At 38.5% G+C, this 118,334-nt stretch overlaps 11 protein-coding genes and 1 long non-coding RNA gene across 13 annotated transcripts in view; 4 read left to right on the top strand and 8 right to left on the bottom strand.

Annotated features, from left to right (window-relative positions):
* The first annotated feature begins 7,596 nt into the window (after positions 1–7,596).
* Positions 7,597–10,559, top strand: LOC140922594 (uncharacterized). The gene is made up of 4 exons (XM_073372567.1): positions 7,597–7,907; positions 8,025–8,096; positions 9,564–9,698; positions 10,389–10,559. The coding sequence occupies exons 1-4, from the start codon at positions 7,833–7,835 to the stop codon at positions 10,557–10,559; spliced, it is 453 nt and encodes a 150-aa protein (XP_073228668.1). The 5' UTR covers positions 7,597–7,832.
* Positions 10,560–29,617: 19,058 nt separating this feature from the next.
* LOC140922593 (unconventional myosin-If-like) lies at positions 29,618–51,356 on the bottom strand. Its single transcript, XM_073372566.1, has 30 exons — positions 51,318–51,356; positions 49,644–49,769; positions 48,878–49,138; positions 48,273–48,361; positions 47,585–47,675; positions 47,163–47,252; positions 46,451–46,528; positions 46,135–46,219; positions 45,565–45,674; positions 44,632–44,764; positions 44,205–44,268; positions 43,920–43,986; positions 43,265–43,330; positions 42,941–43,021; positions 42,293–42,379; positions 41,344–41,427; positions 39,291–39,377; positions 38,748–38,840; positions 38,375–38,460; positions 37,726–37,816; positions 37,046–37,152; positions 35,776–35,874; positions 35,393–35,537; positions 34,750–34,861; positions 34,130–34,216; positions 33,764–33,852; positions 32,207–32,292; positions 31,822–31,968; positions 31,287–31,402; positions 29,618–30,857 (listed from the first exon to the last, which is right to left on the bottom strand). The coding sequence occupies exons 2-30, from the start codon at positions 49,749–49,751 to the stop codon at positions 29,653–29,655; spliced, it is 4,044 nt and encodes a 1,347-aa protein (XP_073228667.1). The 5' UTR covers positions 49,752–49,769; positions 51,318–51,356; the 3' UTR covers positions 29,618–29,652.
* LOC140923100 (uncharacterized) lies at positions 32,482–33,176 on the bottom strand. The gene is made up of 3 exons (XR_012164126.1): positions 33,062–33,176; positions 32,610–32,665; positions 32,482–32,535 (listed from the first exon to the last, which is right to left on the bottom strand). It is a non-coding gene; the product is annotated as an uncharacterized lncRNA (long non-coding RNA).
* On the top strand, positions 40,070–40,618 carry LOC140922611 (uncharacterized). Its single transcript, XM_073372594.1, has one exon. The coding sequence runs from the start codon at positions 40,070–40,072 to the stop codon at positions 40,616–40,618; it is 549 nt and encodes a 182-aa protein (XP_073228695.1).
* Positions 51,357–54,316: 2,960 nt separating the features above from the next.
* LOC140922592 (E-selectin-like) lies at positions 54,317–61,724 on the top strand. The gene is made up of 5 exons (XM_073372565.1): positions 54,317–54,437; positions 57,655–57,810; positions 58,343–58,531; positions 59,784–59,969; positions 61,637–61,724. Exons 1-5 carry the CDS (start codon positions 54,317–54,319, stop codon positions 61,645–61,647), a joined length of 663 nt encoding a protein of 220 aa, XP_073228666.1. The 3' UTR covers positions 61,648–61,724.
* A 134-nt stretch (positions 61,725–61,858) lies between these two features.
* On the bottom strand, positions 61,859–64,742 carry LOC140923214 (uncharacterized). The gene is made up of 2 exons (XM_073373293.1): positions 64,542–64,742; positions 61,859–63,093 (listed from the first exon to the last, which is right to left on the bottom strand). Exons 1-2 carry the CDS (start codon positions 64,635–64,637, stop codon positions 62,230–62,232), a joined length of 960 nt encoding a protein of 319 aa, XP_073229394.1. The 5' UTR covers positions 64,638–64,742; the 3' UTR covers positions 61,859–62,229.
* A 1,533-nt stretch (positions 64,743–66,275) lies between these two features.
* LOC140923101 (protein rolling stone-like) lies at positions 66,276–69,043 on the bottom strand. Its single transcript, XM_073373165.1, has 2 exons — positions 68,875–69,043; positions 66,276–67,323 (listed from the first exon to the last, which is right to left on the bottom strand). Exons 1-2 carry the CDS (start codon positions 68,947–68,949, stop codon positions 66,565–66,567), a joined length of 834 nt encoding a protein of 277 aa, XP_073229266.1. The 5' UTR covers positions 68,950–69,043; the 3' UTR covers positions 66,276–66,564.
* Positions 69,044–70,725: 1,682 nt separating this feature from the next.
* Positions 70,726–72,466, bottom strand: LOC140922591 (uncharacterized). The gene is made up of 2 exons (XM_073372564.1): positions 72,389–72,466; positions 70,726–71,660 (listed from the first exon to the last, which is right to left on the bottom strand). Exons 1-2 carry the CDS (start codon positions 72,464–72,466, stop codon positions 70,758–70,760), a joined length of 981 nt encoding a protein of 326 aa, XP_073228665.1. The 3' UTR covers positions 70,726–70,757.
* A 1,241-nt stretch (positions 72,467–73,707) lies between these two features.
* On the bottom strand, positions 73,708–79,881 carry LOC140923138 (G/T mismatch-specific thymine DNA glycosylase-like). The gene is made up of 7 exons (XM_073373209.1): positions 79,783–79,881; positions 78,040–78,229; positions 77,480–77,549; positions 76,186–76,321; positions 75,162–75,244; positions 74,600–74,673; positions 73,708–74,340 (listed from the first exon to the last, which is right to left on the bottom strand). The coding sequence occupies exons 1-7, from the start codon at positions 79,827–79,829 to the stop codon at positions 74,170–74,172; spliced, it is 771 nt and encodes a 256-aa protein (XP_073229310.1). The 5' UTR covers positions 79,830–79,881; the 3' UTR covers positions 73,708–74,169.
* A 3,141-nt stretch (positions 79,882–83,022) lies between these two features.
* LOC140923428 (adenosine receptor A2b-like) lies at positions 83,023–84,562 on the top strand. The gene has a single exon (XM_073373525.1). It carries the CDS (start codon positions 83,055–83,057, stop codon positions 84,186–84,188), a length of 1,134 nt encoding a protein of 377 aa, XP_073229626.1. The 5' UTR covers positions 83,023–83,054; the 3' UTR covers positions 84,189–84,562.
* Positions 84,563–99,484: 14,922 nt separating this feature from the next.
* LOC140923242 (C-reactive protein 1.4-like) lies at positions 99,485–104,435 on the bottom strand. The gene is made up of 4 exons (XM_073373328.1): positions 104,196–104,435; positions 102,695–102,885; positions 101,690–101,893; positions 99,485–99,943 (listed from the first exon to the last, which is right to left on the bottom strand). The coding sequence occupies exons 1-4, from the start codon at positions 104,369–104,371 to the stop codon at positions 99,702–99,704; spliced, it is 813 nt and encodes a 270-aa protein (XP_073229429.1). The 5' UTR covers positions 104,372–104,435; the 3' UTR covers positions 99,485–99,701.
* Positions 104,436–111,533: 7,098 nt separating this feature from the next.
* Positions 111,534–118,334, bottom strand: part of LOC140923224 (GATOR1 complex protein NPRL2-like) — a 12,420-nt gene continuing 5,619 nt past the window's right edge. Inside the window, exons 9-13 of one of the 2 annotated variants that reach the window (XM_073373307.1) lie at positions 117,850–117,967; positions 117,518–117,676; positions 116,805–116,851; positions 115,893–115,999; positions 113,236–113,369 (exon numbers count right to left, since the gene is read on the bottom strand). In XM_073373307.1, the coding sequence (XP_073229408.1) occupies positions 115,932–115,999; positions 116,805–116,851; positions 117,518–117,676; positions 117,850–117,967 (392 nt within the window). In that variant the 3' untranslated portion in view covers positions 113,236–113,369; positions 115,893–115,931. Of the gene's footprint in view, positions 113,370–114,524; positions 114,921–115,892; positions 116,000–116,804; positions 116,852–117,517; positions 117,677–117,849; positions 117,968–118,334 lie in introns of those variants that run through there. The other variant, XM_073373308.1, reaches the window with a different exon arrangement.

Raw genomic sequence — 118,334 nt, 5'->3', positions numbered from 1 at the left:
TACTGGTTAAAAAAGGAAACTACATAGTGACCTCGCCATATTCTGCATTCCACTATCTCTTGTCATTGTTTAAAAAAATATTTTCTAAGAAACTTCGGTTAATGAAAGTTCATTCAGCATTCTTGATCTTTACTTAAACCTCGCTTGAATAACAGTGCGCTTACTCGAAAGAGCACCGATACCGGAGGTCTGAGTCCATAGCGTGGTGTCCTCTTCTGTTTAAAGACCCAGCCTTTGCATTCAAATGAACAGGGCGGGTTGACGCCACCCTGACGTGGGCGTGGGTAACGGCACGGTTAAACTTCAAACGCATTCTGACGGCAAAACCATTTAACCTTGGTGGTCAAAAAAAAAAACAAATGATTTATTTTTCATAACTGACAATTGTTATCCGTTCACATTTCAATATCTATCCGTTAACAGTTCCCAGAACAAAGCACTGAGTTAACTAAATGTCACCTCCAAATCCGATTACCTGCCATATTACCTCGTTCCGATCGAGCAGAAGCGTTATTTATACTAAATCGGCAGACATCGCATGACTTCAGCTGTGGCTAAATGCCCAAATCACGTCCACTTATTTCCCTGATACGTACCTTAAGGCTTACGTAATCTTATAAGAATAACTTCTGCAAAAATACTGATTACAGTGTCTTTGAATAATTGGGCTGCACAGTTCAGCAGTAGAGTCCATCAGAAAAGAAAATTACCAAAGTTGTATCTAGAGTGGTCATATATTTTAGTTAAAAGTAAACATTGGTAGAAAAAATTTAAAAAGTGTTGTTTACTGGCGTCTTGTTTCACCACAACACTTAGAGTAACAAAAGTTTGTCCCGATTTGGTCTCCGTTTTGTATAATGATCACACTGTTCTTACGTTATTTATTATTTTACTGGCTTTTGAAGCCTTAGAAAAAGTCATGCACTGTCACTATTTTCTTAACTACTCAGATGAAACTATTTCGTTATTCATCGCCCAACCAACTCAAAAGTAAAGAACTATCATTAATCACTACAACAGCACATTTATCTTTGTTTTATAGGGAAGTTACTTTGAACGATCTATTGGGCAAGACAATTAATTATTATTATTATTATTATTTTACCATTTTAAGGCAAGTCTTCTTAACCACAATAGAAGGAAGAAAAAGGATACGGGGCAATTGAATGGGGGAAGAGAAATAATGTAGAAAAAGTACAAGTTTAAATGGTCATCAGTGGTCCTTTGTCATCTGATTAAAACGCGTTGCAAGAACCAACTCATATTACGAAATGATCTAATTTTTCATAATTAATGTTGTAGCTTTAGCAGTTGTTCTTGTTTTTTTTTATAGTATGATACATATGTATCCGTAGTTAACGACCTGACATGAACTTACCACTCAACCAGTACGAAATGCAGATGCCCTAACTAGCGCATGAGGAATTCTTGATACCAAAAGGATTTCGTTGTGAGGTGTTATGGTGTCGATGTATTATTATTGTACAGTGCAGCTTGCCTTCTGAGATCCTTAAAGCGGATTTCACTGAATTTCGTGTATCTTAATTGTGCTGAACCAAGCCTCAAAGCTAATCTCTGTCTGTCGACAGTTAATTAAGGCTACATTTAAACTCATTATTTAATTCCCAAAGCTCATACTCAACATTTATCATGCATATCAAACAAGGCTTTGATCATGATTCAGGGACTTTGCCCGACAAATTTAGAAGAGACCGTTGAAAAGGTTCTCTATTGGATATTCCGGTCAAATTTATAAAATGCGAAGTACCGTGGGAATAGCTTAAGTCTCTTGCATTTTGTTCTTTTCAATTTTGGGTGGAGTGTTTGACCTATCACTGATCTAATTTGACGCATCACTGACAAAAGAAGTCAGGTACAGTGAAACCCTGTTGAATACTGACGTTGAGGGGGGCACAGAAAGTGTCCATATTAAGAGGGTTGAAATTAGAGGAACTAAGCAAACTGTTCGTAATAACCACTTGTCTGTTAAGCTGGGTTCTACTGTAGTACTGGGTTCTACTGTTTGGTACTGAAATCTTCATGTCGAAGATAAAGTCAATAAAGTTGTTGTTGTTGCTAATAAACTGTTGTTGTATTAAGGTGTATCGGTGTTGTTCTAAATCTTCTTCTACTGGAAGTACTTAAAATAATTTTAAAAAGCTTTGTTTATGCCTGGCTTGCCTCGTTCTCTCTACGAGGCTAGCCGGGCATAAATAAAGCTTTTTAAATCTCTTGAGACAAAATGGTCGCCACGTGACAAAGGGCTATAAGTTGACGTTATTTCTTTATAGCTCGAGTCAAATATTATGGTGTCGGAAGTCAAGGTGAGCGTTTCGGCCATTGCTGGTGTGACATTTTGTCGTCCTAAAGCGTTCACGTAGAAAGACGTCGCCAATTATTATTATTATTTTTTTGCGTTGCAGTCAGACTTGCTTGAGACCTCGTAGGGGAGATTAAGACTGTCTGCGAATACCGCCGCCAAGGAACGTATTGAGATGATGTATCGAGAAAATACAAATGTTCGAAGAAGGTTGGTGTCATTATGTAACTGTTACAGACCTTACAGGCCGGTCGGTTGTGCAGTGTTATGGGAATGGATTGTGTCAAAGAAATGAATTACCGTGCTTCTGTAGCTTTTCTAATTAAATTTCAACGGACATAGGAAGTCCGAGGTACGAGTATAACAGACTATACTTAATCCCGGCGGCAAAAAGATGAAATAATAAACAAAGTTATGTCTGTAATAATTACTATTATTATACATATAACGCTTGAATTCTTTCAAACAAATTTGCCAATACTTCGGTTCGTAAGGCAAACCATCCTCGGGGGCTTATATGACAACAACAAGAACAACAGCTTCAAGCAATATATCATTATATCAAACGTTACAACAACAAAAATGAACTTTGAAATACTGTCAGGCCTAACAAGTTTTCAAAAGCCACAATTCCAATCAGAGTGCGTCCATCGGTGCTTTCTTTTGTATGTGCGGGGATATTCATCCGTTCTTTGTAATTCTTTCTGATGAATTTCGTGACACAGTTTTTTTTACGGGAACATATGAACACACCATTGACCAGCTCCCAATGGCTTCATAGCTTAGTTGGTTAGAGCTTCGCATCGGTATCGCGAGTTCACGGGTTCAAATCTCGTTGAAGTCCTAAATTTTTCTCAGGCTTCTTACGCAATTGCATAAATTGCGTCCAGAACTGCATGCGCAGATCATTTTTCATTTGACAGTTTCGTAAGTAGCCCTACGCCCCACCACCCCCCCCCCCCCCCTTCGTGAGGAGTACTCGACCAACATTTGGGTATAGGCGAGCCGCGGAGGGTTTGAAACTCTGACCCTGTTTAGCACAAAAAATTCCTAAAATAAGTACCCTGTTTAGGACAACACCCTCAATTTTATTGCCCTGTTTAGGACAAAAGACAAAATGCACGCCGTCTTTGTTTTGGCAATTGGAATGAAGCTAATTCACGTTCTTTAATAGTCATGTATACTTGGAGTACAAACAAAATTCTTCTAGCAAAGTCAGTTGATCAATCGTGCAGGCTGGCAGACCGAGACGAAATTATATACCCTGTTTAGGACAAAGAGGTCAAAATCAATACCCTGGATATCGGTACATTCCTGTACAGGCCATATATATAAGGGAGTATCTGCGCTTGGTTCAGGCTTTGTTTTTCCCCTAAAGGAGTGCACCTGTGAGGAAATGCCGAACACTGTTTGCTTCTTTCAATTTACCAACTTCCTGTGCACAGGAGTTATTTTGATTCTGACTACAAAGGAAAATAAACTCCGATCCATTTAAAGAATTTCTTTATCAAAAAGGAGCTTAAGCAAATACGACAACGATGACGACAACTTCAAAACAACAACTCTGCACGTGATAAAATTTCTTTGACGTCGACTGCACGACTACGACGTGAAACTTCCAATAATTTGTCGTTTAATGGAGGACGTGGACATGTGACGACGAATTTTCCTTCCTCTTTTTGAACTTGAATAAAATCCTTACGAATTCAACTCCAGTAAAAATCGCCTGCATTTGACATATTGAGCGGGTCCAAATAGACGCGATTAAGTTTGAAAGAACGCAAATTCGTTTTTTTAGCGACGGTTTCACTGTCGTCGTCGTCGTAACGTAATTAAGGTCCAAATTTATCCATCTCACGACGCCACCACTGGTTTCCCCTCCTGTCGTTCGGCGAGGAAAATTTGCTGAAAGACAGCAAAGAGAGAAGGAAGCTTAAAACCCAAACAATTAGCCCAAGGGTGAGTTAAAAGAGTGAAAGTAGAGGAAACATTGAAAAACCCTAACGGCCGTTGCATATGAAATGTGAAAGATAAAAAATGTGTAAACTTCAAGAAAATCAATTCAAACGGAAGGAAGAAAAGTGTAAAATTGGCCTAAGAACGGAGAGGAATTGGAATTGGGGCGGGTGGGTTAATTTTAGAATAGTACGTTAACGGAACGCCAGAAAAAAAGTCCCTATAGCATCTACCCTGCCTCTTTTGCATTTAGCCGTTATCATTATTACTACTGATGTATAATCGTCAGCTGCTTAGTAAATTGACGTGTTAAGGATGATATAACCACTGGGTATATGTACAACCTGTCCAAAAAGGTCCTTCGCACTTTATCCAGTAGACCTTTTGCCGATACGGCGGCCATATTGAATTAATTAGAGTTAAAGGAGTATTATGGGATGCCCAGGGGGCATGAGCGAAATGCGAACGAGGGTTTACTCGAGGAATTTTTAATCAGCCTATAAATGTCATAATAGCACTAAAACTGCACTTAGGGTCCATAATGATATTTTGAAAACTGGCGATGACATAAAATCTGTTATTAGATTATTGCTTGATTTATTGGCTGCATTAGACAATGTCGATTTTACTCTTTTTTATCGCCTAGATTGGTAAATCATTTTGGCGTAAGGGACAGTGTTCTTTACTGGTTTCGTTCATATCTTCAGTTTTTTTTGTTAATGGTACTGAATCGTCACTGAAGTGTCTGCAAAACGAAGCACCATAGGGATCCGTATTAGGCCCTTTATTGTATTCGCTTTACAAAAGTCCACTGGGCCGGGTGATATAGCCTGGAAAGCATTACATACCATTTCACCTTTATGCAGATGATACACAGCTGTATCTTCCGTTTACTTTTAACTGTCCTAATCATATAATTAGCTCCAAAAAGCCACTACTTGAGCAACGTGTTCAGGATATTGGCAACCAGTTCACGATATCGGTTCACGACCTCCCCCCAATCACATCTAAATCGGAAACGATGTTACCATTCCAAGTCAACTTGCCAGGAATCTAGAATTTGGATTCCATGAGTATTTTAATCTTAGTAAGCACGTTAAGAAGACGTGCCAGAACATGTTTTCGTGCCTTTACATTATAGCTAAAATTAGGCGATATTTATCCCAGAACCTTGCCAAGACTACCGTTCACGCCTACATAACCTCGCATTTAGAGTATTTTAATGTCTTACTGCGATGGTCTCCTTATATATCTCATAAATCTGATAAATAGACTTCAACTAGAAGAGAATTCTGCAGTTCGCCTTGTCACCCCTTCATTGCGGCCTTCTCCTTCCCCTGTGGGATGGGTGTAGGGGGGAACATTACACGAGGGTCTCAATGGGGTGGTGGCATTTACGGTTATCGGCTAAAATTTTGTCTCTTTTACGGCTATCGGCTAATTTTTTTCAGTTACGGTTAACAAAAAAGTTAAAAATTAACTTCTTTTGTTTCAAAAAGTTAAATATTAATTAACCTGTATTTTTTGTATCTTTAAAGCAAAATAAAGGTCTCAGGATCATCTCGGGATATGAAATAAGCTATTCTTTTGAAAAATTTTAACATTTGATAGATCATACTTTTTATAAAGTATTCCACTTCTAATATTATTTTACACATAAAAATGTCAATAGTCATCTTAAAAATAATCTTCGTGAAAAAGCACACACGCGAACGCCTAACTCAAGGCCGGGGCGCGACATTCATCAGAACAGAAATGGCCATTTTCACACTAAAGACGGATTAATTCGTGTGAGACGGGTTATCCGTTTGATGATTCGCGTCAGATAGGTAATACGTGTTAATTTGAAAATGGAATAGTTTTAATTTTAATTGCATGAACAATCTGCCTGACTTTATCCTTCAACTTCGACAGACAGTTTGAAGACGGGATTATCCGTTGCAGATAGCCTGTGTACAACCGCCCCTTCCCCTCAGAAAAAAAATCGGAGAGGGGGTGTCTGTCGGGAAGGGGGCGACTGTACACAGGCTAGTCTCAGACGGATAATCCGTTTCTAGCTTGTGTGAAAACGGCCAATAACAAAATTCCCGTGTCCAGTGTTTTTAATGGTAGCGAAGGACTGTACGGAACCACTGTCAGTCGTTTTGCCTTGTCCGTAGGCCTTATTATTTCGCGCGGCTAATGCGTTTCGGGTCACGTGGTTTGAGCGAGTTCGCCACCGAAATGCCTTGACCGAAATTGCGTGGGAAGACGCCGTACAGGGACTAGGCATGGCAATGTCTACCGTAGCGTCAGAGAAAAACAGGGAAATGTTGTTTATCGGCAACTTGTTTTCCAAAAGTGTGATCTCTTCGTGTTGTTTCACTAGTTTTTGAGGGCACGACCTCCTGAAAATCGCAAATATTAATCCCCAGCAAGAAGCCACACTTTTGCTATAGAAAAAAAAATAAGTTCTCCGAGAGAGCGGCCGAAATGGAAATGGGTCTTGGTCTTCACCTAAAAGGCGCTTTACCTAACGTGCGTACGGAGCCAAACTAGCCGCGAAATAAAAAACGCAACCATAAGTGAGTTCCTTAAAAGTAGCAAATCTAGGGAACAGTTTCTTTTACGGTTAACTTTTTTTTACCCTATTTACGGCTAACGGTTAAAATTTTTCAATTTTTACGGCTATCGACTAAATTTTTGGCCGTTTTACGCCTATCGGTTAACCCCATTAAGACCCTCTTACACCAATACCAAGGCGTTTACATTGGCTCTCTGTACGCTTCAGATCGATTTTTAAAATATTGCTACTGACTTTTAAGGCTCTCAGTGGCCTGGCATCTAGTTTCACCAGAGACCTACTGAGACGCTGGAATATGGCGCTCTTCATTATATGTAAGACCCTGAAGAAGGAAGGCCGTGCCTTCCGAAATATTGGTTAAAATATATATATATATTCAGCCTTGCTTCTTTTGTTTTATATTTTCACTTATTGCTAATTTAGATCTTTTATTAGGATCCAGTCCTTCTTTTTTGTAAGCTGGTCCTTGCTTCAAAAATTGAATTCGCTCTATAAATGCATTTAATTTTTAACATTTGTTTTAATTAATTTTTATCTATTCATTTAAGATCATCCATAGAAATTTGGTCATAGCCTTTCTTTGCTTGAATGTTAAAATGGACTAAGTAACACTGAAGATAAGAAAGACCCTCCCTCAAGGTTTTAAAACTGTAAAGAGCTTTTCTTTTCCGCTTTAAAAGCTGTGGAATTACAAATATTTGCATTTTTGCAGCTTATTTTATCAAAATGCATAGCATCCACTCCAGCTACTAAAGAACATGATATACGAACGAACACCAGAACGAAATTTCTTTTGCCAATAACTCCCAGCTGACGCCACGACTATAAGATGTGTACAGAATAGCTGATGAATAGTACATCGATCGATCATTCAGCAAACCAAGTGATCCTGAAACACGGCACCCACTATACTAGGCTTTTCGTGTGCATACATCAGTGAGTATCACATCAACGAGCTTCGGACACCTACGACGAATACCTACAACCGTAGACATGAAATTGCATCCCGTGTCTGTGCTAATCGTGGTTTTGTTAATAGTCATAGCCACTTGGCTGGCGTTTGAAAAGGTTCGAAATACGTTACGTTTAACACCTCAACGTTGTTAAATTATGACTGTGAACTGGCGAAGACTGAGTCGTTTTTTGGACTGAACAGTTTCGTATATATTTTTTCCTTTTTATCAGAGGTTTGCTGAGTCGAGGAAGGACAAGACATCTCGATTTCATCGCCATGGAGATTCCACTCCAAGGACAGATGTAAGTTACAGTGAGTTTCTATCGCAGTTACCATGAAAAATAAATTTGTGAATGGATAAAAAAATAAATAAGCGTCCCTAAAAACATTTAGTAATCATTTATGACTATCACTATCACCACACGCCAGACTTTTTTTATTTATTAATTTTGCTAATTCGTTTTTTCTTAGTAATTCCGTCATAGTGGAAGCTTTTAAGGGTCATCTGTGTTTGACAGAAATCGGAGTTTTCTATGTTTAGAATCTAAGTTTGGAGTTTGTTTTCGAAAATCGGTGTTCGAAAATTAGAGTTTGTTGTCGAAAATTGGAATTCCGCCATCTGTGTTTGATTGAAATCGGAGTTTGTTATATTAAAATCCAAGCTGGCTTTTTCTTGACAATTGGAGACAGTTTCGAAAATAGGAGTTTGTTTTCGAAAATTAGAGTTTGCCATCTGTGTTTGATTGAAATCGGAGTTTGTTATTTAATAATTATGAATCCAAGTTGTTTTTTTCTTGAAACTTGGAGTCAGTTTCGAAAATCGGTTTTTTTTCCCTTGAAAATTGTAGTTCAGACATCTGTGTTTGATTGAAATCGGAGTTTGACTAAGTTAGACAGAGTGCTTTCTTGTCAAGGAATCAAAGCGTCTTGAAAAGAACTTACCTCTTTTTGCGAATCCTCAACGCTCGCCATTTAGTCTACCGCACATGGCACAAGAGAGCTCACAGTCTGGGACTAAAGCTCAGGGGACCCTCGAAAACAAACTCATATTACTTTTCTTGGTGATAACTTCCTCTGAAGTTTGTGTCGCGAAAAAAAAGTTAGAGAAATGCCTTATATTGTTTATCTTTTGATATTCCAAAGCTTCCGCGCAACACAGTCGAGAATAGCTCGAATAGACCTTTACAAAGATTAGCTACATGTTCAAGCGACTTGCGACTTGCATTGTGTGGTTCCAAGAAATATCCATTCCCTCCGCGGTGGGCATTTTTGCTTTAGACCCCCCCCCCCCCCCCCCATCCCCACCCTCTAGAATTCCCGTCACTTTCCAACATGGTTGGTTTCCCCCTGTGGGAAAAATATTTCCGTCAAAAAATGCTGTTGCTCTATACTATTATGCGAAAAAATATGCCCCTTCCGCACCCCCGGCCTCCGCCCTCGGAATTTCCGTTGCCCTCCTGTGGAGGGAAGATATGGATATTTTTGGAATTAGGGATTCACCATTTTCACAGAGACCATAAGGCACCTTATTTACTCCCAAAATTTTGTATAACTATTATCTTCGATTCCTTTAGGGAAGACCGTAATTCCCAGGAGAATTGAAAACAATGGTTAATATGTAAAAGTTTTAGGGAACAAGGTGCACTATGTATGGTCTCGGTGACTGAAATGGTGAATTAGAAAAAAAGAACAAGAAACAAAATCTCGTCTTGCTTTGCCCCACTTGAAGACAAAAACTGCATATGCTATCCATGTTTTATCATATTTAGGACTTTCGATTCACCAGATGTAAGAGTCAAATGGACTGCAATAGAGGCGAATGCTGTCGGATGACTCCTGGAAATCATATTGGATTCTGCAAGAAAATGCTCTTGTACAAAGAGAGATGTTATCCCTATGCACTGGTATGTATAATGTAGCTTGGGAACAACTTGAAAAATAAACGCATGTGTCTAAGTTTTACTCATTAAAATGCGTTTAGATTATGCTGTTTAAAAATAATAATGTATACCTTGCAGCATTCCAATGTAATACGTATCATAGGAATATTTGTCAGCCTAGGTGACATGAGAAAATTATGATCGCTCGTTGCGCTGATTCTAGCCTGCGTGGCAGGGGTTAAAAGGCGAAGGGGAAGGGGGTATTTGGGCGCGCGAGAGCGCGTGGCATCCCGAACTGATATGATTTCCTTTGGGTTATTGAGACGCACCTTTTTGGCCTCTATAGTATTTTCACTCACGTGGTCAGCATCTATGCAAATTTATTAGAACAAAAGAAAGCGTTTTCATAAGAAAAGAGTTCAACTCCCAGAGAATTGGTTTGGGACACAAACATGGCCGCCTTTTTATTGTTTTGGGACACCAATATGGCCGCCGTAAAGTCATGTGAAAACACTCTATTCTGTCAAATGGCTTTAATTTTTGGACGGTCCGTATCTAAAGCCCAGTACCTATTTCGAATTTTAGCTCTTGGGCAACTAATTATTCTAACTACTTTACTACTTTATTAATTCAATGAGGTAATTGCATGCATTATTTTTGCCAAAATTATGCTTTACTGTTTCCTCAGATAGGTCTTTTGTTTATAAATTTCAGAATGGATTATCAGCGACTTGTCCGTGCAGCCCAGGTCTCACTTGCGCTGTAACTGGGAGCGATCACGGCAACAAAAAGCGCATTTTTCAGTGCATTAGTGTAGGTACTTATCAAGAAACGGAAGGATTGGAAGAAGAACCACCTGAGACGGTCGTAACTGCAAAACCATGAGCGTCTTTACCTTCTTTATCTTTCTTTGGCTCATTATCTCTTGTAATTATTATTATTATTGTTGTTGTTATTATCATAGCATATATTTCTTAATTCATATTCGTATTAAAAGAGATTTCTTAAGACATAAAACGGTAAAAACGAACGATAAAACCCGACGTTTCAAAGTAGTCACGACTCCATAATCAAGGAAAATGTTTTCGATCATGCAAATTACAGCATTTAAAGCGATGTGGCGGGAAAATGAACATAACAGGGTGCGAAGATTATGAAAATACTTTCGCACGAATGGAGTCGGATTGCACGTTGAGATTTGGCATATTTTGTCGTTTAAAAAAATTCGCATTTAAGATAATAAGAAGCTGCAAATGAAAATGTTATTCATGTTCATAATAGCTGCAAACGCTTTACATAACATGGTTGATGAAATGAAAATAAAAATATTTTGTTGAAGTTTAAAATGCTCATTCATGATTTTAAGTGTATTTGAACACTGGACACTCTTTCTTTAACAACAAGGTAATTATCCCAAAAGCAACATTAAACTGATCGACCGACAGTGTACTCGACCTGAACTACAAAACATCAGTACACTTTGAGTGTCCATGTATTTAAACCTTCGTTATCATAGTGCATATGCATAGAATATTTAATAACATCATTTTGAAATAAGGAAGAATCAATATCATACTCACATTTAACAGCATTTGGGAGGGATGAAGGAGACTGTGTATACTTTGCCACGTGCTCCGCCTGTTGAAGCTATTCACTGTATCCGTCTTCTCAAAGCAAATCCCATAGTCGCTGACGTTTCGTAGATATTTTTGGATTCGTGATTAAAACAAACTCTACGTGTGCAGGTAACATGCACCACTACATTTATAGCGCAATAAAGCGGTTCTCACCTCATTCGGAATGCTCGAAACATCTGAACAGGCACCGAGATGACGATTTGGTTATTTCACGTGGTTTTTGCACGTGACCGTAATGCGCGACTGTGACCGCAGGGGGTCATAAATAGGGTGTAGTTTTCGTTTGTGTCATCCTTAAAGGAGCTGTGTCACGAAATTCAGCAAAATTAGGAAATTACAAAATTACAAAATAACCACTTAAAACTTTAAAGGACAGCTAAAATAAAATAACAGAAACAACAGATGCCACGGATGGGCAAAACTGAAGAAGATTAAAACGGATTGAAATTAGGGTTTTTGAAAACTCTTCAGCCTATCAGTTTTTCAACGTTGATCCCTGCTGCTTGCAACTTCAAAAATATGCTCAGGAGACATGTTTGTTTGTCTCGGATCTCTGATTTTGTCATTTACATGTAATTTCTTTGCTTACTTTAAGTTCCATAGCGGTTGAGGGCGAGTAATTGGCAAAATTAAACAAAATGAACTAGACTGTCGTGACATAGCCCTTTTGAATGGGATCAGGGTTTACAGTCAAAACAGGTCAAGCGTACCCCCCAAGATTCTATTAATGAATTGATTATTTGAAAAATGAATCCGTTAGTCGTTCCCGTAACTGGTGTCAAATTCAAATCGGAATTACTGCATGCGTAATGAGCAGTGGATAATTTACGAGAACTTGTCTGTATTTGGTCAGATTGAAAATCTTTGAATGAATTAAAATTCCTAGAAGACATTTACATGAAATTCAGGGAAACTGAGCTGGTAGAAATTTCGTAACTGAATCGCGTGTGAATTCACGGCTCATAACGCATGCAAGAATGTAGACATGAATCTGGAATCTACAACTGCCAACGGACTCAACTTTCGAATAATAAATTTATTAATGGCATTTTGGCGGGTACCCTTGACCTGGCTTGACTGTAAGACCGTTCGCGTTGTACAGCAATCCAAATTTATGGGAGTATCCCCCTCCGCGAGTCTTACGTCACCTTCTTCATTGTGTGCGCTTCATACTTGAAGCTTTCTAAATCTCGACTCCAAAACCACCCAAAAGTGACTACTATGATCATTTAAATATCAAAAGTATTTTCAAATGAATAATGAGGATTAAAATCCCAAATTTTGTTTAAAAGCATTCAACAACAAAAAGCAAAAACGATATTATTATATGCTAATTTCTGTTAATACCCTATTTGTTCTTAAACCACAGACTTAAATTCACTATGTTTAAAATTCTTTATCAAAACATTAAGCAAGGATTCCACTTTAAATCAACTGCAAATTCACATTTCAGTGACTCTATTACATTTTTATTTGCCGCCTTACAGAAAGAAAAAAAAAAGGCAACACTTTGTCGTCAGTCTCTTTCGTCCTCGATTATAGGAACAGGGATACATTTGTACTGAGAATTTTCTTTGTCGTCATCGTCCATCTTTGCGCATGTCAGTCCTGGGGTGCAAGGGCAGGAAAAGTCCAGGCCAGGCTAAAAAGGTGGAAAGCCAATTTAAGAATAGTTTTAACAGAGATATTTTCATCTCAAATATCTTTATTAGCTAGACACGACTGAACATTTTACTGTCAAACTCAGAAAACTGTGAACACCTGAAAAATTTCAGGAACGTTGATTGTGTACCGGTCAATTGCAATAAAGTTCAGGATACGCATGCAAACCTCAAAATCACAAACTAATTACTGTTGCTGTTTGCGGTTTAGATATCTCACGCCTTATTGGCTAATTTCTCGCAACACAATAACATTCCACAAATATTTTTGGTGTTCACGCTTTTGTAAGTTTCACAGTAAATCATCACGTGACAATTTTACAGCGCCTGACATGCGCATAACATTTCCCGGCTCCAGCTAGTATTTGCCTGTTTCTCGGTGCGTGTTCTGTTTTGTTGTATCCTGTTTCTTGTTGTTGTTGTTGTTGTTTCCTTGCAGATATTCCTTTTAGTTTTAGTCAGTTTTTTCGAAAACGAACCCGCGATAAGTTGCAATACTGACCGCGAGCGGTGGCCTTTCTTTCGTAAGAGCCAACGTAACTCAAAGAGAAAAAAAAGACTCAGCTCGCATTCTCGCTCGAAAATCCCCCCTTCAAAAGAATTAGGAAAGGAAAAAAAAGAGCGATTTGGAAAAGGAAGAATAAAAAAAGCAATGGTTGCACTCTTAGTTTTTATATTGGTTGCTTTGAAGACAGTTTATGGCCCCAAAACACTGTATGACACGTGGAAGAGGTCAAAAATTCGTCTAGATATGCCGTACAGCAAAGTTGTGACCAAAATAAGACCAACGCATTTTCGTACCTTCTTCAAACAGTTTCCTGAAACACTGTAGTTATTATACTCACTATTAACACAGGGGTGCAAACATCATCGAGTTCGAGCATAGTTGAGCAATAACGTACACCAGGTCTTTCACGTGATTTAACACAGCACTCAACTTGAGCAGCGCAATCGCCTGGCCGGGAACAGTACTTAAGCTCTTCTGTGGGCTGCAAAAACAAAAACAAAAGGAAAATATAATTTCTTTAATGGGTTTTATGGATGGTCAAATACTGCATTTGAACATGATTACGCCACAAGGCCTTGAACATCAGTCAAAGTTTTTAGTTTTAAGCTTGATATGCAAACTTCAGATAACACGAAAACTAAAATAATAAGAAACGTTTCAAAATGACTGTTATTGCCTTAACAACCAGATCGACACATTTTGCACTGTCAAAGTCCCATGCAATGAAAATTATTTCAAATTACCTGAAAGGGCCGTGACCCAGACACGCACAACAAGAGAACAAAAACGAGTTTCAGTAACTGCTGCATTTCCAAGATTAATGAAGTTTTGATGCAATAGCAAGGAATCCGTTGTCCAAAGAAAACGGGCAAGAAAAATCCGTGTTTCTTGGTGTTTTTATACTAGGTAACGTTTTTTTTTTGGCCAAATAGTAAATGGCACCGGAGACGTTACCAGCTGCTGTCTTTCATGAGTTCAAAGGAAAGCTGTCTATGGATTTTTTCTGAGGCATCTGATTTAATTTGTTATTTGACATGTTTTTGGTACCTAGGCTGTTCTGACATGTCTTTTATTTGATAAAGAAAATAAAGTATAGAATTTCCAAATTTTGGCTCTGAAAGACAGCCGATTTTATTAAGACGCCCTATCTTAAAAGACACGTTTTTTAAATTTTAGAAAGGAGCACTTTTATTAGATCATTAACCCTTGTTCCATTTCTTCCCTGGGTTACCTTCACTATTGCTGTATCTAAACATTCTCAATTTCCTCTGAAGGAATGCACTAGGCTCCGGTACCACAGCTGATCATGAGAGATAAAGAAAAACCGGAAAAAAAGTTAAGATCGTAGATCATGGGAATGCCAAAATGAAAACAACAACTAAGACTAATTAAGTTCATTTCGGTGCCAGTAAATGTTTTTAGCCGAGGAGAAAACATACACTTTAACGACAGTAGTTTACTGGTACAATTGTGAAATGCAGATCACAATGTGCTAGAGCATACTGCTTAGCTCAGAACTGTTATATTTCTGTAGCCCGTATCTTAGATACTAAAAGCCTTTTGCGGCGTCAGTTTAAATCATTTGTACTATTGACGAGTGTCTTAGGAAATAACAACACATTTGATAGGCCAAAACTACTTTGCTGCAGGAAGTGGTCATTAATAGGTTATGGCCTGAGACTACTAGGGAATTGCACCGCCAAAGAAATGATTTAAACTTCAATAGAATGGAAGCTCCAGCTTAACATTATTTTCACACCTAAGAGCTCTCGTGTAGCTTAAATGGATCAGAAATAGTTTTACACAAGCTGTGAAATTGCAAATATTTTCCAAAAATGACTTTATCAGTTTGGCAGTCTTGCACAAGGTCATCGCACCTGTATCGAATGGAAACTTACTCAATAATATTGTGCTCAGTAAATGCACCAACAACTACAATAAATACACCAACAACTACCCCCGTCAGGCAACGGGTACCTTAGCCAGAATTTATCAAGACTCCTTTAGCATCAGGATCCCTTAAAATTCACACTGTAAGGTTTCATTCTTTCAAAGGCCTCTGAAACAGTTGAGCAGGAGCTGATCACGAACGAAAAAAACAAAACAAAAAACAAAGAATAACAAATAAAAGTGATAGTAATCCGGAAGACTACACTAAAAGAAATCTTCAAAACAGTTGTCGTTGCTTGTTTGCACTATTAAACTGCCTTTATCAACTCAAGGCCTTGCGTAACGTCGACGAGAAGCTGTGTATAAGTGAAAAACAAAGAAAAACAAGGTGAAACACCGATTGAAAGTACCGCTTGTGACTTGAGACCTTCGAACTTTATTGAACTGTAAGTGAATGGCACGAGAACAATAGGCATTCTACGCGATGGGCAGACCATGCAAATTCGCTGTCTATCTGTTAATAATTTATATAGCTCTTATTTGGCTGTTTGTTTCTGCACTGTCTCGATCCTTAAGGGGCCAAATAAAGCCTTGAATACGCCCTACTATTCTCCTATTCCTCAAACTGATGTTTGGTAACGAAATAGTTTTCATTCATAATTATAGACTCTTGGCAAGGGGTAATGTGACTTTCCGTAAATCAAAAATGTTACCCTTTTCGGCATGGAAAGCAGAGGTTTCTTTGCAACGTGGTTTTAGTATTTGTGAAATCGTTTGCGTCGCTGATATCCGCGAGTTGGCTTGTTTAGGATGGCTCAACCGTATGTTTTAGAGGCGGGTACTTCTCAAAGTTGAGCATTAACTACGTCACCATTAACAAAGATATCGAAAGGAAAGATATAAATTTGTTATGAACAAATCACAATGTTAAATTTGTTTTCTTATAAGCCGAGTTTTCGATCCTTGCTGCAAATTACGTACCAAGCTTTTTTCCATCGATTTATGCGCGAGAGGGTCATATATCGATCGAAAAAACCCAGGATCCGTAATTTACAGTACGGACCGAAAAACAACGAGGCAAATAAGATGTTTACTATATGGCTTCCAGTTTGGGGGACCGGAAACAAGTGCAGGACAAGCGATTTGAAAGTCATTTGACAGGCGTCAGAATATAAAAGATTTAATTGGCTCACGGAAACAATAACACATTTTCGAAATTCATTGAAAAAGTTGATTTGGTCAAGACTAAGAGCACTGTAAGTATTCGCTCGCCAATGTGTCGCTGGAGTCTTTTGAAAACTGGGCAATGTGACTGGCTCAAGTTCGCTTCCATCATTCATTCGTTAACACTGCAAATGGCAAAGAATCTTGTCAAGGTGATTAGGTGCAGGTATGTTTCTTATCGTATTTGTCGAAGGAATCGCTCTTTTTCTTCTTTAAACTGTCAGTGTACTGCGATAAAATTTCAAGTAACTCACTGGAATCCTCTTCTTCGATATGATTACGATTCAGTTTCTCCATTGGCTTCGTTAACACATAACACAGCTTAAAATGTTGAAGAACGAAGTCAACATCCAAGTCCTCAAGGTTGACAGACGTCTTATAACTTTCTTTAGACCTCTTTTTCGCGAGATAAAGAGATTTCGAGCTGAAATATATGAACATTTGCTTTTGAAATTTTGGTCCGTATACCAAGTTACGGACCGCAAACTGACCAATCGCATGGCGAAAATATACAATACCGTACTTAAACATGCAAACGTAACGACGCCATTATGGTTTTATCTTACTTTTGTATTTCTCGAAATCAAGAGGGTTTTTTTCGGAAATCGCTGAAGGGAGCTTGTATCTTTGGTGGAGCAAATTATATGTGATCGTTTTGCTAAAAATGAACCTATTAATGAAAATTGGGTGGCGTTTTTTATCTTGCTCTTTCTGAATATACCAAACAATCCCAATCATGTCACAAATTAGGATTTTTGTGACGTCACACTTCTTTACTCTTGGACCAGCGGTTATTGAACCTTTATCAGAACAGAAAAACACAGGGATGAAATCAGTATACAAAAGGCAGACCAGCTACACGACTTCCAATTGTAAAACAAGCAACCAAAGTAATTAACAACCCACCCGATAGAAGCCCGTGCATTTTAATGGGTCGTACAAGCCTACCAGAACCTCCCTTTTCACAGCAAGTGTACAAGACAAATTTCACAGTAAAATTCACTCCTCGTTCCTATTCGTTTCCCGTTTCTACAGCCTTTTGGTTCTAGTAAATCCTGGCCTTGCCTCGATTTTCAACATTACGACTGCATTGCATGCTGGGAAATACCCAGATTTTCTGACAGCGTTCGTTTCTTCCTCCACTTTTTTGTTCAGGGCCACTCCGACCTACACCGAAATTTTCGCGATTATTGATTTTCAGTTGTCGCAAATGCCAAAATATGCTGTGGTAGATCAAGAAATTCATCCCCCCTGAGTAGCCGAGTCCCAGGGGTACTTCGTCTCGGAGGGGTCATTTTTTTCAGTTCCACGAGCAACAAGCCAAGGCAAGCAAAGTACATCACCTTACTCGCTTCTTTGAGAAAGTGGGCTCTTAGCTACCGTCACGGTTAATGATGCTCATAAGGCAGCCACTAAAGATGAAAAGTGGCTGTAAACTTGCTTAAAAATCGCATACAAACCAAACTTCAGTTGTTATTATAGCTCAACGAAATTAAATGACTACGTCAGAATGACGTTGCCAGAAAACTCGAGGATTCAATGGGTTTTGAATAGCACCACTTTCCATCTTAACCCGAAACGTGGAGTCACAAAATCCTATGGATTATTTGTATGTAGAAAATAACTCAAAAACGTAAAAAGTCTCGGGCGTCAGTGGGTTAAATCTACCTCAAGCTTAGGTGGCGCAAGCCAAACCGCAGATCGAGCTCTCAAATTTCACTCTGCATCAAGTTTGTGACAGAGAGCCCGTTTGCGTAAGCGCGTATCAACTCCCGCTAACGTCCACCTGTGAATCCACTCACCTGCGGTTCTCCTGTGGATTAAAATCTTTTTGACAATGCTGTCGGGTAATTTCATCATCGATAAGAGAACAGGCAGGTAAAGAAGTGCCTTCAATTTGTTGAATGGATCACAGGCGGCCCAACTCAAGCTGTGAGTCATTAGAGATAATATTGCGAAATAGCGTTCATGGCGAAAGTATAAGAGTTTGTATGGGATATTTACGATATGCTTTAGAAAACATGGTGATAATAAATTTTCTCAAATAAAAATTTTTATACCTTACTTTCATGTATTGCTTGCTATCCAGTGCCCTTACTTTCCCGATTCAAGGCGATTTTGGCTAGTGATACACCATGGGGGTAAGATAAGGTATTTTAATTGAGAATTTTTGTGTTTATGTTTCACTATAACCGCCACCTGATGAGCTCAGTTGGAAGAGCACCGCTCTGCTGAGCGGAAGGTCGCGGGTTCAAACCCCGGCCGACCAAACACTCAGGGTCTTTAAATAACTGATGAGAATTAAAGTGCCATCTTGTAATGACATCTGCAAACGGTTAGACTTTCTAGTCTTCTCAGATAATGATGAAAAACCGTAGGTCCCGTCTCACAGCACTTACAGTTATATGTTTTTTGTGGGAAGTAAAAAACACCAACACCACTCTTCGAAAATAGTAGGGGACGTAGACCACGGTGGTATGACTAATCTCTCTTGGGCTGGGTGGCTTATTTGAAAGAGCACCTGATCGGCGCCATATGATGGAAGTGATTAGATTTACAAGGAATGGTCATGAAAATTACGTTAAAACGAAAACACACTCGGATGCCAGATGGTCTAGAATTTTGCCATGTTTCAAGCCATTTCTTCCAAACCCATGATGGAAGAATTATATTATAATTTCAATTCAGATCAAGCATATGGTTTTTCACATTAATTCTTAAAAAAAATAATTCTCTGTTCATTTAGCTATTTTAGAAGACAAATGAAAAGCGCGCGCTATTATTGGTCTATTGCCCATTTACTCTTTCCCCATGGTGGAATGTTGACGAAACCTCGCGTCACCTTGAACAACGCGACAATTTTTTTCTTCACTTCACATTTTGGAAAGTTTTTTTTGTTTTAATACGAGGGGAAAGTTTACAAAACCTGTTGAATATAATCTAAAAAGTATATACAATCCATATTAAGACGGAGAACTACTTATTCAGCGAAAAGTTTTTTGAACAAAAATATTTTGCAAAGAATGATTTGCAAGAAAAAAAAAAAACTTTCAAGTGCCCATTTATTGTAATAGGCTACATTGCTAGAAATGACTCAGGTCATTCCATCGTTTCATAAATTCATACACTACGTACAAAACAAGTTAAGACTACAACCTTTTTTTTGCTTGGAACTTTATTGTTTACAGTACCGCCGTCTATGAAGATCGTGACGTAAGTGAATGCTGCTGCTTTTTATTGCGCAAATAATACAAACTAACTAACCAAAACTGGGCATGGACTTTTATTCCATCAGAACTTTAGACAGCCAATTTTCCCTGTTAAGCCCGAGTTGTACTGAGGAGTTGTAAAGGGGCAGGGGAAGGGTCGTGGACATAGTCATAAAAGCCAAGTTTATAATTAAAGTACAGCCGTTCCTCTTTGCCTAAAAATCAACGAACAGGTTCTTTAAGTTAAAGAACATACTGTTTTAGTTGGTATCTGGGAGGAATATCTGACCAGCTGACCGTGAAAAGCCGTGTTCTTTGTATAGAGCGTTTTCACATGACGTCATGCCCGCCATATTTGTGTTCCAAAACCATGAAACGGCGGCCTTGTTGGTGTTCCAAGTAAATCCAGATCATTTTACGTTTCTGGGAAACTGCCCACCTACCCCTCCCCTAAACCAACATTAACACTTACTTCTTACCTAGGGCAAAATGTTGGTTTAGGGTAGGGGTAGGTGGGTAGTTTCACAGAAACGTAAAATGATCCGTCAATCCTATGGGAGTTGAACCTTTTTCTTATATAAAATCTTTCTCTTGTTCTTATAATTTGCCAGAGCTGCTGGTCACGTGAGTCAATACGCTCTATTGCTCGTTTGGACGTGACGTCACGGCGGCCATGTTGGTGGTCAAGAACAAAAACATTTCTCTCCTCTGGGAACTAAACACCATTTTTATGTAAATTCTTCGAGAGAAAAATTCTATTGTGCTAACATGGCCGCCTGGCTAACATAGCTGCAAACCAAGAATAGAACACTATTAAACTCATGAATATCTCTCACGGTCAATAGAAACGTGAGCCACTCTCTGGATGACTGCTACCTTTTATGCACTAGAGCTATCGATCTGCCGTTCTCCAGTATCGTAGATGACACTTATGTTTTCACCCGTCTTAATAGCCTGCGTTGCAGCCGGCCCACGCACTCGTCTAAACCATTTGTATAGTCCGTCTGCGAATTAGTGCAAAACAGCTCGTTCTAATATCCTGCAGAGTCGCAAGGACATATGTGAACGTTCCTACAATAAGCTTCGTGTACAAGACTTAAACAAAGAGTATTTCTTTTATCTCGAGAAAGTTTTTTAATAAAAGCAATAGAAAACTTTATTTCCAGTGTTTGCATAGCCTGACATAAACACTCGAGGGGCTGGGAGAGTCCTTGACAGTTATGCAAACCGAGACAACGTCGGGGGTTTGCATAACTGCTTAAATATTGCTTTTTTAGAAAAAATAATGTTACTTTGCCGTTTACAAGCAATTTATTTGTAAACGTTAAGTTTCACAGTGCATAAGCAAATGTACCGAATTTACGCGAATTAGCGCAGCGGCGCTTATTAACTTTTTCTTCAAAAATGCAGCGCTTATTTGAGAGCGGAGCTTAATACCATAGTAATACCTCTTAGTACCGTATTTATCCGAATAAGCGCCGCGGCGCAATAAACGCCCCCCGATGCGGCGCTTATTCGAGTAATAACTGTAATTGGCAACTTACGAGTTTATTACATTTAGGACAAAATGTTATTACATTTAGGACTTTATTACATCAGTAGGGTCGTTCATTACATTTAGGTCTTCTACATACGTGAGCTCAAGTTAACCCAATTTTTTGTTAAGCCCGTGCCTTAGGTCTTAAAGGCAGCTACGCCCCTGAGTTTTCTTCAAATACGAATCATTAGTTTTGAAAACGTTGAATCAAACATTGTGATTTGCATTTTTCTCATTTCCAATCTGAATAATGATTTGTTTCATTTTTAGCTTTTCAGTATCCTTAACACTTTTAAAAAAACTTAACTCTTAAAGAGAAATAAAAAAGGAAAAGGAAAACTGACGTACAGACAAAGATGCTCATGGCTTTGCGTTTTCGATCTTTTCCAAAAGCACTTTCGGCCTTTCTTCATTTTCTTGCTCGAATTGATACGTACGTATACTAATGCACCGAAAAATGCGCCTTTTCTTGCCGTGATCGCTTCCAGTTGCAGCGCAAGTGAGACCTGGGCTGCATGGACAAGTCGCTGATAATCCAGGCTGAAATTTAGAAAAGAAGAAACAGTACATAAGATAACAGTACACAGCTGACAGTAGATGAGAGGTAAGGGAATAGGCCTCTTTGAATTCGATATGTATAAACATATTTACTCATTTTCATTGTTTGTGTCCTCTAAGACCCAATATATATCGAAAGTGGTTTATTTGGGAAGGAGGAACAGCAAAAACCCGCAAATGAGTAACGATCTGTATTTTCCCAACTTAGGCTATACAGGTTCTTACACGTAAATTGGCACAAATTTAGGCTATTTATCTCCTTAAATAGGTTATTGTTTTCTGAAGAAAAGATACACTACTGCTAAGAGTATTTACCGCTATTCAACTATCCTTATACGAAATCTGAATAATCACTTTTCTTTCCTTTTTCAATGCCCTACATACCCTATGATTAGGAATAAATTTTACTATAAAGTCAAGACGCTGATTCCAAATATTACCCAGTTACCTATAAACGGTTTGATCAATGAACTGATGAACTCTTCTAATTACTTTATCAATATACAATTCATAAAGTATATTTCAGCTTGTTTTGATGTTCGTGACAAATTATTATCAAAGTAACGTAATTGCCCTATGTTGTAATTTTGATTCCTAAACATAGCTTTTGCAATACTGTGTGTTTGTATGGTCATGCAAATAAAGCTCGTTGTTGTTGTTGTTGCATACCATTACATTGCGGTTGGAGAGGCATCCATGTCTTCAAAGAGTATGCCGAAAGTTGACTTTTCTTATTTGTCCAAGCGCAGTGACAGATCCAGACCCTCATATAAGGGGGCGGTCTAAAAATAATTTTTTTCGGCCCTTCGGGCTCCTCCCTGGATCCACCACTGAAGTGAACAGCTTTTTTTTTAATGGATTTAAGAAAAGTAAGAATCTGTTTCAAGTTTTAGGCTTAACCGGTTCTTGTATGGAAAGGACCTATCTTGCAAATTTTAGCCGAACAGATTCTTGAAAACCGGGTTGTTACTCGCGGGTTTTTTCTGTAATTTACCTGGAAATGATTTGGAGAAGAAAAGTATATTTTTTCAGTCAAATCCAGAAAAAGATTTACGAAAAAAAAAGAAAAAAGATCACAACGATTGACACCTGGGTTGGCAACAACTGCTAACTAACATTCAGAATTATGTAATATAAATTGAAACTTTTACGTCATATAAATTTGTTCAGCCGGACAAGGACTCAGAACAAAAATGACTAATAACCCTGGTTTTGGTCCTTAGAGACATATGGTAGATTACGCCACTTATTCATACATACAAATAAATTAGGATAGCATCTCTCTTTAGACAAGAGCATCTTTTTGCAGACTCTCCGAATATGATTCCCCCTCCTGGTCAACGCACAGCACTCGTCTCTATTGCAGTCTTTTGCACTTTTGCATCTGGTAAATCCAAAGTTCTGTGATATATTTTAAAAAACTCATGAGCTAGATAATCTTTTCAAAGATTTAAGTTATGTTTAGCGAAAGCTCATTGGAAGACGAAGAAGTTTTTCTTACCTTTTTGGCCGAAACCCACATTACTGCATGTACCAAACAAGTAACCACCAATACAGAAATAACTGCTTTCTTCATATCGATGAAGTCAGCCTTTTGATCAGTCTTCCTGATTATATTGCGGTTTCCTTAAATGTTTTGGAAGACGGAGACGTGAAAAATTTCTGCAACTAGCAAACTAAGAGCTGCTCGGTAAGCTGAACAACCAAAAGTGATGATTAATATTAATGCAAGTTTATTTATCTAATAAAATAGCCAATAGCATTGTAAGATTGAAATCACCTGGTGCATAACGTATTTTTTATCGTAATTATTACAAGGGGTCGGTCTATTACTGAGACTGAGCAGACGCAGTGCAAGGCGCGAAACACATTCACTACAAATGTTAACATATGCAGTATAAATATTAAGACGGAATCCATCAGGAAGTTGAGTAATTTCGATTGTCAGTGGACAAAAGCCTTGTACCAGAATAATTTAAACAATATCGCATTCTTTTTCATATTTTTCAAGGGCTATAGACAAAATTAGTTATCTGCAATAACACCAAAGACTATTTCTCACTGGAGCCCGAGAAAACAAATGTCAAATTCCACAAGAATTGTGAAAACACAGGTAAAATCCTGAAAATTTCATGTTGAAGACGTCATTTTGTGAAATTTGACATTTATTTTCTCGGGCTCTCATAAGAACTTTTCTTTGATGTTATTACAGATAACTAATTACATCCATAGTCCTTGAAAAATAGTGAAATTGTCATGTTTATTTTTGTGGTGGAAGGGAAGCACCCCGGGAGCGCGTGCTTCGCCGTGAATGCATAACAACGTCTAACTTTTGTTGTCAATTTATGTTGGCAAAAACTGCAGAACTATAGCGTTATATATAGGAATTATAGATAATTTGTTTTCTGTCGTACGCCTGTACGCATAAAAAGTGCCTGATGGCTTTGGTTACTTCCAGATGTGATTTAAAAAGTAACGCTTTGGCTATATGCCTGCCCAACAGCCGGGAACGGTGTTAAAAAACTAAATGCCCGGAAGTCAGGAAGAACAAGTGGCGGCACTACGTTATTGACAAAATGACCTAGACAGCCGTGTCACAGCCATTTGAAGGGAAGGCTTTCTAACTTTCCAGCTGACTTTCAGACTGCCGATTCTTTAGCCTTTGTGAAAACGTGCCCGTCACTCATTCTAAGTTTTGAAAGGCCGTCGAGCCTACTCTATGCCCAAGAAACCTCATATCACTCAGCTGCAAAGCCATTCTTGTTGTTCTGATCGCTGGGTAATTCTGAATGAAAATAGACCTCCCTTAAGGTAGAGATATGAAGCTGATAAATCGTAACGTGTAAACATGGAAATCGAAACCATGTTTCGCGAATGGCCAATTAACTATGCGCGGTGGACAGTTTAGAGTCAGTTTTGTTTAGGCAAGAATTTGTTTTCCGAGCCTATTTTCATTCCAGGGCTGTTTGAAGATTATTATTTTGTATCTCCAATATAACCAAGCTAATCCTTCAAAAGTCATATTGTCCTTCCCCAGTAAAGTATAGATTTCGGAATGTCTTTTCAGTGGTTCCAAGTTTATTGTTTAAAACAATGTATACGGTTGTTAACGGAAGCTCCGCTTTTAAGCTTGGCTAAATCTGTAAACAAATGTGAGGAAAAATAAGACACGTGTTACGAGCATACCAGCTGTGTCTTAGAGATGTCGCGTCTTATTTAAGGCTCTTTTTAGAACCATTTATACCAGAAGTTCGCTTCTTATTCAAGAAGCACCCGAGTTCTGTAAGACGCAATCTGTTTTTCCTCGTATAAATAGCCCCAATGTTTGTTAGTTGATTGCTTGCCATACAAACGAGGAAAAACTGTAGAGAATGAAAAAATGATAATAACACCTGTGGAATCCCTTAAGTTGGTCGTTAAACAAGGAAATTATTGACTGTTTGTTGGGGGTAGTGATAATCATCAGATTTTTTAAATCTCATTTCTTTAATGACTCATTTCTTGTTGTCATATCGTATTTCAAATTATTACTATTTTTTACTAGTATTATTAGTCTTGCTTACCATACAAACTAGATGGTCACGTTTATGAGAGTCGATAAGAACAGATAAAATTGTCAATTCTTGTGCTAATTATTGTTAGTTAATCACTAGTCTTAATTTTTATAACTTGTAATTATCAGATGACATGACTGAAAACCAGCTTCCTGAGCCATTTACCGTGTTTAAATAAAGTTGATTGATTGATTGATTGATATCAACCAACTGGTCGCCTTCTGTCACCCGGAAGTGGAATGTTTTCATTCTTGGGGCAGAGAAATGCATGATTTTGCGCAAATTTTAGGTCAAATCGTCCTTGTGAGACTAAAGGCACTCAGTAATACAAATTTGGAAGAGTTATTGCAAGTTAAAAAAGGGAGGGTCCCACCTCCGGTTGAGGTGTGTTGCTGGAAAGTGTCTTTGCTTTAGCTTCCTTTTATGGCCGACATAAGTAATCTAGTTACATCGAATGGTCGGGGGAGGGGGGGGGGGGGGGCGGGGGGTACTTGGGGTAATTTTTGTTGGGTATGTGCCGCTGGCTTCTTAGAGCCCCTGCCTCATTATAGTCTAATCTGTGGCCAATTATAGATCCCATCTTAGCCACCTTTGGGTAAATATGTTATTATCGCAATCCCAACTTAGTCATTTTCTATTTTTATGAATTGTTCCATTTTTTAGATTGAAGAAAGAACACCTTACTTTTCATCTGCAGTACAAACATTCTCGTATGTTTGCTTAACGTAAATATGAAGAACTGTCTTACCCAAAAAAATCCGAAAATGTGCGACCCCATTCTAGTAACTCTATTGAAAATGCGACCCAATCATAGTCAATCCAGTAGTGAAAATGCGACTCCATCCAGCGGCACATCCCTATTAGCCTCTCATAAGAAAATAACCCCCCCGGGCTCAAGAAATATTCACGGCTGATCACCCAACCAGTCTTGGCGCCCGGAACTTGAGTAATTGAGTGCTTGAGAGCTTAACTTGCTCGTAAGCGACCACCTCAGAGATTCAAAAAAGGGTTCGTCACCAGAGCTGGTCGCTTACTAGAAGAGGCTCTCAATCGTAAGCAATTCTCGTAAGCGACTTCTTCAGTAAAACAAGAGAGGGTGGTCGCTTACGAGAGCTTCAGAAGCTCATTAATAATTCATAAAGAAAAAAGAAAGGAAAATAAATCAATCTTTAATGAGTGTCTTAGATTATACCTGATTTAGACACAGCTTAACTTTATGTCCAGGTTTTAAGACCACAATAATCCCAGATCTGAATATTAGTATTGATTAAGACTCTGGGTGGTCGCTTACGAGAGCTTAGAAACAATAAAGGTAAAGCCCAGTTGAGTAATCCCAGAAGTCGTCGCGGTCGCTAAGAGAGCTTTTCATTTCAAAGTTTAAGTCAGTTAAAACGGGGTTTCAGAAATCTGGTCGTGACGTAACAACAGCTGGTCGCTTTCGAGAGTGGTCGCAAGGAGAGCTTCGACTGTATGTATTTCTTGGAGGCGTGATGCTCACGTGATAATACGTTGGAGCTACCAAAAAGAGTTTTAACTTAGCCTTTCAGATCAAAACTGGCTAAAAACTGGGTCAGTATCGAGTCAGTATTAAATAATATAGAGTTCTACTGAGGTATTATTCCCTCTTTTTCGCGCAATAAGATTGAACAGTTCTTCAGAAATCTTTTTTCCGCTTCGGCCTTCCGCTGGTTGCCATCAAACTGAATCACTACCCAGAAAGCTTTTCTTTTTCTTTTTTTCTTGCAGCCTACCAATGGTTTATTACTTCCATTAATCTTGCTGGATAGAAAACGATGGCCGGATTTTGTCACCCAATTTATGTACACGAGATTGAGCGCGTTTACTTTCATTGCTGTGATTTAAGTTTGCTATTTTTTTCAATGAAAACTAAGAACAATCGTCGCTATATTCCAACAATATGTCTACTGTTATGCAATTGAATTTCGTTCAGTATGTAATGTAAGACTCCATAAGTTGTCCCGAATAAAAAAATTATTTCCATACCTTTATTTTCTTGACTATTTATGTTTTCCTCTTTTCCCCCTTGTTTTTCCTTGTTGCCCTGTTTTTGTCTGTTTCCCCTTTTGCCCACTGTTTTTCTTGTGTTTGTCCCTGTTTCCGGTGTTTTCCCCTTGTTTTCCACTGTTTTCACTGTTCTTATCTGTTTTCTCTTGTTATCCCATGTTTTTCCTGTTTTTCTCGCAGTCTGTTTTCCCTTGCTCCACTGTTTTTGATCTGTTTTCTACTGTTTCCCGGTGCTTTTTTTTCTGTTTTCTTTTGTTTTACCCTGTTTCTCTGGATTCTCCTTTCTTTTTCTGTTTTACTGTGTTTTTCCTCTGTTTTGGGGTTAGCCCCCCAAAACAGGGGAAAAACAGGGGAAAACAGAAAACAAGTAGAAAACAGCGGAAAACAGAGAAAAGTAGTGAAGAACTTTAAACAAGAGCAAACAAGGAAAATTTTGTTAAACACTTGTGAATAAAAATAAGCAAAAAAAGTTTAACACAACGTTTCCTTTGTTCTTTATTTTGTCACTGTAAACAGTATGTATTAACTTAGTTTTTAGTTTTATCTCTGTCACTTGATAATAATGTCATGGCGACATCGAAACGTTGTGTTAAACTCTTTTTTCGCTTATTTTTATTCTTAAGTGTTAAACAGAGGAAAACAAGTGGAAACATAAGTAAACAGGATGAAGCAGGAGAAAACACTTAAGCAATAGAAAACGTTTTCCGCGTTTGCATGGCCTGATATAAACACGAGAAGTGTTGGGAGAATTCGAGACAGTTACACATAACTGTCGAGAATTCTCCCAACCCCTCGAGTGTTTATGTCAGGCTATGGAAATACAGGAAAAATCTTTTCTATTGCTTTCATAAAATAACTTTCCCGAGAAAAAATGCAAAACTCTTTGTTTAGGGCAGTGATTAAAAGAGAAATTCTTACCTGTTTCATGCAAAGTCTTGTACACAAAGCTTGTACGCGTAATCAGTGCTTGTTTTGAAACAAAGATGCTTTCCAAAAATACGGGTTTTTCTCGTCTAACATGTCGGCTTAATTTAATCGAAAACAAAAAATTGACACAGCATGTTTCCGAAGATTTTCCAAGTTTCAGCCGACGAGGGAGTGGGTAAATAAAGTAAATGTGAAGAGCTTTCAACTCAAAATTTTTTTCAAATTTGTGCTTGCGTGATCAGCGCGCGAAAAGCAAAACATTTTGACGCCACAATCATGTTTGCATACTCTCATGCAAACACCCCTTTCGGCCAATCAGATCTTAGTTATTTTATAAAGGAAAACATTACAAACCGAGAAAACAGGAGAAAGCAGGAAAAAACATGGGAAAACATAGCAAAAAACAGGGGAAAACAGGTGAAAGATAGGAAAACAGGAGAGACCAGGGAAAACAGACAAAAACAGACAAAAATAGGGAAAAGACAGAAACGCAGGCTAGGCAACGCTCGCCATACCAAGAGAACATAAAATAAAAAGTCATCGGGATCAGCTTACTACATCAATCCCTCGAACCACGATCACAAGTCAGAAGAGTAGATTAAACAGTACTTCGGAGAAAACTGAACAGCCTCGAACCCTGAATTACTCTTAATTAAGTTAAGTGATTTTGGGTAGGGAACTTAATGATTCAACAGTGGAGGTCAAAATTGATGGAACCTTTCCAGTGATATTAGTAAAGGAGGCGACCTCTTCCCCTCCCCCCCCCCCAAAAAAAAAAAAATGTTAAAATGTGTAAAATGTGTTCTACATTTGTAGAAATAATCCCTTTCAAGTTTTTGAGCGCAACGTATACGTATGCGTAGCTAATCACAATAAAAAACAGACCAACAGAACTGCTCGTTCACTGCTTACACATGTTTCTAGTTTAGCATTTTTATTATCATAATTATAATTACACAATTACTCAGCAGTGAAATAATTAACAGGGAGAAAGAAAAAAAAACAGTTATCCTCAAATTTAGTCAAACTACCATTTGTCTATTCGTGCTCAAATTAGTGTTGATTAGTTTCCTCTACAAGAAAGAAACAACAAAATGTTCTTTTCGCTAAAATGCGGAAGTTGTAGTTGTTGTTGTTCTTTCTTAGAAAGATAAAAACGGATCATCATGATTACAGTTTCCAGGACGTTCGTTATTTCACGAAACAATGTTATATTGCCTCTCTGTTCTATCTTTATTTTTTTTTATTTTAGCCGAGAATGTTTGCCTTGCGTGCTTGCAGCATGGCGGCAAAAGAGTTGTCTGTACCAGAAGAAGGAGCAGCTGATGATTCAGGCGGCTGTGAGGATGGAGGAGGAGGAGGTGGAGGAGGGGGAGGTCCTTCAGACGCAGGGCTTGATGTAGGGACATGGGGAGGGGGCAATGAAGAAGAAGTTGCTGGGGCAGCGGAAGGCAGTGGTGGACATATTGTTGACTGGACAGGGGGAAGTGACGATGGACATTCTGTTGTTGGGGCAGTAGGAGGCGATGGTAACTCGGTGGCCTGGGATGGTTTAAAATTATTTTCAGCATCATAATAACGGGATTTTGCTTTAAAAATTGATTGCTTTGTGTTATTATCCTTACTCTTGCTGCTTGTTGTTTTGGACGTGCTTTTCATGACGCTCATTCGCTTTAAAAAGGACCATCCAGGCTTGTGATGAGAACTTGAAGAAGTTAAGTTATTTTGAACCGTTGATCCATGGGCATCAGCTTTGCCAGTGTGTGCACTTTGAAATCGTTGGAGTAAACTTGTATTGTTGCTTTCCTTGTAAGCTTTAATAGCATCGCTGGTGTTTGATTCTTTCCGTGGATGTTCAAGGTTCTGATTCAGGTCACTTGAGACAATACAGAATATACCAAACACTTTGGTGTTTACCTTGGCTTTCTTTTGTCTCAATTCAACAAACGTTTGGTCTTCATCCTTGCCCTGTATTGTGTCCGAGACACGCACATCTCTCCAGTTGGCTTTCTCTCCAGATTGAGTTGGAGTCCAACGGAGAAATCTCTCAAAGCCATCCCATGATACATCATCCAATGGCAAGCAAAGAGCTGCGTGATTTTGCAGAGGTTTGTCACGAGGGCTGAGTTCCACAACCCGACTGATGACAGTTTCGTGTTCACTGAGCGGCACAACTTCTGTCTTGTTTTTGCATAGCTGAATACAGACCTCCTTGGTATAGGAGGTTAGAGATCCCTCTGGAAGGTCTACAAACACTCCTTTACATTGAATACCACCACCAGACGGCCCAAATATGGCTTTGGCTACGGCAGTAAAGCTTCTTGGGTCTGGGACTTGGACGCTATAGGAGCGGCTTAATTTTCGCGCCACTTTGTCTACAAATAGTTCAATACTCACCCGCCTTTCCTCAGTTATACCTGGGACATGGATATCTTCTTCGGGCGGGTGATCCACTAAATAAAAAAGTTCCAAATTACATTTTTTCTTTTGTAAAATCCTAAGAATTTATAATGCCATGCAACCGCTCTGCCAGAAAGGTTTCATCTGGATAGTAAAATCACAAGATTTCGTCGTACAGAGTGACAAATTTAGGTATTTAGGTATTTTATTTATTTGCCACACGATTACGATAATTACAAAAAGATGCCAAAAAAAAAAATGTAGGAAGAGATGGCGAGGAGGCCTAAAAGAAACTATAGAGCTTAAATTGTCCCTCCACACTAATTCCAAGCGAATAGGTTTATTACTATGTGCTTTCAAAGCCTTTTCAATTTTTTCCCAAGTTCACATTTTAAACCCTGTCAAAAGATGACAGAGGAGGCTAATCAGATAACGACAGGCACAGTCCAGATTATTTCACGTTTACGTTGTTTCTAACTTACCTATAGATGCTGCAATAGTAAATGTCTTCTTTGAAGGTGAGGTTTTTAATCTAGAGGTCCCTTTTTCTAAAAAATGAATATGCCGGACACCTCCTCCTTTAATATGACAGTCCACGCTAAAAACAATGAATGAAATAAGATTTTCGGTCAGCTGTGTTAGCTTTAGAATCTCATCTCTTTAATGAATTTTAACTGATACCCTATCCTTTCCACTTCCTACAATTAACCTCTATGAAACTGCAAGATTTCCCCTCTTAAAAATCAAACTGAAATTTCTTGAAGGATTTTGTTTGTAGTTACTTTGAGTGACTTTATCAAATAACAGTTCAGTGGTTTATCTGAAATTTCTTAAAAAAATTGTTCGCCTTGTCTTTGACAATATCGTGGATGACCGCAGAAGGTTGGATAGTTTTTGAAAAATTCATGAATAAGTGAATCTTTGTCTTTTTCTCTGTTCAGGAGAAGCGCAGAGGCAAGGAAAGGTTGAAATCTTATTACGTACATAAATTTTTCTTTCCGAAAACGAAGACCTTACCTTTCTGCTACATTCAGATGTAGCTCACAGTCGTTTTCCAGCTTATATACTACAGCTAATCTGTTTAGAGCCTCGGGCAACATTGGACAATCAAATAGATTGTCATAGTCCTTCGCATGAAGCACAAAGAAGGAGTCATCGTGAGGACTGAAATATTGAAAATACAAGTAAATTAATTCATCGTCGCAGGCCTTGAAGGAGCATTTTGAAAGGTTTATCTTGCGCCTAGGTCGTCTGTAATTTTGTCGATGAATTCAAAAGATATATGCAATCGATTAAAATTTTCTAAATTCACTGTTATGATTAATTAGTTCATTGATTTACTGATTATCACTGTTCTTTCATGAATTACATTTATCATGTTAAGCACTGCGTTTTTCCTTACCTCACTGTGACAGAATTTATATCGGCCATGTGCAGCCTTCGCTTAACCTTGTAAGCCACATCTCCTAATTTATGAGTACTTTTCAGCTGTGAAAAGACAAACGAAAAACGAACTTATTATACGCCTTTGATTGCTTGTAAAAAATAAATATAATATTAATAATAATAATGACAACTGAGAAGGAGTAAAACAAAAGTTATCGATAATAACGATAATGGCAATGGTGATTGTAACAGTGATGTTAGTAAATACTCTCTGGGGTAAGTTCAACTTACTTCACCAATGACGTACAGCCACTTCCCCGTCAACACTAAAACCCGAAATTGCTCCTATGACAGAAAAAAAAAAGGTTAAACCAATGATTTTGTTTTTTTCCTCGACAAGACTCGACAAGTGTCAATACCTTTCCATCGCGAGAGTATTTCCTTACTTCAGCCGCAAACTCCACCCTTTTATCCGCTACGTGAAAAAGAAAGGCACTGTTATAAGCAACTCATGATAGTAGTGGAGGTTAACTAGGTAATTGAACTGGCATCGCCTATTATGTTCATTGTTTGTACTGGGGACGATACGACAAACTTTGATCGTTAATGAATGCTATAAGTAGATGAACGTTATCCCGATACCTGTTTGATTCTATCCACTCTTCTCTGGAAGGGCTTACCTCACTCAGCTCACCACGTAATTCATTTTTGTTTTTTGGACCTCTGCGCTCAAAGGATGGAATCTCTCCCTCCCAAAAGTTTCACTGCTCCCCCCCACTTTCATTAAATCTATAATGAAAGAATTGGAGTTTTGTTGTGCGTAATTTAATTATTTCATGTATAGTTTTAATAACATAAACGTAAGCCTTACGTATTACATTCTGTAAGGGCTTATTGTTCTGGAAGTCCATGTAATCTCCTTTGAAACCCATGTCCCACGAAGCTCGTCTTCTTTTTCTGTCCCCTAGGACATCGACACCTAAAAGATTTAATAAAAACACATTCAATTCGATAGGTTAGTGCTTTTCCTATATATTTACAGATGGCGTACGTATAGCGGAGCTCTCGCGAGAACAACAGCGGAGCACCATGCTAATAAAATTTGGTTATATATGCATCCCAGAAAGCTGTAGTTGTGACAAATCGCACGTAAGTACATCCACCCCTTATGTTGGCGGATGTGAGATGTCACACTTACTAGCAGCCTTGAGGCCGAGGTATAAACAATCAGTGTTAAACTTGATATTCAGGACATCCATGTTATAGTCAATTGACAGCTGCCAAAAAGGTGTATCCGCTAACCGGTGTCACATGGCTGTATAGCGGGCTCAGGTGTACAACTAATTGAGGTGACGTTTTTTTTAAGTTCTCCGTTGACCAGTTAATGGTTTTCAACAATGGGCTCCTGGTTTTCAATTGATCGCGGGCTCAGGTCCATTTTTGAAAGGAGGAATTTAGTTTTCTTCTTGGTTATGGCAAATGTTGAACTACTGGAGTAAGATTTTTCAGAAAATGTCCCACGAGAGCTTCGCTTTTGGCCTTAGCTAAATTTATATATTATGAATCTGCACACACTGGCCTTTAAATCATCACGCCATTCTGATTCAGCTGGGCACAAAAGATTCGATAGGCCAATGACCTTATCTCTAGTATCTTTAAGTGCTAAAATACAACATCGCAGTGTTTTCATGTCCATAACTACGAATAGATCATTAACCTCTTCAACTTTAATGAAAGTCTAAGAAGACAGAGTACGTCACACGGGTCACACTTATTACACACATATACTTTATTTATGCTCGAAATTTACAGAGTAGCTGTAGAGCTAATATCTTCGAGAGAAAATAAGTTAAAATAAAATAAAATATGCTATATTACAATTCCAGTATTATTTATAAGCTAAATACAGTTCATTATTATTATTATTATCATTACACACCTTGAAGGAGCTTTTTAATTGTTATGAGCTTATCAAGAGCACTTCGCTCTCTATATCGTCGATATGCTCTCTGGATCACAGCTACACCTTAAAAGTTAGAAAAAAAAATAAACAAAACGATAAACAAAACTGTCATTTATACGTCTTAGCAGTGTAACTCAAATTTCCTCTTTGGTTTAATTTTTACCTTCTATCGTATCAATTTTGTTATTTCTATACCCAAGAGCAACAGGAAGATGAAATTGAATGATGGATAATTAATTTTGAGCCAAAACATGAACTCTTGGAGGAGACGATCTTGTAGCAAAAGGTAGGCCAATAAACATGACCAAAGGATCGCGGGAGACTTTGCTGAGCTTGCGTTGCTCAGGGGATCATCCCCCACTCATCAATACGGCTCTTTCCTCTCTCCAAACAGCCCCTAGGGTAAAAACATTGGCTTTCCATTCTGAACATCCCAGGGTGATTTTTATCCCTCTCAGCGAAACGAAGAGCATTCTTGTCAACTTCAAACAAGAGTGCCCTCCTTTCCCGGCCTTCCCTCCCCCACCCCCAGGTGTTTATCTTAAAAAGCGTGATCTTGTGTGCAACTTAACCTCAGCAATAAAACATATACAGACCTTTCCGTATATTCTGAAATCTTTTCCGTAATCTGTACGTTCGGTAAGTTCCCTGAATTGTAATGCAATACTTTTCCAAAATCCTGTTTTTGACGTCTTCAAGCTCGTTTAGCTGTCAAAATTTAAGTACAGTAATAGCCAGTTAGAAAACAATAGAAAGTTAATTGAGCTTGACAGTTATATATATCGCATTCCATATGGCCTTAAAACGGAGAACAAACAAACACACCTAGACCTTCCTTGCAATAAATCCTCTAAAAACGGGGGGGAAGGGGGCGGTGGGGGGCATCTCAAAAGTTAGCTATAATTGCGTCTTAAATCCAGTCCCTGACTTGTCGATACTCTTAAATAATAGTGAGTAGCTTTCAGAAGCCTACTAGGTTCCCTATACATGTCGGAGAATCAAGATTTGCCAAAAAGTAACCACGAACCTCGATCCATAAGCAGTAGAGCGATAATGACCAAGCTTAAACTAGACTTTGGTTTCCTTATAAAAGCTGTGAATTTTTAGACGAATTTCTATTAATCTACATTACTCGGCACCTTCCTTTGCCATAAAATTGTAATATAGCGGTGTGGGTCCCTCGGAGAGACTGGTAATTCAAACTATCACGTTTTTTCTAAACATTAATGATTACATTACCGTGCTTGGTTCCTTAAGAAACAACTTTGTCTTTCCTGCCTGCCATTTTGAAGAATCAATTCCAGCATCATTCATTATAATGCGACATCCTTCAGCCGGGTCACCATCCCAGCCCTTGTGAACATGAGGAGAGATGATACCATACCTGCAAAATATACCATAAAAGAAAGAAAAAATATTTAAAGCTCGCTATAAGCCTTGAATATCTCAGCTACCCGAATAGTAATTAAGACGCAACACTAGTATGAATTACCTGACATGTAAATACGCAATTTCACTCGAGGGAGAATAGAATATTCTCTGTGCTACCGTTTTGACGCCAGGGTGGAGTTAACAGTTTTCTCGCGGAGTAGGGGGGCGGTATTTGACAAAGTACTACTAACCTATAAATGATTTGCTGGAACTGGCGACGAAATGCAAACCCAGCTCGTCTAACACGGATGTTCTCCTTCAAACCCAGGTAATTAATTTGATGCAACACTCTGCAAGAAGTTAGAAAAAACATAATAAATAGAGCCTTCAAAGTATGTTCAGTATGATCGTCCGGGTGAACGTAGTCCTGAAGGGGACCGTTGTTGTTGACAGTTTCGGACGTTTCGACAACCTGTGCGGTAGTCATCTTCAGAGTCGAAGTGAGTTGTATCACGACACTCACTCACGTGGCCAGCAGCAATGCAAATCTCTTGGAATTAAAGGAAAGTTTTTACATAAGAAAAGAATTTAATTCCCAACGGATTGGCTTGAATAACCAACATGGCCGCCTTTTAATTGTTTTGGGACAACAACATGGAGAAAGTGACGTCATGTGAAAGCAATCTAATCTTATTGAATTTAAAGTAACCACATAAAAAAGACTAGTGAAAATCTGCTCAAAACATAACAGCAAAACCTTAGTAGCTATGCACTCAATTATATTTACAGAATGCAACGTGGATACTTCTTCACGGCAAAAACCTTTATAAAATATTTTTTTTACTCCTTATTTTTCCACCGGCAAATGGATTATTTTTGTGATTATTCCAAGGTGTTAAATTATTTCTATCATCTATTTTCCTGATTCTCAGTCAGCATTAAGGTTAAAGAAGTTGAGGGGAGACAATTCTTGAGGACATTATGTTCCCTGAATTTTTTGTTCAACTAAAATGGAGTTTAAGCAAAGACGTTTTTGAGCGACGCACGTCAACCGTTAGTAGTCTTTTTTTTTTTGTTTTTTTCATTTTTGGACGGTGGTTTTCCTCAATTTTTGGACAAATCGTCTCTATAATAGTGAAGACACTTAGAAATAAAAAATTGGTAGCATCAAGGTAATTTAAAATGAAAACGAATACACTTCCGGTTGACGTGAGTCGCTCAAAAATTCTTTTGCGTAAGCTCTCTAACAGTAGAGAGGAGAAGTCGTTACGTCACGTTGCCATAGTAGCAAAATTTCTGGATCTCAACAAACCGTGGAGCTGCAAATATGGCGGAAAAACGGATGCTTTGAAAGGTATGACTTTCCTGTGCTTGACTGCACTCAAGAAAAAAACGGTATTCCATACTATTCTTCCATCTTTCGCCTAGGCAAATGCCCTTCTCTTTCAAGAAAGATTGTGGAGATCCAGAAATTTTGCTACCATGGTAACGTGACGTTACACATCTCCACTCCATATTTACCTCTGGTCGTCCCAGTCTAGTGGCTGCTTGGATTCACTTGGTTTGATGCAACGGACATAATGAGGAGTGCAGGTCATTATCTTGTCAATCAGGGCGGCGGCTTGGGACTAAATGACACAAATAGGTGTTGACATAGATTAACAAATAATGTGCTCAATAAGTAGTTCAAGGCCTGGCTCAACAATGTTAGCAAAAAAACTGTAAGAGAACTTGGAAACTATGGAAAGTATGGAGCGTCTTCACTCACGTGTGTAGAAATTAAACTGTGCAAATTATTGGGATAAAAGAAGGAGTTAAACATAAGAAAAAGATTTCTCTCACAGGACTGGCTTGGAACATCAACATGGCCGTCGACTTATTGTTTTGGGACAACAACTGGTACGGCGGACGATAAACGTCATGAGAAAGGCCAATCACGTAGTCAGTAATGATGCAAATTCATTGGGATAGAAGAAATGCCTTTGCATAAGAAAGGAGTTCCACTCCCACAGGATTAGTTTGGGACACGAACATGGCCGCCGTTTCGTTGTGTCAGGACACAAACATGACGGATGTGACGTCATGTGAAAAAGATCTATTGGTGAGAAAGAAGACACTATACTTCTACTTCTTAAGTACTAAGTACTAATGTATTAGAGACTTAAGTCTTGAACTATTGATAAGGAACTAACATGAAATACCTTAATTTTGGCTCCAGCGGTATTGGACTTGGCACGGCGCCCTGTACTCTCATTGCTCGGAGCAGCAGGAAAAAGACCACGAACGAAAGCGCTGGAATTAAAAACAAACAGACAGCAAAGAAACGGTTCCGTGTATTTAGAGTACTAGGATTAATTTTTGAACTGATATGTGAAGATGTAAGCGTCACATCAAGGGACTTCAGCATGGAGTAATAGGACACGTGACCTTGGGCGAAGAAGAAGAATTTTTTAGAGATAAACTTGTCGTGTTTTACATGTAATCTGCGTTATACCGTCGCTAATTGACTTGATCAAAAAAGATTAAACTGCAGCATGTAGTCGTCCATGGGAGAATGAGGTTTAAAAGTTCATGGTGAGAAAAATGGACACTGTTTTAGAGATAAACTTGTCGTGTTTTTACATGTAATCTGCGTTATACCGTCGCTAATTGACTTGATCAAAAAAGATTAAAATGCAGCATGTAGTCGTCCATGGAAGAATGAGGTTTAAAAGTTCATGGTGAGAAAAATGGACACTGCACTGGTACGTACTTAAAACGAGGTACGTAAGATCAACATTACGTGTTTCCATACTAGATAAATAAGTAAGCTTTGAGAAACATTCAGTGAATTAAAGCAAAAGGCCTTACTCTTCACTAGACTGCATCAAAGCAATCATATCATTTGATAGCACGTCTTTGTTCTTCTCGCAGAAGCCTTTTGCCTCGTAATCGACCTAAAGAAAGATTAACAAACTAGCATGAAGCGAACTTTGCAAATTAAATAATCATACATGAAGAAGTTTGTAAGGAATTGTTTGAAGCAGTGTATGTTTAATAATTATGTTGAGTCTTTTTTGGTTTATTCGTTTGCTTCCTAGTCTGCTACACAGCCGTTTTTAGTGTCGTCACGCAACGCTCCTCCCCACGAAGGCGAGGAGCGTTGTGTGACCACTCTAAAAAGGCTGTGTAGCAGACTATTTGCTTCCTAGTATGAGAAATTCACGAGTTACGCGTCACTTACATTTCCCGCGTAGTGTGTAATAGTAAAGTAGTTCGACTGAGCCCTAAAGTAGCGAGAGAAATCTTTATTGGAAGCCACAACCGCTCGGAGTTTCTGATAAAGTAAAAAGAATCAACACAATCAGAAAATATCCACAATGAAATGAGACAGCCATAAACAGGAGAAAAAGTATGGCGTGGATGCATGAATACCTCATTTGAAGATTCAAACGATCTTATAGTATTCACTGATCCAATTGAGTGCAGAGTATTAGACGGCAGTTGCAGGTTTGTTTGCTATTTCTGTTGTTTTTTGTACGGTTACAGACTCGATGTATGCATTTTAAACAGTAAGCATGACTGTTTTTTTTTATCAAGAATATATTAAGCGTTCAAAAACGACTCTTCTATCATCCTTTGAGGAACTGACAAAGATGGAACACTCCATAGAAATGGTTTGTTCTGCAGAGAGGTGACAGAGCTATTCAAACACTCGCATATTATATATAACAGCCTAAAATGATTTTTTCACAAGGAAGTTAATCTGTTAAAATTTATTATATACCTCCATCAGAGTTTTTTCTGAGCCTTCAGACACTGCGTGCATGGTGCTGCAGACATCATCAAGAGTGCACATAATACCAGGGGGACGCTAACAAAGAGATGAAAAAATATCAAAATAAATATGTAACCCACTGCTATTTAGAGTGAACGAGGTTTCATATTCCCAGCATAGAAACGTGTTAGCATACAAAAACGTTCGATTCCGTAAGAATAATAAAAATAATGATAATAATAATAATAATAATAATAATAATAATAATAATAATAATAATAATAATAATAATAATAAATTGGACAAAGAGTGAGCTTGCTGAATTGGATCGTAAGACCAGGAAACTATTAACCATCCATGACGCTCTTCATCCCAGGTCCAATGTAAGCCGCTTGTACCTACCAAGAAGAGAAGGAGGGCGTGGACTAATTAGTGTTGAGGATGCCATTAATATTGAAGAAAGAAATATCAATGTCTACGTTTGCCAGAGCCAGGAACGGTTGTTGAAAGCTGCATGGAAGAGGAAGAATGTCAATGAAATTGAAACGCCAAAGGAATATAAGGAAAAGATGGAAAGGAAAAGAACTGAGGACTGGTGTGGAAAGCAGCTGCATGGGCAGTTCAAGAGAGAGACAGATGACCTATCTGGTGTGTCTTGGGAGTGGATAAGAACTGGTGAACTGAAGAAGGAGACAGAAGGGCTTATTTTTGCTGCGCAAGATCAGGCAGTAAGAACAAACGCCGTAAAAGCCAGAATCGAAAACCAAAATGTATCATCCAAATGCAGAATGTGTGGTAGCCACGATGAAACTGTGCAACATATTTTGTGTAGTTGCCCCAAGCTTGCGCAGACAGAATATAAAAAGAGGCATGGTGTTGTTGGGCGGGTCATTCATTGGGAGGTGTGCAAGGAATATGGAGTTGAGTGCAGTGACAAATGGTATGAGCATTCCCCCAAAAGCGTAGAAGAGAATGAGGAGGTTAAACTGTTGTGGGACTTTACCATCCAAACAGACCGTGAAATCCATCACAGGAGGCCAGACATTGTAATTCAGAAAAAGAAGGCAAAGGAAACAATCACTGTGGACATAGCTGTTCCCGGAGATAGTAATATTCTGCAGAAAGAAACTGAAAAGTGTGAAAAGTACCAAGACCTGGCAAGAGAGATTCAAAGGATCTGGAAATCAAGGACAAAAGTGGTGCCAGTGGTTGTAGGTGCATTGGGTTCAGTGTCAAAGAAGCTGGCAGGCCACTTGGAGCCACTAGGTACAAGAACGATGCAAAAGTCGGCACTCCTCGGATCGGCACATATCCTCAGAAAGGTGCTGGAAGTCTAAGGTCTCGGGATGAGACTTGACTGGGTATTTCTCCCCAAGGAAAATCTCTGTGCTAAATTTTACATAATAATAATAATAATAATAATAATAATAATAATAATAATAATAATAACTTCATTTCAGTGTCAATGTATTTAGCTTAACAGTTAGCTAATTGGGACCACTTTCTTAATCACTGGCACTAATCTATTTCATTACTTTTAAATTAATAATCTTACCTAAAACCTAAAACTATATTTTATCAAGTGAAAGAGTAAGGCGTTTTGTCATGTGCTTTATACTGTGAATCTAGTGCCAAAACGTCTCGGAAGACCGAGTGATTACAGTTTAAAGCACGTCACAAAACGTTTAACTCAATCACTTGATAAGATAAGGTTAAAAAAAACGAAACTCTTTATGTCACGTTAACAGTTCCGTCAATCATTATAATCAAAAATTGTTCGTTTAACTCATCGTAGGGCGTAAATAGAAACTTTCTTTGTGTCCAAGTTATAAACATATAGAGGACCAAGGAATGTTTCATAAAGAACATAAATAAGCTACGTTAGAAAGAATTTTTGTTGCTATTATCATCATCATCATCATAATAATTATTATTATTATTACTATTATTATTGTTATTTCAAATGGTTTGTCTTAAACTTCCTCTTCATCGTCGGAGAGGAGACCTTGGTCCCAATGAGAAACCCAAGTTTGAATCTGTTATGCTGAAAAAATACTGATACCTTACTCTCAATAAGCTCGCAAACCGTCTTGTTGTTAAAATATTTGACTTCTTGCCACGTGATTCCTTCCTGTACATACTCTTCCTACGAGATATTTCAATGGAAGTGGGTCACTTTAAAAAAGGGGCGTGTTTCTTGGTGTTGCTGAAATCATTATTGATTAGCCATTGAACATTTTTAATTAGGCAATGTTTGTGGTGTGGGCATTGTTAGGTGTTCTTTCAATGTTTTATATTACGTGATTCGGCAGGGACACGCAACGTCAATTTTCGGAAAATATTTGTTCGGAAGACTATTTGAGATCTAGAATTTTCGGAACACTTGTTGTAAAATTTCTGGCTTGCCTGCCTCTCCTAGGATTTTCGAACATCTAAAAATGGTATAATTTCCCATTTTTAACGGGTTTTACCCTAAAAAGGTCACCTAGAATTTTCGGGAGCCCTTTTTCTGGCTGAAATTTCCGAAAAGATAAGTTTTGATCCCTATAATTTTCGGATCACTAGACTTTCAGCTAGGAAATCCAAACAGATGAAAAACTTTTAGAGGATAAAAATATGCCTATATCTACCGTTTAAAGTACTAAAATACGTTCAACAATGCTATGTTTAATTGGTTTTGAACTATATTCTCGTTGGGTGCCCCTGATTCGGTGATTGCACTAATCTTCAACTAGAGGAAACTACAAAAGTATAACACACAATGATCTTGCCGTAACAAACTGATATGTCCTGTCATATCTGCTGTTTTATTGTTTCTCGATTTCACTGGTTAATTTACCAGACACAGACTCTTCTTCACGATAATCAAAATTTGTTTTGCTGGTTTAATACTTTTTTGTTACTAATTAGCTTGATTTAATCGAATTTGATAAACTCCTTTTCAGTATTGTAGTCTATAATCCTCCTTTCTAGACTTAAAACCCATAAAGAGTTCTTTATTGTTAACGCACCTGTTCCATTTTCAATGTGAGTTCAATAAAAATTTGCTGCAACTTTTCATTGACAAAGTTAATGGCAAATTGTTCAAACTGATTATGCTGAAACAAAGAGAACGTGAATTAAAAGTGTTAGCGCGCATGCGTCAGACACTCTAACACGAATTTTAGTCTTCTCAGAATTCTGAAGGATTCTGGTGGAAGAAGTAAAATGACGTCATCTTGCTAAAGGCCTCCTCTCTATTTAAGATGCTTTACTACTGAGCTAGAGAAGACTTATAGCAGCTTAACACAGTACACTTAGCTCAAGAAATGGACGTAATTATTGTTTTGGAACTAGAATGCCGATAGGTGGGTAGGATGTTCAAAATTTATCGATGTGACAACAAATTTTAAGCTCAGGAACGAACCTGTGACCTACCTGACATATTGCTGGGTGCGCTAATAACCACTGGAAAAGACTAAACCACATGTGATACCAAGTGGTACACGAAATTTTATCTGCGCCTTGCGTCCATTTATCAGGGGTGGAGGAGGCCAAAGGAGGTAACACTTAAGGTTTTTTTAGTTTTTGTTCTAATCAAGACTGTTCACTTAACGTTTTACAATGTATATCGTATGTTGTTATTAAGAAATTAAAATAAGTTTTCCATCTTAGCTCACCTCAAAAATCTCAAAGCCATAGATATCAAGAACTCCTATAGACATTTCTTCTTTATCTTTCTGCATAGCCTCATTGATGCCCTGTAGAATAAACATTTGCGTTGTTGACAAGGATAATTTACTGTCTCACTGAAATAAGCAGAAATCAAGATGAGGAAAAGACAAAGCAAGAGGAAAATATTAGGAAAATATCACTTATGATTCCGAAGTATTTGTATCTATTACTCAATAAATTAAGCAAAGAAAAAGGGGAAGTTTGACTAAGTGAATTTCTTAAACGGTTGAAGAAGAAAAACTGTTACAGTGATTGCAGTCATACCCTACCTGTACAAGATAATCAAACACCTGTGAGTATAGAGCCTTTGCCAACGCATCACGGGCCTGAAGAGCCTTTTAAAAAAGAAATAAAGCCGTGTATTAGATGAGATATGGATTAATTTTGTAACGTTGCTGTTACGGCTGGGGAACAAAAAATTAATGGTAGAAAAATAAGCTAAAATCGGTGACTTTTGTTGGATCGGAGGCGGAAAGGGAGGAGAAGGATCAGGATTGGTTACTTCTCGAAATATAGCCCATCTGACGGCTGTCTCGACAATGCTGTTGCCGTTTGTACGCCTGTCGTTTTACATATCATCCTATTTTTCTTTACATTTTGTTACTCCATGATTGATAATCAAACAGAAAGATAGTCCGTTTTTATGAAAAGTTCTAGGGTGCTGTCCATTGAACAAAAATTCTGGTCGGAAATTTGGGACTTTTCACGTGCCCAATGCAACGACCAGACCCGACCCAAGCCACCGCACGTTTGGTTATTGTTCTTGTAAGTAGGATACAAAAGAGCGTTACTTGGGGCAACAATTTTGTCGCTGGTCAAATATTCCTGTCTGACCGAACTGAAATGGTCCGTTCCATTTGACTTCTAACAAAAATTTCCAAAATTTTGGGCTGAATGGAAAGCGCCCCCAGTAAATCTACGAACCTGGTCAGCGTTGTTAGTTTTCTTTGTTACTTCTACTTTGCCTCCCCAGCGAGCTTCCATTATCGAGCTTAAAAAAAGAAAATCACTGTATCTCTCATTTGATCGTTATCATAAATACATATAAGGGATCCATTAAAAGGTAGTCTGAAATTTTGCAGGAGCATGTCTTTGCTAAGTACCCATTCCAGTTATAAGCATTTGTGTACTTGAATTCTCGATTGTGCCAACAAATGGCCTTTCTTGAGTAACTCGCTTAGTAAAACGAAGAGCTTGAGCAATGATTACCTGATTAATTTCTCCTTGAGAAGGTCTTTATCCACACTAAGAAGCCTCGCTGGAACAGTTAGCACTGAAAGTGTACAGTATTGTTAATTGGTGACATCAAGTAGCCTGGGAAAACAGCCGGACATTCCGCGACGCCACCAGTGGTTTTCGCCTCGAAATGACGCCTGGGAAACTGATGACCATACTTTTGACTTGTCACTACCCTGTACTTCTGATTATTTGTGTCGCGAGAGAAATTTGCTTCAACTATCTAAGGCACTACCCAGACTTAGATAGTGATATGTCATTTGTGTGGAATTATTTCGCGCGTTTCTTAGACGACATTTCGCGGGGAAATTTTTGATGGTCACGCAAAATGTTTGCTTTTTTCTGAGGCTAGACATCAAGCTAAGACTTCTGTAACTTTTAGGTAACGATTTGTACTTACTGTTGTCGGTGACAGGTACAGCCACGTTGTTCTCCTCTTTAAAATTTATGTTACCAAGATGTAGAATGGCAGAAACCAACTTTAGTATCGTTGTCTGGGTGGTGGAGTTAAACCCAACCACGCTCATCGCTTGCTGTAAGTAGATAGTAAGTAGTATAAAAGGGGCCGAATTCACCTTTTTGGTGGAATAATCGCATTGACATGCAGAGGAATACATTTACACCGATGACGTCACACGCTGGAATCTCATTATTATGGGCTGGAATCTCATTAAGATAAGGTCATGTGCTATTTTTAGGTGGTTTAACCGGTTTAACAGGTTTTAGATGGATGAGGTTATAGCCTTTTATCTTTAACTCGTTATTTAATTGCTGTGGTATCTCATCAAATGAGCCGCTTGGGCTTGCCCAGTATCTTCTAAACCCTGATTGGTTAATGTAGAATCTAGTATGTTTTCAAAATAAAAGCGCGCAAAGTTCGAGCGCAAAAAAAGGTTAATTCGGTCCCTACTATACTACTATTAATAGTAGGTATTTTTAAGGTACGTGTCAACCTCGTGTTTATGTTATTTATCTCAAGACACCCGGTGAGTTGGCAAGCTTACAGAACGACGGAGAGGGTAACTGAAAGGGGTGCGGACAGGGTGGTACTAGATATGTTGCAACTTACATCCATTAAGCACCATATTTATTTCGCAAGGAAGGTTAAAAGTAGGCTCGATATCTTCCGCTGCTCGAGAAAATGAACCTACACTCATCCTCTCGTCTCTTTCCGGGAAGGATAAAAGACCTGTCCCGGTGGACTAACCCAGTTGAGTGGTTTCGAATGTAAACAGTGTATTTGCCTCAACGAAATCGTATTGTATTGATTTATTTGCAAAAGCGTTTTATATCAAAGTAATATTTTAAATATGCGAATAACAATAATTTTTACCCTTAAACAATTGTAGTCCTCAGCATCGTTTGTGCCATCCACTGTGTAGACACCAGTTTGATTTAGATAGAAATAAAATTCAGGTCTGGCAAATTCAAACCCAAAATCGTCTGACATCAAAGAAAAATAAGAAAAAAATGCACTTTATTTGAATGCCAATGTATTAAGCACTAAATATATAATTAAGGGACGCGATTTTTATGTATCCTTGTGCACGCGAAGGCAAATGTGGCACTTCATTTCTCAGTTTTTTTAAGACCCTGAATACTGGTCCGGCCTGAGGAACAGAACCCACGAACTCTTGCTCTACAGCGCTCTACCGACTGACCTTATCCTGTCGGGCTAATGCCCTCAAGGGAGAACTTATAAAATATATGAAAAAAAATTAGACGACAAAGCTCACCATAAGAGTTTTTTCTTTTACATGGAAATTGTCCCGATTGATCTTGAAAATTTGAATTTATCCTCCGAGTTTATTTTCTTCTACTTTAAACTAAAGCAGTCCAAAATGTATAAAGTAATGGGTAAAAGACATTGAAGGTATGGTACATTGATAGTATGTTTACTTACTGTGTTGTTCTTTGGGGCAGCCAGAAAGCAGCTGATAAAACACGTGGTAATTACGTTCATTCTTATTCAGGTGCACCACACGAGACTAGAAAAAACGTAAAAATCAAAGACCAGTTAATGAAGTTTTTGTCATTTACGATCTGATTAATAAATAATCATATAAGTAAAACTGGGAAGTGAATGAGCACATTTGACGTCGATTTGAAAGAGTAGGACTGTAAATTTACCTCCCAAGAACATTCTACGCCCAAGGAGGAATTACATCGATGAATATTAACCTTCTCACGTAAAACTGTCTTTAGTTTGTCTAGCTTACCTTTTCAAGGAGAAAATTAGAAATTTTCCCTCCATCGGGGTGGCCAGAAAAGTTAAACTGAATCTCCATAAATTTTCCCTTTCGGTAAAAGAGATTAAAGGCAAGTAAGTAGATAATACAGATAACTTGCACATTTTCGGGCTCATTTTACGTATCTGGGTAACTGACTACCCACCCCTCCCCTAAACCAACATTAACACTTAGTTCTCACTTAGGGCAAAATGTTGATTTAGGGGATGGGTGGGTGATCAGTTACCCAGAAACGCATAGTGATCCCATTTATGTTTACATTAGGATTCCCAGTAGATTCCAATTTATTGAACATTAAACCTCAATTTGACAAATTTTTGATTTTTGTAGAAATGGTTCCTTGCTTTTGTCCGATACAGCTTGTTTCAGTCTTTTGTTTCAATCAACAGGTAACCTATAATGTGTTCTGGAAGTTATCGAAGACACATTGCCGATGTGTGTGTCTTGTCGCAAGGCGTGCTCGCCCCTCGAGGTGGCTTTTTAGAACCCCTGCCAAAATTGGAAACAAGCCGTACGCACTGATTAACACATGGTGAGCGCCAAATTGGCATGTGCTATACCGTCCCCAAAGTAGCGTACTTAAAACATTCGTTGCAAGGTAAAACTAAAGAAAACGACTTTGTTGGTTTCAACAACTGATTAAAATCAGCTCTAGAGGGAAAAGCAGTCGATCGTTACTTACAAATCTGCTGGAATTGTTGTTTCTCATAGTCTTGGCGTTACCAAAGGCTTCCAATAATGGATTAGACTGAATAATGATATCCTTGATATGCTGGAATAACATTAAACAACATGATTTAACAAGCAGCAAGCGTGTATAGTAAAGGGTGGACTTTAGAAACATTAGTTAAACTATAAAAAAAAGAGTAAACAACTTTCTGTCTAGAGAGTTTGTCAGTAGTTCCTATTAGTTTAACGGAACTTGGCTCTAAAAATCCCATTCTGCGAAGTTTCCAAAAAAAATTGACGAAGGAGAGAATACAGAAGGGCTAAAAGAATATTCCTGATCCCATACAATTTAACTGAATTGCATAACGTTGTCTAAGAATTGACATAAACTGTTTTTTGTGGTATTTACCACAGTATTCAACTAATTTCTCTTACCTCGACTTTTTCCGACCCCTTTCCTGATGCTTTAGCTATAAAGTTCATAATATGCTTGGCAGAAACCGTCTTACCGGCCCCACTCTCCCCGCTAAAGACGATAGAAAAAACAACAACTGTACAACAACAAAACAAAACGAAACGAAACAATAAACAAATAAAAATAGATTGAAAGTGGGATATCATTGTAAGATAAAAATTCTCCAATTAATCAAGTTGAGAAGTACGTCCAGTGCAGGTCTTTTAAAATACCCTGCGTTAAAAGAGAAGCTGTCATGACATCTTTGAACTAAGGGCCTTTTTACATGGAGGTGGGGGACCCCAGGTAGGTGAGGTAACCCGCTTAGATGGGTTAACCCGCCTGTCCACACAATTCCCCATATTAATTTGATCGCGTTTAAATGATAGGTGGGTGACCATATGAGAGATTATATAGACAGACGGGTTTCCCCACCTAAGCTGGTTACCTCACCCGACCTGGGGTCCCCCACCTCCATGTAAACAGACCCTAAATGGTCCAAAAATTTAATTTAAATTGAATTTTTAAATTGCAAGCTACTCGTTTCCAATCGCTTTTTGGGTTCCTTTTTAAATCAGGTCTGTGATCCAACACCTGCTATGCGTCGTTCGAGTTTCTCTCTTGTAATTGAATACTACTTAGACCATAATTAATCTATTTGGTACTAACCTGATGATAACGCATTGGTTTTCATGTTCCATCATCATATTATGGTACATAGTGTTAGTTAGCGCGTACAGGTGAGGAGGCTTTGGACCCTACATATCAATCAGTTTTTTAGAAACATAAAAGAATAATTGGTCACTTTCACAATGTCCAAGTCGCTGAGAACTCTTTCTGTCTCAGTTTCTCGGTTTCAGTTGCTTGTAAACAGCTCCCTTAAACTTTTGTCGAGGCTTTTACTCAATTAATTCGAAAGGAGAGCAGCCCTTGAATAAGAATTCAATTTTCCCCTGCTGCTTTCCCACCATATTTTACCTTTTTTGATCTTAATTTTGCACGGATGGCAAACAGGCATTAAACTTAAACTTAAATTATATTGCAACACTTTTATTCAAAGCCGCCCATCATGTTGGACAAAAGAAAAAAAATAAGTTTACTGTGACGTCCTTTTCGTGTGTACTCTAATAGATCATGGGCAATGACCAATCACAGCGCGTAATATTCACCACATGAAACGTACGAAATATGCTAAATCTATATTGTCTAATATTGTGCAAACTATATATGAAAAAGACCCATGGCTGACAGAGAGTGGATTTTAACGTATTCACCTTGCAATTCTTGAACATGGTCTGTCCGCTTTGACCCATGGTATCACTAGAAACATGAAGGCTTCTTCTTCTGTTCTCCAGTATATCTTGAGGCAACTGTGCTGTTGCACAGCGGGTAGCACGGTCATCATGATCTGGGACATCTATCTCGTCTCCTTGATCTGTCTCCCCACCACCACGGTAGAAATCTACCGCATCCGGGCCATAGATATGAAGTACTTTAAAAGGATTCACTGCTATTAACACGCGGCCTATGTAAGTCTGTCAAAAGAGCACATCCAATTGACTGTCCGTATTAATAGGGCTGTTTACATAGAGGGGGAAGATCGCAGCCCTAGGCGAAACAACTTTGTGTTGGGTTTACATGTAGAACTTTTGTTCCGAGTGGTTAACAGTGAGAGAGAATTAAAGATTAATGATTACTCACTTAACGATCTGCCCTCCATGTGAATGTGGTTTGTCCTTAGTGCTAGGATCTTCCTAGCGAAAGCAGTTTACATGGTGCAAAGATCTTCCTTGTACTTGGATCTTTCTACCTCTCAGCTAGAAAGATCTTAGCGCTAGGGACAAGTACAACTTTTTGCATGTATATTGAATACAGAAAACATGTGACGCTAGGATGATCCGCCTTCTAGGATATTCCTGGTGCTAGGATCTTTCTTCCATTATGTAAACAGCTCCTGATAATGACTGGATAATGGTTTAATCACAGTCATTGACGTTGAATCACGACTTGCTAGGCGTTAAATAAGGTCACGGCACTTACATAAATTGTTTCTTTCTTGAGTCGAACATACAAGTTGGCAGCAATGGCTTTTTCTGAAATTTCCGCCAGCTCAACCATGTCGTCCACTCCTTCTTGATCTGCTTCCATTTTCACAACTCGCGGAAGCTGTACGCAAAGGAAACGAAAATTTTTTCATTATAACTAGTAATAACCAAAGGTTACGGTCGGAGTGCGGGCGAGAACGATCGGAGATCCAAACGCAGTCAAACGCTTTGGCTCAACGCTGTGCTTTCACGTAAGTTTCACTTGACAGATGGTCAAAACACGTGTGATCAGATTACGCGGCCATAAGGTCGCAACGCACGTGATCAAATTGCGTTTTGTGCAGTTCCATTGATTCTTAGAGGAGTTCCAAACGAATGCTGGCTACATGCATGCGAGGCATGCGTAATAACAACCTGGAGATTAGGATTGCGGGCTTCTCTTGTCGCCCGCAATTATCATCATCATCATTATAATAATAATAATAATAATAATAATAATAATAATAATAATCATTATTATTACTATTATTATATGATTATCATTATTGATATATATTATTTTTATAATTACTTAGATTTCGAAAATATAAACACAACATTCGGCAGTGAGCGTTTTTCATTCTTCCCTTGGGATATTTTTCTTTTTTATTTAAAGCATAACCATTAAATTCTTCAGAAAGGGGATTAAATTTATTGAAAAAAGGATAAACCTCCCTTGATTTATTGGAGGAGATTCATCTTTTTTATAATCTCATTATTTTATTTTTGTCGTTTTTTTCTTTTTTCTTTCCCACACACCTTTGCATGAAACACAACCTGAGCACGCGCGATCGAAGTTTAGAATGATCTAGATAGTCTTTGTTGCGTCATATCCACTTTTCCCTATTTCTATTCGTTTTGTCTTTGTTTATTTACTTGTTTTTTAAAGGGAAATAAAATATTAAAAACAATCTTTATGCTTTCAAAGTGAGAATAAAATAGGCTTCAAATGCTGACAAAAATATGGCCAGCTAGCTTTTTTTGCTTCTTGTGTAATGAAGAGGAGACTAACTGCAGGTTCGATGGATACCGCTTAATTTTTGACTGGAACATTAGCAGTCCTTTTGAAATCTAATGTTAACTTTCTTAACCATTTTCTCTTTTAACAATTAAAATTTAAAGATGCCTCTGGTAATGTGTGTTGTTGGTAAACCATCTCAAGATAAGTTGACAAATATTTAAGGGTTAAATTTTGACCGGGCCAATGAAATTTTGTTCTTAGTTTTGGAAACAGATTCAGAATCAAGAAATCAAAAGTTTTCGTCTACTACATAATAAGATAAGTTGACAAATATTTAAGGGTTAAATTTTGACCGGGCCAATGAAATTTTGCTGTAATTTTTGGAAACAGATTCAGAATCAAGAAATCAAAAGTTTTCGTCTACTACATAATAAGGAAAAGGAGTTAAAGGCTAAGAAAGCAAAAACTGAAGAGACTCACGGTGTTTTTTCTGATGTCAAAAGACTCGCTCGATTGAGTTGACTTCAAAAAGTACTCTATCGCTACTTTATCTTGCTAATAAGTGGTAGTAGTAATGCATTAATTTATTCTATAGGCGAAGAGCAGAACTAGTTATATAAGAAAACACCCTGCACGATATACTAGCAGCTAGTATTAAGATTTTCTTACCGAGCTTGAATAGAGTACTCCTTCCTCTAGACTGGCATTCTAATTTTCCTCGAATCGATTTGCTTTTAATGACGCGATTTGATAATGACGTCTCTTTTACGTCGGCACCGCTAAACAACTAGGTCTTTTTGCCCCTTACTTTAATTTTCTTCCTTCTAAATAATAAGCTCAAGAATTCTAGATTGCTTGTTGAAATGTATTTGATCCAGGTTAAAAATCATATAAAAGTAAGCTTACACGAAGCAGTCAACTGTGAATAAACGGAAACTAGTGCATTTAAATAAGTCGGAGACAAGTAGGTCGACACCGACCCTTAGGAATATTTCGTGGCTACTCGAAGGAGCAATGAATTAGATAATTATTAGTATAATTGCGCAGACATCATTCTCTTTGATAAGAACATCTTTTTCCTCTAATATAGCTTGTTCCAGGCTCCAAGACAAGAAGTGTGAACAAACTGTGAAACTGATGCGGAAAACGCGAGGGGGCTGGGGTGAGAGAAAGCTGTTGCTTCGTGACGTCCCAGCTATCCGAGAGCCTCTAACTCTATGAATTAAAACACCGAGTGTCATTCATTTATCTATCTACTTAATTACAATACTTAGTCATTTATTCCTAGTGGAGGGAATTCTATACATACGTCGAACATGGATCGCGTGTGGATCTCTTAAAGTGCTTTGGTGATCAAAAATGCTAGAATAGGCCATTTGTACCATGATATCTTCTTACTACTAAGACCTGAATTCATTTCGTTTTTACTTCCATATATAAATTTTTTTATCCCAGTGAGGCTTAAAGCAAGCAAAACCCTGATGAAGGATTTTGGTAGTAGAAGTAAAATGATGCCATTGTACAAATGGCCCAATTTGAGGGAGGGGGAGGGGGAGCGAGGAAGGAGGGTAGGGCCGGCGACCTTAACTGAGGAGAGAGCGCTTATTTTAAGCCTGGCAAGTATTTCATTCAACAGAATTTCGACCTCAATAAGACACATAAGGGATTGCTTGTGTCTCTCATAATATGATACGTTATTTATCACTTTATATTTCGCAGCAAACATTGGAACTATTGACAGTTTTTCCATTGTTTTAGGTTTCAAATATTTCTCCTATCAGATGACTCCAAAATTCAAAATGGCCACTGTGTTATTGTGAAAACGGCACAGTGCCCATTTTGTACGAACAAGGCGTCTGATTTTATCCGTCTGCTCATGTGTCTTTGATTTTGACGACAAGAATCCGTCTCCGGTGAGTAAAAACGGACACTTCACTCAGCGATATTTTTCCAAGAGCTCAAAGACTAATTAAGCCTATAAGAGATACATTTCTACTCTAAATTATACTTATGTGTTTAATTAGGAATAAAACGTGCACACAAGCACGTTTTATGTGACGATTTTTACTTGTGACAATTGTATTTGCTCTTGTAAATGAGATCATGTGCACATTTTTATGTGGCACGTTAGTTGTACAGGTCAAGATACAAATGCTGCCCAACTGAGGCTGTATGAACGAGTTGTCATACACATGTGAAAAGCTGATCGTGTACTGCTCATGACTCGCTGAACGACTGACGGTTAATAAATTCTTTGAAACACATTGTAGGTTTCAGGTCTGTTTCTATGGGCGCGATCCATTCAACCAAAATTGCAACCGGTCCGACCGGGAAAAGAGGACCACCTCAAAAGGCGGACCCGTTTTTTCGAAACTTTTCCGGTTGGACCGAACCGATCCATTGAGTTTTGGACCGAAATTTCCGGAAAGTTTGGTTGAATGGATCGCGCCCTATGAGTACGGTGTGCCTCAATCATCATTGACATTGACATGCAAATTTATCTATGGCTTTTTTCAACTTTGGCCAATATTTGCACACCTGATAAACTGGAGGTTATTCCTCTTTTTCCTTCTTTTTAGATACACTGTGTTTATTAGTACTCATCTTATGTAACATCAAATGAAAAGTAAAAGGGGACTCCTCTTCTTGGGTTTCGAATCAAAAACGTTTTATCGCTACCTTTACTAAAACTATCGAAAACTCGTACTTTACGCATGCAACAGTCACAATAATACAATTCATGCAGCCTTTTCGTCAAGCTATCAAATGCAGAACTCGACTTGGACAAAAGAGGATTTTTTTTTGGCAGTGGTGTGGTGCTTCAATGAAACGACTTCCGGAGAGCCTTTAAGGAATAAAGTCTCAGACGTTATTGAAAATCTTTCTCAAGAGATGTTTACTTGGTCTATGGTGAATACCGTCATCTCTCCACTCCCCAGGCCGGACACCTTTAGAACCGTCTTAAAGTGGTGTCCGTTAAGAGAGAATCGACTGTATTATTTAATTTAATTTCTTCCTTCCATTATAACACGTATATTTTTGTTACTAACTGTCCTTTCACTTGTAATTGTTATAGGCATTTTCCAGGTTTATCTTTGTTGTAAGTCCTTTCCAGTAAGTTGAAATTTGAAAGCCCCTCAAGGAGATCTCGTTAATGGTAATGTGTTAATTGATTTCTATATTACGCCAATAATATTCTAAGACGTTTTACAAAAGTAGAGAGTAGAAACTGAAAGTTATTACAACGACCGTAAATTGTCTAAATGTAAGAAAACGACCGTAAATTGTCTAAATGTAAGAAAATATCTAGATAATAACTAAACGTTCGTTAGGAGGGTAACTGAACTTTTTAAACTTACTTAACAAAAAAAGTTGAATTAAGTATATTCTATATTTCAGTGGGTAAACGTTTCATCGTTTAGGGGCCCTACATTGACGAGGAAAGGCGTCTCTCCTTAAAAGTGTGTACATAGTTGTATAAACACTCAGTAATAAGGCTTTTAATCACTTTTGTTCATTAAGATTTTTCTTGCCATTTATTCAGCTGCTAACAATTCCATCAATATTTCGTTTATCAGCGAAACAGTTCTGAGTCCGTTAATACTTTTAACGTCTCTCACGGTCACAATCTATATCCACCTGCGAGCAATTACCACACCTTTTCGAAGATGATAGGTGGTGTTCCAATTGTGGTGTTTCTTTTGGTTACCTGTCGGTTTCAATTTGTAAAAAGCGATTCTGGTCAGGAGATCGGGAGGCCATTAGATGAGCTATCAGACATTGGGAAACGTAAGTAAAAGAAATGTTGAACGGAAATCCGCCAAGAGGTGGCTGGAGGACATTCGGCTCAACTTTCCAAGCATACAGTGTATCTGTAATTGTGTGAAAGTGAAATATTTTGAAGCCAGGAAAAGATCATAGTTTGACAAAACAGCCGACATTTCGAGACGTCACCGCTGGTTTCCCCGAAACAAAGTTTGAGAAACGAGCGCACAAATTCCATACGGATGAGGCGACACTAGACTTTCAGCTAGGAAATCCGAACAGATAAAAAACGTTTAGGAGATAAAAATATGCCTATATCTACCGGTTAAATACTAAAATACGTTTAACAACGCTATTATGTTTAAGTGGTTTTGAACTATATTCTCGTTGGGTGCCCCTGGTAGTGACACGTAATCAGTATGGAATTACTGCGCTCGTTTCTCAAACGTCATTTTGCGGGGAAACCAGTGTTGGCATGGCGAAATAACGGTTGTTTTCTCACGCCAGGAGGATCATTCTTGCTTTTGAATTTTTTTCCCTTTCTTGGTCGAGAAAAGTACAAACTCACAAAAATAAAATATAAAAACTTTTACATAGCGACGCAAATTACATGAACATTTCTATATATGCTACAAAGGGAGGTCACTATCAATACCGTAAAAGCTATTTAAAATTGTCCATCAGAGAACTGAAATATGGAAGTGAGATGGAAGAGCGTTGGACCATGTGAGATCGGGATGAAGATTTTCATTGTGGACTGGAATGTACATGAGGCGGCTCTCTAGTCTAAGACGTGAAAGCAATTAGAATGGCACGATGAAAGTTCATTTTCATTAAGAAGTCATTGGTAATATACATTAAGGCTGCTGTTTCCATGCCATTCCATTTTTTTTCGGGGGGGTGGGGGGTTGGGGGTGTGGTAATAAGATCGCAGAAGCGAATCATATTTCTTTATAGCAGCGTCTGAAGACGACATTCTAGTCTAAGATATGAAAGCAAATAGGACAACACGACGAGAGTCCATTTTCATCTAGATGCTGTTTCCATGCCATCTCATTTTCTTTTTTCCTGTACGTCTCTAATAGCATAGCGACCTCCTTCGACCACGCCTTTAAGACTTAGAAGTTAATTGCCGTTCCACGACGTCCAATCATTACTAACAGCACTAGCTATATTAATTTTCCAATGGTGCAGCAAGAGAGCGTCTGTTAAGTAGTTATTTTAGTGTTGTTTCTTCTAGACACATCAAGCACAAGATCGCAGAATGTAGATTCCAAGAAATGCAATAATAAACGCAGTCCAAAAGCATTAAATGAATTCGACTTTTTACGACGGTTTGAAGCTTAAAAAAGCGAGTTAATTCAAACAGTTTTTTGGTCTGCACTGCTATGTAGGTTATACTGAAACGTTTTTTTTTAAATCGGGTTTTAAGCTCTCCCTGGATATAAGCCCCTCGTTTATAAGCCCCGGTAAAACCCCTTACCAAGTTGTATAAGCCCATGTTTTAAAAGCGGAAGTTTACGGTATGATATTCCGGCTGCGGTCCTGAAACGGACTGCTTTTGACAGTGACTTTGCATACGGTATGAGAGGGAGGAGGGAGTCCACGGTATCACAGAAGTAGTTTGATTTGGACCATATTATGCCCAATTTGGGCGCCCAGCGCCAACAATTTCGGCACTCCTTGCTTCGTCAAAACGAGTCAAACAAGGGATACGAACAAAGAAGCAGCGTGGCTGAGAGGTTTGAGCGTTCAAGTCCACACCTAACCGCTAGCTGGATTTGTTTACGGTAGTCCCGAGTTCAAATTTAAACCCTCCGCCATGCTTGTAAAATAGCCAACTGGTTTACTTCCTATCAGTTGGGATTCTTAACCATCTCGCATTCCATTTGAACTATTTGTTCATTATCCCAGTGAAAAGCTCTATAAGGGAAGATGATGACCATTTCCTGTGTCCCTCTTTAAGCTTGCAAAAGCAAGAACATTACAAAACGGAGCGTCGCCCTACGTCAACGTAATACTTATTTTTAACGTCAACGACGTTTATTTAATTTCACAAAAACGTTAAATAAATCGAGACAAAAAGGGCCGAAACATTGCCAATATACTACTAGTGTTGTCCCGTTTTAGTTTAATCCGCCGCGTTTAATAACCGGGAATAAGAATTTATGCAAATGAATCAAGTGTTCTACGTGAAGGAAGAACTTTCAATAGATTTCCAGGCGAATGTTTTCAATTGACCTCAAGTTTGAACAAATGACCAAAATGTATCGAAAAAAACATCTTTCTCTCAAAGCTCGCTTTGTTTAGATCCATTTCTACGCAATAACAAAACGTTTTTTTTTACTGTCACTTTATATGGTTTTAGATACTTTATTGCATATTATTTGCACAGCGATCGAAAAAAAAATATAATAATAAGCGTTAGAGCTAGGTAACGCGATAAAGATAAAGGCTGTTATGTATGTTCAACCTTTGGCCTCATGGGCTATTGACTCACAGTCCATTCGGGCTCGAGGAATCATTGTTTTAGTAAAATCCAACTAGTTGGTAAAAAATATCGAGACAAAACAACATAAGCTAGCAAAACGCGATTCAGCCGCTACTGTTTTGGTTTTCAAAGGGGGCGCTTTTCGCTAATAGAGTACCGAAGTGATGACGTCATAAAAATGAAATTTGTGAAATTATGGGATTTGTTAAGCTATTCTGAAAGAACAACGTCCAAGACGCCTACTCGCCAAAAATTAGCAATTCGGGGCAAATTGTCTCTGAGATATTAGCCCAGTTATGCTGTGACGATTCCATACAAATCCTTCTAAATTTGGCTTGGTTCATAAGATTAGGAACCAGGCAAGATTTAGAAGGATTTGTATGGAGTCATCGGAGCATAACTGGGCTAATATCTCTATAACATATATATATAGTCTAGTAGTAACACAACCAATTAGAACGCAGCATTGATAATATACCACTAGTTGGATTTTACTAAATAATGTTATCTTTTTCTCCCGAGAAAAATGGTTGGTGCATTTAAATAGCTATAAAAGGTTTAATTTATATAGGCTTACAGCTCAGTGACATAATATTGGCTTTTGCTCATCAACTGGTAAATGCAAGTAACGGTAGTATAGTTCAAGCAATTGAAATTATGCTTTAAGTTATGTCCTGACATGTTTGGGATGCAATATTCTATCACTTTGTGACTTTTACCGTTGTTACGTTTTAATTTGTGAAAATGTAGCATGTCCATACAACCAATACAACGATGGCTCTTCAAGTTACTGCAAGGCTTGCCCTGCAAACTCAGGACATGGTATTATTGGAAGCACTAGTGTGTCCGATTGTACGTGTTTCAAAGGATATGCTGGGTCTCCACAGCATGGTCTTTCATGTACAGGTGAGAATTTTGTCAACACGCACCATTTTTTTGTCCCACTATTTTCAGTATATAAAAGTGATAAGAAATTCTGAAATGCTTAAAATATTTGATTAAGAATTTTTGTCCAGTAGAAGATGACTTACGAATAGATTTATCATTGCAGCCTAACCAAATGTATATAATTCACAACTGACAGTTTTGTTTAGAAACTACCCATTCACGGTATCATAACATATAAAGAAAGGAAAATCTGCTTTCATCTGCTTGTTCGAGGCTTAAATTCTGAAAGACATTTTAAGTTGTTAACACACCTCCTCTTTTAAACAATTATATTTCTTGAGGTCAAAATCTCTGAATTAATCAAGATGAAAGTTGGATTAGTTGTTGAGTTGACTAGTGGAAAGATAATTTTTTTAATCGGGTTAGCTAAATGAATAAAAGATGGGGCTAAAGCTAGCGAAGTCGGATTTTGATGTTAGTGAGAGTTCAGTTCATAAGAGTAGACCAATGTGAAATAATGACGTCATTCTTCTGTTTTTGTCTCATATAGTTAGGTCATGTGAAAAGTTGGCGCCCCCACAAAACGGCGCTTTTGTTGGTACCTGCAACTCTGTATATGAGTCAGTATGTCGAATCGAATGCAATGAAGGCTATGAATTATTGGGCAGCGAAGAGAGGAAGTGCATTGTGAGCGAATATGGTTTGATGGACTGGTCAGGAATTGCCTCCCAATGCGTCGGTGAGAAAATTAGACTGCGACTCATATTTAATAATCATCGCGACCATCACAATACTTTTTTAAGGGTACTGACGCTTTCAAGTATATATATTCCTTAAATATATTCTCGCAGCACAGGCTAAAATAAGGGCGATTTTCGTATGACCTCAAAATGAAAACGCTCGAACAAAACAGAAACAATAAACAAGCGGAAAAATCAATCGATATTTCGCTTTGACGTCATACTGCAACGCGATTGGCCAATCAAACAATCCCATTTCCATATTAGGGTTTTCTTTGGCGGGAAAACGGAGAGTCCATGTTTTGATCTTTTCATCCATTAGCTGATAAAACAAATGACGAACACTTACCGAAACCATTCTTCAAGGTCATACGAAAATCGCTCTAATAACAAAGAACTATTTGTTATTGATCGCAATGGATGAGTTAGGCTGGGAGGTAATTATAACAGATAAGATCAATTTGTATTCATTGCGCTACCTTGTCCTTATGTTATGACGCCGACTTGTTTCATTTTGCATTCAGAATTAGGTAATTTTTTAAACTAAATTCATGGAACTAGATTTTTTGAAAAAAGAAAAATGTTGGTGCTGAGGACCGCTCATTTTCAACCTTCAGACTCTTTTAAGCCTGTTAAAGGATTCCGGCTTCAAAAGACACCTTTTCAAGATGTGAAATAAGGAAATTGTAAACCCTGAAAAGCGGCGCATAGCCGAATAGGCCAAATAAGAGAGTGTCTACCCCCGGGATAGAAGCATGGTATATGGTTTTTTAAAAATAAATAACTGCTAAATATGAGCCTTCGCTTTTTCGATGATGTCGAATGTCAATTAAAAACCGATGTATTTTGAAACAATTTTTTGTTGCAAACGTCATAAATATAGCCTCCTACGCAGGCGTTTTCAGGGAGAGTTCGTGGGGAGGGATGAAAGACGAACTCCCTTAAAAACGCCTGTGTGGGAGGCTATCAATCAATCAACTTTTATTTAAACACGGTAAATGGCTCAGCAAGCTGGTTTTCAGACATGCCGTGTGATAATTACAATTTATAAAAATTAAGACTAGTGATTAACTAACAATACAGTATAACAGCAAGAAATGAGTATTAAAGAAATAAGATAAAAACATAAATACAGAGACTCCTGCCTCGTTCCCAGTGTCGCTCGCCTGTTGTTTCTCGCTGCTTCCCACTTAGCCTTGGGAAGCCTGTGGAGATGGCAGCAGAGACTCAATATCTTAATATTTTTTTTAGCCATTAGATGCCCTTTCCTGTTCGTACCAAACGCCTTCCCACCTGTGTGCTCAAGTTTTCTCCTGTCACCCGGAACATATTGCTCCTTCCGATGCAAAGATGGGTTCTATATGAAAGGCTCTGAGGTGCGCGTCTGTCAGCAGGACAAGTCGTGGACTGGGAGTCAAACAACTTGTGAACAGAAAGGTTTTTACATAAATCACAGAGCTCGAAAAAGTCTCTTCCGGTAGTCCGCGACTAGAAGATTTCTTAATAGGGAAGTAACTTTTTAATAAAGCTTACTTCAGTTGCCGGGCCAATGGGAAAGGGTTGAGGCAAGTCATCCTTTACTAAAGGTGATGTCACACGAGAAGATTCGCTACCACGATTTTGAGCGTAACACAGCGTAGCAATGTTGGGACAATGTTGCATCCATTCAAAACAATGTCGCAACAATGTTGAAGTGCTGTGTTGCGTTAAAAAATCGTCGTTGCGCTAAAAAATCGTCGTTGCGGATCGTGACGTGTAACATCACCTTAAGACGACCAAGAAGTGGCCGCCGGTAAGCAAAATGTAACAGCTTCTTGCCCAAAGGCCTGGGGGGGGGGGGGTGGGGGGTGGGGGGGGTACTTGGGTTAATGTAGTACCCCACCGGCCCAAAGGACGAACTAAAATTCCATTTTTTTCGAGCTCTGATTCAACTTTTCATTTCAAGAGGATACAAACTAAAATGACGTGATAAAGAAATAGAAGGCTTATTAAGCTTAAGTTAAATATGTACAATCCGACCATACCACTTCATGTACAATTTGGAATTTATTTGCACGGGGATGTCATTTCGAAATTTTGATTCTTGATTCTTTCAATTTTGATACTTTCAATTCAAAATTGAACGAGAAGAGTCATGATTACCCTTCAATAATATACATGGAAAAAAATTATCTGCGTGGCTTTGTAAGACGCTTTCCACGGCCCGCCAGACGTAGTTGTCTGACTTTACCATCCAAAACTTTCTTCGAGGAACTGAATCGTCCTTTTTGATAGAACAGCCTGTATATCGTTTCTCTTTTGAATTGCCTGTCCAAAGCTGTCATCATAAAAGTGAAACAGTAAGGTTTGTAGTCATTCCCTTGTTCGTTTTTAAAAGAAAAGCTCAAGCGGTTTGTTAAGGTCGGCAGGCTCGTAACTCTCAATTTCTTCGGAAATTCCCGCCTCTTTTTTCCATTTCTTCCAAAAATCAACTCAAAATGTGGTCCTCTCACGACAGTGTTCCCTGAACTAAAATCGGCTTTGCTTGCCGGCCATTTTTTCACTTGCAAAAAAGTTCAAGGCATCCGCCAGCAAATTGAGGCACCCGATTGGTTCTTATAAATCTCGATTGTTAATTAGCAAATTACAGTGCTACATTCTCTGAGACATTTGCATATTCACCAGTTCTTTTGGCATTTGAATGTTCCCTCTTTTTTGCACTGTTTAGTATTGAAAACCGCATTACTCTCAGCCAGTATATTCAATATTTTTTTTCATGTATATTATTAAAAATGAAAATAAAAATAAAATCAACAGGGCTTTTACTGTAATTGTTAACTTGTGTAATGTTTCCCGGATGTGACATCGAAGTTGATCAATAGATTACATTTGCGAACTGCCAAAACGACGACCACTGAAGGCAGTTAAATGAATAACCTTTGACCTTTGGCCCTTGAAAAATAAAGTGAATAATTCACGCTGACATATATATATTTGGAACGCTCTATGAAAATGAACCGATCAAGCCAACTGGAGAGCATGCTTAGAAGCTGAGACGAGGTAAAGTACGATTGGCTAAGCGGCAGGCAATAATTCCTTTAACTGATTATTGTTCTCTTTTGCAGCTGTTTTCTAAAGATTTCCAAGGACTATGAAGTGCCGAAATGCTCAACCAAGTTATGGATAAGATTTTACATTAAAATATAAAACTCTCTTGTTATGTTTCTGTAAGCAGCTGCCTTGAACTAATAAAATCAATGAGGAATCTATTGAGATTGATAATTTAATTGTGAGCACAGCAGAGGATCAGCAGTTCCTAAAAGCGTACGTAGCTCCTGTTAATAGCTCGAAAACATATTGCACGAAATTTACTTTGTGATTCAAAAGATTTTTTTTAATCAGTACACTATCTTAAAATTTTAGACAATTCAAATTGCTCTCTGTTTTCATCAGAGAGTAAGATTATAAGACTCCTGTGTTAAAGTTATTTTAAATTAAGTTTTGAACCCTTGAGTTAAAATTGTGAAGGAAAAAACTTCTAAGGTGACTAACAAAAAAAATGGTCGTTCAGTCTTGATAAAGGGTTCGTTGGAGTAACCGGCTGTAGAATGAAAGACCTGATGTCTGTCGAGTTACAGTCTAGAATAAAGGATAATGGGGTTATGGTGTAGTGAAGGAGTTCGACTTATGATCTGTACTTTACCTGGCGTTAATTTATCTACCAAATGAGTTTTTTGCTAAATTTCCTCCGCAGCCAATATCTGACTCGAAAAACAATAAATAAAACAAGCTGTGCTAAGGGGTGACCAACAAAAACGAATCCTAGGACAGTGCCAACGCTTCCTCTGGGGTTCTCGCTGTAATCAATGGCAGAGTAAATGTAAGGCTCGCCTGAGGCATTTGTCCCTTTACACGCCCAATACACAACAGTAACCATAACGTATACAGTACTGAAAAGCATTGGATAAATAACGTGAAATAATCGCACTGGGACAGTCCCAAGCAAGGTCTCTGTTAGGATAAAAACAGTATTCAGTATCTGAGTCGTGATGATTAAGCCATCGTATGAATGTCCCTTGTAATCGCTGTTTGTTGCTGTGATAAGTAACGCAGTATTTGCTGCAATGTTATATATCACCCACAAAGCTTCATGAAATCTTGTCATAGGTATCTCCTGCATGACTTCTAAAGGGTTAATAGACACTTTGACATCCTCATGGCTTCGGACGTTTTCACGTGCATCTGTTTTGTCACGCGATGCATTCATCTCCTCGCGTGACTTTCCTGCACGGGAGTCTATATCTGATGAACGTGACAGCCCTGCTGTGCGGTACTTTAGAGGAACCGGTTCAGGGCTGCCCATTTCGTATTCTCCTTGTCTACATTCTTCTCTGTAATAGAAAGCAGTTATTAAGGTGGCAAAAACAAAGTAAACTGTCACAAAGAGAAAACTCCAGTTGGTTAAGTAAATAAACCACTTCTCATGTCCGTTGGATGGGTGGAAACCGCTGTAAATTAACCAAGCACTGCAGTAAACGGCGACTAGAAGGCGGTAGACTAGGATCACAGGGACACCAAACCACTGAAAAAGGAGGATAGCAATTTTGAGCAAGTCACAGGGATGGCAGGCTGTTTTTAGCACTCTAAATTTCCTCGATAACTTGAAAGACCGAGTTAGTTTAGTAACGTTTAAAAATAAGATTTAAATTATCGTTTTCCTCAACAGATGGCAATCAATTATTCAAGAGGTTTTAAACAATGAGCTGGACGATACAATGAATCTGGAGTTGATTTCTTAATAAACGTAAATTTGAACACTAAAAATCACTCCCAGTTACGATAAAACAAAATCAAATACGAAAACACTAGTGTAATAGCTTACTTAATTTTGAAATCCAAAAAAACTTGATTTTACAATTCGAAAATGGACTTCCTAAAATATTCATAACATTAATCACGTCAATCTATTTTGTTACAGTAGTTTTGAATAAATATAAGTTAAAATCATAGCCTCAGTTATTTGTTGTTTCCAAATCCAATAGTTTCTGAATTATTTAGAATAAGACCTATGGAACAAGAACATAAAATGTCATGTGTCCAGTATATTTGAAATGTTTCTAGTTTTAAAAGGGTGCCATATATTTTAATCGCGTGACATTTTTGCATGATTGCACACTTATTCGGTGAACCGCATTTCCGCCTTTGTTTTTTCATGTTTCTTGAAAAGTTCCTATATCATAAACAAATGAACTAGCTGCCTTTTCTCTATTTATTATTTGGATAACTTTACGCATACATTCTTGATCAATTTTGCCCTTAATACAATTGGCATTAACTGAGGTTGACTAAGAGTAAAGTTTCAAACACCAACATGTACGCAGTAAAATACCAGTATGCAATGTGGGCGCAAGGAGAGAAATGTAGTAGGCATTATTTCGTATGTGAAGGATTATTTTGCTTTCGACATTTCACTGAGCTGTTTAAAGTGACATTAAAAGTCAACGAGTATCTAAACAAATGTGACTGTCTTCCCAGAGCATAGAACAACACTCGACGACAAAGATACATTGAAAGTTGAAGTAATCGACGGGCAAGTTCAACGCTGGAACAAGGCGTTTTTATAAAAAAAAAACGTTTTATCTCAAATGTCTTTCTTCCTGAAAGCACCTGGATTACGTTCTTATCGAATTTCGTTAGTTGGGAAGTTATTATGACAAATACATCATTCTTTACTTTACCATTGAAGGGTGGTCAACATTTGTACTTTTACTTGTCACGGTTCAAGACTCGTAATTTCTTAAACTAGAAATACCGCCCCTTTGAATAGAAAAGGGGAAATCAAAAATTTAATGTTTTGGTACAACTTTCACGCTTTTTGTTAATTCTTCGCTCAAGAGGAATGCGTTTGTTTTAAAACTGGTTGAAAGAAACGTCGAAACGAGAGACAGTGGAAAGACTTACATGCAAATAAGCAAACCGATGCCAGCGACATTTCAACCGATTGCCTAATTTTATATGAAGTCAACTTACCGGGGTTTCCGCAAAGTCCCCTGCATTAGGGTACAATAGGCGAAACTGAACCAGCTGAAATTCTTCTTTCACTTCTTGTAGTTCTGTACGCCACATTCTTCGATCAAACTTGACTCACCGCTGAGTAAAACATTAGCCATAAATCGTGCATATATTTGTATTCTGTGGCATTGAGGAGGTTGTTGATTTGCTTGACAATGGCTAGAGTCCCTGAGGAGTTTATTGTGATGTACCACGTGCTAATATCAGCAGCACACAAAACAAGTTAGCTTGTACTTAATTAATTCGATCGTGAAAAAAAAGAGAAGAATAACCTACTAAAGCTTTTAAATGCTTTTGTTGTGAAAGTTTTCTGATACAAAGGAAAACAAAAAAGATGAACTTGAAATTTTAAACTAAAGAAATATTTACATATGGAAAAAAATACTGCAAAGAAACTTCATCAAAGTCTACTTAGTTTTACAACTAAAGAGGTTTTTGGGTATCAATAAATGTTTCCAAATTCCTAAGCACAGTCGGATTACCTGGCGGTTTACAGACATTTATTGTCCTAATTATCCGACTTTTTTTGTTCGGAGACTTTAATATCCTTCACTTCATATTACGGATTCAATCCCAATACACGCGACGAAACCGGGTGTTTCAGTTTAATACAGATTCACGGTCTTTCTGCAAACTTAAGACAATAGGACGAAATCAGGATTCCGGAATCTAAGATCTTGGAATCTGGAATCCTGGGCTTTGGAATCTGTAATTCAACTCAAGGAATCCGGAATCTCATTAACGATTGGTTATCCAGAATCCAAGTATCTCTGATAAGGCATCTGGAATCTGTGGAATCCAGGATCCAAGACGACGAGGACGGGGAAGTTAACAAAGATGTTAAAGTGAAAACAAACAAACAACAAAAACAACTGAACAAAACTTGCATCGTAGTTGTAGGTGATTTTCCTCGTTGTTCAAGTCGTCTCATAAAAGGTGTGTGTTTCTGGTGTTCTGTTCACACGGAGAAATTACGAAAATTTAGATCAGAATCGAGGCCAAATTCCCCTCCCTCTCCCGGTACAGTCGAAAATTTGACCAGCGTAGTGCGAACACTATTACTATCTAAGGGTGGATTTCCAATGTCGAGTATTGTACGCGCGCGAATTCGCGCGTGAAATTTACTCGCGTTAGTAAAATGAAGACAATAGAGGGATTACCAGTCACGTTTACGGCAAAAGGCAAACGTCAGATTCAAGTCGAGGATATCTCAAAATAGAAAGGAAGCAGATAAAAACTGTCGAGAACAATTCTCAGGTATAAAACAGGCGTGAAACTACTTATTTTTGAGTAGAAGTAATAAACAGTTAACGACAATTAAGGACAAAACGTGGTCACGTGTATGGTACAAATTCACGTTTACAGTAAATGTGAATCTTAATCTCTCTATTGTATGGAGGCCCAACACGTATACGTAAACAGTGAACCTCGCACAACTTCTACTTTTGCGCGTGGCGTTTCATACATTGCCGCCTCTGTTTCATTTACGCTCGCAAATTTTACGTTCGTTCGCACGGAAAAATTACGACAGTGGAAATCAGCCCTTGATCTTTGTACGAAAAAGGCGTGGGTGCATGGACGCGAGAGAACTCAACTGGAAGACGCTATTTTGGATTTGCTTAGCTGATACACTACGCATGGGCAGATGTTAAAACCGCTGAAAATATTAACTCACACGACTCCAGATTTATTTCCCAGTTATTTAATTAAAACATCAATTACAAGTTCTAATTACAAGTAGGCGGTAAATAAAAAAAGTTAAAAAACCTTTTCATTTGGGATAGTTTTGAAGGCTTGAAGGCGTAAGACAATGTGCAAGAAGAAAATTTAAAAAAATTAAACGGTAAAACATTTGTATATGTACTTAGAGAATCTGACAACGTAAAACAATGATCTGAGTAGAAAAATATAATAATCATTGCAATGATTATACAGTATGCTATAAGGATGACTTAAGTGGTAGTTTATGGCTGAAAGGAATTTAAATTTTGTTGCCACATTTTAGAGCCAAAAACCCTCGCAGTTTGAACAGGCCAAAAAGGATGGCCTGGACAAGCGGCTGTCCCAACAAAACAAACCCAACGACAATACCACTAGAGAGTGCCGGAGACTCATCATAATCTATATACGAATATATATAGGGTTCGCCAAGAGCATTAGTGCCATTTGATGCCCAAAATATCACAGTCAACAGAACATAACAAGCACCATAGATCCAAGCGTAAAGAAAGTGAAGGAATCTCACAGGAGTTTCACTAAGCATCACGTCTGCTACGATAAAAACGCTGTTTATCAAATGGGTTGATATGTCCAGCCCACTGGTTTTTCCAGTAAAGATGAGCGTCCAGTACAACAGGGTTACCAAGATGGCAGCATTGGCAGCGATAACAAAGATGACCCATAATGCTTTGTGATACCACGCCATTTTCGCGGCTGGTTGATCATAGTTTAGGCCTTGGTCGTTTGCGACCTCAATGCTAATCCTGCTGCTTCCATCGCTCTTTGCTGTTGTCATTTGTACGGGGGCTGTTTCATTCGGTGTATCCCTGATGTGGTTAAACACACACACAACAAATGCCAAGATGAAATACAACGTGAGAAAGGCAAAGCTCCAGTTGGTGAGATAGATGAACCACTTCTCGTCTCCATTACTACGGTGAAAGCCACTGTAAATAATCCAACCAAGGCAATAACCAGCGAATACACAGCGATATATGGTCACTCCAACATCCGGGAACCACTGCAACAAAAACAAGTTATGTAACCAGTTAGTAATCATTATACACTGCGCCTGAGTCAATAAACCTATGACGGTCTCCATGCCTCCTTCGCAAATTTATCAGAGATGATTTCTTTAGAAAACCACCCTTACACAGTTGACTGTGCTGGAAAGGCCCTTCGAAGTACATTGGCCCGTCGAGATCATGAGCCCGCGGCTTCAAAAAAAAGCGTACCGGCAACCTATATTGAGATGGACAACTATTAATTCATCGAAATTGTTGTTGTTGTTTTGTTTTTTGAACGAAAAGACTGCAAACAATGATTGACACGCCATAGGGCGCGTGCGCAGATGACCCCACTCCCCTCCCATGTGTTAACCATTTTTCTCTTTAGAAAACGTTATAAAACACATGTTGTGTGTAACATTGGGTTTATTATGCACTTGATGACACTTGAGGGGATTGCAAAGCTTTCAAGATAATTACTCGAAGTATTAGGTTGTTGACGCAATCAGCGTTCACAATGGTGTAACATAAACGCTCGCGCTGTCCAAGCTATGTTTACAATTTTCCGTTTTTCAGCTCCGTTAGGTTGAGATTAACTAGAATAAATTCTGCTAAATATGAATATTCCCTGTGAGGCAAGTTGAGCAGTTTTCTATCTTTTCTTTTTGGTTAGTTCTTAGTACCTCTTCTAAGCGTTTTGTTGTTTCGTGCAGCTGTTGTTTTCTGCTACATTGTTCCCCTTCGGTAGAGATCACGTAAATTTTTGCAGGGTAACCGAACTGGTTTGAGCGCTATTTTATAACATCATCATGTTATTTAGTACGCACACAGTACTTTTTTCATTTGCTAGGTTTCTTTTCCTCTTATGGTAGTGAGTAACGTTAGCTATGTAGTTATTTTTCGAATATTCAAGCAACTTGCATAATTAGCCTCAGTCAATTTCTAAATAAATGTGTTCGATTCAAGCACAGTGTTTAATATGATTTTTCCTTTTTGTCATTTTTTTCGTTAAGACTTATCTGAACTTGTTTTAGGCGAAGTATCAAAGAACACAAAGCAGTAGCAAGTCTCTGTCTCGGCATGTTTATCATCTGATATCGTCGTAATTTGTTCGTCGCCTAAGCAGTGATCGAAGGTAAACTTTCGGAAGAAATCGATGTGTAACACAACATTGACACAACCGTAGCGCATTGCGGGATTAAAAATAGGAAACTCACAAGAGGGAAAAAATTAAAGCATACTTAAGAAATCAAATCTGCGATTTTATAGATTTCTCAAGATATATCAGGTGAAGTATTAAAAGGATGTTTCGTTTGAATGGTCAAACGACTCGCTCACAATCTGAAAAGTGAAGTGGGACTTCTCTGTTGCAGAAGTCTCAATAATTTAGCCTGGAAATGGACACTGTCAACAGCAATATAAACCTTTCTGCTTTAAGGTCAAGCCTAAGTAAAGAAGCAACACTAAGGTCAGTGTAAAGTGTAGACCAAACAAATACATGCATAGATAGCGTTGAAAATATTCATGAGTGGGCTAGCTGTGGAACACTCCAAAATTCAACTTACCGGTGATCGAATAAAATCTCCGGAGTCGTGGTGCTGCAGTTTTACTTGGGAAAGACTAAATTCCTCCCGACACATGTTTATGATACCTTGGTTGATGCACAAGGGGAGACGTAGTGTTGACTCTTTCGCAGCATTTGCATGCGTTGGGAAAATATTAAACCAGAATTAACAATGCTAGACAATTACGATTTTGACGTCATAACAAGTGCGTATTAAAAATTACAGTGTTATGCTAATGAGGAAAAGAACACGGTTTTTCGAGGTTTTCATGCTTGTAACTTCTTGGACACCCACGGGAGCTTCGCTGGTGTCCGTATGACAGAGGTATCCGCTAAATACAGGTTCATGATTTTACTTAAAATATGGGAAGAAGCAAAAAAAACTAAACAACAACAACAACAAAAAACAAACTAGAGGAGTAAATGAAAACTATTTTAAATGCTCACCTCCTCCATAATAGGTAAAGTTACTTATACTTCTAAACTAGAAGTTCTCATTGAGAAGGGAAGTGCTGCCGTGAGTTGCGATGCGAATAGGACAGAGACAGTATGTAGAACAGTTAAACATATGAATTTTTTTCTTAAAGTCAATAACATAGAATTATGATGCACTCAGAGTAAAATACAAAAAATGAACCGATCACAAATGACAAATATGCTTACATTCAGATACTGGCTTACATTCAGATACTGACTCGCCAGAGTTTCAACATGATTTTGTAATTCATTTTAACAACAGCAGTGCTGATAGACTGTTTCTTCATCGAACAATCATCGTGTACATGACGAGAAGAGTTGCCAACAAATAACGTAAAGACTAAAGGCCAAAAATTGTTTATTCACAGGTCAGGTAGACGTACAGTACACGCCGATCACAACTTACAATCCTGATTTCCGAGATAACAATCTGTGTGACAAAAAATACTCGCTATAACTAATCTTGAAACCTAGCATTAAAAAAAAAACGAAAAAATGTCCCGTACAATAGTTCTTGAACTGTTCTTACCGTTTAGGCTGTTTAAAAAGATAGCAACTATCCGATGTACTACAACTTCTGCACAGATCTTAAACTCACATTAGAACAAAACAAAATGGCGGGTTGCTCCGAAGAGAAAAACAGGCGCGGCAGCTAAGCACTTGCTGATTGAACCATCGAACCGAAGAATCTCAAATCGCTCAAGAATATGGGTGCTGCCTGCTGATGCCCGGCAGCAATGAGAAATTTCTGCAATTTGATTGGCTTAGAGCAGTGGTATTTCAGCTTAATTTGAAATACCTATTGTGAAAATTACCATGCTTTTGCGGGTAGTAGTGTAAACACATAATAGCATGATTTGTACATGATATTTGGCATAAATACCACTCATGGAATTTCAAAATTGTCTGAAATTTAAGTATAATGATTTTGAAATATTACTTGCGGTATTTATGCCAAATATCACTACTAATCATGCTGTTACCAAGAGTCGCTCCCTATCAGCCTTGACAATACTATATACCCTCTAAGTAAGCATGTCACCTCATGTAAGGGAATCCGGATTCCAGAACCAGGAAATTTAGCTCATGGAATATGGGATACAGAAGTGTTGCTTCTGGAATCCGGAATCCATGCATGGCTATGGAATCCTGAATACAGCTCAACGAATCAGGAATCCAAATTCCACTGACAAAGAATCCGGAATCTAGTACCTGAAGTCCAGATTCCAAGAGTGTCTTGTATTTCCTTACATGGGGTGATTATGAGCATGCATTATTATTCAATTTGCAATATAAGAATTGACTAATAAAACTGGTATCTGTGGATATTTTTTCATTGTTGTCAACTAGTAAATGATAAATTGTGTCACGAGTATGATAATAAACAAACTAAAATGGTATTGCAGTTCACTGTCTACGTAGAGTTTTCAGATAACATCTTAGTTTAAACAAGCCAAATATCAACAGCTGAGCCACAGGTAGCCCAATGAACCCATACAGGACTATCACCACAGCAGCTTTAGCAGGTTTACTCTCATAGTCAAGGATTGGATAAATGTACTTATTACCATCAGTGGTCCCACCAAGCAACCAATAGACCACTGAAAAAAGGAAATACACAACTCCATACAGCACTGCATATACGATATGGAGAAGTTGCACAGGGATACTGCTCAAGCAAGTTTCTATTAGCATAAAGACTGAGTTTAGCAAATGAAAAGCAACATCTGCTTCTCTAATATGAAACCCTGTGTACAACAGACTCCAGTATACAACTGTAACAAGCAAAGAATTATTAGCGGCTATGATGTAAAATGCCCATGATACCTTATGGTACCATTTTTGAGGGTAGTTCAAGGCTTGTAAGCAGGCATACACATGACTAGAATGCCTTGCCGTATTACTTTCAGTTGTTCTTTCTGCAGGTGAAATATTTTCAGTATCCTCAAACGCATCATAATATTCTTCTTCAAGTAAGCTGCTTTCATTAGTGTCACTCGCCGATTGTCTCGGTGTTGTGTATTGAGAGTTGCTTATTTGTTCCTTGTTAGAGACATCTGACCTCTCCACTGGTAGGCAATCACTACTTGTACAACAATCATTTACACGTTGGTGGCGAATGTGAATCCAGTATATAACAGATATCACACTACTGCAAGTGAAGTAAGTCGTTACACACAAAAAAGTCCAGTCTGTAAGGAAAATAAGCCATTTCCAAGTATTATCCAAGACTATGCTGTAGATTATCCAGCTGACACAGTATAAGGCAACCAAAATGCGATACCCTGCCACAGCTGGCAAAGGTAGCCACTGGAGAAAAAAAATGTTTAATAAGTGAATGAGGAGGATTTTTGTCTCCCTTTAAAATTTAGTCAAAGTAACTAGACGACGCCACCACTGGTTTCCCTGCGAAATGACACCTGAAGAACAAGCCTAGAAATTCCAAACCAATGACATGTCATCACCCAGAATTGTGTAGCGCTTCTGATTGGTTGTGCCATGTGGAAAATTTGCCTCAACCAATCAGAAGCAACACCCAGATCTGATCAGTATGGAATTTCTGTGCTTGTTCACAGGGTAACCAATGGTGACATCGCAAAAATATCAGCTGTTTTCCAAGGCTAATTTGGATTCTTTGACAAAAGATTTCAATTTTTAAACTAAAGTTGCTTGAACATGGAAGGTTATTCCTCTTAGCTTTGGAAGTACGTTCGTCGTTATTTGCGCTCTCCTTTTGCAACCCTCCAGTCGCATATTACCTATTAGCCTCTACGTAGTTCCAAAGCGGCAGAATTCTTGCTGAGTTTTAATATGGGAATCTAATGCTCGACTTTACTGGGTTGTTTCTTGCGAACTGGATTATCCACGGCAGTCAAGAGCAAATAGCACTCCACTACATAGTGTCCTAAGCGGAACACGCAAAACAAAGTTTCCGTGACATGCCGGGATATCGTAGGGGTGTCGAGAACGGCGGCTCACTATAAATTTCTATCTTTCCCCTGATTCATTAACGTGATTCTAGTTATTAGATCACTAACCGGTGATACAGCGAAAACCTTCCCAGTCGGGTAAAAGAGTTTGAAATTTTTCCAACGGAGTTGTTCCCGGCAGAGCATTTCGTGTCTGTTGATCGGCACACTGACGTACGAAACGCACGAACACGCGAATGTCACAAGACGTGTTGTATCCAGGCCCTCACTCCTTGTGTCAGTTCCTTCTCTGACTCGTCACGCAATCCCAACCAAACAATTTTCGCGACTAGACAAAGGAGGCGGGGCTGTCCGTGGGGATAAATTAAGGTCCACAATCGGTGGACTGTTTCATGGTGGTTGACTAATCTGTGCGACAACTTTTTAAATAATATTCAAACTTCGTGGACCGTGAAGCTTGGTTGACAACATTTGCTGCAAACGAGCTGTGGCGCGTTTTACCACTCACGAATCAAATCCTTCTTGCATCAAATCAGGTTATCGCAGGTTTAAGTTGTTGCAGAAAGTAGTTGAATGGTTCTTTTTGCAAAAAGTCTGTACATGTTGCGCGTTTTGCCTGGGCCTACGAAAAACTTGTTTTGCAGCAAGTGACTCAAGGGGTGCGCAACATCGCTGTTCAACTCGTTTTGTAGCAATCAGTTGTTTTTATTGCCTGTTTACGATAGGTTTTGGCATGAACATCTGATACACGTATGCAAACGAACAGTTTCGGTTGACGTGCGCTGCTCAAAAACGTCTTTTAAGCTCGCTATTGACCGATTCTATGAATATGTTTAAAAAATAATAATTATAAAGACAATAATACTAAGCCAAAACAAGGTCATATTGTTTGCATTTTATTCACATAGAATTTCGATAACTGCCCCCACATCCATTTCTGCAGTGAAGTTTAGATTTTTTACAGTTCTACTTAACCCGCCCTATATTAGCAGAACCGAATATAAGTTTTGTTAAATGTGTATTTTCTAAGAGTAATTAAAAGTTTATTGTCGAAACTTTGACATTACACGGAGCGGAATAAAGTTTTAGTGCAAAGTCAGTATTCATTGATTACCAAAGACGACATTGGCCGTTTTATATCACGGTTATAGGCCGCTCAGAGGCTCCTAAAACATCTTTCGCACCCAAATAAAAATTTTTAAAAGAACTATATTTGTATTCTCTTCTACCGAATGCTACCTGTTATTTTCTATAGGTGATTTATTTCCTTTTCTAAATGGAGAGGTATATATTACGATATGCAAAAAAACAAACAAACAAACGAGCAAAGAATTAATAAAAATAACCACTTAAAACATCGGTGGAAGATTAAGAAAACACAGCTAATACAAGAGATGGCAAGGATGGACAAAACTGAATACATTGTATACTTCCATAACACACCCCTTCAATGTTCAATATGTTTCAAAACAATTAATAATTCATAAAGAGAAAAAAAAACAAAATTAAAAATGTTTAATGAGTGAAAGACACGCTAAACTTTACGTCCAATTTTTGAGACCAAAATGACCCCAAATCTAAATGTTAGAGCAAAAATGAGTTGATCGATATCAGAGATTTTGAAGCCGTTCAAAAAACTCGCAGCCGTATATTATCAGGCGTAAAAACTCTCGGCGTTGCCTCGAGTTTTTAAACCTAATAACATACTCCTGCCCGTTTTTTAAAACAGTACAACACGCCCTTAACTTAACTTCTGCCCGGATTACCTTCTAAACACGTTTTTAATTTTTCTTTATTCTGAGTGTAACGTATTCGTATTTCTGTATAAATAAAGGCAATAAATAACTAACTTTGAAGCAAGAATTTTAAGGTTATACAATTGCGGCTAACTAAGTCTCGTTTAAACTTGATTTTACTTCCTCTCCAGGAGAAGAGTGGTTTACAGAGTTCGCCTTAAGTTCATCACGCAAAGATTTAAGTTCCAAGAAAAACGGCAACTTGTCGCTTGCACGGGGGTAGGTCTGGGTTCTTCCAGATGTAGATGGCATAACATAAACTACCTGTGAAGAGAGAGGTAGAGAAAAAAATAATGACGATAACTATGACGACGATGACGACGACGATAAGGGGAAGGTGGAAGAAGGAGTCTAGTGCAATTTTTTTTCGGTGCCCCCTCCCCTTAAACCCCAGGCCCATTCCATCAACAAAATGCACGGTCCCTTAGATTGCAAAAACTACAGTTTCATTAAAATAAGGGCACTACATAAAGGATATTTTTTTGATTACTATCAACAGCTGGCATCGTGCTAGCTAGCTTACCGAAGTCGTTCCTGGAATTGGGTCTTTCTGCCTGCCAACCTTACATTTAGATCCGGAAAAGGTTTCGTAGATTACTTGAAAATAGAAACAGAAAAAAAAATAGAAAAAGATTACCGCTTACAGACTGTAATAAAAAATTCAGTTATTGACTTACTAGTTTGTTATCTTTACTTAAACTTTAGCTATTACGTTCATTGTAATCATTTAACGATATCAAATGGAATAGCAGAAGGCAAGGTGCTTATTTTGTGAGCTGGGCTGGCTCATTTCGCCTTGGTGAATTTTATCCCAGTATTACTGGGCTAGCTTGGCTGCCATATGATCGCTATTGACCTTTTGGGATTTAATTAACATGTCACGATCCTTGCAAAGCCTGTGAGCCACTTCCAGCTCATTTACTCATCCCCAAACAAGAAAGGAAATTTTAAGGTTTATTAAAACTGGAGCAAGATAAACAATGATTATAAATTACTTGGCCTAGCCTTAGGAATAATAAAAAAAACAAACAAATCAATCATGACAAAAAACAGGTGACAAGAGCAAAATAGAAGAGAGAAGTCACCTTTGCCATTAAAACACACAATAAGTGGCTTATATTGCTCCACTTTTTGTATAAGAGCCTCCTTCCCATCTCTCATTTCTTTCCTGAAAAGAATGGAAACAAAAATACAAGTACTTCATGAACACAGGCTTTTATGATCTATGAAAGCATCGTGTTCAAAATAAAATAAATGTTCAACTTTGTTCTTGAGCTATAAATAAATCAAGGCTTTCCGCAGTTACAATGGTTTCATTAATTTACGTCCCACTATCAAGATACCTTGAAATACCATTCTGACTCCCCAGATGAAGAGCTTCCTCGCAGGCTATGCGTGAGTAAAAGACACCTATGAGAAGAGAGGTTGCTTCCTCTTTCCTCATGTGTGTCCTCCTCCCTTATGCCAGGTCATGGCTAATAATTATCATTAATTATACACTCTTTTTGCCCTAATCAACATAAATATAAATGACTGTATCAGCAATGCTGTACCCTGGGATTGGCTTCTATATCGTTGTGTGGATACAGGTTCATGTATTTTATGTTAATTGTGGGAAATAGAATGTCTAATTTATAAGAATTATGTGACCAGAAATAAGTCACCATGACCATATCCTATCTGACTCGTCCCCAGTCAGCTCTCATTATTAGTATTCCGTGTGGAAGACTAGAACGGGCTGTTTAACACAGGGGCTGACGGGAAGGAAGAAGGGAGAAGGGGGAGAGACCTCCTCCCCTCCTCTTGCCTTCCCATCTTCCCTGTACGCTTAACCCAAGCACTACCCTAGTGAATAATTAATGAGTAGAGACAACTTAGAGATGACTGGGGACGAGTCAGATATCCTATAGCCATGACCTGGCCGCCAGGGAGGAGGACATGCCGAGGAAAGAGGAAGCTACCTCTCTCCTCGAAGGTGTCTTTTACTCTTGCGCATAGTCTGCACTCCCAGTTACTAGCAAGGATTTAATAGCCAAGTATTATTTTCGTATACACAGGTGTGACCGGCCTCCCCCAATCAGCAACCGGCATCCCTGTTGAGCTAATCACCTGGACAGATCAGCGCTTCCTCTTGTAGTACGCTCCACCATGTTTGTTAAACCTATCTGATAATCTGATGGACATCTCACATCATCTAGATAAGTCAATCTGTCAGGCACCAAACCCGATTGGTACAGACATGGCCCTGCAAATTAAAGGGCATGTATTACAAATCTGTGAAGAAAATATATATTAAATAAATTATAAAATATATTTAAGGCAGGGGTCGCACTAACCCTTTTGGTGTTTACATTAGACATAAAATCTGTCATCGCGTGCCTGCAACAAGTGCGACCCTTTTGTCGCGACCTGCCATAACTATGTCCGAAGGACCTAAAGATCAAAAAAGCCGATGGCCGTAAAATGACAATTTTTTGTTTTTCTTCGGCCGCAATGTCAGTCAAATCTGAAATACTGGCAAAAATCGAATTTTTGCAATTCTTCGAAGATAACACATGTGCACAGCTAGCTACAGCTATCTGTTCAAAATTTTAGTCACCGGTTTTCTCTACAAACGTTTATCTGGTCCTTATGGCGAATTTCAACCCATACCAATTTACAAATTCGCACTATCCACCTGATTATTCTCAGCATGTGGATGGTTTGTTTTCACCCTTTAGCTCGCAGATGTTTTCCCAAGACTCGCAGCCTTCAACCTCGCAGCTGTCTTTTGACAGGGCTTTTGAACATGGGCAGCCAATCCAGCCATTACCAGTCCCTTCAGCTGCCTTGGGAGGAACAAAAAAGTCCAACCAAAGGGTTCGCACTGTGGCCTTTTTTTTTCTTTTCGCGCGTGAAATATTAAGAGTTGACAGTCCGGTTTCAAATATCATTTATGTCCCACACGTGCGACCTCCAAGACTCCCGTGGCGTAAATGTCGTGACATATTTGTGGGACAACATATGACGTGACATAAAAAAAAAAAGCCACAGTGCGACCTCTGCCTAAGGGACTACATGTAGCTAAATAATTATTAAGAAAGAGTTAATCAGGTAATTAAAAAAAGACAGTCAGCAATGTCAGTTATTGTTTAGGATTAAGGAATTGTTTATTTTACAAATAAACAATTAAATAACTTGTAATGATCATAACAATGATGCTGCTAATGATAATAATAATATTATTATTATTATTATTTTTATAAATAATAAGAATTCATTTAAGAAATCTAATTTTTTATTATTGCCTTAACTGAAAGCAAAATGAGAAAAAACAAACAAACAACAAGCAAACAAAAAAACACACTCATTTACAGGAAAATCAGCAATAATATTAATTGGTCTCAAAAGCAAATTTACCCACAGAAATGGTTATTGGCTCCTGGATAGTGATGTCCTTTGTAGGCTGACATTAAACCTGGGTTTATTCCAACCTGCCAACAAAACAGAGAGGTCTAGAATCAGATTTAATTAAAATTTTTTAACTGCCGGCAAACGAAAAACGTTAAAAACATAAGGTTGGAAAATTATGAAAATTGAAAATAGGCAGAAAAAGACAGTCAAAAAGACACTGTTGTTCCTATGGATGAAAATGGCATGGAACTTTTATTGGACAAAATCTAAAATAAGTTACAACTCTGCTTGATCGATGCAAAATGCTCTTTTCTTATTGGCATTTTAACTCACTGAAATTTTTATGAGCATTATAGACAGCACTTTTCCCTTTTTTTGATAATATAAAATTACTTTGTTAGTTTTGAAAGAACACATTCTATATGGGCTGGACATTGATGAATGAAATGAGGCCCTAAAATTGTTTAGAGTTTTTCTGGAGATCTGTTTAACAGGCCTATTGCCATTGTTGTTTTAAGGCATTTAGTTATTTTTCAGCATTTGAAGTGCTGACATGCACAGCACACTTACAAATAATATATCCAGATTGTATCCCAAATGCTCAGGTAATTTCAAGTTGAGTACTTCTTCCTCAGTCATATCTCCAAATCTATTAACTGGTCGCCTTGGTTTCTTGGGTGATTTTCCTGGTTCTTGCCTGCAAGTACTGGTGTCCTGTTCAGCTTCATCTGTGACGTCACTTGTCACTGGGTTCTTAATGCTAAAATAAGGAAAAAAATTCACATCCTGTGACATCGAAGACAAAATCATTATTTGATTTTATCAAATTATGTCACATTTGGTAGTCAACAGGTCAAGCAAACAGTGATAAACTTAATGCTGAGAGAGCACTGGAAAATGAAGGAGGTACATGGATTAGAATACTCTCAATTTTCAGAGCAGGCACCATGTTTGTCTGGCTGGCTATTGCATAATACAGAGACCGAGACTGAGTGGACAAGAGAAACCAGCTGGAAGACATACGGGGGTGAACCAATTTATTTTCTCCTTGAAAATACGTTAGTTTGTTTAGTTTAGTTTGGTCAAGCCCTAGCTCGGACAACATGGATTCTCCTCATCAGTAACTTTGCTCTAGCATTGTCGTTTATGAGTTGTCCGCTAGTGGCGAACACAGTGTCCTCTACCAGGATTAGAGTACACACCATGATTGGCCCGTTAAAAATGTCTTGCTGATTTGCCAATCAAGATGAAAGGAAATTCAAAACGCTCCTCCAGCTATCCATTGAATCTGTTGGGTGTCCACAACAAGGATTTAAACAGCGCTGCTTTGCAGAAATTACTTTAATACCAAGGTTAAATAATTTATATCTGCGATGCAGGCTAAGTGTGTATGTACATGGTCCTAAATATATAAATACATATAAGGGGGGACCATTGAAAAAGGGAAGGTGGGATGGGGATTTTTCAAGCTGCGTGAATATTTTTTCATAATTTTACATTTTTTCATTTCTTAAGTTAAATTAGGCTTGCATGAATAATTTTTTTGGACTTCACCCTACTACACCCCCCCCCCTTCCCCATAATTTTTCTGGTCCAACCCTAAAATAAATAAATATATAACTGTCCAATCAAAACTCCGGAGAAATTGAAAGGCGCAGGATATGTGATCTCGGCATGTTTTATAAGATACATAGAGGTCAAGTCAACATCTCCATTCCCCATGACCTTACCTTGAGCAGTGCCTGCGTATGGCCGTACAAGGTCAATTCACAACTTTAAGATCAGGCTCCCATCCTCTTCAGTTGACGCTTACAAACACTCTTTCTATGTGAGATCAATCCATGGGTGGAACGCGTTAGCAGCTTATGTTATCAGTTCGGCGTCTTACCCAGAATTTATCCGGAGAGTGTCCACTACTTTAACATATTAACTTAATCACATCGTTTATTTTCATACCATGAAATTCAATACCATGTAAATATTGTAATTTCATACCATGTATTTGAGCGACCGCTGGCCGCTCCATTGCCGGATTAGCATAAGCGCTATTAGCAATTACCGTGATTAAAGATTAAGTTTCGATTGAGTTCGATGGGCCAAATATTTTTGCCAGTTAGAGTTTGTTCGATCGCTTTCGGCAATCGAACTCAATCGCTCGAATGAATGCCATTAATTTCGTTTCATTTTGGTAACCAAATATTCGATTAAATGTGCCGGGTTTGAGTGCAGCTGTTTAATTTTTTTTTGGCCGGCTAGTATATTGATAGATCGCTAACAGAGAGGATGTCGTTCAAAGAAGAATTATTCACTTACAAGTATGGACTGTATCGAACACTGTTCTCCCGCTTCTGACTCATCATATTCCTTGACACAAAGGATCAGAAAGGATGAAGCTTTGAAACACTATGAAACTACTGTTTACATCGGCGACTGTGTGCCTGCAGACACAGCTGTAATATTCAGCGGTAGTAACATTTGGTTTGTACTTCATGTATGCCGTTACATTGTGTAGTGAATCTAATGGCGGCGATGGTCAAGGTATTTTACAATTATTTTTTATTGAAACCACGGTTTAATGCGGCAAGGAAAGCTGGCAGCATTTACTAGGCGCCTTGGTGTCTATAAATTTTTGCCATTGTTTTTTCTTCTTGGAGCCGGTATAGAGTTGTTTATGATAAAAGTCCGTGTCGGGAGAGAAACTTTCTGTAAGTATCCTTCGAGAACTAAAACTCAAGTTGTAGGCTTTCTTTAGCTTATAGATCAGAAGATCTTCGCGCGCGTTATTGACCCAACTTCGTCTGTAAAGAAGGCTGGATATCGGCTTCGTGTTTTTATTACGTTTTGACGGACCGAGACGAATTTGAGATCAGAAAAATCGCAAAAAGAACGAAGCAATATTAAATCCAGTCATGTTAAATATAACTGAACAAGCCGATGGTCAATATAAAAGGATTAATTTCTGATATGGGCAAGCGACTTTTTCCAGAAGGACCAAAGCAGAAAATCCCAAGGCAGGATGGGTGTATCTTGTACATGTATGCTCGGGATTTTCTGGTGTGGTCCTGCCTTGCAGTTTTGTTGCCAATCAGAAAATATTTAGATATGCAGGGTTAACTCTCAGAATGTCCAAAATTGACTTCAGGGGTCAATGTTGATAGTGCGACTTTAACCCTTTGACGGGAATTTATAAAAGCGGTGGCTACTAGTGATGGTCTTGTACAAGAATGGTTTCTTGTAAGTGACCATGTGTTAAATTGATAGCAGTTGCTTCCAAGCACATCCTGTTGATTGGCAATTCATCTGTGAATCAACAAAGTGGCTAGGGTTGCTTACATGGGAGGGGCCGCTTACAAGAGCAAAATGTTCCTGAATTATAGAATGGGTAAATTGCCAGATTCAAATAATTTAAATTATTTTAATCTGGCAATTGAGTCATTTTATAATTCAGGAATTCTTTGTTGTTGTTGTTGTTGTTGATATTATTATTACTTTTGAAGGTTGACGACTTTTACTTATATGCCAGCTTAATCAAGTCAGCAATGATTTTCCCTTTTGCAATACAGATGACGTTTATGTCAGAAAACAGTCAGAAAGAAGACTAGAAAGACAGAATCAGGAACAAGAAGAACATTAACAAAGAGGATCATGCCGGCTGGCGTATCATGGGGTAGATACCTGACCTTTCTTGCTGCAAGTTTGGCATCAGCATTAGCGGGAAGTCAGGTGGTTCATTTGTACTACAAACCAAGTCTGGTAAGCAGTTAAGTTGGATTATTATACGTTTCTGGGAAACTGCCCACCTACTCCTCCCCTAAGCCAACATTTTGCCCTAAGTGAGAAATAGGTGTTAATGTTGGCTTAGGGAAGGGGTAGATGAGAATTTTCCCAGAAATGTATAATGATTCATTAAGTTTTCTCACCTCATTTAAAAAAAATGCAATCTCAACTGTAACCTGGCTTGGTTTACTGGTGGCAAGTTTTTATCTTGGTATTGTTAATGCATTATAATGAGTTTGTTACAAAGAAAGTAACCCATGGATACAGTAACTGAACCACAACCTATCTACTGGCTGGGTTTTCACTAGTTACATCTTCAATTCAACTGGCCCTTTATGGTAGTGAGAATTTCTACCTTTTGAATACTGACAAATTCTAGTCTTACATATACATGCACTAATCCTTGAACTCTGTAAAACCAGACTTCAGTCTTACTGTAATGTTTATCAAAACAATCATTATTAAAAATATTGTGGTTATAACAAATGAAATAAAGATATTAAATCAGCAGCAGAGCACACTTCTACAATTTTTTATCGTTTGCTTTCCAACAGGAAATACCAGATGTACCGTTAAATCCTAACGAATTGCCAGATCCTGAAGAGAGGATGGGGTGGAGAAAATATATTTCCATTAAGAAGGACTAAGAGATCATGCACGTACAGTACACAACTTTTGTGTATTGTGATAATCAAATAATGCATTTGGATAAAAATTACATTAACAGCAACACGGATAATAAAGTTTGATGGGCAGATAGGTCATTTTACAAGTTAGCTTGCCAGTATATTTGCAGTTTTTACTGTCTTGTAAAAGAACAAACAAATAAATAAATAAAAAGAGAAAAGAACAAAACAGGACATTGCTTAAAGAAGTGCTCATTCTTAATTAAAAAAAAAAAAAACGGTTTCCATTCACAAGCAAATTAAATTCACTTTCAGGTGAAAAAGGTCTATAAAGTTTATAGTTGATTTTTTTTCTTCTTAGTCTTTTTTGTTTTTGACTTTACCGTGGAACTTTAATGGTCTTTTTTTCCTATTTTTTCAATTTTTGCCATTTTTATTTGCCCTACTTGTGTTCCCTGAATTACTAGCATGAAAACGACTATATTATAGTGACCTCAAAATCCAATTTTGTTCGCAACAGGAATGAAGTAGTACAGGATTTACTCTTGTTTGAAAACATTGTGATGCTGCATCCATGGGGACGTGAAGCGGGAAAAGTTTCTCTTTTAGAACATGTTTGACAAATGAATCCAGCCACCGTAATAGACAAGCGTCTCAAACGTCAATTCTTGAATTCATTCACGGTGGTAATTTCGCCTTATCAGTTCTTCGGCAAATTTCTGATAAGAGCGTTCCAAGCGAGGAGTGGGAAGGCGGACATTTTATTCCTGAATCTTTTTCCAGATGGAGCGAACATTACATATTACTTTTTGCTAAATATTCTAGTGTCATTAGCGTGACTGCTACAAGCACTTTTGATTAATTTCCCACCTGAGTGTGCGATATATACTGTGCAAAGACAATCAAACATCAAGAAGGACCTTGTTAACAAATTCTAATTCCCGCTAATTCCCGCTAAGTGACTGATGAAATATGCAAATTACGGAAACAGAAATGGAAAAACCCTGGTACGTGCCACACAATGGCTGTTCATTTTCTTCTTTGAATTTAAAAACAATGCAGCAATTACTCAAGGCAAGCTGAACTACTAAACAGAGCTTTAGATTTTAATATTTTAATAACATCAACAAGACTGAGCAGTGACATTTTTTGAAATCAAACCTGTAAAACTGGCCAGAGCCAATGGCTTCCTACGAGAATATCACAACTTTTGATGTGGATCCTCCGTTGAACAACTCGGTTCAAGAAGAAGATTTGACCAGCTTATATATCAGCTTTTCTTTTTTGGGGCTTCTTGGTGTTTTTATAATTGTGGCAAATGCGATGGTTTTCACATTGTTTGCTAAACGGAGTTATCTTCGAACGAAATCGAATGTCTTTCTAGTGTCGCTGGCTGCGTCGGATTTTTCAGCAGGAATCTTATGTATTCCTCTCGTAATAGCCTGCAATGTATTCCATGAGAGTTTTTACGGCTGGATTATTTGCCTTGGGATGGATTTATCTCAGAGATTTCTCGCAATATCAACCATTCTTCACTTGTTAGCTGCAACACTGGAACGATATCTCAAGATCCATTTACCACTTCGATATTTATCCGTATTAACTAGCCGTAAAGTGGCTATAGTCCTCCTCGTTATATGGTCTACAGCACTATTTTCCTCGTTCATACAACTAACTTGGATCGATATAAAAAGCAGCGCAATGCCCGGTCATTCTCACCAAATTGATGCATTTTATTTAGTTGTATGTGCAATTGTTTTTGTGTTTATCCCCTTTGTAATAATGGTTTACGCTTATCTTCGTATTTTTTGTGTTATCTGGGGTGAACGAAGACCAAGCCTACTTTTAGAAACTGTACCTGCACGACGTATTAAAAGGAAAAAGTCAAGAAACGAAATAAGAGCGACATGTATCTACATAGCAATGGCAATCATGTTTCTTTTTGCTTGGTCTGGTTATTTCTTCGTGGGAATAATGGACGATATTCAACCGGAGAGCGTGAAGAACTTCCCGCAATGGCTTAATATCGTCTTACTGTTTTTGAAGTTTAGCACAGCTCTTGTAAATCCTTTACTGTATACTTTCTTTAAAACAGATTTTCAAAACGCATTGGGTTCGTTTAAGGAGCAAGCAGCGAACTCGCTTGCGGCTTCCGTGCAATTTTTCTCCGCTAACACTTTTGAAAATGAGCGTAATCACAATGAGTGTAGCGCACAAAAGAGACCGAGCTCTAGTGAACCAGACCACTTGCTGCAGAAACCAAAGAACACGCGATCGTATTCTTTTCCACAGAGAAATACATCGACAAAGGTTTGAAGCCATTTACTGCTGTGACAAAAATTAATGAGAAATAAAATTTAAAATGTGCATGACAGTTTGATTTGGTATCCGGGTAGATGAATTAGACTCAGGTTATTGTTAGTTAAACTCGCTTTCAGCAGCAGCTGAACATGATTGACAAACATCCCTTGTCTGCACTGTCTAAGAACTCGACTATCTAAGAGAAAATCGGATTGCCAGCAGCTACTCTAGATACTACCGAGATTATACTACAGCTACTGACTCGACTGAAGTTTTCTTTTTCTCAGCCTTTTTTGTTATTCTTTTTCATTGCTGTGACTTTTTGGTTGGCCCGTTTTAATAAAAGAAAGTTTAATATCTATTGTAAAATTTAATAAGTCATTGTGTCGCGTTGCTGTATCATTACTTGCTGTAATTAAACCTACAAATAATGTTGTGAGTCATATTTGGTTTATTTTGCATTACCCGATAATCTTATCAATTCAATAATTAAAGGTTTCTCTTCCAAATCACGGGCTTTTTTCAATATCATAAAGTTGTTTTTCGTTTCCTTTTTTGCTTCTGTCTTCATGCGAACCTTGAAATTTGAATTCATTCCCATTACGTGTAGTTTTCGCAAATTAGTGGTAAAGAAACACTGTGCTTCCTTTAGTTAATTCGAAGGTCTTTCTTTGGGATTGATTTCCGCAGCTGCTCGGTTTAATAAAAAAAGAAAAGCGAAGAAAAATATAACAGTCAGATAATGAGACTGACAGCGGGATAGCTCGATTTGTAATTTAAATCAGAGGAGTTCCAGCATGAAGTGAGGTTTCTATGAAACTGCCCACCTACTCCTCCCCTAAGCTAACATTAACACTTACTTCTCACTTAAGGCAAAATGTTGGCTTAGGGGAGGGGTAGGTAGGTAATTTCCCAGAAACCTAACTTGACCGTGTTCCCTTAAATTCGAGAATCGTGCTCCTTGAAAACCGCTTCTCAACGGCCAAATAATAACTGCATACATAGTAATTTCTTAAGTTTTACTTTATCATTGATTTGTAGCTGAGGACACAATTTTGTTTTGAAACATTAAAGTGGCCCGAGTTTGGACCAATCCTTTTTACGATCTTAAAATCTCTTAGCGATTATGAGTTACAAAAGGAATAAATAAATACAGGTAAAGCTACACTAAAATGGGTAAGAAAAAACGTGCAACGTTTCTTGCAACATTGGTGCAAAACGAGTTGAATAGCGATGTTGCGCATTTACTACCCACGTTCGAACCTGTAAGGTTGCAAGTTTTTTTTTCGGGAGTGATAAACCACGCAACATCGCTATTCAGCTCATTATACAGCAATGTTGCGAAAAAAGTTGTAGGTTTTTTGTTGTCCGTTTTACCGAGTGTTAAATAAAAATAGCGCAAGATTAAGATCTCAGTCACCTGAGTTCCAGTAGGTAATCAAGGTGGGATATCAGTGCAAAGTTAGCTGATATGAAGTCCAACTGGTTTCAGCATATTTTTATTTTGTTTTCATTTATCACATTATATTTCATTTGTTTTTTGAACGGGATTAATGCATGCGACATCGGTGAAACGAGCATCATAATTATTTCTATATGCTTTCGAGAACTTTCCCCCCTCCCACCTCTCTATCTCCAAATTCGATAGTTCCAGATAGATATTACCCTGAATATCAACAATTATCATTATCATCATCTTAAAAGCGATGAAGATGACGATGATGATGTTAGAAGAGTCAAGAAAGTTATGAGGTCAAAACTCAGAGGCGGAGACATGGTCAGAACATACTATAAACATAATAAGCTGTGCCGCTGTTGCGTGCAATACAGTGGTGGTGTGGTAAAATAGACTGAACTTAACTTAAGCTTCATGGAATAAGAGTTCAGAAAGTGGAGTCGAGGGTTTATCTCTGTGGAGGATTTGTCTCTGTTTGGAGAAACTTAGCCTTGACAACTACCTTAGTCAAAGTGAAGAAAAACTGCCAAAGATTGTATGTAGATGTGAACCAAGTTTAACAGGATCTGTTTACAAGTTATAAAAATTGGAAGAACCGAGACAGAAGGAGTTCTTGGCTTCTTGAAAATGCCTTGGAAATCTTCACAACAGTTGCCATAAGCAGGAGCCGATTACTTTATGACACACTTCGCCTGCCAGGTTTTTGTTCTTACCGTATTTTGACGTTATCTGTGTGCCATTACTGAACAGACGCTTGGCTTCATGAAATCTATTTGTAAGAGGTAGCGCATCCTCCGGCTGTGTACACACCCTGGGGGAGCCCCCATGGGTACACTCATCTTAAGGGGGCAACTGTGTTTACACTAATCTGCTGACGTCTGTTGAAGTAATATCCATTATTAATCTGAGTCCAAAAGTTTTATTGCGAGAGTGGAATTAATATGAGAGCTGTACTAACTTTAGCTTTACTTTATGTCTCTTCTTCTACCGGGGAATATTCTCCATACAGGAGTTCATGCAGAAGAATCGGAAACTTTAGTGTTCGTGTTAAAGGTAAGGATGTGCTTATGTTAAACATAATGATATTCAAGGAAACGTCTCCCCCCTTTTTTTGCATTTCGCCGTTTTTTTTCCTTCTAAAATGAAAGAGTTTAAACTTCCGTAAAGTCATCAAACTGATTAGGTTTACAGTGCAACTATACTTTTGAAAACAGAAACTGCATTGATCAGAAATAACACTCCTGGTATGCTTTCTTCTTCTTTTACCAATAATTTACGAAATAATTGACCTAAATTGACTCTCTTGTCAAATGACGCAGCTTCTATGACTGTAAATGCCTGGTACAATACTTTTATGACAAAAAAAAAGGTAGGTCGGGCAAAATTAAAAAAAAAATTTCTACAAAATGACAGATATTAAAAGACAAGGTTAAAGGTTATAAATTATAAATTCACTTGCAAAAGTTGACTCCATACCAGCACTATCTAGTGTATCGTTTAAGATTATCATCGTTTATAAAACAGCTAAGACTAGTACGCGCGTTCTGATTGGTTGAAAACCTATGGGTTATTGTGCCGGTAGACTCATAGAAAAGGCGTAACGATTTTGTTCTTGTTTTGTTTTGCTTTTTTCTTCCATGCCTTTTGAATAAATTTAAACCAGGAGATCAATGGTCTTGTATAATTTAATAAAGTTATACACCTAAAAGTTTGTTAATAAATACACACAGTATATCGCCATACGGTATGCTCTTCTATCGATTTGTCAGATGTTTTGTTGGGATGTCTTTCCATTTTTCTTTAATTTATTAAATCTCTCCTGGCCCATTCCAATGACAAAACTTTCAAGGTTATTGTTCCGTAATAGACGACACTTTCTATGGGGTTACCGGCGTGATACCCCACTTGGGATGTTGGGAGAACACTCGAAAAGCTTGTAAATCACTCGCCTTCGGCGACAAGCTTTTCGAGTGTTCTCCCAACATCCCGCGAGGGCTATTACGCCGGTAAACCCATAGAAAAATGTGGTCTATTACGGAACAATAACCTTGAAAGTTTTGTCATTGGAATGGGCCAGGAGAGATTTAATAAATTAAAGAAAAAATGGAAAGACATCCCAACAAAACATCCGACAAATCGTTACAAGAGCATACGTTTATGGCGATATACTGTGTGTATTTATTAACAAACTTTTATGTGTATAACTTTATTAAATTATACAAGACCATTGAGCTCCTGGTTTAAATTTATTCAAACGGCATGGAAGAAAAAAAGCAAAACAAAACAAGAACAAAAGCGTTACGCCTGTTGTTTTGTTTCTCTGTACTCTCCTCATAGCCTGTTTCTGTAGCGTCACACGGTGTTTTTACAATGACATTAAAACTTCATCATGCAATTAACGCAGGAAATTTTTAAATAGAATTTTTTACGGATGACTAAACCACGGAGCAGCGAAAAGGAAACGAGCACGAGGAACGCTGCCTCGTACCAATGGTTTCCCCGAGTTTTTTTTTCCTGTGCTCATTATCTGTTCCCCGCTCCCCGTTAAAGAAACCTCCAGTTTTCACAGGCAACATTAATGGTCCCAGCTGGAAGGTAAAAGATGCTCGGCTTTTGTTGCTTTCACACTGTGAAGTTATTCTTTTCCTTCCGATGACCATGCTTACTGATTCCACGATTTTTCGCTACTCTAGTGTCTCGGGATAGCCTGTTTCTTAACATCATCAGGCTGCAACGTGACTGCCAACTAAAAACAACAACATTACACACATTGAAACTCGTTCCCACCATGGAAACGAGGTTGTACACACATTATTCAATTTTATACTCCTTTCTTTTTATGAATGACAGAGTACGCCCTTGTTGGTCATGTGATCTTCAAGTACAATGTCTCTTCAAGACTTGACTGCGCGTTCAGATGTTTGTTTAATGGTCGTTGCCTTTCGTACAACTACAAAGAGGGTGAGAAATTGGATCATGCGTGTGAGCTGAACAGTGAGAGTAAAATGACTAAATCGACTGATCTGATGAGCAGGGCTGGTTATTCTTATTACGGCACAGGAAGAAATGTAAGATCAAGGCCTATGCGTTCTGACAAATAGTTAATTGGTTGACGCTCGTCATCATCATCGTCATAATCTAATGCTGTTTTAAAATCATGGTAAAATATTCTATGATAACCGAAGGGGTGTGTCATGTGCGTTTAACATCAAGTAACAAGCTTACTTCAAAATTGGAACAGTGCTTATAAGTAGATATACCAAAAGAAATGTGGAGATCCCTAAGTAAGTAAGGTTTTGACCCGGGTTTGGAGGGGGTATTTCCTATACGGGAAGGCTCCCTTCGAAATGGGTACCTTTTTCAGGCTGCAGTTGTATGAAACGGTAGGGATTTACTATTGAATTATATGAACGGGTAAAGAAATCTGCCTTTTGTCTGTAAAAGGACCTAAAAGAGCTAACAGAGGCATTTAAAGGCTTTGAAAAGAGAACAAAACTTCCCGCGCTCTAAACTTGGTACGTGAAAGAGGTACCATTTGTCAATAGAAGGTACACGGAAGGGGGATCTTTTCTGTTAATTTAACACTGAGTAAGGGGTTGGAATTCGGGGCGGAGCCTCCCCGTACAAAACTTTGTCTAGTGCTTCGGGGCCCGGGGGAATTGAAGCCTTGATAAGGCGTGATGGTAACCAGTTAGTGCTCTCTCTAAAATACGCTTATCTCCAGCTAACTTCAGGGTATTTGTAGTCACGGAAACTGACGGTTAGTTCATCGTATTTGCTAAGTATGTAATCTATTAATAGCGTACTGATCCATAGAGTGAGCACTGCTATTACATAGACTTCTGTTGTTGGCATAGCATGGAGAATTTCTTAGAGCGTGTAGGTTTAATCAGTTTAATCATCTGTGCTTGTGACATCAACTTTAACTTCCTGGACTTACCAGGTACCCGATAAATGTGCTTCGTCGCCATGCATTAACGACGGGACATGTCAAGATTCTTGTGTGGAAGGGTCTGGATTCAAGTGTTTGTGTATTGACGGAAGGAATGGAGACAAGTGTCAGTATTGGACAGGTAAGGAGAAAGTACTTCTATCAATCCGCCAGCCGGAAAAGATGCACTCGGTTCAACTAGCGCGGGTGGTGTTGCTAAAGAAGTGAATGGTGAAAACACGTTTCTCCATTCTTAAGCCTCTAATTCTATCAAAGGCGAAGCTTTCGTTGAAAATGGTAATAAGAAGAGTTACTATTATAAGAAGAAGTACTTAAAGAAGTGTGAAGTCATTCAGTACTTATCTGTTTTTATGCTGTTGACTTTCTCGGTTTCAGAGAGGAGTTATTATTGTCTTTGCCACGCAACTGAGCATCTTCACCTTCCCTTGGCCTCGATGACCATCATCATCATTATCATCATCATCATCATCATCATCATCATCATCATCATCATCATCATCATCATCATCATTATCATTATCATGAAATTATCATCATCATTATCATCATCATTATCATCATTATCATCATCATCATCATTATCATCATCATTATCATCATCATCATCATCATCATCATCATTATCATTATCATGAAATTATCATCATCATTATCATCATCATCATCATCATCATCATCATTATCATCATCATAATCCTCCTTCTCCTCATTCTCATCTTCATCATCATAATCATCACCCCCTCCTCCTCCTCCTATTCCTCCTTCTCCTTCTCCTCCTCCTCCTCATCATCATCCTATATAATAATCATCATTTATGCTGTTGCGCGACGTGAAAAGATTATTAACGGTTCATTTAGTTCACATGTTCAAATTATACAGAAAAGTCATTTTAACTAAAAGGTCGATTTTGGTTTTTACTTTAATTTGTTCTTGAGTATCCATTAAAGATCTGAAGAAAGTCATATTTCACTTTCAGATAATGCCCAAAATTATACAGCTGCTTTTGAAAGGGAGAATGCCAATGATTACCTTGAAACAGAAATAGATGAACCATTGGCACAGCTAACGGCTTGTATGTGGCTGAAGACAACAAGGAAGTGGAATTGGATGACTTATCTGTCACTTGTTTCCCCGGAAAATCAAAAACATTTAACGTTCCGCTGTTGGGACACTAAACAATGCAGACTTACCATAATAGGGGTTGGCAAGTGAGATATATCTGATATTACCGGCATATAAGTTTTTATTACATCCACTTTGAAATCACTGGCTGTCCCTGCAACTGATTGGCTCTCAGCAGTGTGATTTATTCCTAAATCGCACCATTTTTTGCTCTAAATCGCATCATTCATGTTCTAAATCGCATCATTTCTGTTTTAAATCGCACTATTTTTGTTCTATATATCGCGTCATTTCTGTTTCGAATACAAAATGAGATGTAAAAGCCTTTTTGTTTCGGCTTTTTAACAAACCGGCTACTTGATCAATAAAATATTTGTACTGACTAAATTCTGCGATTTCAAAATGGATGTAATAAAATGGTAATTGAACTTCGTGTCGTGCAATTTTGGTTTGAAATCATACTTGTGATTTCAAATCGAACTCGCGCTGCGCGCTCGTTCAATTTTGAAATCACGCGTATGATTTCAGACCAAATTGCACTCCACTTTGTTCAATTACCATTATTAATAGCCCCATGTAAGGGAGTTCAAGACAATATTAAAATCTGGATTTAACGCCGTGGATTCCGGATTCTAAGAACGGGATTCCGTAATCTTTGTAAGTAAAACTAGGATTCGGATTTCGGATTTCAATAATTATTGGGATTCTATCCACATTGATTTCCTTGATCGAGCTGTTTTCCGGATTCCATACTCTAGATCCTTCCTCAGTTACAAGCAAAAATTTTCCGGATTCCAGAATTCGGATAAGAGACGATTCTAAATGGAGCTTTGATTAGAGAGGCAAAATTACATAATAATGACTGGTTGACCGCCAAAATTTATTTGTCGCCCTTGACTAGTTGAGCGGTCATAACCGTGATTGCACCGTTAATTTCTATCTGGATAGTTGTGTGCTGCCTGTTGGTTTGATATTAGATAAACGAAAGCCGCAATTAGGGCCTCTTTTCACGAGCCCGGTTGACCGTGCAGGGCCGGTTTCCGAGAGCACGCTTTGCCTCTGAATCGATTGTAATTTTTTGGATGTGTTCATATGAGAGGGTAGGCTGGCTCAGTTCCCGAGATCTCGGAAAATTGTGCCATTTGAACACTTCAGCCAGATTACCGTGATGGAAGCGGGATGAATTCTTCGAATGAATTCTGTATCGTCTTACTTTGCCTGCTGTATTTTCCACATCATAAGCATTCAATTCAAGAGCATCAGTGACACAGCTATAAGAGTTGCCAAAGCTACGAAGAGCACAAAAGTCATATCTTTGTGTTTCTTGTTTGCGTTGTTTCTCAAATTTCGCGCTATAACTCCTCCTTAGGATCTTCGGCCTTTTCTCATCTCCTAAGCCGGGCTGAAATTTCTCATATGAACCCAAGGCGGAATCGATGCCGGTAAGCGGGCCAGCCCGGGCTACCGGGCTCATCTTAAAAAAAGGCATTTAGAAAGATAACAGTCACTCTTATCTATACAGAGACATAGATCTTCCACCTTTTAACAACGGACTATGGCACCTCTTGTGCTTCACGTGGGAGAACATTTTCGGTTCCTGGGCTGTAATTCTTGATGGATTCGTAATGATGTCCGAAAAGAACTTGCGGGTTGGTAGGGACGTTGGCCCAGGAAGGTTGACTGTTGGCAAGATGCAAAGCGGAGCATCAACCCCGGAAGAACCTTTTACTGGGGAGATTGCATCAGTAAACGTATGGAGCGCGAAATTGGACTACAGCAAAATCAGAGAGATGTCACGGTCAAAAAGTCAAGAATTAGGAGATGTTACAGATTGGAGAGAGTTTCGACATGGTATTAATGGAGAGGTGAATATCCTCTCACCTGGCAGTTTTATTTCCTTTGGTAAGCATGCACGAAATTAACAGAGTGTGCAAAAACAACTAATAAAGTCGAACGTCCATGTGCGACCACCTCTCATAAACTTTCACTTCCCATAAACGACCGCCAATCATAAACACCAAAATTTTCCCAGTCAAAGCCTTACTGTTGTTAACTCTAGTAAACGACCACCCCTGTAAGCGACCGCGACCACTTTTTGGGCCTGACGGTTAATGATTTTCCATTGTTTTTAACCTCTTGTAAGCGACCACTTGACGCATTCTCTGATCTTTATGTTCACTGTGTGCACAAAGCTACGTAGAATATACGAAGAACTTTAGTGACAACATGGAACTACTCATGTCGTAACTTAGACATTGCATGCAATAAATTATCTCCCAAAAAGTAGATGTGCCTAGAAATCTTCTCGGAAGCGGCCCCCTGTGGTTCGATTCTTGTTAACGACCATTTCCTGTACGCGACCACTAAGTCTTTGCATTTTAGTCGGTTGGTCGCTTACGTGAGGCTCGACTATGAAAAAATATTGTCATTATCGATTGGTTTGTTCATTATTTGCTGGAAAAATTGTTTGTAACGCGCCCTAATTTCAGTTTTAGACACTGAATTCGTGGTCGACTTTGCATCGAAGAGTGTTAACAACTACATACAACCATCCACTGTGATGCCATCACTTCATCATTTGACAGTCTCATTTTGGATGAAGACGAGACTTCTTGCTGATGCCGCGATTGTCCACTATGCGACCAGTGAAGAAATAAACTCTCTCTATCTGGGTTTTGGGACCAATGGAGCCTTGAACCTGTATGTCATGTCTTCTAGGTGAGTATTATGGTTCTGATTTGACGGTAGGTACAACATGCAGGTCTCACGTCACATTTCGCAATTAAGTGCAGGTTAGAGTACAGGTCAGTGTTAGCATAAATAAAGAACACTTGAAGTGTCTCATAGCCCTAATCACAATCATAGAGTTTTAGTTTTAGGAAAAATGCTTATCTCGGTGACTTACACTTGTGACCTATGTGGGTGTGTTTTTTTGCCCAGGTTTGAGTTGATCCCTTTAATTCAGAGGTTTCGGGCTTTTCATTAAAGTAAGTATGTGTATTAGTCAGTCAGTCAGTCAGTCAGTCAGTCAGTCAGTCAGAATCCGGAATCCAGCCTGAAAAGCTGCTTCATTGTCATCATACGAAACTTGCTCACCTAAGTCCCCTGAAGAAGAACTAGGACTGCTTTCGCTCAATACGCATTAGTACGACGAAATGAGCGTCCTCGGCAAATTTTTCTTAAACCGGAAATGGAGAGCCTCTATCTTCAAGTTAAAACTTACAGCTTGCCAGCAAGCTAGATATCAAGAAATTTTCCTTCGCTGTAAAGCGTCACTTAAACGGAAGTAATACTGTCGAAACGAAACTATACCAGTAATGGGTTAATATGAATTATATGAATGCCCAAGTTCTGGGTTAATTGTGCCTGTCTGGAAACAATTGCAATTGTTAATTGTACTTCATGATTTATCATTAGCAATTCCAAAAGGTACTACCTGCCTGGTATGAATGGCGGTCTTTGGCATCATATTTGTTTAACATGGAGCAGTTCTCTGGGCAAAGTCCAGTTTTTCTTAGATGGATCACGAATAAAAACAGTTTCTGGATACCGCGAAAATTTTACTGTCCCGGAAGGAGGAATCCTGAGAATTGGACAAAAACAACTGGAGGTTGGTGGAAGCCATTCAAGTAGCAAAGCATACGAAGGTGAGCTGAGCAGAATCAACATTTGGAATACGGTTCTGGCGGATTCTGTGATAGAGGCACTAGCTTTGACACCTGGAGCCGAAATTGGAAATTTTCTGTCCTGGAGAGACATACGCACATCAATATTCAGCGGACTGGTGTCAATTCAAGATGGCGCCGATCCTCAGCCACTTGGTAAGACTTAAAAACTACGTAAAATATAAGGTTGAATAAGGCCAAAAACAGAATGAAGTCATTTAAAGGTTTCAGGCGCTATTGAAAAACCTTGCTGCTTTTAGAACTGTGGTTCACTTTTGTTTTTGTTTTGAGCTTCGAATCTAAATATATTACAATAACTTGAAAAAACATTGAAAAGTGGTTCAAAACAGATCAGAAATGAAAAGTTAACCGCAATATGAGAAATGAGAAATATTTCAGGGAATATTCTTTTGCCGTCAAGCAGAATTCATGGTGAACGGAACCAAATTTTCCAAAGACGGCCGTTCAACAATACAGCAAATCTTATAAATTTTGCTTAAATTCATGTCTTTCAGCTAAAGAAAGCAATTACGATCTGCTGTTTAATTCGAAGTCGACCAGCAACTACGCAACTTACAGCTCGTTGCCATCCATGACCTGTTTAACAGCCTGCCTTTGGATGAGAACATCTTACTCTGGGACGCATTATTTTTTCTCTTATTCCACCAGCTCCTATTATGATGCACTAACCCTTGGGTACGATTCTGGAGAGGCTGAGATTGACTTCAACATCAACTATCCTTCTTGGCGGTGAGCATTTGTTTATCGATGGGATTTGGGAGATATTTTGACCCGCGAACCATTAGTTTGTAAAAGCATGTATCCTTGGAGGAACCGTCTACGAGAGGAAAGAAAAACGCTATCGAAACTAAACAAGACCAGCTAGCTTCATTGTTGAAACCTTTCACAGTTTCAGAGTAGGAGTCTTGTTACACATCAGCCTTTGGTTGCTGCCTACTATTGACTTTTCAATAAAGTATCTATATGCATGTATGTACAATTATTACTCTTAGGATTGATACTCAGTGCTGTGGGGGTGAATTGAAGGAATCCTGATACATCATCTCACAATGAAACCCAGCTTATTAACGGTGGAAGGTAGGAAATAGGCCATTTCCGAGTTCCAGCCAATCTTGTGAAAATGAGTTCTATTTGCATTTCAGTGGCTTCCCACTTAGCCTCGCTTTGAAACAGAGACTTGAAGCATCTCGGAAATGGTCTATTGAAAATTGCCTGACAACCGAACCAGCAGCTCTAGGTCCAGCAGAGATCATCACACTTACCGCATGCGCTGTAGACTAGTAGACAATAAAGGCTTGTTATATGTTCCCCGATGGACATGTCATACTAGCTGACTCCATATAAATTTTCTTCTTTTTGTCATTGATGTAACTGCAGCTACCATGCCCTTTCAAGTGCTTTCATGCATGATGATGGATGGCATCATTTGTGCGTAACCTGGAGAAATACAGACGGCAAATGGTGCATCTTTGTCGATGGTGAAAGGAAATGCTATGGTGAGGGTTATAAAACTGGCCAAACCATCTCAGGAAATGGAAAGTTTTTTCTTGGCCAAGAGCAAGACTCATATGGTATGAAATCAATTGAAACAGTAGCACCATTAGAGAGCTTTAGATTCTAAGACGAGGGCGAAGACGAGTACAAGATTTTCTCAATACAGCTGTACTGAGTATTGCTCACTCGTGAACCAGTGTCATTTTGGCAGTAAAACGTGATAACCGTCGTAAATCTACTACGAGTTTTAGTGCGAATGTACGTCGTAGTGAAAGTAAGGAGTTTTATCATTTTGCTATGGGAGAGGACTTAACAACGGATCTTTTCTTTAAGGACGTTTATCAAATAATTCTTTCTCGCTCTAAGCACTCTCAGGAAATTTCGTGAAAGTTGAATTCTGCATTCTTGTGATTGAGAAGACACTGAAAAAACATTTGGCCATCTAAAAAAGGATGGGTCTAACCTGAGACATTTCAGTAAAATTGTCCAAAAAAATTCTATTTTATCCCAAGACACAAATACATCCAGTTTATGTATCAATGAAATCGAGGCAAGATTTGCACTGTTTTTATTAACTGGTTGGTTGGAGTTGATGGGATAAAGCAATTCCCAGGTTCTGATTGGCTACAAGAGCGGGCAAGATACAATAGGTGTTATTTGGCCGCTCTGGATTTCCTGATTTACTCCCGCCGGCAAAAAAGGTTCTTTTGGCTAAATAATAAATCTTTCATTGACCAAGCTTGTCCAGTCAATAAAGAACCTTCTCCGGCCAAAAAAGAGAGAAAATATGAATAAATGAATGAACGAAATACTTGGCCACTATCCAGCCATCTCGACCTCACCCTTGGTCTGCGCCATTTAATCCTGGTATCACACACTTGACGTAAATAATTAATAACGTCAATGCAGTCGTAGCTAATTTTACACTCTTTGCTGATATCTCGCCTTACTTTTCAGGGGGCAGCTTCTCTTCATTTCAGGCATTTTACGGCAGAATGAGTAGGGTGAATATCTGGAGTAGTGTACTTGCAAACGATGCCATTGAAAAGATGTCTTTAGGCTGCGGATTGGTTAGCGGTGACGTGGTGGCTTGGCATCATTTCAAAAACAACTTATTTGGAGACGTGCAGGTGGAGAAGCCGTCCTGGTGTTCATTGATAGGTACGGTTAACTCACGGGGCATTTTTCTTTTGACCCCAGAAAGGAGTTCCAAGAGGGCTAGCATAATGTCCGTATTTCTTGGTGGACTATATATAGTTGATAAGACTGTTGTTGTTTAGTCTGACTACATGTTATGGTATTTTTAGCTAGTAGGGTAAATTTGCGATGAAATGGAGTAAATCTTAGCACTTTTAATTAGTAGAAGCGATAGACTTGCGCGTATGCATGGTTTATATAAATGGAATATTCAAGAAAGTTTATCTCTTGGTCCCCTCTCCCTTAGTCATTGACTTGTTTGGTGCCCATACCCAGTTTATCCTAAAAAAAATAAAATAAAATAAAACCAAACAAACAATATCGATCGTTTTCTCTGTGTAGGGCCTACAAAACAAGCCAAGCTAGATGCTTACTGCCAAAGCCAATTCTCTGGTTCGTCCTGTAGTGAAGGAACTATCACCAGAGCAGTATTTGATAGGAAGCACGATCAAGTTGGAAAAAAATGGCGTTGTTACTATGAGAACGCCCTCACAGAGAGTTCCACGGGATATGCATATGACGTGAGCAAGAGCTCTGGATGCCTACACAGCGGAGATAGTGAGCTACGAAGCTTGTTACTCTAAATGTGTTAAGGAATGGTTAAACCCAAAGGGGGTTATAATTTATTATAACGAGGGATCACTTTCCGCTTAATCAAAACTGATATCCATGATTACGGATATATCTTGAGAGAAGGTTTTTCAGGTGCTTCTTTTGTTTTAAATGGGTTTCTTGTAACTGTCATATTCAGGGGCGGATCCAGGATTTTTTTTAGGAGGGGGTGCACTCGTCTCTTGCTCTACTTCAACACCAATTAACCACAGTCTTTTTTTTTTTTTTTTTTTTTTTGCAGAATACCAGTTGTATTAAAAAACCGCAGGTCATCTCGGGGGGGGGGGGGGGATGCGCACCCCCTGCACCCTCGCCCTAGATCCGCCCCTGATATTTATATTTATCATATAGCTACCCTCCATCGATTCCCAGGAGTCCCCCCCGGGCATATCTGACCCTCGTCTTGTCCTTGTGAGTTTGCCTTAGGCTATTCAAGTCGGATACACAACTAAAGCTTTTTTCATGACCTCTGACTTTTAATTATTAAAGTTTGTAAGGTAAATTAGCATCACCAAAGAATACGAACAAGAGTTCTAGGTGAAAAAAAAAAAAGTGTCACTGAGTGTGATAGCATTCAGGTCGAGTCGGGAGAATGGGCTTCCCATGCACTAATATGATACATTTTTCTTGCTTACATTTTTATAATACTTAAGATATGTAGTTAACGAATTTGTATGTTCCCATCTCGAAATATAGTCCCAATTTCAGTTATATGGCCTTCGTGGCGGCCATCTTGGTGGCCATCTCGGATTTCTGACAAAGATCTATAATCGACAAAATTCACTTTCGAATTGGACATCATAAGAAAACAATAACTTTATTTCAGTACGGTTTTGTCAAAAGGAAAGAGAAATTAAACGCAGTCTCCATGGTTTTATCTTTAGTTGGATACATTTTAGTAAAACTGATATCGAACTTTACCGGAAAGTAGAAAATAAAACACATAAAATAAATAATAGCTGTACTGTGCTTCCCTTTACATCTTGAGAAGCTTTAATTCTATACTAGCTCATATCAACTCTTAAACCATACCACTTTTGTCGTTTAAATCTCCTATATTTAAAAGCCAATTTTCACCAAAATCGCAGTAAACTTGTCTCAAACATAGAGGAATAGCTACTGAAATGGACAAGTGCCCACATAAAATTATCTTGCTAAAATGTTTTAAAAAAACCCGAGGGGCATTCCCCACCAGCACCCCTTCCCCCCCCCTCCCTTAAGTCCAAGGGTTAATACAATATAATACTACGGCAGTAACTTAATAGAAACAATATAATACAGAATTACTTTGTTTGTTATAAATTTAGAAAACATAACCCACTTCGAATAACACTTGCTGTAAGTGGGTAGTGTATATTTTGTACCAACGTATAAGCGGAGCTCTCGCGCGCGCAGAGGAGAACCATGGGTAAGACCCATGAATGGCCCCAATAGAAACTGAAAACAATGCTTATGCAAAATTTTGGGGTGACAAACGAAGAGTATTATGGTATGTTATGGTATTTTCTGGAGTGGTCAATTTTGGTAATCACGTAACTGTCCGTACATCCGTCCACCCCTACATGTATGCCAATGTTAAATGTCATATTAACTCTAACCAGCAGTATACTTAGGCATGGCAGGAGTTCATGGAATTTCATGGACAAGGAAAATGACAATAGCCTGTAAGTTATGTACGCCATGTATGCGCAGATGAAGATGAATTTGAAGCTGTAAAAAGCCGAGTATCTTCGACTTTATTCTAATTTCCACACTGACGTGGATAACAGAGAAAGAGCTTGAGCGAGAGATAAAAAAAGGAGATGAAAAAGAAGGGGAAGAAATGCATGAAAATTTTTGTAGCGGCGGTGAGCAAATGAGAAACGGCGAGTAGCGGCTACCGAAACGAAAATGAACGGCAGTGAAAAAATGGAAAGGAAGCAAATTCACTTTTAGCAACGTTTTCACTGCCGCCGTCCTCGTCGTGGCTTAGGCTCCTGTTGTCTTTTCTCAGCTGAAATGTCCCTCCTTTACTCAACTAGGGCCAATAAATCTGTTTCAATAGAATGTAAACATTCCGAGTTTGTGTCCGTATCATAAATAGGTAACTGAGTGTGCGAATCAGTAGTAAGAGCAATATCATAGTAGCAGCGCCACCGCTTTCCAACTTGATTAAATTTTCTATCAAACGCTGCCCTTATAGCTGTTCCACAAGTAGGATTAGAGTACCTGCTTCCACAGTAAGCATCTCTAGCTGCCTGTACAGTGGGAACTGAAATGCAGACGGAGAAAAAGTCAGATTACTTAGTCAAGAGCTCATTAAAAGCATTTCTCCTTGTTAGCAAATAAAGGAGCTACGTCACGGGCGGCGCATGCGTTTTAGACTGGAGTGGTTTCGAATCAATTCAATAAAATTTCTAGGTCTAGGTATAGTTTTAGGTTTCACACTTTGAAAACAACAGCTACTCTGCAAAATGGACCTTTAACAGTTTTAATGAGTTGACTCCTAGTACAAAAGTTTTTTTATTGAATAATTTGATTGTATGAACATTAATTTGTCTCTCCACCCTGTTTTTTCCCCCAAAAGATCGAGGCGACTAATTTCCTCTTGTATAAACTCCTGGAAGTAGCCTGCGTAGCAAGCGTTTCCGTGCGGTTTAGGAGCAAAGAACGAGGAACGAGAGTCAAATGGCGCAAGTAAAAGAGAGGGGAGGGGGTGGGGAAGAAAAGAAGGAAACGCTTGCAAACTAGTCTCCTTCGCAGCTGTTTTTAGGCTCGTCACGCAACAAGGAAGGGAAGGAGCGTTGCGTAACGAGCCAAAAAACGGCTGCGAAGGACACTACTTTCACACAAACCCCGGGATTTTGAAAACCTCCCACTTGGCCTGTCATGTCTGAGTTCGCGCACAGACATTTGATGCTGTCATCAGCCGTCAAAATTGACCAATAAAATGTTCGGCCTTCCGTGGAGCGGTAATGAACTTTAGAGGACGCGTGTGTGGAACCCCCAATTTTTTTTTTTGGTATTTTGGTACTCGTGGACGGCGTTAATGTTGAGATCTCAATGAATCCGAACGATCAATGCAGGCTTTGTACATTTGTCCTCTTTAACTAATCCGTCTAAAAGGAAGGACCCCAAGGGTGAAGTTTTGAAGTTTTAGATCAAAACCTCCAGAAAGTTGGATTTGAAGTGGTAAAATGTGACAAGCATTCAAGTCTAGTATTTTCGATCCGCGACGCGTATTTGTACAAGGCCAAAGATCTAACAGACAGAACTCGCCAATTAAACGACCTGAAAAACATATTCAGTCGCAAGAAAAACTTTACGTTTCAAAAGAGGTCAAAGAAAATGCTCTTGCAATGGAGGGCAAATCTTGCCTACCACAATAGACAACAACCACCATAACTTTCAGTATAAAACAAACCTTTGACCGACACATGTCAATATTGTTCGACTATCCAAGCCGATCAAGCGCTGCGTTCGCTGACGAACGCAGGTTTTCAAAATCGAGGGGTTTGTCTGCAAGCGTTTCCTTCCTTCCTTCCCCTCCCCCTCCCTCCTCTTTCTTTTTTTGGCTCTCGTTTCATTTCTCGCGCGGCCGAAAGAAAGACCGAGGAACTCGAACGGGATTCTGCACCGAAACCAAACGGAAAAAAAAAATGAAAAATGAAACAGCACTTTATCAAAGATTACTAGACATCTGTACATTGTCTGGGTAACTTGAATTTTAGTCTCTTTATATACTGGTAGTTTACTTAACTATTTGTGTGCGTTTCTCCGTTTTCTTTGTTCTTGTGTCCCTGACCTAAACATTTAAACATCTTTTCTTTTAACTGGCTGCCTGGCATTTTTAACTCTTAGGTTATTTCGGGCAGCCAGCGCTCCTATCATCGTCTGTACTATTGTTATAAATTTTTATTTCTTGTATATTATGGGGTGAAATAAAGTGTTGTTGTTGTTGTTGTTGTTGGAAACGTATGCTACGCAGGCTATCCCGGAAGGGACTGAGCGCACTTACCTACAAGCGAACACGATGAAGGCCTGATTATCTCTATATCTCCAGTGATACTATCTTTGAAGTGAAACCAAGGCACTGCATTCCCATTCCATGATCCACAACCTTTGTACATCTCTGATATCATTAATGAATGAACAACATAGTTCCACACATTCACTCTGCTCATTCTCCCGAAAAAGGCTTGGTGTGCAGCAAATCCACCACCTTTTGAGGAAAGCAAATTAACAAAGAGTAAGGCCTAGGCCAAACGTCGAACTTTATATGAGACGAACCAAACTCTAATTTGACTCGACCTAAATTAAGTTAAGATGGTCTGTTGGGTCAGACGTCGAACTGAGGACGCGTCGAACCAATCAACTGAATCAGACCAAACAGCAATTTGAAAAAAAATATCCTGAACGAAGCTAAGTATAGACATTGCCGTGAACAAAGTTTGAATTTATTAGTTTAGTTCGTCGCATGTGAAGATTGACGTTTGTCCCGGAGACGATTTTCATAAGTTTTATCGGTCTGAAGCAGGCGGATAGAACGTGTTGGACGATCCAAACTCATTCAGACGAACTTAACTGAGACAGACATCGCACTTTTGATGAACCTAACTCATTGTTTGTTTTGTTTCATGAGCAGTTCGACGTTTGGCCTAGGCCTAAGAAATAAAGGTAAAGAAAAATAAAAACTGGTTTTGACCACACCCAAAAGTTATTATTTGAAGACCAACGTCATTAGAGAGAATCTGAGATAAGCTTCAGAACCTGGCTCCGCTGGGTACCTGTGACGTCATTCTTAATGATTAATGGCTACGTATCTTCAATTTTACTGAAAAATTAGATTGATGTAAATAACATAGAAACTTAAAGAGGTATTTTCATGGAATTATTATATAATTTTGCCTCGAAAAAAAAAAGAAGAAAAAATTAGCCAATCTAAAAGCACCTTTTTGCTCCTGAAAATTTAACGTACTCCTATAAATAAAATACCTCTAACGTTCTCGAATAAACAGCTTACCGTAGGCGTCCTGTTCCTGGCCAAGAATGAATTGTCCGTTTCCTGGAATGGTCTCGCCGGTTTTGTAGTCAGTGAAGCACGTAAGCACTTCTCCATTCACATGAGGACACAACTCTCCATCAGAGTTGGACCACGTAAAACACACGTGATGCCAGCCACCATCATGCAGCCCGGGCGATAAGTCACGATGTCTTAAAAATCAAGTTGTAAAAATAAGGCAGCGACAACGCTTCGTACCCGGGTACAATACCGTGTTTGGTACTCCCCGGCACTTATTTGAACTACTCCTTTTTTTAAAGCTTTCCCATGGACACCTTTAAAGAAAAACCCGTGTATTCAAAGGTGTATACAAGATCGAGACCTTGTGTTTGGGCACTATAGTGGTCATCAGGTCCCTGTACTTGCTCGTTCTGCTTAGCATTTCCATTTACCACTTTTACTCAGACCATAATATCCCTATCATATCCATTTTGAAATCACTAGTGATCCCTGCAATCTGATTAGCTCTCAGCAATGTGATTAATTCACAAATCACTAAATTTTTTGCTCTAAATCACATTTGTTCTAAATCGCGTTATTTATGTTATAAATCGCATCATTTCTGTTTCGAATACAAAATGAGATGTAAATACCTTTTTGTTTCCGCTTTTCAACAAACTGGCTACTTGATCAATAAAATATTGGTACTGATAGAATTCTGCGATTTCAAAATGGCTGTAGTAAAGTGGTAATTGAACTTCGTACCGTGCAATTTTGGTCTGAAATCATTCTGATGATTTCAAATCGAACTCGCGATTTTGAAATCATTCGTATGATTTCAGACCAAATTGCACTCCACTCAGTTCAATTACCATTATTAACAACGATTAACATTTATATTATACGAAAATCTGGAAGGCTTACCATTTACACAAACCACCCGGGTGGAAACCGTGTGCATAAACATAAAACTATAAACGCTGTCGTGGCGGGAGAACAAATTAGCGACCTTTAGATTTGAGGACGAGGACGACTACGAGTGCGTATTATCGCAATATAGACTTCTCGGAAAGCTTCAGTTTACCATTTTTCACTAAAAAAGTTAGCACTGTTATCTTTCGTGAAGGAGGTTACGTGCTCTCCGGATCGCAAAATGATAAAACTTCTAACATTTGATATCTTGTTTTCGCCACCACGACATTTGCCCGAAAACTTGTAGTAGAATGACGACGGCTACCACATTTTCCCGCCAAAATGACGCTGGCTCACGCGCGTGCACTACTTAGTATTGAGAAAATCTCGTACTCGTAGTCGTACTCGTCTTAGAATCTAAAGCTCTCTATTGTCTGAAAAGACTAAGAAGAGTACAAAAATTGCATCGCCTCAAATCACATGTTTTCTGAAGCTCCCCGAACGGAATGGCAAGAACCATTTGATCTTCAAACCGAAATTTCCGGATTTCCATTGTAAATAGTAAGTACCCCTGATTTATGAGATATACGAACAGGTTAAATCAACTTACATAAAAGACCAAGCATTGATGTTAAAGTATAGGCGTGTAAGTGAACTATAGTTGGCATAATAACCCAACGCAATGGCGTCTGGGGAGGAGCTGGATGCGTAGGTAAATATATAGTGTACAGACTGATGAGTCACTCTGATCCACACACAGGCGGTCAGTTCAGTCAGCGAAGGCATCTCATTGTAAACAGCGTAATTAGCAGTAGATTTGGACGCAAAATTCAGATCATAGTCACTTTCCTGGGCTAAAAAAAAATAAGCAAAGTAAAATATTGTAATACATATGGTATTATCTTTTTAGGTTTATTATACTCTAGTAACTCTCCCTTTATCTTTCATACCATAAAATAAACCTCTTGCACGATACCTCCACTTTTGCGTGCTTTTATCTGTTAATTTTTTCAGCTAAAAATAAAATAGTCCGCACAATCACATTTAACTTCTTGCGAGATTAAGGGAGATCTCGAAGGTTACTTCTGTTGGAGTAGAAGGTAAAAAGTTTTCGAAAAGACGGCGACACGATGTTCTACTAGTTTTCTTATTTTGGCTAGGCGCTCTGGAATTTAAAATACTGAAATCTCTATTTTTCCGTTGTCTTGATATTTTCCTCGGCAATTTCCCCCGATTTTTAGTACATAAATCTTTAAAAACAAAAGCAAACAGCCAACGAGCGAGGACACCAGTCTTCTTGGTTTGTTTTTAACAAAAAGCGTAGTCAAACAACCAGTCTGTGAACACTGAAAATTCCTTGAACAGCGATGCGATATTTTTCGTCTAATACTTCACAGTTGGCGATTGAGGTTTCTTTCTTTCTTCTCCTCGTTTTGTTACAATAAACTCAAGCGCGATTAATCGTTTTGTCAAATTTTATAACTTTTATAAACGACTAATAAATGAGTGTCATTGTAGGCGAGGGTCTTGTTTTAATTGTTATTTTCATTTAACCCCATCATGAAAAATGAAGGAAAACTAGTAAGATTTTACAGTATCTACGGTAATATCAGATAAATAGAGCATGCGACTTTGTTTGCTGCACTATTTTATAAGAAAAAAAAATTAGCATGCCTCCACCTGTTAGTTGTAGATTGCTTGAATGCACGGCAACATTCCCATGAGTCATTGTGCGCAGCTCTGTCCAGGAAATGATGTCTCCATTCTCGGCACCAGACCCTCTCGCTAGCGCAACAATGGCGGAGTCATCGAGGACTTTACTCCACATGTTTATTCGAGCAAATTTACCATGGTAACTGTGTACAGGGTTATGGTCTCCTCCGAAAGCTATCTGATTTTGTCCTATTCGCAGTATTCCTCCAGCTGGGATCACAACGTTCACTCGATATCCCCATCTTGAACTTTTCAATACTCCGTCAAAGAAGACTTGAGCATTACCCTCGGTATTTGACCATGTCGCGCAAAAGTGATGCCAAAGGTCATCAGTGGTAGGTGGTAAACGGTAATTATAAGACCTAAAATTTAAAACAAAAACTTGTTAAGAAATATTAATGGCGGTTTTAATGTACCTTAACTCGATCTATCAAACTTCAAAATCATTCAAGCTATGACCACTAACGACGTTTCCTACAGTTTATCTGGGAATATTTGAAAGTCCTCGTGAACGCGTACATGAACATTGACGTTGCCATGTAAAACGAGTTTTGACACCTTTTTCAATATATGGCTACCCCCAGGTGGGAAAATAATTTATTTCTCGTCATTAAAAAGTCACGTCTCAACGAAAATTGTTTTTGTAGGGACTTCGAAAATTTGCCAAAACCGATTTTGCATGGAACGCTAAATCCCAGTAGAACACAACCTAAAGATAAATAGAGCCATGTGAAAGCCATTTGACAAAATGCTGACTTACGTGCTTGTCATAACATATAGGTTGGAGCCTCCACTGCCTCCCAATATAATTTCGAGCGCGTTTACAGATTGTGACGTGGAGTAGGAAAAAAGACCAGCATCAAGATCGCCATCGTAGCCTCGCTTCATCCACAGAGAGAAAGTGAACTGACTTAGAGTTTGTGAGATGGTTGTTTCGACGTAGTTAGATGTTTGACGTGATGGAAAATCCAAAATGAATTCATTTTCTGCCACTGAAAACGAAATTGTCTTTTTTAAGGAACAAAATTAAAAAAGAGATTACTAATTAAACGGTATAGACAAAGAATAGTTTCCACGTCACCAGGGTTGTACCTACGATCGCGATTTGCCGGGATAGGGAGCCTCGGAATGTTTTAAATGCCGTTAAGTCTTGTTAAGTTGACGGAGAAAAATAACAAAAACAAACTGTAATACACAATAGCTACTCATTGCCGGGATAGCAAAAAGCAGAAAATACACAGGCGGACGGATACACGTCGCCGAAGGGGAGGAGGGTGGGAAAAAAATTGTGCTAGTAGTTCCCGCCAGCAAAACTTCGCGAAAAGAGGGAAAAAAACCGAAAACGTGATTTAATGGCCTGTTTACAAGGAGACAGTGGTACCCAGGTAGGTGAGGTAACCCGCTTAAGTGGGGTAACCTGCCTGTCCATATAATATCTCATCTTAATTTGATCACGTTTACCTGATAGGTGGGGTGACCATATGAGAGATTATATGGACAGGCGGGTTACCTCACCTTCCTGGGGTCCTCCACCTCAATGTAATCAGGCCCTTAAATAGGTAGACTGCGGTCCCCATTAAGGACCAGTAACCGGCTTAGTAAAAGGAAAGAGATGATGGGAATACATATCGATAGCGCGGCGAAATTTTGTGACTATTCTCGCAGTGAAGATCTTAAACAAAACAAGGTCAAACGAGGCTCATTGGGTTTACTTACGTGGTGAAACACAGCTATGAGGCGAGCGAACCTGGACATGTCCATTGAAGCCATTTCGAAACATTGCCCAATTTGTTACGTTCCCTAACACTTGACTACAAGTCCTTGCCATTTCCTTGATGAAACTCGAAGCAATTTTCACGTCCCACACATTTACGGAGGCGACTTTTCCAGCAAAAGACTCTTCTAAAGTAAATCCCCCTCCATGACTAGTTTGTCTCTGACCAACAATCAATAATCCTGGTCGAAGATTTAGCGTTTGACGCCAAGCACTTCCGTGGGCCATCACGCTTCCGTCAATAATTAAATCCCAAATACCCTGTCCATTCTCCCAGCTCACGCAAATATGGTGCCAAAAACTGTCGTTGAAAGGGACAACATAGAAAGACCTGAAATAATGAAGAAAATTCACGTGATTAATTGACAGAGATACCCATCCCATCGAATCATTGATCGGCTTTGGCCAGTTTCAACACAATCTAAGTCTCCTTCGCGAATCATCAAACTGCTACTCTTTAGTTTTTCAGTTGGTCTGCCTGTGGTCAAGAGTTCTCAAAAGGAGCTATACTAAAGGGATTTTTAAACCTCAAACATAACTTGCAAATACTGAGAAGACTGGGCGACCTGTGTACTGAAGCAAGATTCATATAAGATTTCTCTATGTCCTTTTTATTTCGTACTGTCTGTTTATAAAGTGCACTCGGTATACAGTAATTGGCTGTGCATAGCAACGTTTTTTTAAAGGTTTGATCATGTGATGTGACCTTATTTTTTTCGCTCAAAATCGCAACTTGTTCAAAACGTGGTGAGAGGCCAGGATAGGGGAAGAAGAGACGACTAACAATCTTTCTCTAATGTGTAAAATAGATATATCAACCCTTTAGCTTGGAATGACTGTCTAAATTTTTCTCTGCAATAACTTAGCAAAAACCTTTGATAAACAGTTCATTTTTATGATCATTGCATCAATTTAAGTTGTTCTTACTTCGTCTGTTCTATCAACCCCAGCTGGCACAGCGACACATTCTGACACCTTAACATTAGCTCCTCCTCACCATCAGAGGTCACGTGAGAAAAGAAGGTACTCCAGCCAGGAGAGACAATATTTGCCCACAAACATAACGTGAATTGTGACAATGTCTGCGTGATGTCAGCCATGATGAAATCTGTCACGCTTTCTTCTGGGAAGACAACCTCATAATCTTGCACGGTAGCTTTTTTTTTTTAAAAAAATATTAAAATAATAAACACTTTTTTCATTTGTTCACACGATCATAATGTTCCCTAACAAAGAGCAAGCCAAGAAGCAAAACTATGATTTTGGGACTGCAGTATACAAGATCATTTGTTGTTTCTTTTGCTGCTAGCTTTTCAGTTTAGTGTTTCTGTACCACGTGACTAGAAGCAATGAAAGTCTTAAGCATTAAACTTTAGACAAACTAACATATTAACAAAGTTTGTTTGCACAATAACAATAACAACAATAAGAGCAAAATAATAATGAAAATAATAATCTCAATCCCAGAGTTGTGAATTATTCTTAATAAGCCCCAAGGAAAGCAGATAATACTCACAATTGAAAAAAAATTATAATAACATAAACTGCTGGAAGGGGGGTGGGGTGGGGTGGGGGTGGGTTAGGGTTAGGGTTGGGGGGGGGGGGTGGGACCGGTAACAAGGGGTTGGGATCAAGCGAACCCTTCAGTGTACTAGCAGTAGTTGATATCTTCTGCTCCAACAGTTTGATTGGACAGCCTACTCACTTTTATTGTCCTGACATTTGTCTCCAGTCCTTTCTTCAGTGCAAATACACTTGAACCCAGACCCCTCGGTACATGTATCTATACACGTTCCATAATGCCCACATGGGGATGAGGCACACGCACTGGAATCCTTGCAATCCAAGACAAAATAACAAAATTTATTTCCGGGTAGACACTCTCTTATTTGGCCTAATTTCGCCGCTGAACAGGGAATGGTTTCAGGGTATACAGTTGCACTATTTAGCGCCCTAACCAGAGTGTCTTAGATAAATATAGCTAAATTATTAAATGTCTCCATTGAACAGACAAAGAAGTCTACACAGGATAAGAGTCGTTTCGCTGCACTGGTCGACCGTGTAGTCGCCAGTGTAACTCCACGCGGTACGGTAACACGTTTACCGTCTTGGAGGATTTTAACTGTACTGTACTGTACTGTACTGTACTGTACTGTACTGTACTGTACTGTACTGTACTGTACTGTACTGTACTGTACTGTACTGTACTGTACTGTCTTAGCCTGTGTCGCAGACGTTATCTAGCCTCAGTTAATAACGTCTGCGAAGCAACGCCGATTTCCTTGTTCTGGGGACTCAACGAATTACCAGATGCGTTTTGAATTTCCCTTCAACTTGATTGCTAAATCGACAATGGCTTTTTTAACAGGCCAATCAAGGCGCGTACTCAAATCCGGGTACACAGGTGGATGCCGAAAACAAGGATTTTAGCGCTTCTTCGCAGACGGACTTAACCAGAAGTTTGGTTTCGTCTGTGAAGCAGGCAAACTGGATAGATCTTAAACTTATCACTTACACTTTTCCGTGAGCCATAATAAGAGTAATTAGTTCTCTCTGTTATGTCGGACGACCTTGTCTCTTTACTTTCGCTGTTTAATTCACAGCCATGAAATACTTTCTCTCCTTCTTCGTAGTTGTACGAAACACAACGCTGTTCATCCAAACAGTTAAACCCACAGTCGATTCTTGAGGGTACTTGTGAGCTAGAAATCACGTGACCAGCAAGAGCGTAATCTATGACGTCAACAATAACATAATTAGCAATACTTAATCTGTTAATACCTCGTGAGGTTAAGTGAAGCTGTAATGTGGGACTCACATTAGTATGGGAAGTGAACAAACTATTTTGCTTATCTAACGTAGTTGATAGAGACTGGTAGAATGATTCGAATGCAATAAAACTCTTGGATCGATGGCTTCAGAAATTCCACAATTAAACGCAGTAGTTTCAAAGTCTCTTAGTGTTACGAATAACAATGTGAGGTCATATCAAATCAGGCTGTTGCAGGTTGCAAAAAGTTGTTGCAGAAAGTAGAGGGTATTTCTACTAGGCGCCTAGTTTCAACCCAATTCTATTCAAGTGAATGTTCCAACAAAAAACAAACGAGGACAACATTAAAACCGGGGAAAATTGATTTTAACAGGCTTTTTAAATTTCTCTGCTAGCACCAATACCCTACCATTTACTGTAACGGGTATAAGAGCAAACTAGAGTGTACACCTGTTTTTCAAAAGGCCACCTATCGAGCGAAAATTAAATATCTGGCTTTCTAAATTAAGTTATTTCCACAAACATTTACATCTCAATATTTCAGGCGCAAAAGAGTTTAAACATAAGACTTTTAGGAGGTTCGTCAATGACAAAGTAGGCTCTATTGCAAACGCCTTCAGGGAGTCTGATTTATAACCTTCTCCAGAACGGCTGCATGTCAATCAAGTCTTATGATACCCTGTAACGTTATGTGTTAACAACTATAACTGATAGTCTCACAAACGCACATTTTTCCATTCCATTTCGCTGAAGGCTTAAAGACAACCTTTGGTATGAATATAAAGTATTTCTCTGCTTTGGGGAATTTTGACTTTTTAATTTTGTGTTGTTTCGTCAGTTGCTCCCGCCTTTTCGAGCAGACACAGTTGAGATTGATTACGACTTCATCGAGATAATGAAGTGACGGTAGAATATAGTTTAGCCACTGATCGTGTATTGCCAAAACAAGAACTTTGATTAAGATCATTTACCATTTGTAAAAGTATCCCTATATGATAAATTTGTTGGCAGGATAAATATTAGCAACAATAAAAAAAAAAAACGATACTTTAAACGAGTCACTGAGGAATCCCACAGACGAAATCTCAGCAAGTTATTAGAAGTAAAAACATACCAAATGACGAGATAAAGAATGAGAGGAGATTCAGGAACGTCCATAAAAAGTTATTCCCAATATTGATTAAAAATATTCGGCGGATCATATAGGTATACAGTTGCTTAAACGTAAGGAAGAAAAGAGGAAAAATAAGTTCTTACTCTTAATGGGAGGTGAGAAGTTTCCAGTTCTTAAACATCTGCTTCTGTGCGGGGAAAGCGTTGCACTCCCCAAAGCTACTTGAAGTAGGAATATCTCAGCGACACTCTTCCAACTACCCTTCATAGCACCTATCTGCACCACACTGAAATTAAGGCAGTCTTGCGGCAAAGACGGCCAGAATTGAAAACCTTAAAGTAAGAAACTCATCATTGTTTAACACATGAGTCGAATAAATGATTCATAATTCACGCAACCCATTGCACCTACAATATACAGGTAAATTAGTTAATTTAAAGATATGATCAACCCCACCACACAGTTTCCCATAAATAAGACTTTGTTAAAAAAAATAGCCACGTTATTTCAGAAATAACTAGTTGCTAGTAAGAATGATAAAAATGACAACAATCATAATCATGAGGATTGTGATAACGATGATAATAAAATCTGTATATTTACAAAATCACGTTCACTATAAAAGTCATACTTATTAAATTAATTACAAGCAACTGACAAATTTTATTTCAAAATAATCCCATTTACACTGGATTTACAAAGGATCGGTTAAAGCGCTCTGCGTTAATCCTGGACCACTGGCTCAAGTTTCACTCGTTTAACCCTTTATGTCCCAATAGTGTCCAAAATCAATTTTCTCCTAGCGATAACCATAGATTGTTAAGAGCAAAGTCTACGAGAATTGATAAAATGATCTTAAAGAGAAAAATCTTTGATCTTTTATCAAATTCTCTCAACTCATTCTTTGAGGAAATGTATGGAGATCAGTTTGGAGAATTTGTAAGTGGATATCAGGGCTTAAAGGGTTAAAGCTTAAAAACAGCAAAAATTTCAAACGAGTAAGTGTGATGGTTAAAATGACCTTTGCCTTAAAATAAGTTAATACTAATAGGTCCTTTTTGTCTCAATCGGTGGTGGCAAATTATTCCTTAATTGTATGCAAGGTAGTTTGCGGTCCATTCGTTGGAACAAACTTAGTATCAGAGATTTTCAAATCAACAAAAAAGCTTGGTTTGTACGCATTTTCATTTTTCTTTGGAACGTTTTTACAGTCTCCTGCATTTTCATCCTAAGACAAGGGAATTCCACCTTGAAGCTGATAAGCGGTGTTGATAGTCTAACAGCTTTGCAATTTAAGTTTACATTGTGTTTATTATTTGAAATTTTGTATACTGAGTAAACAATTTGTGTTTCCGTGCCCGTGCGTTTATTGTAAATGTAAGTTTATAGTTACCTGTAAGTAGATTTATTCATTTTATTTTATTTATTTATTCTTTCATTCATCTATTTATCAGCGTTTTTGTTTTTTTAATAAAGTGTATTGCTTTAAGCCAACGACAACTTCTAGGCGGGAGTTCCGCTTTTAGTGTTGGCTAAACATACTAATTACGGCCCTACTCTCGCAAGACCTTTTGTAAGCGACCAACAAATCTAGGCATGTTGAATAGTCGCTAATGCGGACGGTTCGATTGTAATTGTACAACTTCTGGCGGCTATTATTGGTCGGAAATGCGGAACTAACAGTTTTTTAAATCTATCCGTTCACTTCGAAGGAATCACAATGCGTTGCTTGAGTATGTCTCTGACAAGACCTCGCTTTTTCAACTTCGGATTAATGTGTATTCAAGTGTGAACCAAACCAGTGATTCGTCGTGGATTCTCGCCCCGACTCAGTACATCGGAAAGAAGGATTGAAACTAGTGTAAAAACCGAAGTTATCTTCGGTCGCTACAGCTCCTTTGGACGCATCATAGCCACATCGCGGGGTTGAACTGTCGTGATGCAAGATTTCATTCTCATATTGCCACCAAGCCATTTGACAGTTGTTACAGCTGTAGCCTCGAACGTTAACGTACTCAACACTCATGCAGGTGCCAGATCCTTTAAAATCAATGATATCAAAGTCTGCGAACTTGCCACGGACATAATCTCGATAGACCAATCCATCTAACTGAAAGCTGCAAGTTATTCTCCAGTGAGATGAAAGCGACCGCAGCTGCTTCATCTTAAAAAGTGACAGCCTGTACGCATCCCACTTCGGAATAGACTCATTTACAGGTTTATCTTTAAAAAGAGGCACTCCTTTGAATAAATCAAATCCTGGTGTCCTTTCTGACATGATGAGCGTCCATGCAGCTTTGGGCTCAGAGGTAAAATCACAATACACTACCATGGAAGTTCCTTTTTCGTCGAAAATATTGAAAAATCCCGAATAACGTCTACCAGTACGCAGGTAATCAAGGCAACTCCGAGGCTGAAATGAGAAATAACAAACGGTAAAAACATACATAGAGCCCTTACACTCAAATGGCCAGTAGCTATTCAAACAGGGTTCATACAGACTTGTTGGATCCAAAATTCAAGACTTTTTCCAGACTAATTTTTCCAAAACAATAATTTCCTTTTCCAGAAACAAGGTTATCAAATGGGTGATCGATACAGACCTTAAAAAAACGCAGCAACCAACATAGCGGTTCTGTACCACGTGAATGACTAGCAGCAAAGGGCCTATTGAGCAAATGTTCGTAAAGAGGGATCTCTTGTAATTAAAACTGTGCCAAATGAGTTTTGTGATTGACGATTATTTTCCAGAAGAGAACTGCTGAGTGAACATCACTTTTCAGACCCTAGCAGAGCATCGAGAGAAAGAAAAACCAAAAAAAAACAACAACAACAACAAAAAAGTGCCGGTTAAAAATTTTGACGTGATGGAAAAAGTACTGTTAGAAGTTCCGATTGAAACTTATGTTTTTTTTTCTGGTAAAATTCGCCGCCAGTGATGGAAAGATGAAATTCGCTCCTTGTGCTGCATGATATTAGCAGCCGTCTTGTCAGCTGCTTATTTCTTTACTTAATACATCAGTCTAGTAGTCCGACTTATTAAATGTATAGATCTGTTGTAATGAACTGTGTTCCTGTTTTTCATAGTGCGTGTTTGCTTTCAATTTCAATTGATAATCACGAAAAAAATAAAAAATAAATAAAAATAAAATAATTATTTCAGAAGACATAGATTAAAAAATATATATTCCTTCATTCACTTTGCACGATTTTCAAGCACAAGGCAGCATCACACAGATATGCAAAAACAAAGTAAATAAAAATAAAAAAGATTTAGCTTCCAATTGCAAACATCTGTTAGTGAAAGATTTCCTATAATCTTATTGTTAAAAAGGTAACGAATAAAACAGGAAGCAGAACTAAAGGTTCCCTGTACATACCAAGAACAAATCCTGTTTTTTTCTAGAAGATAGTATTACCGTATGGAGGTGCTAAGTATAAACGAATTACTAGAACTCTTCCAACTAATTGTACGAAGACAACCAAAGGTTCCCCAGTACGAATCATCAACAATTTCTTTCTTCTCTAAAAAGTAGCATTATTGAATCAAAGTGAACCGATCACTTACTGGAGCTTTTCCTACTAACTGTACGAAAACGAATCCAGGCATCTTTCTGATCAGTTTATCGCGTTCATGTCTTGATCCAACACTCACTCCACTTAATTCACAAAATCCATTACGAATACTCAACTCTTGGTAGTTAAAGGAAAGGCAGCGAAAGTTTTTAAGGCAAAGATGACCACACTGTAATATACTACGACAATCATAGCGTCCCAATCTGGGACCGTTTGAAGCGTAGCCGTGGAGTGTCAGAAACGCTCCGTTAACAGCGACCTCGTTGGGTGATAAATGGGCTATCCCTTGGGTTAAACTTCGATACAGTAATAATAACTGCAGAATAACAATGTTTTTTGAACTGAAACTTTTGCATCTCAGTATTAGTGTCATTGCGCGTTTTCTGTTTTCAGTGCTTCTTGTGGTGATAAGAATGGCAACACAGAGTAACTTTACAATGGCTCTCTGACATGCAAATTAAAAGGAAACAGCTTTTAAAATTAACATTTCAAATGGGCGTCGAAAAAACAATAAGCAGTGCCGTGTGTGGAAAAACAAAGTAATTCATTCGACGAGATACGTCTCTGTTTAATTAGTTTTTTTTGGCAAAAAGAGGCCGAGATTGACTGAATAAAATACAATATGGGATATTTCACAGAAGAGGTATGGTTTGTTCCAGCTGAATTAAACTCGTCAGTGGGAGATTTAAAAACGATACGTGCGATCAAGATAAAGACGTTATCAATGCACTGTTTACTTCCTGTCAGATTTAGAATCAAGTTTACTGCAAACGTCAGATGAGATATGTCGACCATTTCTCAAATAACGAAATGAGCAATTAAAATCCGCCCAAAGATAAGTGTTATGGATAAAACTAAAATGAAAGGACTCACGCTGGGATGCGTAAATATGATGAACGGTAAACGATTGGTAACGGAAAAAATTACGAACAAAAAAAGGAAAAGAAAAAGACAATGGTCACGTTGTGAATTCTTTTAGTGTCATAAAAACAATAGTGACGGTAAAGCTAAGGAAACTCGAACGCATTCGAGGCGCAAACAATAGGGCCATTTATACGAGGAAAAATAAGACGCGTTTTAAATAAGACGCGAACTGTACCATTCATACGAGCATGTCTTATCTAATAAGACGCGTCTTAGCTAAGCCGCGTCTTATTTTAGACGAAATGTGCCGTTTATACGGAAAGTTCGCGTCTTATGTAAGACGCGTCTTATTTTTCCTCGTATAAATGGCCCTAATGCATACAACAGTTTTTTTCTCCGAAAATGGCCCCGGCTGCACAAATAACGTCACACATTCTTATTGTTATGGTTATTTCGTCGATTGAAAGATCTCTACAGCTGGTTAAAGCAATCTTACATTGAACACATGGTCTGTTGTTACACCATCACTAAGTTATCACTTCCATATAACCACGATGTGAGGTTCTCCTTCAACGATGTCATCCAGCTCTTGATAAGTTAAACCTAGAGGCGAAAGAAATAGTTAACCAGTTCACATACTTCTTCATCGTACAACAAAGCTACACTTCTAAGTGGAACACAAGCGATTTTCAAATTTGAAAGAAGAATTACAAGGAGGGGGAGGCAATAAGCCGTCTGAATTTGGAGTGACATACTAATGCGAATTAAAGCGTTCGCGGTTCTGCTTTCTACCTTGTTTTGCAGTGGGGCCCCTAACACTTTCTGCTGTAAAGGCAAAATATACGAAGCGTTTCCATAATCTTTTCCCAACTGTTCTTCACACTGTTGTTTACGTTTCAACAAAGAAACTCTCTAGTCTTTGACCCGCGAAGCGACGACACTGCAAGCAGGCTGCAAGCATTTGAAAAAGGCGGGAATTTTGGCGCGAAACTCACGCAGCCCAGTGGGTTTTGATTGGCCAAGTAATATTTTTCTCACGTGCGTAAAAACATCGTTCACTCCTCTGATTGGCTTTTTTAGTGAGTTAATCTTAGTATTTATCAAACTCATTAATAATTCATTAAGAAAATACAAAGGAAATTAATGTTTAATGAGTGTTTGGAAATCGGATGAAACACTGCTTAGTATTTGCATCCTTAATTTCTCCTTCAAAAATGATTTTGTTTGAGAAGAAATATCAAACATTCGACACAGTGTTTCATCACCAGATGAAACACCTCGAAGTTCGTCAAAAATACTCCGCTGCGCGTCGTATTTTCAACTCTCTTCTCGGTGTTTCATCTGGTGATGAAACACTGCATCTCATGTTTGATATATTACGTCAACGATAAAAACTTTGTTACAATACCTGTTTTGCAGCATATTTCATCATAGTTGTGATTTCCATCTAACCACCTGTGATTTAATCAAGAAGTAAACAATTTTGAGCTTTTCAACCGGTCGTTGTTTTCCCTTTGATTTCGTGTTTTTGGTACATTTTTATATATCTGTGATCAGGTTTGGTCAAATTTTTCTCGCACTGTGTAACCAGATTTACCAACGAAGATTACACCACATTCATTCAAATGAACGTTATTACTATTCGTGGAGCCTGTGGATGAAATCCAAAAGGATAGGCACACATAAATGAAAGCTACTGAGCTCTACTTTCTTGGAATACTGTTTATCATACTCTTCTATGTAGAGTCTGTGAAAGATATCCTTTCAAATGAATATGGCGCGCGACATAACTTTTCTTCCGTACCATTTATTACTCTGCATAAAGCTGTTCTAAATTCCAATTCTGTGGATTTAATCCTTCCTATGGCTGTGGTGAGACCGTTGAAATGAAAACTACTATTCAATATGCAATTTAGGGTGATTGTAACTTGTGAACGCGGAATATTTGTGACCATTCCAAATGAAAACTCTTTTGCAGCACTTTCTTACGGTACTGAGATTTGGATCAGTGAAAAGGTGAGCGGAACTTCCACATGGTACTATTTATAAAAGTGTTCCTGTAAATGATATATAAGTGTGACCATTTGAAGCCTTGCCAGTTATGTACAGAGTAAAACTCACTTATCTGACAGTTTAAATCTGTTGGAGTCTGAATGTTTCCCTCTCGGCCTGTGATAACTTCTGGGTAATGATGCACTCTTGGAAGGCGCTGTTAGCTGAACTGGATACTTATGAAGACGACGGATAATCTCTGTTACCATTCCAAACTGAATTAACCGCCTGCAAGTAAAAATGAACTAGAGGATTTAATGAAAATTGGTAAAGAAAAAAAAAGGAATTTGCCATATGCGTATAAATTCCATAAACGAAGGCCGCAAAGAAATTGAAGGAACACAAATCAACGGTAGATATAAGGACCTAGGGATTATGACCCCGCTTTTTCCCCACAATACCTCTCATCTACACGAAGACTTGCAGGATTGTATCTGGTACACAGGTCCCTCACAGTCGCTCCTGGACTTAGCCCGCAGTACAGCATAAACACATCACGAAAGGTCGGTGGTGTCCGCCCTGTGATTGAGAGTATGAAAGATATTAACATGCTTAGGTTTTAAAATTGCATGAAGAAAACGGAGCGTCTCTGTTAGCGGGCATGTGTCTATACGTTTTGATATATACTTTTGATTGAGAAAGGATGTGACAGGGGCGGGGGGAAGAATTTTTTACCTAATCACAAAACGTAGAAATGCATAACCTCTGTTCAGCCAAGGGAGGGGGCAGCTAGCCACAGGCTAAGAAATGCAAGGCGAAAGTAGCATTAAAATCCCTTGATTTTCCGTTTTTCAAAGATTTTCATAGGGGATCTGTGTTTGGTATTTTTATATATTTTTTTCTTTTTCGGTTTTCTGGTTTTAAAAAGGCTCTAATTCCCCTCTCC

This window comes from Porites lutea, chromosome 13, assembly GCF_958299795.1.
Source record: "Porites lutea chromosome 13, jaPorLute2.1, whole genome shotgun sequence".
In the NCBI taxonomy this organism is placed as follows: domain Eukaryota; kingdom Metazoa; phylum Cnidaria; class Anthozoa; order Scleractinia; family Poritidae; genus Porites; species Porites lutea.
Note: the sequence above shows the minus strand (reverse complement) of the source record. Positions and strands in the feature narration are given on the sequence as shown.

Coding starts and splice junctions, on each gene's coding strand:
- LOC140922594 (XM_073372567.1), top strand. CDS start 7,833: ATGAAATTGCATCCCGTGTCTGTGCTAATCGTGGTTTTGTTAATAGTC. Junction 8,097..9,563: donor ATTCCACTCCAAGGACAGAT/GTAAGTTACAGT, acceptor TATCATATTTAG/GACTTTCGATTCACCAGATG. Junction 9,699..10,388: donor GATGTTATCCCTATGCACTG/GTATGTATAATG, acceptor TATAAATTTCAG/AATGGATTATCAGCGACTTG.
- LOC140922611 (XM_073372594.1), top strand. CDS start 40,070: ATGTGTGGTAGCCACGATGAAACTGTGCAACATATTTTGTGTAGTTGC.
- LOC140922593 (XM_073372566.1), bottom strand. CDS start 49,751: ATGGAAGCAGATCAAGAAGGAGTGGACGACATGGTTGAGCTGGCGGAA. Junction 44,269..44,631: donor TGTACCTGTCACCGACAACA/GTAAGTACAAAT, acceptor GTACACTTTCAG/TGCTAACTGTTCCAGCGAGG. Junction 30,858..31,286: donor TACTATTGCAGCATCTATAG/GTAAGTTAGAAA, acceptor TTTTTTATTTAG/TGGATCACCCGCCCGAAGAA.
- LOC140922592 (XM_073372565.1), top strand. CDS start 54,317: ATGATAGGTGGTGTTCCAATTGTGGTGTTTCTTTTGGTTACCTGTCGG. Junction 54,438..57,654: donor GCTATCAGACATTGGGAAAC/GTAAGTAAAAGA, acceptor GTGAAAATGTAG/CATGTCCATACAACCAATAC. Junction 57,811..58,342: donor GCATGGTCTTTCATGTACAG/GTGAGAATTTTG, acceptor TGTCTCATATAG/TTAGGTCATGTGAAAAGTTG.
- LOC140923214 (XM_073373293.1), bottom strand. CDS start 64,637: ATGTGGCGTACAGAACTACAAGAAGTGAAAGAAGAATTTCAGCTGGTT. Junction 63,094..64,541: donor GGGACTTTGCGGAAACCCCG/GTAAGTTGACTT, acceptor CTCCTTTTTCAG/TGGTTTGGTGTCCCTGTGAT.
- LOC140923101 (XM_073373165.1), bottom strand. CDS start 68,949: ATGTGTCGGGAGGAATTTAGTCTTTCCCAAGTAAAACTGCAGCACCAC. Junction 67,324..68,874: donor GAGATTTTATTCGATCACCG/GTAAGTTGAATT, acceptor TTTTTGTTGCAG/TGGTTCCCGGATGTTGGAGT.
- LOC140922591 (XM_073372564.1), bottom strand. CDS start 72,466: ATGCTCTGCCGGGAACAACTCCGTTGGAAAAATTTCAAACTCTTTTAC. Junction 71,661..72,388: donor AGGTTTTCGCTGTATCACCG/GTTAGTGATCTA, acceptor TTTTTTCTCCAG/TGGCTACCTTTGCCAGCTGT.
- LOC140923138 (XM_073373209.1), bottom strand. CDS start 79,829: ATGATGAGTCAGAAGCGGGAGAACAGTGTTCGATACAGTCCATACTT. Junction 77,550..78,039: donor ACAATCTGGATATATTATTT/GTAAGTGTGCTG, acceptor TTTTGTTGGCAG/GTTGGAATAAACCCAGGTTT. Junction 74,341..74,599: donor CAATTCCAGGAACGACTTCG/GTAAGCTAGCTA, acceptor CTCTCTTCACAG/GTAGTTTATGTTATGCCATC.
- LOC140923428 (XM_073373525.1), top strand. CDS start 83,055: ATGGCTTCCTACGAGAATATCACAACTTTTGATGTGGATCCTCCGTTG.
- LOC140923242 (XM_073373328.1), bottom strand. CDS start 104,371: ATGCCTTCGCTGACTGAACTGACCGCCTGTGTGTGGATCAGAGTGACT. Junction 102,886..104,195: donor ATCAATGCTTGGTCTTTTAT/GTAAGTTGATTT, acceptor TTGATTTTTAAG/ACATCGTGACTTATCGCCCG. Junction 101,894..102,694: donor CCAGGAACAGGACGCCTACG/GTAAGCTGTTTA, acceptor TTTCCTCAAAAG/GTGGTGGATTTGCTGCACAC.